The following is a 144,179-nucleotide window of genomic DNA, read 5'->3' as shown; positions in this document are numbered from 1 at the left end:
GGTCCAGTGGCCAGAGATGGATTAAAATGACTGGAGACGGTCAGGGCAAAGCCAGGAATAGTAACCTAATCAAGAACTGCTGATCAGGAATCTAGGGCCACTGTAGTTAGATTACAGAGAATGTCAAGGTGAGTGTGGAGTAAGAAAAAAGGAAATATATGAAGGATCTGGGTTGTAAAAAAGGGCTTTAAATGCCAAACAAAGGGTTTTCTATTTTATCCTGGAAGTAATAGGGAGCCACTAGAGTTTAGTGACATGACCACATCTAGTTATTAGGACAATCACATTGGCAGTTGAGAAGAGAATGAATTGGAATAGGGAGTCTTGAGATAGGGAGACCCATTAAGAGGATATTGAAGTAGAGGCAGTTAGGCGGTACATTGGATAAAACACAAGCCCTAAGGCCAGGAGAATCTGAATTCAAATCCAGTCGCATACATTTGGCACTAGCCGTATGACCCTGGACAAGTCACTTAACCTTGATTGCCTCATCCTCCCCCCCAAAAAAGCAGGTGAAATAGTCCAAGCAATAGGTGATAAAGGACTGTAGAAGAGTGTTGGTTGTATGAGTGGAGAGAGTGATATAAAGAAAAATCCAATAGATATTATAAAGGTAAAAACTGGGGTGTATACTTACCAGTAACAGAATGAGTTTTGGAAGGATTCTTAGAGAACATCTAGTTCTAACTACTCATTTTATAGATGAGAAAACTGAGGTCAGAGAGAAATTAAATGATTTATCAAAGGTCAAATATGCCAGATTTGAATTCTAGTCCTCCAACTGTAATAGCATTGTTTTCATTCCAGGATACATACATATGTGTGTGTGTGTGTGTGTGTGTGTGTTGTTATTCAGTCATTTCAGTCATGTTCAACACTTTGTGACCTTTTTAGGATTTTTCTGACTGAAATCTGCCATTTCCTCCTCCGACCCATTTTACAGACAAGGAAATGGAGGCAAAGGATAAAGTGATTTGCCCAGGATCACATAGCAAGAGTCTGAAACTGGATTTAAACTCAGGTCCTCTTGATTCCCAGCTTTCTATTCAATGTACCACCTAGCTTCCTATTTACATATAAAACATTAATCATTCAGGGAAAATCCTGATCAATCCCCAACCTTGGACTTCCAGACTGAACAAAGCACAACAGATCTTTGGAAGGAGAGGTGTTCTTTTTCTTTGCCCCACAATCAATTAATGATGAAGGAGAAACCCGGACTGAGCCCCAGGTATTTGCCCAAGTGTTTGTTCTAAGATTCTAAGACCTCAATTTCCTCATGCTTTCATTCTGAACACAGGTCAGATACTAGAGCTTCCTAAGGATGAATTTCCCCTTCCAGACTTCTAGGAAGTGATAGACAGACACATGAAGGGAAAAATGCTGAGAGTGGACTCCTTAGTCTTGGGAGTTACCTGGGGGCAGTTAAAGGTGTGCTTACTGTTGTTCAGCCATTTGTCAGTCAAGTTTGACTGCCCATAATTCCATTTAGAATTTTTTTGGTAAAGATACTGGAGCAGTTTACCATTGCCTTCTTCATCTCATTCGACAGAATAGGAAACTGAGGCAAGCAGGGTAAGTGACTTGCCCATGGCCACATCATATTGTCTGAGGCCAGATTTGATCTCAGGAAGATAAGTCTTCCTGACTCCAAGTCCAACACACCCTAATTGCCACTTAGTGGTATGCTGGTAAGTGTCTAATAATTGACTCTTCTGGGAGAAAATGTATGCAGGATACATAAGCTTAATCTGCATTATTAACATTTTCCCATCACTTTCTTAAGTCTGGAAGATCAAGAAAATAATAAAAGTAAATCAAGTTCTGATTTGTACTACTGGCTGATTTCCAAGCTATAAATGCCCACAATTAAAATTTAATAATTGTTTTTCTCAAACTAGTTCAAGCTGACTCTGGCACACCCAAATTTGAGAGTCTGGACACTAGTCCTGGAGGGAGGTTTTCTCAACAACATTCTTCTTAGGGGACAGCAAGGTGGTGGATTGGAATCAGGGAATTCCAGGAAACAGGGAAACCTGAGCTCAAACCCAGCCTCAGACACTAGCTATGTGACCCTAGGCAAGACGCTTTACCCCACTTCCCTCCAAAAATAATTTAACAACAACAACAAAAAAAACTTCTTAGATAATAGACTTGCTCCAGAGCTGAAGAATTAAAGCCATGCCATTAGAAACCAGGAGATCTGGACCTTACCAATTATTGCCATGAGCTATCCACATAATGCAGGGCCAGGGAAGGGCAGTGCTTGTCCAACAATCCCCCCAAGTGTGTGGGTGGACTTTGGCAAACTTGAAGTGCTTTTGTGTTTCTGTACCTGTCCATGGTCTTCTGTAAGCCTTTTGCAGGTTAAATATTTTCTGTGAAGGTAAAACAAAGGTTTCCTCCCCATACCCAATATCCATATTATAGAGCTTATACAGAGTTGGGGGGGGGGGGGCATAGTTTTCTAGGAATTGCCTGAAATTTAGACATTAATTACTTCTAAGCCCTAAAGTAAAATTTTAGGGTAAGAGTGATGAGCTAAGAAGCATGACTGACCCTCTTGGGGTCAGATCCCCAGAATCAGTCCTGGGACAATAAGCATATCATAGAGGCTATGTGGACAATGCTAGGTACACCCTAATGCTTCTCAAAAAGACCTTACATTTTATGCTTTATTTTAAAAGATTATAATTTAAAGTTTAATTTTTTAGATTAAATTTAGTTAACTTTTATTATCTTTTGTTTCATGATGTGGCACAGTAAATAGAGGGCTGAACCTGGCTGGAGTCAGCAAGACTTGAGCTCAAATTCAGCCTCCAACACTTATTAGTTGGACAATACTAGACAAATTATGCAAACTTCTGCCTGCCTCAGTTTTCTCATCTGCAAAATTGAACCAGAGAAGGAAATGGCTAAGCACTACAGTATCTTTGTCAAGAAAATCCCAAATGGAGTCATGAGGAGTTGAACACAATTGAATTATTTTAAATTTAAAAAAAAAATTTATTTAAGGCATTGGGGTCAAGTGACTTGCCCAAGGTCACACAGCTAGGCAATTATTAAATGTCTGAGGCCGAATTTGAACTCAGGTCTTCCTGACTCCAGGCCAGAGCTCTATCCACTGTGCCACCTAGCTGCCCCACTGGACACAACTGAAAACACACACACACACACACACACACACACACACACACACACACACACACACTCTCTCTCTCTCTCTCTCTCTCTCTCTCTCTCTCTCTCATGCTTTTCTAGATATTTCAAAAAAGAGATAGTATTTAACTAAAATGTTTTAAGAATAACAATCACTCGTTCTCATTTTCTATCCCTTCCCCTTGCCCCATGGCAATTCCAAGTCACAGTTAGGGCTGGAAAGGAGGACTGAAGGGATGGGGAAGAAGGGAAGGGAAGGGACAGGCATCATCCAGCTCACTACAAGAGTGCACATGGACTGCTTAGGTGGAAGAAATACAGATCAGTTATCCTTTCCCAAAAGGTTGCTGAGTGCTGGGCCAGGTCTTCTCCTGGCTGATTCCTGCCTATTTCACACCTCTACTTCTCTCTACTGACAATGTGCCTCTCTTCAGTGAGGAATATGCAAACCTATGAAAATTAGGGAGGAGGAAGAGGGGGCTCTCCTCTTTCAAAGCAACAGAGAGGTAATATCCTGACTGGACTGCCTGCCTTCCTGAAATGAACTAAAATACCATCCAATAGGACTTTTGATGGTTACCATTTCTCATGAAAATACTTAAAATGCTTTTTTCCTTGGCATTTTTGCCCTGAAGATAGGGGTATCAAAAATGCTATTACAAAAAGAAACTTGTGACTTTTTCCTTTCTAGACATAGAGGGGCAGAAAGTAACCAAATAAGGCACTGCCATGCCAGCCTCCACTTTATAAACCCCTACCTCCCCTGGTAGGTAAAGGAAATATGGGGAATAGTGGACTCCATGGGTCCCTCTGGGTGGGCTATGAGTTCAGACATTGAGGTTTGCTAATGCCTCCATCTCCAAGTCAATGATGGTATAGTAGCAAAATATTTGTTCCCCCCACCCACCCAAAGCATGTCTCCAGCTACCAGTTCTCTCATTTACTTTTCTTATGTGAACTTATGCAAAATATATCCCATATCTGGGAGTTGGTCTTCTCCTTTACAAAATAAAAGCTAAGTTCTCCCCTAGCTCTAACACTCTTGATCCAACAAAGCCACTGGATTATTATTTTGACACTTTTGGAGCCAACTTTACATTTAAGAGGACTAAATCCAGACTAAAAGAGAAGATCACCAGCTTTACAATCTTCCCACTAACGGTCAAAATTCCACCATTACTAATTATTAGCATAGAGCCTGGTAGATAGTAGTGGATTAATAAATGTATGTTCCCTTCCCTTTCCTCCCCCTTTTGCAGTCAAGCAATATATAGCATGGAAACAATGTAAAGATTATCAGACTGCCTTCTGTGGAGGGAGGGGGAAGGAAAGGGAGGGTGGGGGAAAAATTGTAAAATTCAAAACCTTACAAAAAAATGATAGGTAACAATTACTATTGTATATAATTGGAAACAAAATGTTTATAAAAAATCTATGAAAAGAAAAAAGGAGAAAAATAATTTGTTAAATATCAATTTTACCTCAGTTTCATTTCTGACCTGCCACTATCAGCAACTTCTGCTCCTTTAAACTCCTTCACTTTTATCAACTTTCAAAGATGCCTGAGATACAAAAGATGACCCAGACTTCTATAGAAATTTCCATAAATGAGACCATTTTAATGAGACCATAGAATGTTAAATTTAGAAATTATCTTAGAGAACATCTAGTCCCCTCATGAGGAAGATGGGGTCCAGAGAGATTAAGTGACCAGCCCTAGGAACAACAAATGGCAGTTAATACACTTGAACCCAGATCCTTTGAATCAAAATCCTAGTCTCTTATGACTATACTTGCCAAATAAGCAAAAAAATTCACTAAAGATAGCAGCTGGCCACATCCAGAGCTACATATTCCGGAGTTGGTAAATGTAGGAGAGAGAAAAGAGAGTGGAGAGGGAGGCGGAAGAGGACCAGGGAGCAATCAGGGGCCATATTGTTTCGTGGTTCAGTGACTCATTTGCAGTTGGCCTCTATTTATAATGTAGCAAGTGGATGTGGTCATTAATTTTCTTTGGTGAACCAGAATTGGGACCAAAGTATGTTGCCTTGTGCTTAAGAATAGTAATGATCAGGAAGGCGGGAACTGTGGTGTTTAAAGGGGGAGAACCCAACAGGAAAAGCAATGTGTGGGGAGATGAATTTTGGTATTTTGGTTTGAGTTTCCCAACCGTGAAGACACATGATTTGAAAGCCTGCCTGCCCGGCAGCATGGCATGGTTCATCAGACAATCATTTTCTGGAGTGGAACAGATCCTGTAAAGCAAGAGATTATATTGTTTGCTAGACCTGGTCAGACCTAGAGAACAGGACTGATTCTTTCCTGTAGGTACCTTAAGTGTAATTCCAATAGCTGCCACTGGATGGATAAGGGTGTTGTTTGGTCTTTTTAGTTATATCCAAATCTCCATGACCCTTTTTGGGGTTTTCTTGGAAAAGACACTGGAATGGTTTTTACAAATATTTACTAACTTTTTACTGAGGTGACTTGCCCAGGGTCACACAGCTGGTAAGTGTATAAGGCTGGATTTGAAGTCAAGATGAGTCTTCCTCACTTCAGGTTGGCATATTATCTGATTGACACATACAGACACCATCTTCTCTCTTATCTTTCTCACTCTGACCAACAAAGATGTGAGTTCTTTTTTTAAGAAGTTGCCTAAAAAGTAAGGAGAAACTAATAGAAGGTTCTAAGCCTTGTGCAACCCATTTCACTCTGTAGGTCTAATTGTAGTGGCAAAAAGAAGCAGCAGAGCAGCAGCAGCAGTAGCAGTAGTAGTAGCAGTACTAGTAGTAGTAGTAGTAGTAGTGGTGGTGGTGGTGGTGGCGATAGCAGTAGTACTAGTACTAGTAGTAGCATTTCTATGGAACCACTATATGCCATACTCTTACAAATAATCTCATTTAACTCTGGGAGGTAGGTATTATTATTATTATTATTATCATCATCATCATCATCATCATCATCATCATCATCATCATCATCATCATCATCATTATTATTATTCTAGTTTTATATTTGAGAAAACTGAGGCAAACAGAAGTGTTTGAAAGAGAATTTGAACTTGGGCCTTCCTATTCCAGGTCTAACATTTTAGCCTCTGCATCACTAGCTGCTTCTAAGAGCAGAGACCCTAAAACTGGGGGAATACAAATGAATGTGTCTTCTGTACCAATTTGGTCTGGCACTGATCTCTGTAAAGGCTCCTGCTGCATCTTCAACATCCTTCCTCAAATCTTAGATTTCTCTCTTCCCAAAATATTTGATGTTTTACTAAATTAATTTTTTCTTTCTTTTTAAAAATTCTTTGTTACACAGGATGGCTTGCTGAATAGGGAAAGGGTATCACAAAAGAAAAATATATGATATATATATAAAATATATAAAAATATATGATATAAAAATAAAAAATAAAAAGAAACCTAAAAAGAAATAAAACAAATCAAATACTATCCAGGAAACATGAAACTAAACAAACAAAAAAGAATATGAGTTCTTATTTCTTTCACTAGACATAGTGTAGAACATAGCTTAAAATCATCTTCATCAACTCAGGTTAGACCAGTTTTAGTTACAAGAGCTAATCTATCTCCCAAAGTAGTGCCACAAGGCAAAAACCTCAAATCCTGTCCATTCACATACCCTACTGTTCTTTTCCTAAGGGTTTCTTTGCATACTTCACTTTCACTGTTTTTACACACTTTACAATCACTCTCTGCACAGTAACACTATCCATTTGGACACCAGTTCACAACGTGATGCTGTTCCCCAAGGTCCTACTCTCACATTCCCTCCCTGGAAGAAAAACACTCAGGGGAAGGATACTCTGTTCAAGTACCCATAAACATTCAAAGGAAGGGGACCCTTCTCAATTATTCAATTACATCCTGAGCATGCTCACTAGATTCCACCTAAACCAACAGATCCAAAACAGGATTTCTGCCCAAAACAGAAATAATTGCTATTTGTACTCACTAGGAGACATCAGGACTCTGATGAAAGTGTGCCTTTAAAATGAACTAAAGGCACCATGAATTGAGAAAGTTTGGGATTCTCTGGTATAGATTCAAAAGGAGAGAAGAATGTCCATTAATACAATCTATTTTCTCTGTCCTACTATTTCTTTCCTCTGTAACTGTCTTTTAGCTATTATTATAATATAGGAGAATCCCTGACCCAAAACATGATATCAAATACTCCTTTATACAGGTTACTGTCAGAGTTTCACAACCTCCAATGACCAACAGAGGCACACAGGAAAATAGAGATGGTTTTAGAAGATGCTGACAAAGCCATACTGTCACTGACCTTGAAGCACAGATTCATCTAAGACATCAGGCAATTTACAGTCTAGCCCAGCATACAAGATTTCTTTTTTTCTTTAGGTTTTTTTTGCAAGGCAAATGGGGTTAAGTGGCTTGCCCAAGGCCACACAGCTAGGTAATTATTAAGTGTCTGAGATTGGATTTGAACCCAGGTACTCCTGACTCCAAGGCCGGTGCTTTATCCACTATGCCACCTAGCCACCCCTCTTAAATTTTTATATGGTGCTTGCAGACATATTCACAGTGAGAGAAGTTTGATGGCCCATCAACATTAGCAGAAACTATCTTCCTGATTCCACAATTCACCCACCTTCTCTCCTGGAGAGGAAAAGTACCTAAGGACACAAGTCTTACCACTGGGTTGGTGGCATGATCTTCAACCCCATTGGAGATGCAACTTAGCAATCTCTCCTGCAGATGCTAATCAACTGTCAAAGATCAGGAAAAGAAAATTCTTGCCCCCAAATAGCACTTGTCGAATGATTCAGGAACAGAAACAGGCACTTGTCTAAAGGTTCAGCATCAGAAAAAGATATTATTTTATCAGTGAAAATGGCATTAATACAGAACCCAAGGACCAGAAGACTTCTCCATCTCACTCTCAGCAGAAATCTCCCATATCTATTGTCTCCCATATGAGACAATAGACACGAGCTCCTTGAAGATAGGGATTGACTCATTTTTTTCTGTTTGTATTCTAAGCATTAAGCATTGTGTTTTGCACATAGTAAGCATGCTTATAAAATGCTTCATTCACACATTAATCAATCAAAACAGCTAATGAATATTTACTATACATCCATCACTGTTCTGAAGACTATCACTAATCTAAAGACCAAGGGCACCCATTGCATCCCAGGCCATCACTAGTCATCTTGACTTTTCTTGCCACTGGACTCTGATGAATCTAGAAAAGAATGAGACTACCTCGCTCAAATCTAATTCATGAACAAACTAAGACATTACCTTCATGATGTCATTGGTCCTCTGCCGGGTTTTTATTCACAACACCGGCTTCTTTATGCTAGTCCGTCCTCTTACTCACCAGTCCAACGCGTGATGAGTCTTCGGGGTACCTCCGGCCCCCACTCTTTGATGGGGGAAGAACCAGACAGAGCGCCTGAGGTGGGTAATGAGTCTTTATTCTTCTGTGATCACATTCCCGCTCCCCCCAACCTCTCAGCAGACACTTTTATCCCCTCTGTCCTCCCTCCCATGAACTCTTACTCAATGAGGGGCCGAGTTCTGTAACATTCCCTTATAAGGTGATTATGTTTCCCCCTCTAAGCGACCGCCAAGCCTCTTCCCCCCGCCCCCAACATCTCCCCCTTTCTGTTTTACAAGGTTATCACTTGGTGTGACCTTAAGCGGTGCTGAGGTTAGCCTTAAGCGGTGTCATTTCTACTGGCCTCTGATAGCCGGGGGCGAGGAACCCTGTCTTAGGTCATCTCCTTCAACCCAGGACCTTGCCCGTCCTAGGCGCCCGACACCCTCAGGGCCTGTCTTAGGTGGCTGGGTCAGGAGAAGTTGCCCGTCTTGGGGTTTACCTCGTCTTACCCCTAGGTGTCACATGTCATGCATGGCGGCTAGCCAGACTTGGGGATCCGCCGGGGGCGAGGAACCCTGTCTTAGGTCATCTCCTTCAACCCAGGACCTTGCCCGTCTTAGGTGGCTGGGTCAGGAGAAGTTGCCCGTCTTGGGGTTTACCTCGTCTTACCCCTAGGTGTCACATGTCATGCATGGCGGCTAGCCAGACTTGGGGATCCTCCCCCGTCTCCATGGCCATGAAGGCTTTCTGAGTAAGAAGCATATAGCCCCTCTGTCGCCTAGCTAGGCGGCAGAAACAGACAACAAGTAGGGTGATTCCCAGAATCAGCGTCCTTGTTCACCCTCAAGGGGGTATCCTCCCGCCATCTGGCAATCCCTCCATGGTATGGGATCCTCGATGTTTTCCCCTGTGGCCACACATGAGGGGCCCCACCGAGGCAGAAGGGAGCCCCATCGATGTATTGGTCACTAGCAGGCGAGGGTAGATCGGGGAGTTCCGTGCTACCGGAAGGGGAGAGGGAATAACTCGGAGTATTCCCCATGTCGGATTTCCTTCAGATGGAGCACCTCCAAGGATCCCTACGATGATCAGAAGGCCTGAAAAAGAAAGAAATTCCTCTCACCCCGTAGGGTTGGGCATTAATCAAGGTCTCTTATCTTGTAAACAGGGAGCCATCTTTCTGGCTCTTCTATCTTATCCTCGGGATGAAATGACAGGTGGCCCTGTCTTCTGTTCTTTACCGTTACAGGGCCATGCCAACCTCCCTCTTCATCTCTCCACATGACTTTAGAGCCTGGTAGGGCCTTGGTGGGAGAGGGCAGGAGCGTTGGTTCTTTCTTAGCATGTCCTTTTGGGGAGAAAAATCTCTGGGCGGCTGTAGTGCCGTCATCCCTGACTTGTAGGAAATTCATGGTAAATAGTACCTGAGACAGGTCTGAATGGGTCAGTGACCTGCCAACTCCCCCTTTCTGTTTAAAAAGATAGGATGTAGCAGAGTATCCATGTAAAGCTGGCACAGGGTGGGGCTATTGGCCATTCCCTGAGGTAGGACGGTGAACTGATAACGTTTACTGGGGGCTTGGAAATTGATCGCGGGGAGGGAAAAGGCAAATTTTTCTTTGTCCTCCGGGTGGAGGGGAATGCTATAGAAGCAGTCTTTAACATCAATCACTATAATAGTCCACCCTTGCGGGACTGCAGTGGGCATAGGGAGACCAGGTTGGAGGGTCCCCATGGGTACCATGTTGGCATTTACTGCCCGAAGATCAATCAACATTCTCCAACTCCCCCCTTTCTTTTTTATGACAAAGACGGGGGAGTTATACGGGCTAAGGGACGGTTCCACTTTGTTCTCGTGCAGGAGGGTCATTACTATGCCTGTGAGGGCGATGAGCTTTTCTTTTGTCAGGGGCCACTGCTCAACCCAAATAGGTTTCTTATTAATCCATGTTATTCTGGGGGGAAAGCTCATCTCTAGAGTGGCCCCAATTAATTTCCCCGCAGGCTATCAGGGGTGGCAAGTGTCAGGTTAAGCTGGCTCAAGATATCTCTACCCCATAATGCATAAGGGAGGTCGGGTAGGCACAGTGGGGTGAAGAGTCCAGATTCTTCCAAAGCTGACCACCGTAGGGCGTGTGCTGCTTTCATGGCAGATCTATTGCCCCCCACCCCCGTCACTGCTTGAGGGCTCTGTAGGAGTGGCCACTCGCGCCTCCACTGTCCCCTATTTATGACAGAGCAATCGGCTCCAGTGTCAATTATCCCTTCGAGCTTCTGATTTTCCACCGTGATGGTTAACAGTGGTCGCCCAGAGCTGACCGGGTGGACCCAGTTCACATGAGCGGGAGGGGTCTGCAAGGGCAGCGCCTTTCCTACCTCTTGGCCCTGTTTTACCAAGGTGGGAAAGGGGTGGGGGTTTGTGACCCTTACGGATGTGGGACTTCCGGGACCAAAAATGACCTGGGTATGGGTGACTAAGTCCACACATCTCTCAGCCCCTGTGATGAGCGCTGGGAAAATATTTAGCTCAATGGGAATCATCGAGGTTTCCCAAGGCCCGATCTCTCTCTGCTGTGTCCCTTCTCTATAGTCAACCCTCACGGGGATAGTCACAGTAATGGGGCCGCTGTCTTCGAGCACGGGGGGGGGGGGGCCCCGCGGCCGGGCCCCTCCCTTTCCCTTTTCCCGACTTCCCTTTGGATCGGCAGAACCTGGCTATGTGACCTGGCTTTCCACAGGAATAACAGGTCGGAACTGAAGTGGAGGGGGGCCGCTGCCTGCACTGTGCTTTGAGGTGCCCTGGCTTTCCGCACCCAAAACAGGTGGGTCTCACCTGCATACCGTGAAGGGCGGTCAGGAGGCTATCCTCCCGGTTCTCCATGGCAGTCACTAAGGCTTGAATTGAATCCTCGCTGGGCATGTCCAGCAATTTGTCAACAATTCCTTCTAATGAAGCGTCGGGGGGAAGGCTGCTAATGGCTGCGATCCCTTTGGGGCGAAGACCCTCTTTAATCAATTGTCTCATAAGTAGATCAGATCCCGGGGTGTCTCCCATTATACGAGTCACTGTCTCTTTAACCTCGTTCACAAATGAGAGGGGTGTCTGATCTGCTCTCTGCTTCAGCCCAACCAACTTCTGTGTGGCTCTCCCCCCTTTCATGGCTCCAATCTTATCCCAAGCTGCAACATGTGTTTCTTTAACAGTCTCTAGCTCAAACTGGCCATACTGGGCCTGAACAGCAGGGTCAGTATAGGCTCCAGTTCCACACAGGAGGTCAATGGCTAAATCCAGGGGAGTATAACCCCGGGATTTTGCCAGCTTAGAGGCCTCTCTGCGGGCCTGAGCCTTAAAAGCTAAATATGAGGAGGCATCTAGGCACGCGGCTGCAATTTCGTCAAAGTCAGCAGGGGTCCAAGGGTGCGTAGCAAAGAGGTTTTGCATCAGTCTTTTTACATAAGGGGAGCTTGGGCCGTATTTAGTCACGGCCTCCTTAAGTTCCTTAAGCATCTTAAAAGGGACAGGGCGGTAGTCTCGGGCTCCGGTAAGGGGGTCCGTAAATACCGGGTAGAGGCCCCAGTCATCCCAGTCCACCTCCTCCCCTTTCTCTATTGCTATGGAGGCACTGGTGGCAAGTAGGCCGGATGGGCGGAGCCCTTGAGGGGATCTCTGAAGGGCGGACAAGGAACACGGGGGATTTTTTGCCTCTGTTTCCTGGCTGGGCCGCCAAGCCTGGGGCGCGGCAGCTGTCCAATCAGTGCGGACTTCTCCCTCCTCGTCAGCAGCCTCCCGGTCCCACCTACTCACGCTCCTCTTCCTGCCACCCCTGAGGGCTGTTTGCACCCCTCCCTTCCCGCGCTCGGAAACTTCCGGCCCTGAATCTTCTCCCTGGGGGCCCCTTGTTCCCCCATTGTTTCTTCTAAGTTCCTCCCATGGATACAGGGGAGGGGGTGGCCTTCCCTCTTCCTCTGGGCTCTCTGAATCCGATCCCGCCAACGAGCTACCCACCTGAGTGCTGATTGTTCGTGCCAAAGTCACCTTCTGGGGATGCAGGGCTGCATCCACTATCTTATACACTGTAAAATCCTCGGGGGTCAGTTTTCCCGGGCAGGTGTCATTATAGGAGGCCATCTGCTGCCCTACCACCTTCCATTTATCTGGTTGGATCCCACTATGTTGCACCCAAGGGCAGATGTTCCAGATATTCTCAACAAAAGCACGGCACGTCTTGATAGGTAATTTACGGCCATGCTTAGCGCAGAGTTTATAAAGCTGCCCTGCAACGACCTCTTTTTCCTCCGGCTCAAAGGCGGGAATACTATTCCGGCCCCCCATGCTGTCTACTAGCCGAGGCTGCAATCCTAACAGGTGGCAGAACTGGAAAGTTCCCGTTCGGCAAAAGAGAAGGAGGCAGCAGGGCACAATCAGACAGGCCAGCACGGCAAGGAGCGTGATTAGAGCAGAAGGAGAAAGGGGAGAGAAAGAAAGCATAGTCAACACAATAGGGATATGTCCCTCAGGCAATATCTGAGAGTAAACGCCCTCTCCTTCCTCCCGGTCAGAAACTATTGAGGCTGTCTGGAGAATCCGACCAGCGGATTCAGACGTTCCCTAGCAAAATCAGGTCCCGGGTTTCGGCACCACTTGCCGGGTTTTTATTCACAACACCGGCTTCTTTATGCTAGTCCGTCCTCTTACTCACCAGTCCAACGCGTGATGAGTCTTCGGGGTACCTCCGGCCCCCACTCTTTGATGGGGGAAGAACCAGACAGAGCGCCTGAGGTGGGTAATGAGTCTTTATTCTTCTGTGATCACATTCCCGCTCCCCCCAACCTCTCAGCAGACACTTTTATCCCCTCTGTCCTCCCTCCCATGAACTCTTACTCAATGAGGGGCCGAGTTCTGTAACATTCCCTTATAAGGTGATTATGTTTCCCCCTCTAAGCGACCGCCAAGCCTCTTCCCCCCGCCCCCAACAGTCCTCTTGAGAAAGAAGGATAAACAACAACAATAACAACAAAGTAATAAACAAAAAGGCATGATATAGTTCCTTCCCTCAATGAGGTTATAATTTAGGTGAGGAAATATGAAAGAACTGAAGAAGAGAAGACCATAAATGGTTTGTTGATAATCCATAGGGAAATCCTTTAGGATTTTAGAGAAGGGAGGAATCAGTGAAAGCTGGAATTGTCATGAAAATATTCCTGATGATGCAATAGATAGTAGGGTCCTAAAATCTGCCACCCCACCCACACCCCACACCCCCTATTACAAGATCAAGCTGCAGTATTGTATCAGCAGAAGCAGGTGGTGTTAGAAAAATAGCAATCTCAAAGTCAGAAGATATGAGTTCTAAACTCATGTTGTGTCATCAAAGTCTGATTTTGATCCTTCCATTTTGGTCCATCTAAACCTATTTGAGAAGATCAAATAAGATTGCATAAAAACCTGTTGTGAAAAAGTGTGGAGCCCATCACCAGTCATCCTAACCTATATCTTGCCACTGGAATTCTATGACACTGGAGGAGAGAGTGGGGTTGATGACTTTGAACAACCTTATCCTGCTTAAATTCAATTTGCTTACAAGTCAAGTCAACACCCTCCTGATGTCATTGATCTTCTTCTGGAAGGTAGGGCAAACAGGCGATACAAATCTGAAAAAGTGCAATGTGCTGTGTCAATAAGAGGCTTTGAATGCCTCCTAGCAGGGGTGGATTGGAAACACCCTTCATTCTCTCTTGTTATCATTCAGTAAGATGAGAGCAAGACCTAATAAGAGAAGGTTCATAAGATCATAGGTCTACAATTGGAAGGAAGCTTAGAGGTAATCTAATCACATACACACATACACACACACACACACACACACACACACACACACACACAGAGAGACACACACACACCCCTCTCTTAAATTTATAGATGAGAAAACTGAGGTTTAGGAAAGTGAGGATGTGACTTGACCACAGTCACACAGGTAGTAAGCATCAGAAGTGGAATCTGAATCCTAGGTCTTTGGATCTCAGAGTTATTTCTACCAACTTTCTTATCCTCATCCCTCAATATCACCACCCTCCCTCTATCACCAGTCCCCCACCACTACACCTACCCCACCCCACCCTATCCCATCCCCAATCCATCCCACCCACTCCCTCTATTGTTTAGTTTGCAAATCAGACTGGTTCACCTTCTCAGACAATTAGTCACACCCTTGGCTCAACTGAACTCAGAAGCCAAAAGCAAAACTTCTTCCAGCTGTCAGTACAGGGAACACTCCCCCACCTCCACAGATGTGGCCAACCAGTCCTTTATCCTTACTTCTGTGGCCACAGAGGGGGCCAAGGGAGAAGGGGAGAAAAGGAAGAGCTGGTGGTCAGGGGACATAATTCTGTGATGAGTATAGGCTAAGCCTTGTAGTTCCTTTGGAAAGCCTGGGGAAAGACAGATGGTCAAAGACCAAGCACTTTTGTTGGTGGAAGGGACCATGACTCAATCTAGGGAGGATAGTTGGTGGGGTTGGGAGATAGTGGTGGAGAATGAGATCAAGAGGATGCTGAGTTAAATGAGTCAGAGTGGTGATAGTTGCTGCCTATAGATAGGCTTGCATCTAAGTGTAGGAAGACAGCTGTTGCCTGACCTTGGTCCTCTTTCAACAACTCATATAGAGAAGCAAGAACACTACCTTGGAGGCAGAGAAATTTGGTTTGAATTCTGACTCCATTACTTGTGCCTTGGACAGGTCACTTCCCTTCTCTAAGGCTTCCTGTATACCCCTCTGTAAAATGAAGATCTCAGAAGTCCCTTAAGGCTCTGAATCATTTAATTCTCTGTCCAATCCCCTTAAACTGACCAGGACTGCTGCCACTGACCACTGAATCCTCAAATACTTGGAATAGGAATAACTTCAGAATTTCCTAGCTACTTGTTATCCTTGAGTACAGAATCCAAAATTAGAAGTATGACTGAGAAAAGAAAACAAGACCAAGAATCTAGAAATCTGGTATTTAGCCCATATTAAGTTCTGAGGCATCCTTATCCAAACTCCCACTTCCATCAATAAGACAAATCCACAGAGTTTGACTAGTTACATACTGTTGTATGTCCTAAATATATTCCTGAGAGGTCAGGGATGAAATACAATTAAGGCCTTGAGAGCCCACTGGAGTGTTTCCTCCAAAGAATACCAATTGAAAATAAATTCTGGTCAGGAAACCTTAAGTAGCTTTTAGAAATGTGTATATTCTAAGGTGGTACATTAAGAATAATTAGTGGCTTTGCAGTCAGAGGACCTGAGTTCAAATCTGCCCTAAGACACTTAATTACTTAGCTGTTTGACCGTGGGCAAGTCACTTAAACCCATTGGCTTGACAAAAAAACCTAAGAAGAAAAAAAAGAATAATTCAGATCATTCCAACACCCTCCCCCATACATACACACAAACTCACCCATAAGCATATATAGAATTCAGAAGAAAGTATGTTCAACTTTTGCCATTTACATGTGGCAAAAGAGTAGTTCACAACTCCAGGTTACAGGAAGTATTTTCTCCCATTCATGGGGTGCTCAAGAAGTTTTCCTTAAAAATGATTTATTTTCTGTGTTCTTTGTACAACTTTAAGTCTAGTTTGTCACTGGATCCTGAAGCAGAGAGACTGCCAACCAGCTAATGTGAGAATTAGACAAAGGCACTGGGAGACCTTGGTCTTTTTAAGCAAAGGTATTTCCTAGGTCTCAGTTTGACTGGGAGGAAATACCCAGGTAAGAAATAAGGAAAAGAATAACTTCTTTTACCTAATCAAAAAAAAATAAATCTGGGAGAAGACCCTTTGGGTTTCAGATCAAAATAGAAACAAATTGGTATTTACATTCACTCTGAGCAATCAAGGTTCAACCAATGACCCTGAGGAGTTTGGGCTAGGGACCTATTGTTGACCAATTAATGAGAGCCAGAGTGAATTGGATTCAAGGCATGGCCCTTAAGAAAGATATCTGGGGGGAGGGGGGGAGCCAAAATGGCGACAAGAGAAGATCCTCTCTTAGGCGCTCTCTCTCATAAAACTTATAAAATAAGGACTCTAAATTTTTGAGAGACAGAACCCACAGAGGGAACCAGTGAGGCAGTTCTCCTACTCAAGGTAACCTGGAAAAGAGCAGAAATGCTCTGCTCCCTAGGGTTGGAGGGGTGGTCCGCCAGAGCAAAAGAACTTCAGCCTCCCGGAGGCAGCCCCAGGGCACTGGGAACCGAGGCTCACAGCAGTGGGGGAGTTTCCTGACCTAGGCCCCGCAGAGCACCAGGCACAAAATGGGGGAACAGCGGGGGACCTCTGCCAGAGCGAGCACGTGGAGCCCAGCCCCCACAGCACACAGTGAGGAGCAGCATGGCCAAGGCAGTCCAGATCCCAGAAGTAGGCAGAGACGGTAAGCAGGAGCCCCCAGGGCATGAACCCACTGAACCTAGGGAGGGGAGTGAAGAGAGACTTGCAGAGCTCTGTCCTCTGCCCCTGGAACAGGACTCTGGGGCTCTGACCACATTCAGATCCTGATCACAGTCTAGGCCCCCCCATAGAACAACAGGGGCCCGCCCCACCTCAGCCGCGTGGCAGAGGGGGGCACTTATGGTTATTCACAGACTAGGAGGGAGGACAGAGCCTCACACACTGAGACCCTTGTGGGAGTGTCTCAAAAGCTCAAGAAGCACCCCAAAACCAGGCTCAGGCTGGGAAAATGAGCAAGCGGAAAAACAAGAGGAACACCATTGAGATATATTTTGCCTGTGAGCCCAAGAAGGATCAAAACACTGAGTCTGAAGATGAGGAAGCACAAGCTCCTGCATCTAAAGACCCCAAGAAAAACAGAAATTGGGCTCAGGCTATGACAGAGCTCAAAAAAGACTTTGAAAATCAAATGAGGGAGTTAGAAGAAAAACTGGGAAAAGAAATGAGAGAGATGCAGGAAAAACATGAAAATGAAGTCAAGCAGCCTAGTCAAGGAAATCCAAAAAAATGCTGAAGAAAATAGCATGCTAAAAACCAGCTTAGGTCAAATGGATAAAACAGTTCAAAAAGTTATGGAGGAGAAGAATGCTTTAAAAAAGCAAAATTGGCCAGATGGAAAAAGAGAATAAGAAAACTCTCTGAGGAGAACAAATCCTTCAGACAAAGAATAGAATTCAGGGAGATTGGTGAATTTACCAGAAATCAGGAATCAATACTTCAAAACCAAAAGAATGAAAAATTAGAAGAAAATGTGAAATATCTCATTGAAAAAACAACCAATATGGAAAACAGACTTAGGAAAGATAATTTAAAAATTATTGGAATACCTGAAAGTCATGATCAGGAAAAGAGCCTTGACATCATTTTCAAAGAATTACTACAGGAAAATTGCCCTGATATCATAGAAGCAGAGGGCAAAATAGAAATGGAGAGAATCTACCGATCCCCCTGAGAAAGAGATCCCAAAAAACCAACCCCCAGGAATATTATAGCCAAGTTCCAGAACTCCCAAGTCAAAGAGAAAATATTACAAGCAGCCAGGACACAATTCAAATACCATGGAGCTGCAATCAGGATCACACAAGACTTAGCAGCAACTACATTAAAAGCTCATAGGGCTTGGAATATAATATACTGGAAAGCAAAAGAGCTTAGAATGCAACCGAGAATCAACTACCCAGCAAAACTGAATGTCCTCTTCCAGGGAAAAAGATGGACTTTCAATGAACCAGGGGAATTTCAAATGTTTCTGTTGGAATGGCCAGAGCTGAACAGAAGGTTTGATCTTCAAATACAGGACTCAAGTGTAGCATAGAGAGTGGAGGAGAAGGGGGAAATATGAGGGACTTAATGATGATGAACTGCATGTATTCCTGCATAGAAAAATGACACTGATAATACTCATATAAACCTTCTCAATTAACAGAGCAGGTAGAGGGAGCTTTTATAGCTGAAGCACAGGAGAAAGCTGAATTCAAAGATAAAATATGGTGTAAAAATGGAGTCAATAGAAAAAAGGGAAATGTAATGGGAGAAAGAAAACGGAGAGGGGGAATAGGCCAAGATATTTCATATAATAAGATTTTTCTTTATTACAGTGAGCTATTGCAATGATATGGAAGGGGGGAAGGCAAGAGGGAATGAGGGTATCTTCGCTCTCATCAGAGGTGTCTAGGAGAGGAAACAGCATATATACTCAATGGGGTATAGACATCTGGAGTAAGAAGGAGAGAAGGGGGACAGGGGGAAGGGGGGGATGTGAGTGATGGAGGAAAGGATGGACCATGGGGGGAGAGTGGTCAGATATAACACATTTTCTTTTTTACTTCTTGCAAGGGGCTGGGATTGGATGGCCTGTCCGGGACCATAGGGCCAGGTGGATGCTGGGTAAGGGGTGGTATGGGGGCTCAGGGCCTCTTGGCCCCAGGGCCAGGGATCTGTCTGCTGTGCCACTCAGCTACCCTACAGCAGAGTCAGAGTGAAAGGAGAGAGAAAATATAGTACATAGTAGTGGAGAAATACGAAAGGAGGGTGTTACGATCAGCAATAGCAAAGGTAGAAAAATATGAAAGTAACTTTTGTGATGGACTTATCATAAAGAATGTGATCCACCTGTGACAGAGTTGGTGGTGTTGGAACACAGACTGAAGCACATTTTTTATTATTTTTTTGGGGGGGTGCAGAACAAATGGGGCTGGTTGGCCTGCCTGGGGCCGCATAGCAGGGTGATTGTTGGGTGTCTGAGGCCGGATTTGGAACCAGGTACTCCTGGCTCAAGGGCCAGTGCTCTGTCTGCCACCTGGCCACCCTTACTATTATTACTATTTTATTTTATTTTGGTTCTTTCTTTTTTCTTTTTTTGGTTTTTTCAGGGCAGTGGGGTTGGGGTGACTTGCATGTCACACAGCTGGGTGATTGTTGGTTGTACGGGCCGGATATGGGCTCAGGTGCTCCTGGCTCCAGGGCTGGTGCTCTGTCCATTGCGCCACCTGGCCATACCTACAATTATTACTATTATTTTTTTTAATTTTAATTTTTTTCTCTCCCCCTTACTTTATTGCTCAAGCGAGTCTATATTTTTTGGGGGGGAGTATTTTGTTTACTCTTAAACAAGAATATTTTATTAATGTATAAACAACATTATTTGTACAAAATGAAAATAAATAAATATTAAATTTAAAAAAAAAAAGGAAGATATCTAGCCTACAAACACCAAGAAACCTTGCAAGGTTTCATTGATCAAAATTTAGACTCATTTGGACAGAGCACTAATTTGGAACTAGAAGGAACCTCAGCAACTAGCTCAACCCCTTTATTTTAGAAATAGAGAGCAGCAGAGCTAGAATCCAAACCCAGGTCCTCTGATGCCCAGCACGCCTATGTTGTCTCTTTAGCTACTTAGAACCTCAGGTTTTCCCATCCGTAAAATAAAAATAAAAGCTGTCCTGCCTATCTCACCCAGTTGTTGGAAGGATTCAGTAAAATTCACCATCATCCAATCCAAAACTTCAAAATGAAAAGATACCCAGAGATTAATTGTGGCTATGCAAAGAATTATATCAGAAAAGCAGCCTAAACCCCTCAGGAAGAAGGGTTACACAAGAAAAACACATGAGCAAATAAGAAAAAAACCTGCCAAATGTGATAAAGAAATATTATGGATTAAGACAAGCCCAAGAAATAATCACAAAGAGAGTAAAACTCTACAATATAAACTAGAAAGACCACAGAGAAAACAATTAAATGGGCCACAAGGACAAGAATGACAAGAGGAAAATAAATCAAATGATTTTAAAATGAAAACTAAAATTAAAAGCTCTGGATGAAAAAAAAAATTGGAAGGATAGTAAATATTTAGAATTTCTTCACCAGAGCCATCTAATATCCAGTGGTCAGATATGGATCAGGACAACTGAAGATTGCCCTGGATGTGAGGCAGAATCAGGGTTAAGTGACTTGCCTAAGGTCACACAACTAGTAAATGTCTGAGGTCAGATTTGAATTCCTGTTCTCCTGATTCCAAGGCCAGTGCTCTATCCATTGCGCGTGCGCGCGCGCGCACACACACACACACACACACACACACACACACACACAAACCACAGAGTCACATGTATAAAACATAGTCAGACATGGGGCTTCTGAATTCAAGCCCATTATTCTTTCTAGTCTACCAAATGGTTTCTCCCTTATAGCGAGTTTTCAGTATAGTTGGGAAGATGCAACATCCACATATTTATAAAAGGGAATAAAGGATTTCTTTCGTTCTTATAACAATAGCTCGTATTTCTTTAGCATTCTAGGATTTGCAAAACACTTTCCTCATAACTCTAGCCACAGGAATTATTAATAGCCCTCATTTTACAGGTGAGCAACTTTAGGGACAAAGAGGTGAATAGCTTTCCCAGGGACACTTAAGATTAAGTAACAGAGCAAGGATGTAAATCCATATGTCCTCAAACTTCAAATCTATCTTTCTTAATGTTACTACACCACAGCTGACTCACTTATGGAAAATGTCCATTTATATACAATGGCAACTGCCTGTTGTGTTTCCAAAGTTGTGCTATCATCTTGCTGGACTGCCACAGTTTGGGTCAGAGAACTGGCAACATGACAAATTCTGAAATAAGCTAAATGCCAAAGCAATTCCAACAATGTCTGATGTTTGAATTCCATTTAAAATGAAACACACCTGCCTCTAGAATCTTTCCTTCAATCTATCTTCTCCTAAAGAGATAGAATCCATTGTCTCAGATAAGGAAGGGGGTTTTTAGTTGACTTGTTTTGGTAATTCACCAAACAAGGGTCTGAATTTCTCTAGATAGTCCTTTAAAGGGCAGATAGGGTAGCCCTTTCATGCTCTGGGGAATGGAGCACTGGGCTTAGAATCAGGAAAACTCATCTTCCTGAGTTCAAACATGGCCTCAGACAATACTAGCTGTGTGACTCTAGGCATTTCATCATCACAAAACTCTTCACAATTGTTTAAATAAATTTACTTTATAGGTTCCTTTGACCCTTGTGTTTATAAGAGCCAAAATTAATAGAAAATGTCAGGTTTCCTACTCAGTTCTGGTCTTTTCATCAGAAATATTTAAAATGTATTTGCTCTATTAAATGTTTGTTATTTCAGGGTAAGTTATTCTTGATTGCAAGCTATATCTTTTGCTTTTAAAATAAAATATTCCAAATAGTGGAAGTTACCTTGGTCAACTGGTGTTTGAACTGCTTCTTTTTGGATGATTGCAGGGTTTTTTCTCTAACATGGGAGCTCTATTTTAGTTATACCATTCTTGGAACTTTTCCTTTTGGGTTCCTTTCAGGAGATGATTTCTATTTGATCTACTCTAAATTTTAGAAAGTTTTTTGCTTGCCTGAAACAAGATAAAAATGAAATAGAAGTTCTGGAGGAAAGATTTGGAAGGAGAATAGATTAAAAGAGAAATTATAATTATATCTGCTATGATGATCTGTGATCAATGATCTTTGATGTTAATATTGAAATTGTTTTGAGGTGCCACAAATCATACCCATATAAGCTGACAAATATCAATAACTGTTTTGTGTGTTCTGACTGCTCTACCAACAATATTGAAATCAGTCCAATTAATAATCCTACAATGACCTCTTAAGTGTTCAAGTGAAAGGAAGTCAATCAATACTACAAACTTCATTTTCATCTTAAGAAATTGTCACAGCCACATCAACTTTCAGCAGCCTAGCAACATCAAGGTAAAACCCTCCAATAGTAAAAAGATTCCTCTTCACTGAAAACTCAGATAATAGTTAACATTTTAGCAATGAAGTATTTTTTAAATTAAGGTGTGTATATTTTTCAGATATACTATTTAACACTTGATAGACTACAATAACTTCTGGAACTGAACCCTCAATATAAGCTTGGTATACCTGTTCACATGCATTTTGGTAAATAAATACAGGCTCAACACAAAAATAAGTAGGGATGGGGAGTGGGATTGAGGGAAGATAATAATGAATAGGAAATAGCTAAAAACCAAATGAAATTTCCTGATTCTGAAGGAGGATTAAATGGAAGAAAAAAAAGAAAAGAATTAGAATCTAAGGAGATACTTAGTTTTCGTCTTGGACAACTGAGGAAAGACGCATGAGTTATGATAAAAGAATGAATTGGAATGTTATTGTATCATAGGAAATGATGGAAGAGATGACTAGAGAATCCAGAGTACTATGAATTGATGAAAAGCAGAACCAGGAAGACAGTTCATATAAGAACAGCAGTATTATAAAATAAAATAACTTTGAAAGAATTTAGAACTCTGATCAACACGATGGCCAACCATATATCAAGAGCACATGAAATACAACATGTTAATCACCTCTTGACAAAGAGTCGATGACACAAGGAATAGAAAGAGGCAAACATTTCAATAGATGGTCGCTGTGTGGATTAGTTTTGCTTAACATGTTTATCTGTTACAAGATTTTTTTATTCTTTCTTTCTAGTGATTTTAAATAGGATGGGGAGGACTAGCAAAAATTATGCTAAACTCCCCCCACCAAAAAAAAGTCATTGAAACTTTTTTTTTCCAAAATGAAAAGAAGGCAGCTAGGTGGTCTAATAGATGGGGCAACAACCCCTGGAGTCGAGGACTTGAATTCAAATCTGATCTCAGACATTTGATACTTATTGTGTGACCCTGGACAAATTATAACTCCAATTGTCTTGCTCTCCACCCCCCCCCAAAAAAAGAACAGAAGAGGGGTAGCTAGGTGGTACAATAGATAAAGCAACAGCCCCTGGAGTCAGGAGGACCTGAGTTCAAATTTCATCTCATTTGACACTTTATTGATTGTTTGCCTTCTTATATGGGTGAGATTTGTGGCACCCAAAACAATTGCAATAATAACAGGCATTTGACACTTGCTAGGTGTGTGACTCTTTGACTAGTCACTTATCCTTGAGTGCCTCACCAAAAAAAAAAAATGAATGAAAGAGAAGGAAATTCAGAAGGTAAGGCAGACAAGTAGGGCAGTTTGGGAAGTAACATATAGAATTAATAATATACTTTTTTATGGAGGAAAGGGAATAACTGTCTGTCAGATATTGTGCTAAGCACTTTACAAATATCTCAACAACCCTTGAATTGAAGGTTATTATTAACTCCATTTCAGTTGAGGAAATCAAAACAGAGGTCAAGTGACTTGCCCACGGTCACACAGCTAATAAGTATCTGAGGCCATATTTGAATGTTTGTCTTCCTACCCCCAGACCCAGCTCTCTATTCACAATACCACTTATGTCTCTAAAAGGCAAGCAATATGAAATGAAGAGTTGATGTTTCTTAGAGAATATTTTTAGCAGTGCTCTGCTGGGTGGGTAGAAATGTTCCTTTTTGGCTTTTAAGTTTAGAATAAAAAATAAAAATTAAGAAAAATGAATATGAAGTGGTTATGAAAAAAGGGTACTAGTAGTTCATTGGTAGGAGCAGGGATGTCTTGATGTAGAAGATGGCACTCAAGCTGAGTCCAGAAGGAATCTAGGGGTTCCAAGAAATGACAGTGAGGAGGCAGTGCATTACCAGAATGGGGGTCAGCCCCTGCCAAACCATAGAAATCAAAGATAGAGTGTCCTTTGCTTACAGCAGTGAATAAACCAGCATGACTAAATTGCAGATTAGAGAGGAATGTGTAAACAAATTGGAGAGCTAGGAAAAATCCAGGCTGTGAAGAGTTAAAGAGGCCAACAAAAGGAGTTTGTTTGATTCTCCAGATAGCATTGCCAATGCAAAGACAGGCAAGCAGGACTCCAAATTCAATAAATCTAGGAGCTTTTTAAGGGTGAATTAATTAAATGTTTGACCAAATATGGCAGGGGAAAGATGTTATAAATATCCAAATGCCCTTGTTAGGAAAAAAAAAGTTCCCCATCCCTGTTTTACCCAAAGTCATACAGCTAATAAGTGGCAAGTGTCTGAGTCCAAATTCAAACGCCCATCCTCCTGAATCCAAGGCCAGTGCTCTATCCACTGTGCCACCTAGCTGCCCTATTAGAAAGGAAGATTCATGATGGAGAAAGGGAGGGACATTGAAAATGACAGTTATGTGAATGAGGTCAAGAAAAGAGATTTTACAAGAAAATTAGAAGGAACATGTTTCTTACCAGCTTTATGGAAAAGTGAACAATTTATGAATAAATAAGCAATAGAACAAAATTAGTGGAAATATTGAGACATTAATTCATTTTTGGTGGAATTATGGATGATCCAACCATCTTTGGAGGGAACTCTGGAACTATTCCCAAGAAGTTATTAAACTTCCTATATCCTTTGACCCAGCAATACCACTATTTGGTCTATTTCCAAAGATGATTAGGGAAAAAAGAAAAGAAACTATGTGTTTTAAAATGGTCATAGCTTCTCTCTTTGTGGTTGCCAAGAACTGGAAATTGTAGAGATGTTCACCAATTGGCAAATGGTTGAACAATGATTGTCATGGAATACTTTTATGCTATAAACAATGATGAACACTATGATTTTGGAAAAACATGGAAAGACATACAAAATAATGGAAGAACAAAATGAGCAAAACCAAGAGAACATTGTATACACTAACAGCAATATTGTTTTAAAAACTACTTTGAATGAATAAGCAATTTTGTCTATTGTAAATTCCCAAGGACATAAAGAGAAACATACCATCTGCATAGAGAAAAAACTGATAAATAGATGTATAGAATTTACTCATATACATATATATAGTATAATGTATATATGTATGTGTGTGTGTTTATCTAATAGAAGTCATCTCTGGGGTGGAGAGGTAAGAGAGAAGGAAAAAGGAAAAAGAATTTACATGATAATTTTGTTTTATATATATAAAATTATCATATATACATATATACATATATTTATATGTTTTGGCTTTTTTTGCAAGGTAAGGAGGTTAAATGACTTGCCCAAGATCACATAGCAAGGTAATTATTAAATGTCTGACTCCAGGTCCTCCTGACTCCAAGGTTGGTGCTCTATCCACTACACCACTCTGCTGCCCCAATTTTGTTATTAAAGGAATTGTTGTATACTTGCTTTGCAGTTTCATGTGTAATCATCTTTTTTTATTGTTCTAATGTTTTGAAAACGCTTGTTTCATTCCATAAGTTAAAAATAAACTTTAAAAAAATACAGACATATGTATCATGTGTATATATATATACACATACATACATATTCATCTATATGTTACATGTGAGTGTATACACATACCTATGTATTTCTATAGTTGGAAGAATCTGACAGTTGAGAATCTTAAATATTTTTCCCTGCTTCTCCATCAAAATGCCAAATGAATTGCACTCTGTATGTCAGACCAATAACAGGGAATAACTGTGTAAGCTGGTTGGCAATCCCTCTGTCCACCCTACACTTCAGCCCCAAACTTCTCCCAAGTTTTCCAGGACCAAATATTTCTAATAGTGGTCCTTTCTCATTCCAATTTATGATCACAAGGAGAAAAAAGCTTCTGGTATAACAAATGGCCTATGGAGAGATTTCAGAAAACTGCTTTTAAAGAATCTAAGAAGTCAACTAATCCAGGGAAATAAAATAAGTATCATGTTGATTTGAATAAGTTATCACATGTGACCCCCAAACTCCTGGGCATATTATGAAAAGATGCATTTCACTGCTTCCTAAGTAATGGACAAATTGTGAAAGAGCGGTCTAAAGCAAAGGGTTCAGTGGCAATATTAGGGGCAGGAAGAGTACGGCAGTGAGCAGACCAGAGCAATGGAGCAACCAAGATAGAAAACAAGCTTCCCTTCATTCGAAGGCACTCACTTCCTGGACTGAAGTCTATTGTGAGTTCAAGCTTAGAAAAGTCACATCTGGCAACAATCATCACAATGCCTGACTCCCAGGACCAATTTCTAAGTTTAGCTTGTCTTGACTATTCTTTTTTGTCTCCCACCTTGTGAATCTAGTTTCAGGGATCATCTCCTAAATTAACAATGAACTTTTTTTTAATTTAAGGCAGGTATTAAGTGACTTGCCCAAGGCCACACAGCTAGGCAATTATTAAGTGTCTGAGGCTGCATTTAAACTCAAGTCCTCCTGACTCCAGGGCTGGTGCTCTATCCACTGTGCCATCTAGCTGCCTCTAACAATTTCTTAATTGTCAAAACTAAGACTTCTTTTCAACCCTCACTTTTAGAATCCTTCACAGTATTTAACATTGCTCACCACCCCCTCCCTCTTCCAGAACACTCTCTTCTCTGGGCTCTTTGACTTAACCACACTTTTGAGGTCTCCTTTGTTGATTCAAGATCTGGATCATGATCATTAACTGCAAATCTAGCCCAGGGGTCTGTCTGTACTGGATCACCTTTTCTATCTATCATGTAGTGAGTGATCTCTTCAGCTCCCACAGACTCCCAGGTCTACATAGTCACCCTGGTATCCGAGCATAAAACTGAATCCATTCTTTCCCCAAAAAACTGTACCCTTTTGATCATTCCTATTACCCTTTATTTTTTCAATAAGCATTTACTTTGTCCCCCCTACTATAAAGAAAATGCTACTTTGTAACAAGTCATGTAAAACAAATTCTCAAGTTGACTATATACAACTGTCTCATTCTGCATCTTCAGTGCAACAGATCTCTATCAGATTTTGGCTTCTTCTCGAGCACTTTCCTATTTCTACCATTCCCTCCAGTCCCCTTGTATCACAACTTTGGTGTTATCCTTATCATTCCTACAGAAAAAAACAATTTAGAAATTGCTCTAACAGGTACATTTGGATGCTGTTGCCCAGGTTCTCAACCTTCCCTTGAAGATTAGCAGGTATCAGATAACTCTCCAGCTGATTTTTCACATTTTCCTTCTAAAAAACTCCAAAAAACTAGAAAAAATTTTGAAAAGTAAATTTCTTTTAACTATTTAGACTTGCAACTTATGTGAGTTCTCATGGTAATGCCCTAAACTTGCTTTTAGTTTGCTAAAACATCTCAACTTGAAATGGTTGCCAACAATTTCTCATTTGAATCTGTCTTTTCTTAGTTCTCATTCTCTTTAACCTCCAGGCTGCTTTCTGTCAGACACACCTCCTTCTTAGAGTTGTCGTTTGATTATTCCTGGGTCATCTTGGATAAATTGTCATCTATTTTTTGCCCTTAAGTGTGCTTCCAGGATCTGTCCTCAGTATTAAAAATATGTATTTAAACAATCCTATCACTTCCTTCTTCATGAAGACAACCAGAGCACCACTCCCATATACAAAACATTTCATCATAATTTAATGTTAAACTAATACAATAGTCATGCTTGAAAATGTAAAGTTCAGGTGCAGCAGATAGAGCACCGGCCCTGGAGTCAAGAGTACCTGAGCTTAAATGCAGCCTCAGACACTTAATAATTAATTATTAATTAATTATTAATTAATGTGTGGCCTTGGGCAAGCCACTTAACTCCATTGCCTTGCAAAAAAAACAAAAAAAATATAAAGCTGTCTATACTTATCTGATGAGAAGATATGAAAGAGAACCACTGATTCTGTGGTGTTAATTGACCACTGTATTAATCAGAATTTGTACATATTTCAATGTTTTCCTTTACACTGTGTAAACTATTATTAGACCTGCTTCTTTAACTGTGCATTATTCCAAGTTTCCTTGAATTCTTCCTAGTTCTCATTTCTTAAATAGCACAATGTTCCATTACATTCACATTTGTTCAAACCATTCCTTAATCAACAGGCACAAGTTTTGCTTCCAATTTTTTAATACAAAAAAATACTTGTATAAATATTTTTGTATATCTAGGGTGTTTCCCTCATTCCTCAACATTGAGATATATCCTCAATAGTGGGACAAATGATATCACAGTTTAGTGACTTTTCTAGTATATTCCAAATTGATTTCAAGTCAACAACATTGTGCCAATGCTGAAGAAACAAAGGGGAAAAAAAATAGTCCCTGCCCTCAAGGAGCTCATAATCCAATTGGGAGAGGCAACTCAAAAGCCACTATAAATGGGGGGGGGGGGGGAGGCACAGGCCACCGGGCATGGGGTAACTTAGCACTTATTAAGGATCTACCATGTGATGAGTACTGCAGGTTCAAAGAATGGCAAGCCAGTTCCTGATCTTAAGGAGCTCACAGACTGATTGGAGTGGTATGTTACCTTCACTAACACTAGTATTACAGAGAGCACTGGGAAAGGCTTTCTGCATTAGTTGAGATTTGAAGGAAAACAAAAGGTAGAGATCAGAAAAAAAAATTCAGACCTAGGGGACAGTTGAAAATGGAAGGATTCAGGAGATAGTGTTGTGTAAGAGGAACAGCAAGGAGACTTGTGACACTGCATTATGGAATATGTACAAGAGGGTTAAGATTTATAAGACTAGAGAGCTTTAAAATCCAAATCGCTTTCCAGAACAATAGGACCCATTCAAACTGCCCCAGCAGTGCTCTGGTGTTTCTGCTTTCCCATACACTCTCAGATAGTTGCTCTCTTCACCTTTTCTTGACATCTATTCTGATCTGCTAAGTAGAACTGTTTTAATCTGCTGGAGAATGGGGCTTGTTCTCCATCTTCTTCCCCTTCTCCAGTCTTCCCTGATCATCTTCAGTCCCCATGCAAAGATCATTTCTGCACAGATGACAGCCACTTCTAGGAATCCAGCCTTAATCTCTGTCCTGAAATCCACTTCCACTTTACCTGGGCATCACATTGGTATCTCAAGTTTAATATGTCAAAAATACAACTCATCATTCTCCCTTATACTCCTTCACCCCTGAATTTTCCCTCTCTCAGAACCACCTAATATCCAAGTTTTATTGATCTACTTCAATAACTTCTGTCACCCACTCATCACTCTTTTCTCTGTGGCCCTCCCCTCACCATGTCACCCCAAGCAACTAGAATGAGAGTGCTTAATAAACATTATTTTACAAAATTAATGAATATATGCCAACAATGAAGGCATAATAATCTCAAAATTTTTTAATTTAATTTTTATTCAAGAATTTACTCACAGGCAACACATTTATGAACATTAAAAATTTTTTTAAAAGATTTTTGAAAGATTAAAATTAAAAAAATAATTAACAAACATGACATTACTAAAAGAATGAAGATTCTTTTAATAAATTAACCTCCAAAAATTCTTGTGGAGCCAGAGTTTATATGTAAAAAACCTAGATGATGGAATCCATTTAAAACAAACAACAAATGAAAATTCACAGATAACAGACAAGTGTTTTAATAAACATAAACATCAGCTTCATTCTTCCAGAAGATGAAAACTAGCATTGAATTCTTTTGATAACAAAATGCAAGCGAGTTTCAGTATTTTGACTTTGAAGTCTCTTTCTCCAGCAGCAAACCTGCATATCTTTGCTGAAGTTCCTTTTCTCTTTCTTGCTGTCGTTGGACATCTTCTTTAAGACACTAGGGAAAATAAAAATGTGAAATAACTATCTAAGATTTAAATTATCTTGGGAAATATTCAAAAGCACTAGCCAATATCAAATAATGATTAATATAGCTGAACACTTTACAAAGGAAAAAATGCAAATTAAAAATTGTTTGCTAAAATGCTCAGCTTCACTAATAATTAAAGAAATTCATACTACTCTGAATATTCAATTTCAATCATTTTTTAAATCCTTGTTTCATCAAATGTCTTTTGAGGCACTATTTCATATTCACAAAATGGAAGACAGGAAAAGAAAGAGAAGGAGAAGACAAGAAAGATGGAGGAAAAGGAAATGCTAATTTCTGAAAGATTTTTATAGCATTATTATTCATGAATGCCAAAACTGGAAATAATCCAGTATCTGGTGTCCAATAAAAGAATGGCTAGATAAGCTGTGGTTCATTAATATAACAATACCATTAGAGATGTGAATAATATAGAGAAATTTGGAAAGATATTTAAGAAATAATACAAAGTGAAATGGTTGAATCAGCAACAGAGTATACATAAATCACAACCATTTAAAAGGAAAAGTGAACAGAAATAAATGGGCAAGGAAAGCTGACAGAGTCTCAAAATACCTGGTTGTTAAAGAAACTTGTAACACAAGTTTAATAATTAATATTAAGATATTAATAATGAATGTTCCCTGGATAGAATAATATTACCTCCAACCTCCTTGGAATTGCTGAATCCTCATGTTTCTTTAACTCCTCAAAAGTACGCAGCTCTAAATGAGCTTGCTCTATTTGGTCCCATAAATCATTCAACTGTTTCATGAGTCCCATTGCTCGAGACTGGTAGCCACCAAGCAAAATTTTCATCTTCTTTTCCATTTTTGCAGCTCTCTTAGCTTCAGTGGTCATGTGACCCCTATTTATCTGAAGAGAGAGCATCACATCAACATCTGAGAATGACAGACTAGGAAGGTCATGGAAATCACCCAGGCTTTGGTCCACATTAGATTTCTAATCATTCATGTAAAAGTTTATAAATAAGTTTTAAATAATCTTGTTATGACCTTATCATTTGCAATGGCATGGATAATTCAAAGAATTTTAAGGAATTCAACATACATGAACATTCTCTTGGACAGATAGGTAACAACCGATTCTACAAAGACCCTTCTGCTAATATTCTGAAACCTATTCAAATAGCTGACAATAATCTACTCAAGAAACCTAGCTCTAAAGAGTTCTCTGAATTATGGATTTATTCAAGCTAGTCTCACTTTCTAACCAGGTTTCAAGGGTTCTAGGATAATAGTCTTATTACTGATATGAGTAACCAACTTGTAAAGGTATTAAAGACACCATCAATAAACCTCTCAAATAACAATTAAGTTAAAAACCAGCTGTCAATTGCTGACATTGCAATATTTGATATTCCTTGACTTGGGAGAATAATAAAAGATAGAGACACCCTGGTTCACTGAAATTATTTGATAAAGTGAATCTTTTTCACCAAAAAAATATGCATTTCTTTTATCAAATAATCAAGAATCTTGACTATAAAAATAATGAAAATAATTTCTGCAAATCAAGATTTTTATACACCCAGATAAATATTGTCCACTTCAAAGTTCCATCACTTATTTCAATAAAATTATTTCAAATGAAAGTATTTTAAAACTTTTTTTTCAGAATTACTTTCAGAGCTTTCAGTACACTACATTGAGATCAATAATGCTATATATGAGAGTGGATTTCATTTCTAGAACCAAACTGCCATAATTCTAGTGGCAACAATGAAACATGAAACTTCTTGAATAGGAGAATAGAATAATAATCAGATCTCAATCTGGCAGCTGTGAAAGATAGGGTGGAAAGAGAACATAGCAAATGCAAAAATTCCAATTAGGAAACTAACTACTCAAGAAATATTAATTTGGCAAGGGTCACTAAAGGGGTAGAACCAAAATGTTTCCATTTTGGTTTTTAACTAACATCAAGAGACTGTAGGTGTTGACTCTACAACTTGACAAACCTCGGGGTGGCTAGGTGGCGTAGTGGATAAAGCACCGGCCTTGGAGTCAGGAGTACCTGAGTTCAAATCCGGTCTCAGACACTTAATAATTACCTAGCTGTGTGGCCTTGGCCAAGCCACTTAACCCCATTTGCCTTGCAAAAACTAAAAAAAAAAAAAAAAAAAAAAAAAAAAAAAATTTGACAAACCTATATTGAATAGTATGAAATGCCCTTGGAAAAATTCTTCTCAATACTTGAGCACACATAAGAAATTTTCTTTCTCTTTCCCTTTAGTGTAGCAAGAAATAAAGCAGCAAAGGGAATCTGCTTATTTTCGTAACACTAGAAGTCAAAACTGGAAAATTATGATCAGTAAGTCCAACTCAGGCCACCCTGATCCCCAAACCACTGTAATATGATGACAACAAACTGAATTATGCTTTTTAAAAAATGTCCTACTCTCAGATTTTCTATGGCTAAGATAGGTGCAGCATTTAACATATTGATGTATCTGTTTTAATGGACATATGGATTTTCTTGTTGTTTTAGGCTGTTTTCATGGAAAATGTCAAGGAGTGTTTTCTCAGAGAGCGTAGCACAACAGATGCCAAATTAAATAAAGGGTAAAAGTTCACCTCCACAGAATCTCGCTTTTCAATACTAAAGGTATATTAGAAGTTGGAGAGCCAGGAATAAATGCTTCATTATAGCTGCCAAGACAACTCAGTGGTGCTCAATTACAACCATTGCCACCTCCATCTTAGAACAGTTAAGACACCAGCAGGGTGTATTTTCTTTTGAGTAATCAAGTGCTTAATCAAGCAAAAGTACAAACCTCTACTAAAACCAGTGCTTGGTTTGCTAAGGACAAGGGGGTGCTGTGTTACTTCTTAAAAGCTAAATTTGCAAAGTGGCCTAGATTTTCCTCTACATTATCACATACTCTGTGTAGGTATAGTATTTTAAGTTTCAAAAAATAAAGGTTTTTAAGAAAAAGACTATGCCAAAAATTACTAAAAATATTAGCAAATGATGAATTCTTTTAAAGGATAGCAAATGGATGAAAAATATTTAGGCATTCAGGATTCTCTACCTTAAAAATTTTAAGCATAGACTATTCCACCAAACAGACCTCCTAGAAACAGCAGTAACAGGTGAAAGTCTTGGTCTCTGAGGTATAGCCTATATTGTTAAAGCAAAATATGTTCTGACTTTCAGCTATGCTACATTTACAAAATTCATCATATGTTCTCCATATGTACAATGTAACATATATACACAAATAAATGCAGGTATGTATATATTCTGTAAGTTGGAGCAACACACACAAATAGAGGAATCTGTAATTTATTTTGGAGGCAATCTGTTGAAGCTTGCTTCCTGAGTAATAGAGCAACATAGTCAGACATGGCCTTTAAGAATATCAATTTGATGGGGTGGCTAGGTGGCGCAGTGGATAGAGCACCAGCCCTGGAGTCAGGAGTACCTGAGTTCAAATCTGGCCTCAGACACTTAATAATTACCTAGCTGTGTGGCCCTGGGCAAGCCACTTAACCCCATTGCCTTGCAAAAAAAAAAAAAAGCTAAAAAAAATCAATTTGGCAGTTGGACTGGGGAATACATAAGTGGAGAATAAATAAGCAATTCTATTTCTGATACCTAAAAGGTGCAAACATAACTCAGTGAGGTAATTAGTATTTTGGACAAACTGTTTTCTATCAGAATCTCTAATTTAATTGATTCTTTTTTCCTCATCTCTTTCACCCTCTCTGCCTATTCACCATCTCAGAATGGAGCCTGTTATAACTTACAGACAAACAAGGAGAGGTTATTACAAGTAAGTTTGCATAATTATGTATGTATTATGAAAATTGATGACTGGAAAGGGGAGTGGAGGTGAATTGCTTAACAGCACCTGCGTCAGATATTCATAAGATGACTGAATAACAGGTAAATTTTTTAAAAAAGTGAATGTCATGACAAAAGGTCTCTGTATTCTGAAACTATTTGAGATGGCCCACAGTAAGTTACAACATATTCTCAACAACTAATACCATACAAATGCTTTCTATTGTGCCTGTCAACAACTCTCTCACTTTAGTGGTTTTGTGAACTGTGTATTCCACTGAAGGCAAAGATGTATCTATTTAAAAACATATGGCCCATCATTGGTTTCAAGGGGGTTAACCAAAATTTAAAATGTGTTTTACATATTGAATATTTATAAGGTACTTCTGTAGTACGCAAAAAAATTTCTTCAATTTAACTACTTCTAAAGTTATAAATAAGGCAAATATAAACTTCTTCAAGTTAAAAGAGTACTTATGTCAATTAATGAACATAACCAGAAACTTTAAAAATCAGTCAAGTTGGATGACTGAGTTTTCCAAATAGCTAAGGGAATTGCCCTTTTACAAACCAAATATATTTTTATTTTATTTCAACTGTTTCAGGTCTCAGTATGAAAATGTTGCTTTTTCTGTTGTGCAGTTGCTTTAGTCATGTCTGATTTTTCATTATCCCATTTGAGATTTTCTGGCAAAGATAATGAAGTAGTTCACCATTTCCTTCTCTAGCTCTTTTTACAGATTAGGATACTGAGGCAAAAGGGTCATACAAGGATCCTTCCCCAGGATCACACAGACTAGTAAATGTCTGAGGCTGAATCTGAACTAAGGTCTTCCTGACCCCAGCCCTAGGACTCTATCCCCTGGGATACCTAGCTGCCCATATAATCCAAATAACATTTCCCTATTTCCTTACCAAAGTCATCTTGCAAAAACATTCACAATATATTATCACCAAACCTCATCACAACGGGACTGCTGGATAGACTTGAATGAATGTCTACTGAAGTTGAATAGAATAAATTTCTAATGCTCTATACTTGGCAAAAATTAAAATAAAAAAAAAACAAAAAGAAGTTCTGATGAGCATGAAATATTCCAGAGATTTTTTTTTAAATGGTGTTTGATAGATTATCTGGGTCCTCAGAACTAGAGATAATGCTGCCACTAGCATGAAAAAGTCAGAAAATCTTCACTGTGGTATTCAATATAATGCCTAAATGCAATCTATCCTTTGGGAACTAACTCCTCCTATGTATCTTCATTTGTAAAACAAGGAGCTTGGACTAGTTGGCCTCTAAGATGCATTTAGGCTCTTTTATAATCTATATTATAATCTTTTATAATCTATGTTAATGTGCCCTGAAATGTCTTTCCACAACCACTAAACTTTTAGTGTCCGTAGGCCCCTGTTTCCTCTGCCTTTTTAAAAAGAGAATGACTAAGGGTAATCCTGATATCCATATGCCTGGTCAGTCAGTAGAAACAGTAAAAGCATGCTCTTGGCATTGCAAAGAGAAGTCACTGTAGTTTTCAGAGGAAATCAGCCTTGAATGTCTAACCATCATTCATCGTAAGCCAAATGACTCCAAAAGCAAAACCTTTAACTCACACCAAAAAAATATAATTTTTTTAAAAAAAAATAATGTGCATACACAATTTCTTAAAGAGTATGAGTGTACCATCTTCTTTTCCTCATTTGTCTAAAGAGATTCTGAAGTCATAACAAACTCCCATTTCATTAATAGTTCTTCTAACTCAGAAGCATGGTTTCTGATGAAGTACTCATTTATTACATCCAACTATGATCCTATACCAGACATGTCAAACTCACTATCTGGCTGTAAACCTCTTCAGTGAGAGAACCAGATTAAAAATTGGGAAATGTTCAAAGAAATAAATAAAAATACATTTTAATGTTAATTTGCCTTTTTCTAATTCAGTATGCTACTGCAAGGATCTGTTTCAATTTTAATTTGACACCAATGATCTACACCTCAAATTGGGAGCCCCATGAAGGTTCCTTCATCAGGAAGTAAACCTGTACTGTGAATCATAACCATATTTAAAATGCTTACATATTACCACCAAAATATTTATGTTATTTTACTTGTAATCAAAAAAACAAATGTTCTAAATCAAATATATAATTTCCGTACCGATTATATTGCAATCTATTTCACAGTAAATCAGTTTTCAAGAACAATTCCATAGGGGCGGCTAGGTGGTGCAGTGAATAGAACACCAGCCTTGGAGTCAGGAGTACCTGGGTTCAAATCTGACCTCAGACACTTAAAAATTACCTAGCCGTGTGGCCTTGGGCAAGCCACTTAAACCCATTGCCTTGAAAAAAAAAATATAAAAAGAAAACCAAAACAATTCCATCCTATTCAGAGTCATCACCACCTCAACCACTTAAGAGTGTTCATTCAATAAAAGCTAAATTTACTGATTATGTGCTTGCAAGTTTACCAATTTTTCTTACCTTGAGAAAAAGAGGGGAAAAGGTGGAGAGAAGAACAAGGGGAAAGAGCAAGGGGTGTATAGGAAGGAATGTGTGGGTGCACATAATCTATATAGCAAATCTGGGTTCCTGAACCTCAGTTAAGTGAGTCCTTTACACAGGTCCTCCTATTTATTCTTTGATGTTCTTTCAACCTGTTCAGGAAACAAATCCATGGGAAGGAGGTTGCTAGGCCTCTTGGCATAGTAGTTTTCATGAGCACTAAACAAAGGAAATATTAACTGATCCATTCATACAAGAAAAAAACTTGGGGTTTCAATAAATAACGTTAAGGCAAACCCTCAAGCTCAATTTGGGCAGATTTTACATTCTGGTAACTTCTACCTCAAGGTACCTCAGCTCATACTGCTGAGTCATTTAACAATTCCCAATTCACCAATGATTTTAATAATTTCTAAACTACCAGCCTCCACTTAAGACCAAAACTTATACCTAATTTAGCTTGAGCTTTGTAAAGATCTCTGACTCAAAACACTAGGCTAGGAAATTCCAAGAAACTACAAAAATAATTAATAGAAGACAAATTTTAAAAGGAAGAAAAAAAAATAAAGAGTATACAACTAAAATGATCAAATACAAGGAAAAACAAATTGCCTTTAAGAATCAATTTTGGGGGCAGCTAGGTGGCGCAGTGGATAGAACACCAGACCTGGAGTCAGGAGTACCTGAGTTCAAATCCGGCCTCAGACACTTAATAATCACCTAGCCATGTGGCCTTGGGCAAGCCACTTAACCCCACTGCCTTGCAAAAACTAAAAAACAAAAAAAAAACAATTTCAAAAGTTTTTTCATTATCTTCATTATCTAAAAAAATAATTTTTTATTATTCCAATTTTATTGAAATAAAATATTCTAGGAACCCTAGGTATTTTGTATTTTCTATGTAATAACCTAACCAACTATATGGAAGATCATGTCACATTGAAAAACAATAAATAAAAAAAAAAAACTCATCTTTAATAAATACAAGTTACATGACACAAACTACATTAGGACTATTAATTACCATCAGTGCTGCTTCTCTAAGGTTATCAGTATGCCAAGTCTTAACAGATTGCACAAGTGGCAATTGGTCTTTACAAGAATGACTACACTTGGCACACTATGAAGTTAACAACTAATTAAACACTTTCTGTAATTTTCAACTGTTTAATGGAACTTTTTTCTTGGAAAATACTTCTGATTTTATAATAGAAACCAGGAGAGAAATAGGATTCTTTGTATTCTTATGCAACTAATTTTGCCTAGAGAATTCCATAAAACAAAAAGTGTCAATACAACTCAGGAACATCACAACGGATTGCTAACTGCATTATCTGCAGTCTTAAGATCAAACTCTATGTCTAAGAATTCAATGCTATACAGCTTCTATAAATTGACTTTGCCAGTAAAATTCTGGGAGAGGTATCATTTCTGGACCTACTTTCCACCTTTAAGGAATGACTTTGCATTTTTACTACTAATATGACAAAATTTACTTTTCAGCCAAATTTCCTCAAACAACAATTTATATATGCTTTCAAATCTTATTAAATTTAAGGGCTAGATATAAATTCTGACTATTAATCTCATTTTAGCATGTACTGGAAATTACATCACTGAAAATGATTATGCCTAATGACATTTAGACTCTTACTTTCACTTAAAGTGAACTTGCTTTTGACTGTTCTAATTCCAAGTCTAGTTTCCTTTGAAATAAGATAACATTTTATCCATTATAAATGAGAAAGTATTCAATGTGAAAAGATTTTCCAGATAACCATTTATCCAGAAAACCTTTAAAAATGTATTTTTGGGGAGGCAGCTAAATAGCACAGTGGATAAAGCACCAGCCCTGGAGTCAAGAGTACCTGAATACAAATTCGGTCTCACATACTTAATACTTACTTAGCTGTGTGACCTTGGGCCAGTCACTTAAAAAAAAACAAAAAAATTAAAAAATATATATTTATTTAGGTATTAACATCTCAGATAAAAACATGACAGCCAGAGTCTATCTATAAAATTCTCTAACAGAAAAATGGTTTAAAAAAATGTTTTTATAACAATGGGTAAATATAAAAGTAGAATGTGACTAGTCAGCAGACTTTAAAAAAGGATAAAATGCAAATTATGCAATACCATCCATAAAACTATACAAAAATCACTATCAGAGAAATGCAATTTGACAACTCCTCAGTTATCACCTGACATCTACCAAATTAGCAAAGCTGAACAAAATTTATGTCAGAAGGACTACAAGATAATAGCAATATTCACTGCTGTTAAATTTAAGAATTCGGTCAGCTGTTCAGTAAGACAAATTAGAATTACATGACAAAAGATGCTATGCAATGCATACCCTTGGATCCAGAGAGCTTATCATGATGATGAGATTCCATAATAAAAACAACAAAAGCTTCCATCTAGCAATATTCATAGCCATATAACAAAATGGTATTATTATAGTGTAAGAGACAATGAATAGGAATATTCCAGGAAAAATAAGGGAAAACCTAATTGAAGAAATGCTGAGTAAAGAAAAGAGTTAAACTAACAATAGACATAATAGCTACAACAAAGTAAATGAATAAAAAAAACCCTAAAAGGTAGCCAAATAACCAAAAAAGATTGCATTTGTTGTCATGCTAAGTTGTATTCACTGAACTGTATTTTTTCTTCGTAAAAACTTTTATTTAAAAAACCATGGTTAGAAGAGATAATTGGCTCATCAGGAAATATGGAGCAAGTATAAATTTATAAATCAATATGCAATACTAAACATCAAAATAAGATTTTAAAAATTGTTTTATTGGATTAAAGAATTTAACTTTAAAGTTGTGTGGGAAACAAATTATTCAAAAATCAAGAATTTTTTATACAGAATATTCTTTCAAAATTACTAAGTTTATCAATAATTGAGAATGGAAAATTTTAGTTCCTAGAAATATCTACCTTTTAGAATTATACACAAACATCCATCACATCAGTATACCAATAAACTTTGGAGACTGTCTCTATATCTTTCCCTTCAAGATCACAGTTATATACAAGTAAAATTTTTATATTTAATATTTCACAACTCTTCATTTGAGATACTTATTTGCTTCTGTGAAGTTATGCCTTAACAAATAAGATGAGGAATACCCAGTTATCTGTTCTTGCATCACAAAATTAACTTTTACAATTCATTACAGGGGGAAAGAGTCTCACAACAAATAAAAAGACACAGAAAGAGACACCAGAGTCCTTTTAAAAAAAGTTACAGAGTAGTTAATTGATAATACCTACTACCAGGCTTATATGTAAACTTACATGTAAACATGCACCCAACTTAATAGTAAAATGAAGTATAAAGTGATACACTAGAAACTTTTCTAATTAACTATGAGAATGAAGCAAAGATGTGTACTCTCCCCACCATTACTTGACAAAGTTCTAGAAATGCTAGCAATAGCTAGGCAAAAGTAAAAAATTAATGGCACAAAGATGAGTAAACAGGAGATAAAACTATTCCTATTTGCTGATTATATGATGGTATACATGGAAATCTAGGTAATCAGCAGAGATAGGAAATAAGACAATTAATAGCTTCAACAAAGTGGCAGGCAAAATAAGCCCTCAAACATCAACAGCAACTACAGCAATGTAAAAGGAAAGAATTATTATACACCAAAAAATGAAGTCTGCAAAATTCTATAGATCAACAGGATTTAGATGAAGAGATATGAGGGGTCACTCTCAATCTCTTCCTCTGTGGAGATGGGAGATTCACAGCTATTACACATCACACATATTTCAGACATTTTTAATGTATCAATCAGTTGTGTTGATTTTTTTCCCCCCTCTTTTTAAAAAGTACTATTTGTAATATGGGATGACTCTCTGAGAGGGGGAACAAGGAAGAGAAATAACTACAGCAATGTAAAAAACAAACGATATCAATAAAAAAATTTTTAAAAAAATGAAATCTACACAATAGAAAATATAGTTCACAGATCGATATTTTACTTACTATAACTCTCATTATAAATTGAAAACAAACACAGAGCAAGAGTACACCCTACTGGAAGATATTAAGTACAGCTTGAGGATTCAGTTAAACATAAGCAACGAAGAACTCTAAAATTTACTCTAAAGAGGATCCCTTTAAAAGAAAACCAAACTCATGCCCTCCCCCAACCCCATACCTACACTGCTGGAGCAGAGCTCTTTAATTTTGTTTAGTGGTTGAACAGGCAGCGCCAAACAGGAGTCAATATACATGCTTTTATGGAAAACAGATCATTTAGGACTTAGAGAAGTTTTCAAATTAAAAATATATTGCTGTGATTTAACTCCCAAGAAATAAAATTGTTAAACTAGCTCAGTGGAAAAAATAATAATCATCTTAGCCGAAAGAAGTAAATCTTGGCACTCTAATTGTGGAACACTTATCCCTTCCTGTGAGCAGTTTCTGACTCTGAGGTCTCAGGAAAGCCCACCACTACGAACCTCACAAGCAGCCAGTCTGCTGTCCCACAGATGGCACACCACTGGCAAAAAGCCTACACAGCTTCCGGAATTCAAAACATTCAGCTTATATAAAGAAACCACATGCTGTGAAATTCCAGCTGATACATTCCAACTTATTTCACAGACATGCAAAATCATTAAGCCATAACCCAGGTAAAGCATCTCAGCCCTACCACTATACCCTAGAGTTTGCATAATATTCTACCAGCAAGGAAGGGGAGTTTTTCCAATTTTATTCTATTGGTACTGGAAAGCAAGTTCCCCAAGCACAGAAATTTCCTATAAAAGGATGGATCCTTCATCCTGGAGGAGAGCCTTATATTAGTACTGAGAGTGTCCAGAGTTAACTGCTCTCAAATCTAAATGCTACAGACTTACAAGGGACCTGGATAATACCCCGAGGTCCCATCAATTTCCCTGTATAATAACTAAATAAGGACCAGGAAGATGAGGAAACTATTCTGCTTATCTCTCTTTGGCAACTCTTAGGGCATGGATATGATAACCTATTCTAAATTTAAAACATATTCAAGTTTTCTTAATCTTTCAATAATACTAAGATTTGACTTACTAGGAAATTAATACTATAAAGAAGTCACATTTCACTGTTGGTTGTGTACTAATTCAACAATTCTGGAGAGCAACATGGAACCATGCCCAAAGAGCAATAAAAATGATCATACCCTTTGATCCAGCAATACCAATACTAGGTCTATATTCAGAAGAAATTATAAAAAATGGAAAAAGTCCCACATTTTCCATAAACATTTGTAGCAGCTCTTTTTATAGTGGCAAAAAATTAGAAATTGATGGGAGGGAATGGCTGAACAAGTTATGGTATATATATGACAGGGAGTACAATTGTTCTGTAAGAATCCATGACTGGTAGGACTTTAGAGAAGCACAGAAAGAATTATACAAACTTATGCTGAGCAAAGGAAGCAGAACCAAGAGAAACACATTATCATCAACACTGTGAGCTGATCAACTTTGATGGATGCAGCTCCTCTCATTAGTTCAGAGAGCTAGAACAACCCTGGGAGACCCAATATGAAAAATGCCATCTACATTCAGATGAGAAAAAAAAAACAAATAAAAAACTACAGTATGTGAATGAACATTGTTTACTTTTTAAAAATTCTATTATGTTTTTCCTTCCTATCTCATGGATTCCTTTCTTTTCCCTTAGTCTTAACTCCTCAAATAGAAAATGACTAATAAGTAAACATGCTAAACACAAATGTACATGGTACAACATTCACTAGACTTTTTGCCACTGAAGGGAAGAGGGGTGGGAAGGGTGAATAGAATAAAATTATGTAACTTATAAATATGCAAGTGGATGAAGTTGAAGAACTTTCATAACATATAATTGGAAAAATAACATAACAATAAAAACAATTTAAAAAGAAGTCACATGTATGTAAGAAGAGTATAAGGATACCAACCTCAAGTCTCTTTTCAAGTGATTCAATTCTGTCCTTTTTGCTAGCCAAGTTGGCTCGTGTGTAACGGCTCTGCCCAGGTAGATATAAAACTTGACTGTAACATTCTTCCCACACCTGGTTATAAGCTTCATTTGACAGCTCGCCATGACTCATTCCTTGCTTAACTACTTCCATCTCCAGTGTCAAAAGGTCTTGAGCCTGTTTGTGGCAATAATAAAAATAAGTAAGAACTCTACAAATACCTGCCATCAAGTTTATAATGAAAACTTTATTAAAGATTACATTTCTAAGACAAGGCAAAACTTGGTAGAAGAAACTATAATAGCTAGACAAAATGAACTAAGAGGTATATGAGGTCATTCAGATCAGTGATCAAAAAGCTTAGTCAAATATCAAATGCTATTCATATTTCTTTTCCTTCCCCATCTCCCAAATCCTTTTCCTTCATTTATGCCTCACAAATTCCAACAAATACTGCCAATCAGAGCCAAGTGGAGGTGTTTTTGTTACTGTAACATACTTTCCTCCTTTAGGAATGAATACCCTATAAGCTATCATAGCTTAGAGTCAGGGACACAGAACAATCTTAGTAAAATTCTGGCTTTCTTATTCAGAGAGATTGAGGAAATCTGTCAAACTCCATTTCAGGGTACTGCCAAAAAGGTAGTCCAGGATGATATGTTAAAATCTACCTTTGCCTCATGGCCTTTTGCCAGCATGATATATTGCTCATAATAAACTGGCAACTGTTCTTTGAATATAATAGACTTTAAATCTTACTGGTAATGGAGGAAAATAATACAAGCCAAAAAGATTTTGGAACCAAAAAAAAGTGACCATCCTAAAAACTTCACATTTAAAGTATAGTAACAAAACATATTCAAAATGTCATTATTTTAAAAGATGGCCTATTAAATTTTTCTAAAAGCCTTTTTTATTCTCTTGATTAAAAACTAACTGAAAATTTTGCCATTACGTGGCAAAAAACCATGGCAAGTCTTTCTGAACTCAATCAGTATTCCTCATTTGTAAAGTAAAGTATAGAGAGACATGGATTCAAAGGTCTTGAAAGCATCCAGATTTAAAACTCCATGCAGCTAAAACTAATAGGCCAGAGCTAAGTGGGAGGGAAATCTTTGCAGCAAGAACTTCCAGGAAAGGTCATTTCCAAGCTAAATAAGGAACTGATTTAAATTTAAAAATAAGAGCCATTTCCCATCTGATAAATAGTTCAAGGATAAAAAGAGGCAGTTTTCAAAGGAAGAATCTAAGCTATCAATGTTCATATAAAAATGCTCCAAATAAATAATAATTAGAAAAAACACAAATTAGCCTCAAAGTGGTCAAGTTAACAAAAACAGAAAATGACAAATGTTGGGAGAGCTATAGGAAAACACACACATTAATGCAGTTGGTAAAACTGTGAATCAATCTATTCTGTAACAATATGGTACCATGCCTTCAAATTCTCTGCGATCCAGAAATTGTACCAGTAGGTCGAAACCAAAACAGATTAATGAAAAAGAACAAGAATCAACAGGTTGAAAAACATTCATAACTGCCATTTTTTGTAGTAGCAAAGAATTAGAAAGTAGGGGGCAGTATTCAGGAGTTGAGAGAGGACTGCCTGCACAAATTATGGTATATGAGTGGAATGGAATACTACTATGCCAACAGAAATGATGAAAGGGATGGTTCTGGTGAAATCTGAGAAAATTTTATGAATTGATGCAGAGTGAAGTAAGAAAAACAAAGATAACAATTTATTCAAGCACATCAACATTCTATAAATAACAACTTTGAAAAACTTAGAAACTGTATCAAAACAATGACTAGCCATGATTTCAGATGATTCATCAGGAAGCATGCTACCCCCATCTACTGATGAGAGGTGATAGACTCAGAGTATGGAATGTATATTTTTGGAGATGATCAAGAAGGGAATCTGCTTGACTATGCATATCAGTATAAAGGTTTTGTTTTTTCTATGTTAATTTGAAAGGAGAAGCATTTTTGTTCATTGCAAAAAATAAAATTTAACTGTCAAAAAAAGATAAAGAGTTATTTCATTTTTAAAAGGTTTTTTCAGGTATTATTATCTTATAATGATGTTAAGCTAGAAAGACCTTTTGAGACCATCTAATTATTCCAAATTCTCATTTTACTGAAGAAGAAACTGAAGTCAAGAGTGAAGTGCTTGCTTTGCCCGAGGTTACAAAGACAATGAAGTACAGAGTTAGGATGCATACTCAGGTTTTCAGGTGGCAAATAACACTTAAAGCTTAAGATACTTTGGGAGAGGGAAAAGAAAGTTCAGGTATAAATGTAATATCAACTAAATGGTCCATTGCTTCACCAGAGAGATGGAGAGAATTCCCAAAGGTAGTTACCAGTATAATCAGTAAACTACCAGCAAACAACTAACTTTATGGAAAATGGTTTCTAACTAGTATCACTCTTCTTCAGCTGTGAAATTGGCCGTATTTTCTTGGACATTCTGAAAAGTTGCCACTCCTAACAATATCTACTAGGTAAAATCAGGAAAAAACAACTAAGAAAAAAAGAAATTGGAGGGGGAAAGGAAGGAACAGAAAAGTTTATACAAGAAATATTATGGGGGCAGCTATGTGTGCAGTGAATAGAGCACTGGCCCTAGAGTCAGGGGGACTTGAGTTCAAATTCAGCCTCAGACACTTAATAATTACCTAGCTTTATGACCTTGGGCAAGTCACTTAACCCCATTGCCTTGCCAAAAAAAAAAAGAAATATTATGGTTATTTTTAATTTCTCTTCAAAATGGAGATGGGATTTAAATAAACAAAACTTCTGAATTAATGAGCAATGGTATTTCTATGTGCTTACCTTCCCCATTACTCTGAATTCATTAGTAACAGTGCCAAGTAGCAGCATCATTAAAGCCTAGTAACCAATAGTAGTCAAGATTATGAATACAGCTATACGATTACAGTGATCTTTTATCACCACACTAGAAAGGTCAAAAACCTAAAATTCATAGCAATTAAGTCATCAATTTTGCTGGTAAAACTGATGCTCTCAATAAATTCTCTTATATGTTTTGAGAACATCTAAGTTTTCTCATCTCTTTGGCTAAAAGCATCTAGTCAAAAATAAGTTTTTAAGAAACTCATGGATTCAATTCTACACTGTTTTTTCTAACAAAAGGTTAAGACAATAACAAGTGGACCAAAAGAATCACTAAATGTGGTAAAAAATAACAAACAGTCTACATCATAAAAGAACTTTTTCTTTATGTTTATAAGAACACACAGGTTCAGAATTACTTTTTTAGCTGTTGGTCAGTGTGTAAAAATGATCAAAATTCATCCATGAGAAGCAGGATATAAGAATATTCCAGTTAAATCATACCTTCTTCAGTTCATCTTTGGAGAATTTCTCATAGGGGTTGTGTTCTAGGTAAGTTATGTGCTCAGTATTATTACTTCCAAATCCTAGAGTTTTCCCTTTTTTATTTCCAGCTTGTTCTCCATAAGGATGATGCAGAATATCATAATGAAGCATTGTGATCATCTCTTTTTTAATTAGTTCTTCACTTTTCTGTAAATCTGTTAGTGGTGGTTCCACATTTAAGGGTCTTAGGATAGTTTCATTAACCTAATTTTTAAAAATAAAGGAATAAATTGACTAAACAAAGTCAAATACCAAATACTAAGAAAGTTTATAAAGGAATATAAGAGTTGTTACTGTTCAAGAGTAAATCATGCACAGAAAGTCTGATCTTCAAATACAGGACTCAGGTTAAGCATAGAGAGTGGAGGAGAAGGGTAAAATATGAGGGACTTGATGATGAACTGCATGTATTACTGCATAGAAGAATGATACTGATAATACTCATATGAACCTTCTCATTTAATAGAGCAGGTAGAAGGAGCTTTTATAGATGAAGCATAGGAGAGAGTTGAATCTGAAGATATATTGTAAAAATGGAATCAATGACTAAAAGGGGAATGTAATGGGAGTAAGAGAAATGAGAGGTGGAATAAGCTATTTCATCTAATAAGATTTTTTATTACAATGAGCTATTGCAATGATATGGAAGGGGGGAAGGCAAGGGGGGAATGAGGGAACCTTCACTCTCATCAGAGGTGGCTCGGGAAGTAAACAGCATATATATATATATATATATATATATATATATATATATATATATATATATATATGTATATATATATATACGTATATATATATATATATATATATATATATATATATATATACACACACTCAATGGGGTATAGGCATCTGGAGTAAGAAGAAGAGAAGGGGTACAGGGGGAAGGGGGGGATGTGAGTGATGAAGGAGAGGATGGACCATGGGGGGAGATTGGTCAGATATAACACATTTTCTTTTTTACTTCTTACAAGGGGCTGAGATTGGATGGCCTGTCCGGGACCACAGGACCAGGTGGTTGCTGGGCCTTAGGGGTGGCATGTGGGCTCAGGGCCTCTTGGCCCCAGGGCCAGTCATCAGTCTGTTGCACCACTCAGCTACCCTACAGCACATTTAAGTAGAGGGACAGAGTGAAAGGACAGAGAAAATATAGTATATGGTAGTCAGGAAGTATGAATGGAGGGAGTTGCAATTAGCAATGGCAACAGTGGAAAAATATGGAAGTACCTTTTGTGATGGACTTATCATAAAGAATGTGATCCACCCGCAACAAAGCTGGTGGTGTTAGAACACAGACTGAAGCACATCATCATCATTATTATTATTATTATTATTATTATTATTATTTATTGGGGGGCGGTTGCTGGACAAATGGGGTTGGGTGGCTTGCCCAGGGCCACACAGCTGGGTGATTGTTGGGTGTCTAAGGCTGGATTTGAGTCCAGGAGCTCCGGGGTCCAGGGCCGGTGCTCTGTCCACTGTGCCACCTGGCCGCCCCAATCATCATCATCATCATCATCATCATCATCATCATCATCATCATCATCATCATCATCATATTATTATCATTTTTTTTTCATTTTTGCAGGGCAATGGGGTTGGGGTGGTTTGCCCAGGGTCACACAGCTGGGTGATTGTTGGGTATCTGGGTCTGGATTTGGGCTTAGGTGCTCCTGGCTCCAGAGTCAGTGCTCTGTCCACTGCGACACCTAGCTGCCCCTATTATTACTTTTTTAATTTTAATTTTTTTCTTTATTGCTCATGAGGGTCTATATTTTTGGGGAGGAGGGGTATTAAGTTTACTCTTAAACAAGAATATTTTAGTAATGTATAAAAAAATCATTTGTACAAAAATAAAAATAAATATAATAAAAAAAGAAACATGAGAATTTTTTTTTAAAAAAAGTAAATCATGCAACAAATTCTTCCAAATTTTAAGCATTACTTTATATACTTTAAGACTAAGTTGACAAGGATCGTCAAAATTTCTTAAACCTATGATACAAAAATGCATTAATGAATATGAAAGTAGATAAAATTATAAAATATCAATCGTATGAAAAGTTTGGATATTTACATTAAAAAGACTTATAAATTTGTTCATATAACAAACATTAAGGACTTACTTATCCACCAAATACAGTTGTAGGTACTGGGATTACAAAGACATAAAATGAAATATTTTCTTAACCCTCAAAGAGGATACACATGCATATAGAACATTTAATACAAAATAGATACAGAGTTAATACTAAGTCATCTCCAGAGCTTATATTCTCTTGGGGAAAAGTAATGTGTACAAATAAAATTTATGATAAAACATATTCAAATTAAATATCAAGTAATTTCCAGAGGAAGATAGAGAGTAGTAACGGCAGTAAGCCTGTTAAAGGCAAAACTAGAGGTGAACTTTGAAAGAAACAAGGATTCTACAACCCCAGATGAGGGGAGTCAGTCTGTGCAAAGGCTGAACACAAGAAATAGCTCTGAGGTTAGCTTGACTGAAACATAAAGTGCATGAAGGAGAGCAGCGTGAAACAAGCTTGGAAAGGCAAGCTGGAGTCAAATGTGAAGAGGAGTCTGTATCTGATCCCAGAGACAAGAGGGAACCACTGGTACTTAAGGAATATCCATTTGGTAGTTGTGAAGAGGAAAGACTAGAAAGGAGAGAGACTAGACTTAGGGAGACTAATTAAGAGGCTCCTGCAATAGTTCAGGAGAGGGGACAAAAGTCTAATCTAAGGTGATTATAGTGTGAGAGGAAAGCAGGAGACAGACATAATAAATAGTGAAGAAATAGCATTGCATTTGGAATTACACCCAAAGGGCAACAAAAATGTGCATACCCTTTGATCCAGCAATACCATTACTGGGTCTATACCCTGAAGAGATGATGAAAAAGGGTAAAAACATCACTTGTACAAAAATATTCATAGCAACCCTATTTGTGGTGGCAAAGAACTGGAAATTAAGTAAATGTCCTTCAATTGGGGAATGGCTTAGCAAACTGTGATATATGTATGTCATAGAACACTATTGTTCTATTAGAAACCAGGAGGGATGGGAATTCAGGGAAGCCTGAAGGGATCTGCATGAACTGATGCTGAGTGAGATGAGCAGAACCAGAAAAACTGTACACCCTAACAGCAACATGGGGGCGATGATCAACCTTGATGGACTTGCTCATTCTATCAGTAGAACAATCAGGGACAATTTGGGGCTGTCTGCAATGGAGAATATCATCTGTAACCAGAGAAACAACTGTGGAGTTTGAACAAAGACCAAGGACTATTAACTTTAATTTAGAAAAAAAAAACTGGCATCTTATTGTCTGATCTTGCTATCTCTTATACTTTATGTTTCTTCCTTAAGGATATGATTTCTCTCTCATCACATTCAACGTAGATCAATGTATACCATGGAAACAATGTAAAGACTGGCAAAATGTCTTCTGTTGGGGGTGGGGGGGAGGGAGTAAGATTAGGGGAAAAATCTTAAAACTCAAAAGAAATAAAATCTTTCTAAAAAAAAAAAAGAAATAGAATTGCAACTTGATGACTGACTAGACAGAAAATGTGAGGGAAAGGAAAAGAGCGAAAGATGACCCCAACTCAAAATATGGTCTTATACTTAAAAGAAACAATTTAAATTAGAGAGAAAAATTAATGTATTTTCAAATTCTTACTTCTGAAGGTCGTGGCAGATCCTTCTGAACTGCTTTGTGCATTCTTTTTAATTCCTTTACACGTTCTGCATCTCGGATGGCCTAGAACATTTAAAAATACCCATTAATTCCAATGCACGATAATCTGACATAAATGTGAATTAAAAAATTCAACTGTTAAAGAGTTATATTTGAAAATCTCTACCATTTTCTCTTGATACAATAAAGCCATAGATATCAAAATTGACATTTTTGAGTCTAAGGATGTGCTTCCACTGCCTAGAACATTTCCCAAACTATACTGAATCTTCCATCCATTAAATATTTTTTCCTTTCCTGGACAACAACAGCAAAAATCATACTCTTTCAGGAAATGTACTTAATCATTTTCATTGTCCTCTTCTTTTTCACCTCAAAAAAAAATCTTTAAATTAAAACATCATTTTCTCCTATGAAAATAAAGACATAAGAATCAAGTCACATTTCCAACATCAAACAAAATCAGAATGCCATTCATTAAAATAAACAGCATGAGCAAAATACCACTCATAAAGATTCATTTCAGCTTCTAAAATAAAAGAATATATATATCAAAGTATATTCATCATAAAACTAAGCTATCCAAAATTCCATAAAGTAGAGATAAGCAAAGATTTAAAGATATGATTTTCTATTATTTTCTCCCATACAAACTCCCTGAGAAAAAGGTTAAATTCCAGTTATCCACAGGAAGGCCAAGGGACTTCCATCTTGGGAAATATAGGCCACAAACTTTATTTTCTTACACAAATGTTACCTGCTTTCGAGCATCAATATCAGCTGCATCTTCCACGTAAGTTTCATCAATATCACGATCTTCTAGCTCCTTCTCAGCATTTTCTGGTAGAACAATCTCAAAGTCGTTCTTAGGAGCAGGAAGGCCCATCAACCCTAAGCGGAGATGCTCACGAGATTCTCTCTCCTGTTGAAAATAAATGAGGCCTTCAGTGAACAATCAGATTCAGTGTGAGTTTCTCCCAATAGAATTATTTTATTATGTTTATGTTTACTTGATGAGTTGGGATTTCCAACCTCTTAAGGATGTCCTTAGAACATTCTAGTAACAAAAACAATCACTTGATAAGCCAGTAACAAGTAAGCTACAGTTGACTGCAAAAGGGACCCAACCAAAGAAATAATCAAATGAACTTAGAAGACAGAGTTGGGAACCTGTTTGTGTGTGTGTGTGTGTGTGTGTGTGTGTGTGTGTGTGTGTGTGTGTGTCAATAAATAATTTTTAATCACTTATTCCATGCTAGGCCCTGTGCTAAACGCTGAGGATACAAAGAAAGGCAAAAGATAGTCCCTTCTCAAGGAACTCACAATCTAAAAGGGGAGACAACATGCAAACAACCATGTTCAAAATGTCTAGAGACAGGCTAAATTGGAAATAATCTGCAAGAATAAATATACCAGAATTATGAGGCTCAAGAAAGTCTTCTTGTGGAAGAGATTTTGGCCAGTGTCATTTTAGTCAGGGAACATGGCAGGTGATTGGAGAAAGGGTGGGAAGGAAATAAGATATAAGGAAGATGGGGAGTTGAGAAGCACACCAGGTTTTGAAAGGCTTGAAAAGCCAAATACAATTCTATATCTGATCCTTTGGGTTTATTCCATGTCACAGTCAAATCTGGACTTTAGGAAAAGATCATGTTGACATCTGAGTGTACAGAGAAGGAAGGGGAGACTTGAGACAGGCAGACTACTAACATTAAGGTAATGAGGTGCTGTACCATGATAATGGGGACATGAGAGAAGAGGAGACATTTAGGAGATGTTACAAAGGTACAAATTTACAGGTCTTAGACAAAGACTAAATATGAGAGTGAAAGAAAATAAGGAGTCAAGAATGATAGCTAAGCTATGACCCAGGGCCACTGGGAGCATACTGTTACCTTTAACAGTAATCAGTAATATAAGAGAGGAGAGTTTCAGGGGTTAAGTTCAGTTTTGGACATTTGAATAAAGGGAAACATGAAAAATTTTTTAAAATTTGGAGCATATTAACCATCAGACTTATAGATAAGTGAATAATATATGAATATACAAAAGACAAAGTATGGTGAGGTTCAAGATGGATTACATTAAATTAAAAAGTGCTCTTTGCTACACTGGTTTTATTTACACAAAACAGGATAACAGAAAATTGGGAGGAAATTTTTGAGGACAATTTCTCATCTAAAGGTTTCATATCTCAACTACATAAAAAACTTTGTCAAATGTTTAAAAATATGAATCATTTCCCAGTTGACAAGTGGTCAAAGGATGGGAACAGGCAGTTTCAGATGATGAAGTAAAAATCTTTACACTTATGAAAAAATGTTCTAAATCATCATTGATTAGAAAAATGAAATTAAAGGAACCTTGACATAATCTCATAACTATCAGGCTAAAATGATAGAATCATAGAAGAGGAAAGTGACAAATAAAGGAGGGATCATGGAAAATTTCACACTTATTCACTTTTTGTAGCATTGTAAAATTGATCCAATTATGTCCAAAGCAATCTGGAATAAACACAAAGAGTTATAAAACTGCATTCCCTTTGATTCAGCAAAACCCCTTTTAGAGCTATTTCCCAAAACAATTAAGGAAAATGGGAAAAAATTTATGTTCTAAAATTAAAAAAAAAAGTTTAATTTTTCTATAGGACACCCAATTCAAGGTGTTCAATATACAACAGGAGATGTGAGACTAAGATTGGAAGACAGATTAAGGCTGTATAAGCAGATTGGAAAATCAACAATACAGAAATGATTATTGGATCCACAGAAGTTGACGAGATCTCCCAAGTGAAATAATATAGAGGGCAAAAAAGGTCCAGTGCAGCAGCAAGTGGAACACACATGGTTAGTAGACCTGACCTGGCTGAAGATCCTGCTAAGAAGATCAAGAAGTAATGATCAGATAATAATGCTTGTCCTTCATTTTTAAAGTAGAACTGACATCAGGGGAGGTGATGCCATGGCAAGTACATGAATTGGATTTGAGTGAGGAGCTGCTATGATAAGTCACCAACTTCACTTTCTCCTTCAGACCCATCTGACCCAGTGGTCAGATATGAATCAGGACAACTGGAGATGTCACTGGATGTGAGGCAGAGTTAAGTGACTTGCCCAAGATTACATAGACAGTAAGAGTCAAGTGTCTCAGGCTGGATTCAAACTTCCATCCTCCTGACTCTAAGGCCAGTGCTCTATCCATTGTGCCATCTAGCTAGGAAGAAGACCAGAACAGAAAAGAGTGACCAACAATGTCAAAGGCAATAGAGACCATTATATCTGACAATTCAAAGATCATTACTAACTTTATTTTTCTTTTGTAAGGCAAATGGGGTTAAGTGGCTTGCCCAAGGCCACACAGCTAGGTGATTATTAAGTGTTTGAGGCCAGATTTGAACTCAGGTACTCCTGACTCCTAGGGCCAGTGCTCTATCCACTGTGCCACCTAGCTGCCCCCATTACTAACTTTAAAGAGAATAGTTTCAGCTGAATAAGAATAGAACCCAGATTGTGGAGTTAAGAGAGTGAGCAGAGAGAAATGGAAGCTTACTGTAGATCTTCTCAAAATAGGATATCCACAAAAGGCAGAAAAGATATGTTACAACATATCTAACCAATGAATCACTCTGATCTGCCATGTTCAGCCCTAGCTGAGTCAACTGGGAAATTATTTTAGTTAAATGATGAGATCAGAATCCAAATTATAGATTGTTAAGAAAGTGATAAGAAAGGATTCCTTTCTCAAGGAATTTAATAAAAAAAAAGGTAGGGAAAATATGGACAATATAAAGTGGAGAATAGATGGATCAAGAGAGGGCTTTTTGAGCATTAGGAAGACATGGGCATATTGGTAGGCAGTAGGGAAGCAGCTAGTAGACAGGGAGAGATTGAGAATAAAGTGAAAGTGGGATGATGGAGGGGATCTGAAGAAGATTGGATAGAAGGATTGTGCACATAGAACAATTTGTCTTGGCAAGGAGAAGGGCCACCTCTTCATGTAAGATAGAGGTGAATGAAAAGACAGTGGCAGAAGGCATCTGGGTGATGTGAAATGAGACAAGTAGAAAAGAGGGAACTATTAGTGGATTATCTCAAAATATAAGGTTCTCAGCTGAGTGGGGAGGTGGAAACTACAGAGGTTCTTGAGGGATGAAAAGGTTTGAAAGAACTTTTATGATAAATATGATACTAAATAAATTAGGGAGGTTAAAAGTATTACTGAACCACAGGACATGCCCAGTTGAAGTTATGTACCATAAATTGTAGTGGAACCAGTAAGCATGGTTTCAGGATTTTCTCCAGCTTTGTTCAACAGCACAAGTGTAGTAGTGAAGGCAGAAGATGGTGAGAGTGATCCAATGCTGAGGCTTAAACAGGGCAAGTTGGCAATAAGAGAACAAGGAGTGCAAAAGCCGAAGACTTTGTATGTGGGCTATTTTTCCATCCCAGAAACATAGCCTCTAGCTTTTAAAATTTCTATACATGTCACAAAGTAATCAAAAAGATTCCATAGATCTCATTGTAAAAATTAAGACAATATAGTCATCATTTCAGCTAAAATTATGTCAAGATCGAGCCTCTTCCTAAAAAAAATATTAAATATAGAAACCAAGAAAAAAAGAAACTATACAATGCCATAAATAAGAGCACAAGAAAACAAGCTTAGGTAAAATAAAGGAATCAAGAATATAGTGGACAAAAAATAAAGTGAAATCCAATCCAAAAAGAAGAGATTATCATAATCTTTAAGTATTTGTTGTACTACTGAAGTTTCAAAAAAAGATGTCCCTGTTCCAATTTTTTCCAAACATTTTTCCTCTCTAGTTTCTCAATGTAGATTCTGAAATATATTTAACAAAATTTGAGAAAAATAAAAGTCCCATTATACAAATTTATCAAAACATATTACTCATAAACCTCAAATAAAGAAGATGAAAGACAAAAGATGATGAAAATGGAATCTAGTTTGTTTCTTACCATCTGTTTCACATACGAGGGGTCATTGTAATCTGCCAATCCCTCTTCAGGATTTATATTTAGTTTGTCTCTTAGAGGGGTTCTGCCTGGGGTAGTACCAACAACTGGTTTAGGAGTCATTCCACCTCGAGGAGTCAATCCTTCAGCTCCATGAGAAGGAGTCCTGGCAAAGTTAAAACAAATAAGTAATACCACATCCTCACATTGGTAGTGCTTTCAAAGTTCTTTGTCATATATTATTTCATAGGAAAAAATAGGAGAGAAAAATTAATGTATGCAAAATTCAAGTTTCCCTTCTCAGTGTTACACGGGAAAAATAACAAGAATAAAGGCTGAATGTATGATAAAAATTACTGTTTCCATCTTTAAATTTCAATGAACAGTTTTAACTATCAACTTAAGGAAAGTTTTTAAAACAAAAAAGAAAGGAAGATTTATATTAACAGTTATCCAAAAAAAGGCAACATGTTCTAAGTCTTTGGCAGCAAATCCTACATTCCCCCAAAATGAGGATATTACCATCAGAAGTTGGGGAGACAAAAGATGGATATATGAAAATGAGGAGTAACAACTTTTACAAACCTTTCACAAAAGGTTGATGCTATCTAAGTCCCACCTGTTGTAGGGGAAGCACTGTATCCACAGTAATACATCAGAGATGGATAAGCCTTTTTTGAGTAATTTATCATAGTCTTCCACTTTAGAAAGCGAAAGTGTCTACAAGAATAGGATAAAACACTTTACAATTAAACTCTGGGGGGGTTTTATGCATTCAGGGGGTTCTGAACAGAGAAGATGAAAGCTCAATGGAGCTATTTTCATTCTGTGACTATCTCAATAGAACAAAAAAATTGTTAAATCCTCAGGATTCATGGTTTTTTCCCCATTACAAACTCATCCTGTGGTATGCTTACTCTACCTGAATGGGGTAGACAAGACAGTGTTTGGTGTCTGAATGATCTGTCGTTGAGGAGTCACACCAGAAAAGTCACTCTCGTGCAATGGTGTATTAAGACCACCTTTTAGTGGGGTGTCGATGTTGGTAAGAGCCATCAAGTTCTGTGCTTCCTATTCAATAAGCAGTTGAAATACACACATTTAGGCAAGATGAAAACCCATGAGAAGAGACATATTTGCATGATGCATACCATCATATTAACATGAACAATTCCACACAATCTTCTAACCTGAAACAAATAGAAATTAAGTATCTTGGAATGGAACATTGTTTAGTATTTTAGTATTTTCTTTCAATCTACTACATACCACATCAGAAATTCTACAAAAATGTTTTATCTTTCTTTTTTTGGAGTTTGGTTTTTTTTAGGTTTTTGCAAGGCAATGGGGTTAAGTGGCTTGCTCAAGGCAACACTGCTAGGTAATTATTAAGTGACTGAGGCTGGATTTGAACTCAGGTACTCCTGACTCCAGGGCCGGTGCTCTATCCACTACGCCACCTAGCCACCCCCAAAAATGTTTTATCTTTCAAATCATATTTTTGGTTCCTAACAAACACAAGCCAAAACCTTTACTAGCTCAGTCCACTTTGAAAAGATGTAAATATATTAAGAATTCAAATGTCCTCATGAATTTGAACTAAATAATAAGAGCTACATCTTATTCTTCATTCTGGTTTTGCTTATTTTACAACTATTTTTTGACTGCAACAAACAGGTAATAGACTTATTAGAGCCAAGTCAAAGTGGTTTTCCTGCTGTTCCTCAACACCCCTTCTCTATTCCAGAAGCCTTCCTGGAAGGCAGGAGGTGGTGGCAAAGAATTGGAAATTGAGTCCATCAATTGGGGAATGCCTTAATAAACTGTGGTATATATATATGTGATGGAACACTATTGTTCAATTAGAAACCAGGAAGGATGGGAATTCAGGGAAGCCTGGAAGGATTTGCAAGAACTGATGCTGACAAGATGAGCAGAACCAGAACAATGCACACCCTAACAGCAACATGGGAGTAATGATCAACCTTAATAGACCTGCTCATACCAACAGGGGAACAATCAGGCACAATTTTGGGATATCTGAGATGGAGAATGGCATCTGAGAAAGAATTGTGGAGTTTGAACAAAGACTATTATCTTTAATTAAAAAAAATGTTATCTTATTATGTTAATTCTGCTATATCTCAAACTTTAAAGTTTCTTCCTTAAGGATATGATTTCTCTCTCATCACATTCAACCTAGATCAATGCATACCATGGAAACTATGTAAAAACTAACAAACTGCCTTCTGTGGGAGGTGGGAGGAGGGAAGCAAGATTGGGGGAAAAAATTGTAAAATTCAAAATGAATCTTTCAAAAATTAAAAAAAAAGAATCCCTTGTTTCCTTGTTTCTTTCAAGACCAGGCCAGATATGAAGGCATTCCTGAATCATCTAATAATTAATTCCATCTCTCTTAAAATTACTTTTTAACTTACTTTGTATATACATTCTTAATATACTTAAGGACATGTCTCCCAAATAGGAAGTCAATTTCTTTAGAATAAAGATCACTTCAGGGGCAGCTAGGTGGCACAGTGGATAGAGCACTGGCCCTGGAGTCAGGAGTACCTGAGTTCAAATCCAGCCTCAGTCACTTAATAATTACCTAGCTGTGTGGCCTTGGGCAAGCCACTTAACCCCATTGCCTTGCAAAAAAAAAAAACAAAAAAAAATTTCTGTCTTTGTATCCCTGTATTTATCAGATACTAGACATCTAATAAATGCTTGTGGATTAATAAATCTTTAAAAGTTTTGACAAGCCTGATAATTTTCTACTATCCTCACTTTACATATAACCAAGCTGGAGAGCAATTGCAATCTGTGGGAATTGCTTAATCAATTCAAATCAATAAGCATTTGCTGTCTACAGATACAGAAACAAAAATGAAACTGTGCCTGCCTCTAAGAAGTTTGCTTTCTATTAAAGTAAACAGCATATACATAGAAAATTAAATACAAAAAAAATATACAAAGTCAAGTCTGGGCTAGCAAACAGAGATTGAAAATTTCCTGCAGGAGGCAGTATTTGGTCTGAGCTTCAAGGGAAACTGAAGAGGCTACGGGATTTGCAAACTTAAGAATTCCCAGACTGATCATTGCCTTTTTCTGTGTATAAATAACCAAAATTTAACAGGTCACCCATTGATGTAATATAGGCAATATTCATCTTACTCCACTTTAGTTTTTCCTATGTTGATCATTAAAACAATCTCTTTTGAGATGAGCTTCATTAACAATTCAATGATATCAGCACAAAATCATCTGCAAAGAGGAACAGGATCATCACATACATGCATATGAGCCAACAGACTGTAGGAGAATGGAAGGATTCAATTATATTAAGTCTTGTTCTCAGTTAAATGCTTATTTATAAAAATAACAATTTTTTTTAAAAAGAGAAACTTGTATTCTTTATACTTCTTATTCAACTATAGTTATGATCTGCTATAATGTGAAGGTGAAAACAAAATAAGCTTTTTAAATTAATTAAAATTAATATATTATTTAATTAAAATAATTAATCTTAAAATAACTAATCTAAATTCTTAGTTTGAAATAGAGAAAAGATAAATGTCTTATTAAATTGTGATCTCAAAAACCCAACATCAAGCTTCCTGCCCTAAAAAACAGATTAAATAAAAAAAACACTAAAGTATCACAATCAATTTCATAATATAATTAACTACGTATAATATTCTCACCTGCAGAATTCGATCTTGGGCAGCTGGAGTTTTGGGTGTCCTCAGAGCAATACTATTGTTGGTGACATTATATTCAGACAAAAGAGTACTGGAAGCAGAATTCATTATGCCAGATTCCTCTGCTGTTTGACGTGCAATTTCACTTGCTTGGCCAACTTTTACAACTTCCTGAAGCTCTGCATCTGAAATCTGAAAGGAAGGATTCAGCAATATTAAGAAATATTATTATTTTTTTATTTCTGCAAGGCAATGAGGTTAAGTGACTTGCCGAAGGTCACACATCTAGGTAATTATTAAGTTTCTGAGGCAGGATTTGAACTCAGATCCTCCTGACTCTATAAACTCTATAAACTGCACCACCTAACTACCCTTTAAGTAATACTCTAATCCAAAACTGATACAGCTTGAAATTTACAAGATTAGTTTTAGAAGGAAACATGGAGGCAAACAGGATATTATGTTATTTTATAATTATACCATTTTTTGAAAATTGTAAATAAGCTAGAATTCATGAATTTATGCAGATTTTTATTTTCTGTGAATATAAATTTTATTGATAGTTCCTAAACTTAGAGTTTTTTTAAGATTAGCTCTAATTTCAAATGATAACACCTTTTAAATGTTTACTACATTACTATACTTAGACACATACATAAAGTTTCAAAGTCATTTAATCCACCAACTCTTTCATTTCACAGATGGAGAAACTAAGACTGAGATAAAGAAGATGACTTGACTGATCACCCAATTAGTTTATGGTAAAAACTGAATTAAAACCCAGGATCTTTACAGTAATTAGTCTGAGTACTTGCAAGATAGAAATTGACAGAAAAAGGACCAAATGATAGAAAGGTAGAAAACAATTAAAGAATTATTAATTTGCCAATACAGGATTTTTTTTAAATCCTGTGAATCACATTCAACTGAGATCAAACTATAACATGGAACCAATGTAAAGACTAACAAGAACGCCTCCTGTAGGGGGTGGGGGGAGGGAAGCCAGAATGGGGGAAAATTGTAAAACTCAAAATAAATAAAATCCTTCATATATATATATATATATATATATATATATATATATATATATATATATATATATATATTGCTAACTAGGAAAAAAATCCTGTGAATCAAGTAAAAAAATAAAAATAAGACAAGGGTAAACTGGGTTCAAGAATCCTCAGAAATAGAAGTCTACTTTTCACTAACAGCAATTACAGTCATTTCCTCAAAACTAAACCTCTAATGCATTCCAAGAAAATAACTATAGGTAAAGCTTCATTAAAATGAATAATCTGACTACTGCCTTAAGAAGAAACACAAGATCATAGATTTAGTGTTGGATGGGAGCTCAATGACTTCTTGGTACAAGAAGAGGAACTGAGGCCAGAAAGTTGAAGTGAACTGCTCCATATTGCCTAGACATTAAGCAGCATCTATATTCAAACCCATCTCCTCTGATGTCAAAGAAAGAACTCTTTCTAATGTATCACATTAAAATATGACAAACCTAATTCATGTAACTGCAGTCAGTCCAAAAAAACTCAGAAAGCTATGGTCTTACATATATTTTTTTCCACTTGACTCTCAGAAGTAAAAATAAAAATCCTGCATTACCAAACTAATAGTACTTTGGTTCTCTTTCTGCCATTCCAGATTACCTTAAAGTATTAAAGTTTCTTTTGATCCATGACTTTGCCAATCATAGTTGGACAGCAAAGTTCCTGGACTTCTGCCTCATACTAAACTGATTATGCAGCAGAGGAACTTTATGGGATTGAAAGATGGCTCTATGGGGATTTCTATTTTGAACAAAACAGGATTTTCTTTGGTGTTATGTTGCATTTCTAAAAAGCCATCATTCAGATGAAATATCTCAACCAGAAGCAGAAGAATATGGGAGAAGTCAACAGAGTCAGCTGGTCCACATCCAAAATAAAATGTAAATATAACAGTATTCTTCTCAAGTAAGGAAGAAGAAAGGCAAAATAACTTTTCTAAGGATTCAAATCATGTTCAAAGGTTCCTTCAAATGACAGCATCAGTCAGACTCCATGAATTTCCCAGAAAGTGCCTGAAACCTAAACAGTGACTAATCTTTTAGGGATCTTAGCTAGAAACAAGTAAATATGTTTCTAGGGTTCATCAGGCAACCACAAGACTGTAGTATATAATAAGATGTTCCACTATTCTTTTCCAAGGGCATTCAAATTTAATAAGACGACCAATAAGTATAGAAAAACAAGTAAAATTCAGGGAACTTCCACTGTGGATATCTATCATAAAGGTTGCAAATATGCAACAGTTAACATAATGAAAAAATCATTTTGCAATTTACCTGAGGTGCAGGAAGCACTAATTTGCTTCTCTTTTTAGTAAATTCTGATACTCCACTCGTTTGAAGAATAGCTGATGGCAAATCAGATTCCTTTTTTCTTTTCAAATGTTGTTTGTCTTTCTTCCTATCTCTACTTTCCTTTTCACTGTCATGAGGTACAAAGGAGAAAAAAAAGTGGGCGAAAGGAGTTACATAATTTTCAAACTAAATGGTGAAATCAAAAGTTGACTGTCAAAGATCAAAAAAGTCAGGAACAACTTTTCCATTCTGAAATTCACTGTTCTCAATCACCAAGTCAAATCAAGTCAACAAGCATTTCTTTAGTACCTGTGCCAAAGAGCTGGAGACACAAAGGCAAAAAACAGTCCCTGCTCTCAAGAAATCAGTCTAATACAGAAAGAATAGTCTTCTAAACTTATTATGGAAAATAAGAATCATCCAAAGCAGAAAACTAAGCAAAACAAAAAGATTTTGCCACCAAAAAAATTTAAGAGCATAAAGGAACTGAAAAGCTAAAATGCCACAAGTCAAGAATATTCCCATAATATACTCTCAAATGGATTTTTTTTAAGAGGAAGGAAGGTTTAGACATTTAGAGATATGATTTAATTGGTAAAGACAACTCCTGAGGAGGAAACTCTACTTATAATGTATTTCAACAACTATTCTAAGAATTATGGAGACTGAATGCAGACCAAAGCATACTATTTTCATTTTTTTTAATTTGTTTTTTTTTCTTTCTCATTTGAACTCAGGAAGAGACTCCAGACCCAGCACTCCACCCACTACACCATCTCATTGCCCTAGTTAAGACAGCACAAGAGATAAAGGGAAATTGAAATGCTTTTGCAGGAACAAAATCAGAACAGCTAAGATGTAAGGAAAACTGTCAAAAAAAAAAAACTTGAAAAGGAGAAAAGCTTTTGCATCAAATATATTTGAGGAAGGCCTAACATCCAAGGTGCCTCCCCTCTTCAAGCCATTCCCCATTCAACTCACTAGTGATTTTCCTAAAGCACAGATTTAACATAGCATTTCTTTGATAATAAACTCTAGTGGCTCCCTACTATCTCCAAGATTAAATAGAATATGCTCAATGTGGCATTTATAACCATTCACAACCTGGCAATGTTCTACCTTTCCACTCTTCCTAAACTTTACCATCTCCTCAGTGCAGTCTATGATTCAGCACCAGGGGCTCATTTGCTGTTCCTCAGAGTAGACGCTCTATCTCCCCACATGAGTCTTTTCACAGGCTGTCCCACATGCAAATGTTTTTCTTCCTATCTTGTAACAACTCTGGCTTCCTTCAAGACTCAGCTCAAATCCCACTTTCTGCAGGAGGACTATCTCAGTGAGATTCTCCCCTATACTAATGACTAATGGAAGATGATCTTCCATTTACACAACATGTATCTTAGATAGATAGTTATCTGCATATTATTTCTCCCATTAAAAAATGAGCCCCATGAAGTCAGGAACACATTTTTGCTTTTCTATGTTTCACTTGGCACATGGTGGTTGGTATTTGTCTCCTATTATTGAAGAAGACCAATTATCACTATGTATGATGAAGAAGACATCACTATGTTTGAGACAAATTGCAGTGTGTCCTTCTGTGGCTGATCAGACTAATATGAGCTCAGAATGCTCTACCATAGGTTGGGCACAAATAATTCATGTGAACACCAGGGTGGGTACTCTAAACTTGAAATGTTTCCTTAAGCTGCTTCAATTCTGCCCAGTAAAGCACCCTCATTGATGAGGGCTCGCCATGCTAGGCAGTCCTGTGGCACTATCTCCCATCTGTCAATCAATTCTAAAATTCTTCAGTGTGACCTTCAGGGTGTCTTGGTATTGCTTCTTCTGACCCCTTTGTGAGCACTTGCCCTGTGTAAGTTCTACATAAAATAGTATTTTTGGCAAGCATACATCTGGCATTCTAACAACATGTTCAGTCCATGATCATTTCATTCTCTGTAGTCATGTTGAAATGTTAGGCAATTTAGCTCGAGAAAGGACCTCAGTGTCTGGTATCTTCTCCTGCCAGGTGATCTTCAGAATCTTCCTAAGACAATTTAAATGGAAGCAATTCAGTTTCCTGACGTGGCGCTGATAGACTATCCAGATTTCACAGGCATATAGCAATGAGGTCAGCACAATGGCTTGGCACACCTTCAGTTTGGTAGTCAGTCTAACACTTCTCCCCCACACTTTCTTTCAGTCTCCCAAATACTGAGCTAGCTCTGGCAATACAAGTGTCAACCTCATTGTCAATGTGTACCTCCTTGGAAAGGACACTGCCAAGGTAAGTGAACTAGTCCACCAATACTTGAAAAATGTTTCCACATATGGATGGTGTGGTGCTAGCTGATGATGTGTTTTCTTGGGTATTAATTGAGCACAAGTAAGAGAGAACTGATCCATACTTTGTTGCATCTCAGCTTCAGAGGTTGCCTTGAGTGCACAATCATCTGAAAAGAGAAGATCATGCACCAACACATCTTCCACTTTGATCTTGGCTTGTAGCCTCTTCAAATTGAAGAATTTGCCATCAGTGTGGTAGTCACCCTTGAGGCCATCCATGTTCATCCTCAGTGAAGGCATTTGAAAATGTGGCTGAAAACATCATGTTAAAAAGTATGGGAGCAAGAACACATCTTTGTTTCCCTCCACTGGTGACTGGAAAAATCTCAAGAGCATCGTCCCCTATCAGGAACCCAGGCAAGCATGTGGTCATGAAATTGATGTACAATACCGATGAACTTTTCTGGACAACCAAATTTTGACATAATTTTCCATAAACCCTCACACGGTATCAAAGGCCTTGGTCAGATCTACAAACATTGTATACAGACCTCTGTTCTGTTCCTGGAATTGTCAGGTAGCAAACACCATATCAACTGTTCCTTGACCTTTTCTTAAGTGTCTCTCAGGGAGGTGACCACCTTCTAGGTGAAGGAGCAGCCTATTGAGAAGGACTCTGGAAAGAATCTTACCAGCAATCACTAAAAGAGAAATACCCCTGTGACTGTCACAGGACAATCTATTCCATTTACACCTTTATAGAGATAGACAATGGAGGCATCCTTGAATTCTTGTGGAATAATCTCTTCATACCATATAACCAGGAAAATTTCAATCAGTTTTTGGATAAGCAATGGCCCTCCACCTCATAGAATTCAGCTGGAATAGAATCAGCAGTTGCTTTCCCACTTTAAAGGAGCCTAATGGCATTCAAAACCTCTTCTTCAGTTGGAACTTCAGCTATGGACTGACTGACTTCAACTTGAGGTAATTGATGATGGCCTGTTAAGGAGATTAAGTAGGTGTTCAGTCCATTTCTCTAGGATCATGTCCCTATCATTAACCAATCCATCAGCACTAAGTAGTTGAGATGCCTCATGTCTTTGGCCCATGAATAACTTTCAGGGCATAACAAAAGCATTTTGGTTTGTTATTGTCTACTTAAAATTGAATTTCACCTGCCTTCTTACTGAGCCAAGAGTCCTGCATCTCTCTCTAAGCTTCACTTGGACTTTATTTTTGATGGAATTAAATGCTGCCTTCTTAGAAATGGATGAAATATCCTGCTGATAAACCTTATGGAGTTCTCATTTTTCATACCTGCTGATTAATTTCTTGACTGAAATGGCTATTAAAATAACTGAGATTTCACCCCACTCTTAACAAACTGACAAAAATGAAAAAATGTTAAAAAAAGCACTAGAAGAATTATAGAAAGAGGTAAACTGATGTACTACTGGTGTAACTAGAAAGCAATCTGGAAAACAGAAATAAGGTGAATAAAATGCCCATAACCTTCGACATAGAGGCATATATACTAAAATCATCAACGATTAAAAAAAAATCCATAAATATCAACATATTAAAAGCAGCAATTTTGTGCTAAAATAATGGAAATAATGTAGACAACCATAAATTGGAGAAATATTAAATAAACCATGATATGAGAATAGAATATTGCTGTAGCATAAGAAATAATGACTATGAGAGAAGAATGGGAAGACTTTGTGAAGTAAACAGAACCAGGAAAACAATATACATCAGAACAACAATGGAAATGGAAAGACCAAAAAAATGAAACTGAATGCTGTGCAGAGAGAATTAAATGTATGTCCCTCTCTTCTTTGTGGAAGTGGGAGACAAGGGATATGGAATACTGTCTATGCAATTGGGTTCAGATGTGTTGATTTGTTTTGCTGAACTGCTTTTTTTTAATCTTTTTTTATTCTTTGTGATAGTTTGTCCTTTGTTCTCGAAGAGTATCATGACAACAGAGGGGTGATGCCATGACAAGTAAATGAATTGGATTCAAATTGGGGTGGGGGGCTATGCTGAGTCACCAGACTCACTTTCTCCTCCAGAGCCATCTAGGTCCAGTGGCCAGATATAAATCAGGATGACTGGATATGGAGCTGGATGTGAGGCAAGCAGAATTAAGTGACTTGCCCAAAGTCACATAGCTAGTAAGTATCTAAAGCTGGATCCAAACTCCTGTCCTCCTGATTCTAAGGTCAGTGCCCTATCCACTGTGCCATCTACCTACCCTTTTTGATTATGAAGAATAGATGGATTGGGGTGGGGAGAGAAGATAAGTTTGTTAATTAAGGGAATATGAAAACAAAAAAATAATAAATTTTTTAAAAAGAAAATTGGATTTAGTCAGTGTTCACACCCTCCCTTCTTTCCCTCTACTATAACAGGTTTTTTGTGACTCTTCATATGGTGTTGTTTAGCCTCTAAAGCCTAGTCTTCTCCTAGTATAATCCTTTTTATGCCTTTATTGTTTTAACCTTTCTATCAAAATATACTCCTTTTATCTGTCCTGATAGAAGTATTTTTTCATGGGTTGACTGATTGCTAAGTCACATAGTCACTGACTCTTTTTCCGTCCTCCTAGAAATACATTTCTTAGGAGTCATGAATCACATCAAATTATTATCAATTTATACCACACCCTCTTTTCAAGTATCCTCCAGGGACACACAATCCACATGAGTCAAAGTATCATGCAAAGCCAAATTATTTCATGAACCAGTTCAACCTTGCTCCCTGCAGCACACACCCTCCAACTGTAGACAAAGCATCAAGCAAAGCAAAATTACTCCATGATCTTTTCATGTCCATTCAAGTACACTCTCTCCCTTGGTCCTTATATTACTCCAACCAGAGCATTACTACCTTCCCCAACAAAGTATCTGGTACACTCTCTCCCTCTGTCCCAACAGTACTGCAACCATAGCACTGTAATCCTTGTTAACTAAAGTATGAAATAGAGAAAGGTTATTCATGTTCAACTCTTCTAAGTTCTAATGAGACAACCATAAATTGGGGAATTATTAAATAAACTGTGATATGAGAATTTAACAGAATCTTATCCTCTGGCCCTATTGTACCACCACCCTCCTTAACCAAAGTATCTAGTAAAGTAAGATCATTTCATGGTTTAATTATGTACAGATACTCTGAAGTATTCTCCCTCCCTCTGTCCCAATAGGAAACGCCACTCTTATAATCAATATTGCTTAATATATCATTTATATCCACATCCTCGAGATATAATTCCTTCAATTATATTCAATCCTCATTAGCTGAGGTATTGGTTAAAGGACTTTCTTGGTCATCCTATATCTATACCTATACCCTCTCTCTTAATATATTTCTTTCAACTATCCTAAGAAAAATTCAGTTCTCAAGAATTGTCCCTTGTAGGGACATATACAATTTAAAGTTTGACTAGTGTTTTTTACCCCCTTTCCATTTACCCTTTGATGTCTTGTATTTGAAGATCGAATTTTCTGTTCAGTTCTATTCTTTATATCAGAAAAATTTTGAAGTCCTCTATTTCATTGAAAATCCATCTTTTCCCCAACAGAATATGCTGAATTTTGTAATACCATTACTAGGCCTAAATCCAAAAGAAATCATTAAAAAATGGGAAAAGTCCCACATATTAAAAAATACTTAGAGTAGCTCTTTTTGCAGTTAAAAAGAATTGGGAACTGAAGGGATGCCCATCAACTGGGGAATAGCTGAATAAGTTAGGGTATATGAATGTTATGGAGTACTTTTGTTCTGTAAGAAACTATGAATAGTTAGACCATAGAAAAACATGGAAAGAATTACATGACCTGATACTAAGCAAAGGGTGCAGAACTAAGAGAACATTGCACATATTAACAATATTGTGAGCTGATCAACTATGATGGATGCAGCTCCTCTCAGTAGTTCAGAGATCAGGTACAGCCCTGAGAAACCTATTATAGTCAGTGTCATCCATATCCAGTAGAGGAAAAAAACACCATAGAATCTCCATGTTTCCTATGTTTGCTTTTTTAAATCTTCTCTGATGTTTTCCCTTCCTATCTCATGGTTTTCTTTCTTTCCCCTTAGTCCTAATTCCTCCTACATAAAATGCTTAATTGTAAATACATTAAACACAAATGTATATGTACAACTTTTACTAGAATGTTAGCTGCCAAGGGGAGGGGGGAAGGAAAGGGAAGGTTGTAGTAAACTGTGTAACTTAACAATTAAAAAATACATGAATGTTGAAAAAGTACTATAACAGGTAATTGAAACAATAAAATAAAATATCAATAAAAAAACAAGTAGACAAGAAATGTTTTTAAGGGGAAAAAATAAAAGAAAATGGAAAAGTATGTAAATATATATATACATACACACATATATATGCTTTCAAACAATCTATTAAACTTGGAAAGGATTCGGTAAGAATGCTTTCTTGTTTGTTACTTAATTCATTTGGTTCTACCCTGTTAAATGGTTAGGGTTTAATATAAGGTTTTATTCCTTATATCTGACTGTCGTGTGATGGTGTACTTTATAATGAAAATTTTGAGATAAATTTAAAAAGTTACTCACGATCTTAACTCCCCATCAAGATCTTGTTGTCGTAACTTCTTAAAGTCAGCATCAAGTGCCTGATAATTTTCTTCAGATGTGTCATAAAAACCTGGAGCAGGCTTTTTTTCAAATGGAATTTCTGCATTATAATCTACTCCTCTCTTCTTTTTCCTTTTCTTCTGAATTTCTATGCCAGCTGCTCGAAGTTCTCTTCTCTTTTGGAGGGCAGCAAGTCGCCTGAGGAAGGAGAAAATGATTAAAATTAGAAAAGAAAAATTGATCTGTAACTTTATAAGATAAAGTAACAGGCTTATGGATAAATACTATTTTAGTGGACTTATTTTGCCTTTTCTTAAAATAAAATTAAGAATCTTTAAAACATCAATTTTGAAATACTAATATCATTCATGATAAGAGATTCTCAAGTTCACTTGCCAGCTAAGAGAATTTATGGAGTTGCAGTCAGAGACAAAGACACAGCTAGAGACACTACTTCTTTGATCATACTTTATTCATTATCACCTATCCCGAAATATAGAGGAAAGAGATGTAGGGGTATGGAGCAGAACATACCTGCCACTATCCCAACAATATGACCAAAAAAAAAAAAATCAAGCAGCCAATTCAGTTATGGATTGATAAATGATCCTGGTAATACTGAATTATGAGACTTTAAAGAGACCTCAAACTAGGCCCTAATACTGTACGTACTAAAACTATATGGGAAGTATCAATTAAAACCTAGAAAAACAACCATAACACCTCTAGTAAAAGGAAGATTTTAGAAGCTTTAGAAAATTTTATTAACATGGAATGATTAAGGAAAACTATAATAAGTAAGGAAAATGATTCAACTATCTGGGCCCAGAGAATAAATATGGACAAATTTGGACAATAACTAAATACCTTGTATTAAGTGATTAGGCATGACATCAGGGAGGTGATGCCATGACAAGCACATGACTTGGATTTGAGTGAAGGATGCTATGCTAAGTCACTAGTCTCACTTTCTCCTTCAGATTCATCTGGATCCAGTAGCCAGATATAAATCAGGACAACTGGCAAAGGCCCTGGATCCCAGGGAAGCAGGGTTAAGTGACTTGCCCAAAGTAACACAGCTAGTAAGGGTCAGAAATCTGAGGTCAGATTTGAAGCCCCTTCCTCCTGACTCCAATGCCAGCACTATGTCCACCATGCTAGCTAGCTGACCTAAGCAAAAGAAACCCACTAAGGAAAGAAAGCAAGAGAAAAAGGAGAAAAGAAGACTTACTGGAATATAAAAAAACAATCATCTAGCCTCTACAAAAATATTAAGTGCAAATTTTCCTTCTAGAAGTAAAATAGAAGGGCACTTCCATAAAGTTCAAGGAAAAATCTAAAATTTAGTTAGAGAAGAGTGAGTATCTTTAGTCAGTTCTTGGTCTGTCAATAGAAGCTCATTCTAATCAATTAACACTCGAGTCAAAACATATACTATCAATGATCTTCTAGTCTTAAAACTATGAGTTATAAATTATCCTCTTTGTTTATGAAACAATGCTAGTTTATCACATAAATAGCTAGTAAAAAAGTAAAAATCAAGCAATAAAAATATTAATTTCTGCTATGACTTCAAAAACCCATCATTTCTATAACTACATTATTTAACAGGAAAAAACTATGATACCTCCAAAGTATTAGGACAAAATTAAGGATTAACAATAAGAAAAGATGAACACAATTCTTTAGTATTCATAAAACAGTGAAAAGCGGAACAATGTTTTCATTGGGTTTGTGACTGTTTTGGTTAACAAATGACTATCAAGGAAACCAAACCTTGCTTCTTCCAATTGTTTCTCTCTTGCTTTCCTCTTGGCCTTCTTTCCTTGTGTATTTGCCAGACGGGCTCTAGCTTCTGAGAGCATTTCAAGTTCATCTGTGGGGGAAATACCTTATGACCTCTCCACTCAGAAAAAGGAAGGTACTATGAATCTATGTAGTACAAATGATTCTTTCCCCTTAACATGAAATTTACTGAACTTTACTATATAATTATCCCTTTCTAAATAAAGGATTTTAAAAGATGGAAATTAAACACCCAATCCTTATGTAATGCTAAAAAAAACTAATCCTTTCAGTTTCATCATCAACTCAATAACGTTAGTGAAATTAAGCACATACCAAAAGGGTAAATTGTTCATATTCCAAATATCATTTTCCCTCAAGTATATTTTCCTGTAGCATTATAGGTTTGCCCTCACAGTAAAATTGTAATGAGTTATTATGAAGGTTTATATATTTGGGTAGAATTGAGTGTATTTGTATAGTATTTTAAATTTTTTCAAAGTCTTCTCCTATCCATCATCTCACTGACCCTCAGAATAGCCCTGTGAGGTAATAATAACAGCTAGAATTTATATAGCACTCACTATAGAATATATGGCACTTACTACAGAACATATACTATAGAACATATATAGAACATCTAGAACAGATGCTAAATTAAGCACTTTACAAATATTATCCCATCTCATTCTCACCACAATAAATGAGCTATTTGCATTTGCAATCTAGGGCTAAGAGACATTAAACTTCCCTTAGTCACCTAAGTCACTCAGAGTAGAATTAGAGCAAGATTCAGATGACCCAGCCCACTTCTTCCCCACAGTAATTACAGAGGTTGCATTGTTCATCTACAGACAATTAAAGAGCCCTGTTGTGCAAAGAAACAAAAAAATGGAAACCACTGAAGAAAGAAAGTATTAAGAAGAAGAAAGAATAATTGCCAAAAGGTTTCCAAAAGCTGAGCAGAAACTCCAGAGAGGAAAGTTAAAATTTAAAGTTAAGACGAGTTCCTCATCAGAAAACACTTGCCCTCATCCATATCAATTGGATCAGGTCTTGCTGGTTTTGTTTCTGGATTTGGATCAATCTCTCCAGGTTTGAGCTTTCGTGGATCATCTGCTGTCTCCTCTTCATTGTCTCTTTGGGCAGCTTTATCCCTGGAAAGAGGGCATCAGGTTATTTATACTATAAGACATGTACACTTGCCCCAGCTTTAGAGTTATATCTATGAAATAGCCAAAATTAAAAGTTCTATTGCAAAAAAAACTCTTCACTAGTTTCATCCTGCTTTTACTAAATAAAAGTTGACAGAAAAAATTGTTATACAAAACATTTTACTTCACAGTTAATGTTTAGTTTAAAAACTTTTGACACTTTATCTTTACCACCATTCTCCCACATTTATTCCATCAAGTTCCTGTCATTATGTCAAGTTCCTATATTATTTTGTTATCAAACTAAAAAAGGTATGGAAGGGTATTTTCTGATTTTGCTGATTCTCTTCTAATTCTGTCTTCATTGATTTTATACATGTAAGGAGTTTTATAAAGTTTCATGAAGTCAAAATTTTCTAGTTTGTGTTTTATTTTCTATCTATTTGTTTAGGTGAAATTCTCCCCTTACATATAGTTGTGAATGATCCCTTAGCACATTATCCTCTTAACATTTTCATGATGTGACCTTTTATATTGTGGCCCCAAGTCCATTGTGAACTAGTAACAATTTCTTTCTTTTTGAAAAAACTGTCTTGCAGGTATATTTATACAAAAGTTCCTTCCACTTCTGCAGAGATGGTGGCAGAGGGGCAGGAAACCAAACAGAGAAGGTGCCAAAAATTACACAATTTTCACATCATCATTAAACTTTGATTTTTGATTTCTAAATGTGAGATACCTGTTTGATGACCAAACCAATGGACATATTCCTAGAAGAGTTGTGTCATATCAATCTTGGGATTCCTGTTATAAATTAAACCAGAAAAAAGAAAAAGGAACTTACAGCTAAATAGATAGATGGAAAAGAAAGAAGCTGGCAGAGTAAATTTTATCATATACCCACAGCAGGAAGAAACATCAGTTCATGCCATATAGTATCATCAATTATTACAAAACTAATAATAAGCATTTGCAAAAAAATGACCATGAAAATAACTGCAGCTTATGCACTAATATTGGCTGCTTTAATGGGAGACAGATTCTACAAAGAACTTGATAAGATCCTCTGAATCAAATCAAGTAACTGATAACAAATATAAATGTAGGGAAAGGTGAGGATGGGATAAATATATGGGAAAGCAAGAAGAGGATTGAGAGGTCAAGAGGATTGAGAGAGGTCAAGGACTTAAAATTTACAGAAAAGACTCATACCTCTAACCTTATGAACATGTTCTTCAAAAAAATGAATCAGGGGCAGCTAGGTGGCATGGTGGATAGAGCTCTGGTCCTGGAGTCAAGATGGACCTGAGTTCAAATCCAACCTTAGATATTTAATAATTGCCTAGCTGTGTGACCTTGGGCAAGTCACTTAAGCCCACTGCCTTAAATAAATAAAATTTTTAAAACTAAGTCAGCAGACACTAGATTTGGTGAGTACTGGATAATTCCATAAAGAACAAAGAAATTATATTTTAACAGAAAAAAGATGTATTGTTGATGTGAATCAGCTCTAAGCATGGTTGTACCACCTGACTTTCTAGTCAGACCATAAACTTTCAAGTTAAAACCAAAATTAGTTTAAAAAATAAAACTCAAGAAAAGTAATGAAAAATATTGAATGACTGAAAACAACTTAACCCTGGAACTACATAAACAAGTTATTTAAAATGAACAACAAAAATTACATGGAAACCAAGTCTAATTATTTGAAACAAGTTCAAATAATGTAAATTAATTGTTTTAACCAAAAGATTAAAAAAAAGTCCAGAAATAACCATAGACAGGAAACTTCTGACTTATTTGCTAAACAGAAAGACAGCTGATAAAGGCAACAGTAAGTAAGAATATAAATAAGTAAGAGCATACTAAAAAAAATGATGGACATTTAAAAACAGAACTATCTTATGAAGTAGTGGAGAGTAAAATGAGTTCAAAGAAAGTTTGGTAAGACATCTAAATAAGTCAAAGCATCCCAAAGACATTCAAGGATGAACATGGAAGGAAAACAAGAAACATTAGGAAAAAAATGGGAATTACAAAAGTCATTTTTAACAGCCATTTTCACCATCAGGGATAGTAACACTAAAAAGAATAAAGATGGGAAAAGGCATGAGACAAGGTGAATGAGGTGAATATGTAAAAGGTATGGAAAAAAATCCCAGATCTTATTCATAAAAAAAGGGCAACCAAGAGAATATGAATAATTACAGACCTATATACCAAGTCCCCAGATCTATGTTAAATCTGTATGAGTCATCTACATATAAAACAAGGACAGCCTTGATAAAAGAATAAGCAGGTTTTACTCTGCAATCTTAAACAATGGACCATATATTTACCATTTCACAATTAGTTAAAAGATGTAGAGCATATGATTTCACTGTATTTGTTATTTTAAGAGTGCTTTTTGCTTCAATAAGACAAATTAACTCCTTATAGACTTTTTTTATGTCCCATTTATATGTCAAAACATTCAAAATTCAATACAAGATATAACAGAAATCATCTTCTTTAATAACCTTCGATTTTAAACACCAGGCAAGGCATAAAACAGGAAGACATGTTCTCCAAAGGTATTCGCAATTGTGATGATGGAGATTCAGTACAAAGTCCTTGTAAAAAACGGATTCCCTCTAGATGGTGAGGTCCTGCAGATGTTCCTGTTTGCAGATGATACTGAGTAGATTATATTAAGCTCCAGATCCTGCAGAGCCTCCCAGAAGAGAACTGTAATCCCTTAATAAAATTTGGTCTGTCCATCCACACAGGAAAGACCAACTGCCAGGATTTCCACAAGAATTCAACAAACATCTGGATGGGCATGTCAGAGATGTGATCCAATGGTATGTATCTTGGACAGACAATACAGATGAACTAGTGAGGCCTAGAGTTAAACAGGAAAAGGAGAGCAGTCTGGATTGCTTTCAAGAAATTGCAAAGCTCTTTTATTAACTCAAGAGTTCTATGAAAACAAAGGCAAATCTTTTCAATATTAATATTGTTCAACTGGTGTTGCAATATAATAGCAGGACAGGTTATAATTGCATTTGAAGTATGAAAAATGAGAACTAAAAAAATTACATAGAGCAACAGAAAGGCATATGGTGGGTGTGAACAAATAACCTATAAGAAATTCTGGAGGAAAAAGACAGGAAATGAAGATGAATTGGTCACATTAATGTATAGTTTTCTTTCTCTGTGGTCACTAGTTTTTAAAGTAAAATCCTTTCATAGTATGGTAATACTCTTTCAAGAAGATTAAGGATACACTGTGCCTCTGGAGACACATATAAAAGGCCATTTTGCCCCATTCAACAGATAGACGAATTATGAAGACATTATTTAACCAAGCCAAGGCCACATTTTTAAAAATCAGTAGGAAAAAAGAACTGGAACTGTAGACTCAAAACACTGTCATAGACAAAAGTTTAGCTGCAAACATTTTGTTATATACTATTTCCTTCTTCCCTAAACAGAATCTACCACTGTGATTTCAAGATATCCATTCAGATTTAAGTGATTCTTAAAATAAGAATTAATTAAGACTAGAATGTGTACAACAAAAAAATTTTTTCCAATATATAACATCCTACTATTCCCCAAGAAATTTTGAGAGGAAACTGAACTTTGTTCATACTCTTAAAATATACTTCCATAAGAAGAGTAACCATAGCTTTCAAAACCTCGTCCTAGTGAAATTCAGTAGATCTTTGAGATACTCTTGAGGAGAATTAGAGATGTGAACATATTGTTACTGAAGAAATCAAACTGGAGTTAAAGTAATAAAGTAAATAATAAAGAACTTCAAAGAACTGTGCCTATTAGTCTAAGGACTGATGCAAAATACATTTTATTGACTTGTGATGGAAAATGCCATCCACATCCAGAGAAAGAACTATGGAGTCTGAATGCAAACCAATGTATATTATTTTCACTTTTAAAAATTTGTTGTATGCTTTTTCTTTCTCGTACTTTTTCCCCTATTGTTCTCATTCTTCTTTTACAACATGATTAATAGGGAATATGTTAAACATGATTGTTCGTGTATAACTTCTACTCATTGTCATGGGGAGAGAGGGAGAAAAATGTGAAACCTAGAATCTCACAAAAAAATGAATGTTGAGGAGGCAGAGCTAAGATGGCAACAAGATGGTAACAGAAGAGCGAGCCTCTCTTAGGTGTTCTCATTATAATATTTCAAAATTTATGAAATAATGACTCTTAACTAAATTTTCGGGAGACAGAACCCACAGAAAGATCCAGTGAGGCAGTTCTCCAGAACAAGGTAACCTGGAAAATAGTGGAAAGGCTCCACTCCACATGGTTAGAGGGGCAGCCTGCCAGAGTGAAGGAACTTCAGCCTCATGGAGGCAGCCCCAGGGCACCTGGGAGCCAGGGCTTACAGCAGCGGGGACAGTTTCCTGACCTACACCACAGGGAGCACCGGGCACAACTTGGAAGATCAGTGGAGGGGAACCTCTGCCACAGCGAGCGCATGAAGCCCAGCCCTCAGGGTACTCAGTGAGCAGCGGTGGCCATGGCAGCCCAGATCCAGAAAAAGGAAAGAGGCAGAGCGGGTAAGCAGGAGCTCCAAGGCAACTGAACCTTGAGTGCCCAGCCTACCAAAAGGTAGGGGAATGGTGAGACTTCCGAGATTTGTCCTCTATACCTGGAACAGGACTCTAGGGCTCTGACCACATTCAGATCCTGATCACACTCTAGGGCCCCCCCACCTCAGCCCCATGGCAGAGGGGTGCACTTATGGTCATTCACAGACCAGGAGGGAAGACAGAGCTTCACACACTGAGATCCTTGAGGGGGGCGGGGGGGGGGGGGTGGGTTCTAATAATACTCAAAAGCTCAGAAAGAAAGATAATTTAAAAATTATTCAGATACCTTAAAGTCATGATCAGGAAAAGAGCCTTGACCTCATTTTTAAAGAATTCCTACAGGAAAATTGCCCAGATATTCTAGACACAGAGGGCAAAATAGAAATGGAGAGAATCCACTGATCTCCCCCAGAAAGAGATCCAAAACAAAACAACCCCCAGAAATATTACAGCCAAGTTCCAGAACTCCCAAGTCAAGGAGAAAATATTGCAAGCAGCCAGAAGGACACAATTCAAATATCATGGAGCTGCAGTCAGGATCACACAGGACTTAGCAGCAACGACATTAAGTCATAGGGCTTGGAATATAATATTCCGGAAGACAAAAGAGCTCAGAATGCAACCAAGAATCAACTACCCATTAAAACTGAACATACTCTTCCAGGGAAAAAGATGGACTTTCAATGAACCAGGGGAATTTCAAATGTTCCTGTTGAAAAAACCAGAGCTGAACAGAAAGTTTGATCTTCAAATATAGGACTCAGGTGAAGCATAGAGAGTGGAGGAGAAGGGTAAAATATGAGAGACTTAATGATGATGAAATGCATGTATTCCTGCACAGAAAAATGATACTGATAATACTCATATGACCCTTCTCATTTAACAGAGCAGGTAGGAGCTTTTATAGATGAAGCACAGGAGAGAGCTGAATTTGAAGATATAATATATTGTAAAAATGGAGTCAATGGCTAAAAGGGAAATGTAATGGAAGTAAGAGAAAGGAGAGGTCAAATAGGCTAAGATATTACATATAATAAGATTTTTTTTATTACAATGAGCTATTGCAATGCAATTGATATGGAAGTGGGGGAAGGCAAGGGGGAATGAGGGAACCTTCACTCTCATCAGAGGTGGCTCGGGGAGGAAACAGCATATATACTCAATGGGGTATAGACATCTAGAGTAAGAAGGAGAGAAAGGAGACAGGGGGAAGAGGGGGGATGTGAGTGATGGAGGAGAGGGTGGACCATGGGGGAGAGTGGACAGATATAACACATTTTCTTTTTTACTTCTTGCAAGGGACGAGGATTGGGTGGCCTGTCCGGGACCACAGGACCAGGTGATTGCTGGGCCTTAGGGGTGGTATTGGGACCTCTTGGCCCCAGGGCCAGTCATCAATCAGTCTGCTATGCCACTCAGCTACCATACAGCACATTTAAGTAGAGGAACAGAGTGGAAAGGAGAAAGAAAATATAGTATATGGTAGTGGGGAAGTACAAATGGAGGGAGTTGTGATCAGCAATGGCAACAGTGGAAAAATATGAAAGTAGCTTTTGTGATGGACTTATAAAGAATGCGAAAGATCTGCGACAGAGCTGATGGTGTTGGAACACAGACTGAAGCATTTTTTATTATTTTTTTATTTTTATTTTTTTTTCTCTTTACTGCTCATGAAGGTCTATCTTTTTTTGGGGAGGAGTATTATGTTTACTCTTAAATAAGAATATTTTAGTAATGTATAAAAAATCATTTATACAAAAATAAAAATAAATATAATAAAAAATGAATGCTGAAAATTATCTTTACATGTAATTGGAAAAAAATTATGAAAAATTTAAAAAAGAAAGCACTTTACTTTATATGCTATTTTTCCTGTTTAATTTTTCTTCAATTTAACTGAAATTTGAGATAACTGACACTCCTGATCAATTCACATTAGTCTATGGCAGGCTTAAATCTAAATAATGTAAGGCTACTGATACTGATTTTAACCATTAAAGAATTTTTTTAAATTAGCTCCTTTAATTTTATTCTAAAATTGTTTAAAATCAAAAGAAGTAATCCAAAGTTTTTATTCAACATTGATTGCATACAATTTGAATTTTCCAAGACTCACTCACAGTAGAAATTCATAATGTTCCAAACACTGTGCAGCCGTCCGCCCAATGATTGGGGCAATAGTTCTCCACTGGGTGGGCATCAATTTGGCCAGATGCAAAAGCTTTTCTTCCTCCTCCCTAGACCATTCTGTTTTTTTAATGCTTGGGTCCAGCCATTCATACCTGTCAGAAAAAACCAATGTTATCCCATAATTAGTAATGTGGATTGATTCTCTTGCACCCTTGATGGACCCCTAATAAATTTCTTGTCTCAAAAGGATGTTCCAGATTATCATGTTCTTTTCCTCCTCTTTTTTATGCTAGAGCCCATGATCATTCCCTACCTGCTCTGAGACCTAATAAATTTTTTTCTCCCCTTCCCACTATCTGAAAGCCATGGTATCCATAAGGTCCCTCTCCATTTAAGGGTCAGTTTCACCATTCACAAACATTTCCAGGTGTGTTTGGGATAATATTATGGATTATTTCAGTTTAAAATGTATTTTTATGCATTTAAACACATTATATGACATTAAATAGATAAAAGATAACTCCACAGATTGGGTTTTTTATTTTTGACTATTTAGTAAGACAGATAAGAAATCTTTCTGCTACAACCTAGATTAAATTTCTGTGGTCTGAAGCATAATCATGATAAGACATCAAATATATCAAGGGCCTGAGCATAAACTTCCTTTATCAATATGTTATCAATAACTTATACTCTTAGAAAGTTGCCCGAAGCCTAGAAAGCCTAAGTAAAATATCCATCATTAAACAGTTTGCAAGTAATCAGAGATAAGATTTCATCAATCAATCAAGAGTTTATTAAGACTTGAGATAGACTCCTACTTCAGTAACCTACTAATTATATGGCTCATGACAAATCACTTAATCTCTCTTTTCATCAGATTTCTGTAAATGAGGATAATATAAATACCTATTTCACAGGATTCTTATAAGAATCACAGGATAATATGTGTCAAACATTCTGTAAAGTTAAGGCAATATATGTTACCATTTGTGATAATAATTAACATTATTATTATTATTATAGTTATTAACATCTACCATATATCAAGCACTGTACTAGATGCTGAGGTTACAAATACAATGAATGAAGCCACACCTATATTTAAGAATCCAAGTTCAACATTTTCTCTACTATATCATACTACCTCTTTAATAATGACAACAATGATAACTATTAATATTTGATTATTTATTTCAAGTTAAGCAAAACACTTCACTACACATATTTCATTCAATATTCATATTTCAATTATGGGCATCACAAATATTATTATCCCTGTTTTAAGAATGAGGAGGTTAAGGGACTTGACTATGGTCAAAAAGGGTAAGTTTCAAAATTATATCTTACTGTTTCAAAATCCACTATTCTTTCACTAAACACCTTATTTTTCATTGAAACAATGGAAATGAACAGCAAATTTACCTAATGTTAAACATAAACTTATAGTTCAGCATCCACTCCAAAGTTCTTTGTACCTTCCATTAATGTTTTAGAGCAGGGAACCTTTCTTCTTTCAAGGGTTATTTTATTTATAACATCATTAACTTGCTCTATTTGATGAAATATTTAATTAATTCACCTCTGAAGATCTCCTAGATTTATTTAACTTTCACTCCTGTCTGTGGTTGCTGTGGCAGTGCCAGATCAAATGATCCTATCCCTGCTTTAGAGTTTCCAAAGTCCTAATTGCATTCCTTCCACCCTCATATTTCCATGCCATAGGACATAAGTATGCCTATTACAATTTGCCAGGAAACTGAGGCTCAAATGTGTGAAGTGATTGCCCAAAGTCACACAAGCTCATAAGAGAACTAGGACAAGGATCTAGTTTTCCCAACTCATAGATCTTTATGCTACACCCTAATTCCTTTTCTTTCTTTAATATAATTTGAAGAACTGTCTCATTTACCCCATTATCATTATATACACATTAAGCTTTTCCAAGGTATTCCTCACTGACTTGCACATACCATCTGGCCTTGCACTGCTTTGCTGATTTCCTATGCAACAGTGAAGCAATCCGAGACCATTGATTCTTCCCATATTTCATTACTGCCGCTTTGAGAATTTCATCCTAAAGAAATGAATAAAAAAAGGATTTAACAACAAAAATTATTTATTATTAGAAAGAATCAATTAAACTTAGTTCTGGTAAGATTTCTGTGGTCTTCCAAGTGAGGTTAGGAAACACACCCCTCCCCTCCCAAAAAAAGGAGGATGGGGAATTGTGGAACTAAAAGAGATTTTTAAAAAATCATGTGATTCAGTGGTTTCATTCCACCAGTGGGGAAAGTGAGGACAACAGCAGTAGCATGATTTTCGAAGTTACCTGGCTGATATCTGGCAGATCTGATACAAACTCTTCTGACTCTTACATTGAATCCTTTTACACTATACCACTGTGGAGAGAAAGTTGGACATGTAGTCCAGAAGATTTATATTTGAATTCCACCACTGACATTCATACACTGTATTAATACAGATAAGAAACTTGAATTCGGGGGGTGGAGCCAAGATGGCGACAAGAGATGATCCTCTCTTAGCCACTTGCTCATAAAACTTGTAAACTAAGGACTCTTAACTAAATTTTCAAGAGACAGAACCCACAGAGGGACCCAATGAGGCAGTTCTCCTACTCAAGGCAACCTGGAAAAGAGCAGAAAGGCTCTGCTCCCTGGGGTTGGAGGGCCAGCCCAGTGGCCCGCCAGAGGGAAAGAACTTCAGCCTCCTGGAGGCAGCCCCAGGGCGCTGGGAGCCACAGCTCACAGCAGCAGGGGAGTTTCCTGACCTACGCCTGGGAGGAGCACCGGGAACAACTTGGGGGAACGGGAGGTGGGGGGGAGACCTCTGCCAGAGCGACACATGAAGCCCAGCCCTCAGGGCACACAGCCAGCAGCATGGCCAAAGCAGTCCAGATCCAGGAAACAGAAGCAGGCTGAGTAGGTAAGCAGGAGCCCCCAGGGCATGAGCCCACTAAACCTAGGGAGGGGAGTGAAAAAAGACTCTGCCCCTGGAACAGGACTCTGGGGTTCTGACCACATTAAGATCCTGATCGCAATCTAGGCCCCTCCATAGAACAGCAGGCCCCCCCCCCCCACCTCAGCCCCATGGCGGAGGGGGCACTTATAGTCATTGACAGAGCAGGAGGGAGGACAAAGCTTCACACACTGAGATCCTTGTGGGAGTGTCCCAAAAGTTCAGGAAGCACCCCAAAACCAGGCTCAGGCTGGGAAAATGAGCAGAGAAAAAAGAGGAACACCATTGAGAAATATTTTGCCTGTGAGCCCAAGAAGAATCAAAATACTCAGTCTGAAGATGAAGAAGCACATCTAAAGACTCCAAGAAAAACTGAAATTGGGCTCAGGCTATGACAAAGGTCAAAAAAGACTTTGAAAATCAAATGAGGGAGAGAGAAGAAAAACTGGGAAAAGAAATGAGATGCAGGATAAACATGAAAATATAGTCAGCAGCTTAGTCAAGGAAATCCAAAAAAATGCTGAGGAAAATAGCATGCTAAAGACCAGCTTAGGTCAAATGCATAAAACAGTTCAAAAAGTTTTTGAGGAGAAGAATGCTCTAAAAAGCAGAATTGGTCAGATGGAAAAAGAGATAAGAAAGCTCTCCGAGGAAAACAAAGAATAGAACTCAGGGAGATTGATGAGTTTACGAGAAATCAGGGATCAATACTTCAAAACCAAAAGAATGAAAAATTAGAAGAAAATGTGAAACATCTCATTGAAAAAACAACTGATATAGAAAACAGATTTAGGAAAAATAATTTAAAAATTATTGGAATACCTGAAAGTCATGATCAGGAAAAGAACCTTGACATGATTTTCAAAGAATTATTACAGGAAAATTGCCCTGATATCATAGAAGCAGAGGGAAAATTAGAAATGGAGAGAATCCATCGATCCCCCGGAGAAAGAGATCCAAAAAGAACAACCCCCAGGAATATTACAGCCAAGTTCCAGAACTCTCAAGTCAAGGAGAGGATATTACAAGCAGCCAGAAGGACACAATTCAAACATTGTGGAGCTGCAGTCAGGATCATACAGGACTTAGCAGCAACTACATTTAAAGCTCGGAGGGCTTGGAATATAATATACCAGAAGGCAAAAGAGCTTAGAATGCAACAGAGAATCAACTACCCAGCAAAACTGAATGTCCTCTTCCAGGGGGAAATAGATGGACTTTCAATGAACCAGGGGAATTTCAAATGTTCCTGTTGGAATGGCCAGAGCTGAACAGAAGCTTTGATTTTCAAATACAGGACTCAGGTGAAGCATAGAGATTGGAGGAGAGGGGAAAAATATGAGGGACTTAATGATGATGAACTGCATGTATTCCTGTACAGAAAAATGACACTGATAATACTCATATGAACCTTCTCAGTTAATAGAGTAGGTAGAGGGAGCTTTTGTAGTTGAAGCACAGGAGAAAGCTGAATTTGAAGATAAAATATGGTGTAAAAATAGAAAAAAGGGAAATATAATGGGAAAAAGAAAAAGGAGAGGGGGAATAGGCCAAGATATTTCATATAATAAGATTTTTCTTTATTACAATGAGCTATTGCAATGATATGGAAGGGGGGAAGGCAAGGGGAAATGAGGGAATCTTTGCTCTCATCACAGGTGGCTAAGAGAGGAAACAGCATATATACTCAATGGGGTATAGACATCTGGAGTAAGAAAGGGGGGGCAGGGGGAAGGGGTAGGGATGTGAATGAAGGAGAGGATGGACCATGGGGGTAGAGTGGTCAGATATAACACATTTTCTTTTTTACTTCTTGCAAGGGGCTGGGATTGGGAGGCCTGTCCAGGACCATAGGGCCAGGTAGATGCTGGGCCTAAGGAGTGGTATGGGGGTTCGGGGCCTCTTGGCCCCAGAGCCGGGGATCTGTCTGCCGCGCCACTCAGCTGCCCTACAGCAGAGTCAGTGAAAGGAGAGAGAAAATATAGTACATGGTAGTGGAGAAATACGAAAGGAGGGAGTTGCAATCAGCAATGGCAATGGTGGAAAAATATGGAAGTAACTTTTGTGATGGACTTATCATAAAGAATGTGATCCACCCGTGACAGAGTTGGTGGTGTTGGAACACAGACTGAAGCACATTTATTATTATTATCATTATCATCATTATTATTATTATTATTATTATTTGGAGGGGTGCAGGGCAGATGGGGCTGGGTGGCCTGCCTGGGGCTGCATAGCCGGGTGATCATTGGGTGTCTGAGGCCGGATTCAAACCCGGGTGCTCCTGACTCAAGGGCCAGTGCTCTGTCCCCCACCCAGCCGCCCCTACTATTATTACTATTTTATTTTGGGTCTTTTTCTTTTTTTTGGTTTTTGCAGGGCAGTGGGGTTGGGGTGGCTCGCATGACACGCGGCTGGGTGATTGTCGGGTATACGGGGCTGGATGTGGGCTCGGGTGCTCCTGGCTGCAGGGCTGGGGCTCCGTCCACTGTGCCACCTGGACATACCTACAATTATTACTATTATTTTTTTAATTTTAATTTTAATTTTTCTCTCCCCTTTACTTTAGCGCTCAAGCAAGTCTATCATTTTTTAGGGAAGGGGGCATTTTATTTACTCTTAAACAAGAATATTTTATTAATGTATAAAAAACATTATTTGTACAAAATGAGAATAAATGTTAAATAAAGAAAAAAAGGGCACTGGGTCCTTGGGAGGCACTGGTTCCAGCTCTGCCAAGGCTGGATGGGCACTGTCCAGTCCGGGCCTCGGGCTCCTCGCCGGATTCCGCGGCCTGTCTCTGAGTCGGGGCCCTCTGCTGCGGCGGGCACCCCTCCATGCCAGGCACCCGGGCCCTCCGGTGCCCACGAGGCTTCCTGAAGCGGCGTCCCCGGAGCCGGGCTCTGCGGAGGGCACAGACGGGCCGGGGCGCCTCCAGCTGTCCGGTCAGCCCGGGATCAGCGGGCGCGGGGAGGCAGGCGGAGGCGGGGGCCGCGGCAGGAGGAGCCGGCCTGGAGCCCCCGAGCTCCCGCCCGCCTTCACGCGCCCCCCGCCCCGGCGGCGGCTTCCAGAGCGGGCGGCGCGTGCGCACCGGCCACCGCCGGGGGCCGCAGAACTGACAGGCGGCGGGACTCACCTCCGTGTTCCTCCATACTCCCCCCTTGATCATAATCCGAGGCATCTTGGCGGAAGGCGGGGCGGCTCGGCAATGCGCCGAGGGGACCGAGAGGACGAGGACACGGCGCGGCGGGCCCCGGACTCAGAGCCGACCCTTCCTCCCAGCGCGGCGGCAGGCTTCGGAATGGTCTGCGCAGGCGCACAAAGGAGGTCAGTCGCGCGAGAGTGCCGGGCCGCGAGGAGGAGCCCAAACGAGGCCGATTCCCGACGGTGCGCGCTGGGTGGCACGCATGCGCACACAAAGCCCTAAAAAGCCTCGCTCGCGCGTCGATCTGCAGTTGCGTCGATGGAAGGGGGCGGGGGAGAGGCCCGGATGTTCATAGCGCCTCCCGCCGGCGGGAGGTGCGTCTGTTCATGGGTTAAAGCTTGGTAGAGAACTTCGTGACCTTCTATTCAATTCAGTAAGTATTCATTAGGAACCCGTAAGGGGTGCGGACTGCCCGGTGTGGCTCCGAGGCCCAGACCCAAGAGCTGGAAGGTGCTTCCGAGGCCACCCAGGCTCCTCGTCTTTCTCCCAGCCCCGCCCACAACACCCCCACTAAAAGATTCAGTGTTTTTTTCCCCCAAATGTCATGGAAGAAGGGGCAGTGGGTGGTGGGGGAGAGCTCTCTTCTATTGCTTCATAAGAGGTGGAAGAATTTTGTTGCAAGGTTGTTTCCCCCTCCCCCCCGTTATATTTTTGTTCGTATTGATCCTGGGAATTATAGGCACGGGGAAATATAATAATTGGAAACAAATTGTGTAATCATGTTCTGCACTGTTAAAATCCTATAATCACATATGTTGGGCACTGATCCTCCTCACACTGTTAAAAACACTTCCTCTTGACCTTTACTTTGACCCCGGCCTTGAGGTCACCAGCCAGGGTCAAGGTAGCTGGGAGATCACAAGTGAGTCACATGAAAACCAGAGGGAGATATTTAAGGAGGTCCTGGAGCTTTTCTTGCCCTCTCTTCTCATTTACTCTTCTAATTTTATGATCTTTAACTTGATGAACATTAATTCTTTTTTAACCTTTATGGTCTCCAACCTTCCGATGTTTGAGTTCAATCAGCTGGCCTGCCTGGTTGAAGGGCTGCACCCAAAAGTTAGCTCTCATTTTCCTTTGTGCTGTAACGACTTTAATAAATCTGTTTTTTCTTGTACAACTGCACTAGAGGGTCAGAGTCCTGAGTTCATCACTGGACACTATTGAATCCCCCCCCCACAACAATATATTTCAATTAACTGCTTTATTATTTTTATTTATGGTGTTTTTCTTGATCAATGACTGGAATCTTAGTCAATAAACATTTATTGTTTATAGAATATAAGTATTCTTATGATTATGTTTATTTTTATAAATAATATTAGAGAATATTTATTATTTATAAAATAGAAAAAAAGAAGTAAAAGACAGTCCCTGCCTCTCAAAGAGTCACAAGCTAATGGAAACAATAAGGAAACAAATATGTACAAGGAAAATAGGAAATCATTAAAAGAGGGAAAATACTAAAATTAAGAGGGATTAGAAAAGATTTTCTGTAAAAGATAAGAGTCTGCACTAGATTGGGGCTGAAACCAAGAATATAGTTCTTTTAATCTTGGCATAGCATGGTGAGCTTCAGGATGACAAAGAGGATAGCTGTTGACAAAACTACAAAAAATTAAAAATTTAAAAAAATTTTTTTAAAAACTACAAGGATTTGGGAACTAAGTAGAGCAGCAATTATCCACTGCCTTCCACTGGAAGGACCAGGGCTGCAAAACAATTTATTGCTATCTCTGCCAGTTTAGTGAGTGGCCCCTCACCCCCAGCAACCTCTCCTTCTTTCAGTCTTGCATCTCTGGAATCAGGGCTACTAAGGAATGACTTCCAAACTTGGCTCCCTCCTTCACCCATTGCCTTCTCTCCACTTCCTCCTTCCATTCACTGATCCTGGAGCCTTCCTGGACCTTCCTTCCCCTTGATTCTCACCATGAAGGCTCTTCTGGGTAGACAACTGGATCCCCAGGTTCTTCTTAGTTCTCTAGTGGTTAGAAACATGGACTCTGGAATCAGGAAGTCCTGAGTTCTAATCCATCCTAAGTCACTTAACACTTACTAGCTGCATGACCCTGGGCAAGTCACTTAACCCTGATTGCATCACATCCAGGGCCATCTCCAGTCATCCTGGTTCATGTCTAGCCATTGGCTACTTGGAAAAGAAAGTGAGACTGGTGACTTAGCACACTTACTTGTCTTGGCATCACCTCCCGGATGCCATGGTCTTCTTTGAGAATGAAGAACAAACATCATCATCATCATCACAGAAAGCTTAGCCTGAGATGGAACTGAACTACATCACACCAAGAGCATCCATAAATACAACTGACTGGAAGAAAACAGCCAAAAAACAGGACATATTTGTCAGCATTTCTCTACAAATCTATTTTAATCATTAGTGACAAAGGCACCACTGAATTCCAACCCTGACTTGCCACGTGAAGAGGATGAATTGCACTTCAAAAAGAAAAGCTGGGAATAGTAGCTGGCCTAGATTTGATACATTCCAAATACATTATTAAATATTAGAGGAGAATGGAAGGAAATACCTTTCACAACTATGACTTAAGGAAAAGTCTTAACCAAACAAGGGATAGAAGTGATCATAAAACAGATCATTTAAATTACCCAAAATTAAAAAGCTTTTGCAGAAACAAAATTAATACAGCCAGAGTAAGATAAGAAATTATCAAGAGGGAGAAAAAAATCTTGCATCAAATATTTACAATAAAATTGTTAAAACCAAGATATGAGGTGAATGGACCCAAAACTACAAAGAACTGTTACCTAAGAGATAAGTGGACAAAGAATATAACCAAAAGAAAAAATGCAAACCATCCACAATCCTATGAAAGAATGAATCAAGTAATTAATAAGAAGTACAAATTAAATAATTCTGAAACTTCCTTCTATATCCCCTCAAAATGACAAAGATTATATAAAATAGAAATAGTCAATGTTGGAGACAATATGTCTCATAAGAATAACAACAAAAAGTCATAAAACTTTCTACATTTGCCCCCAATAATCCCCCTATGGTTGGGTATTTACTCTGAAGAAGAGCAAAAACCAAAGGGTTCCATATATATCAAAATATTCATGGCAGCACTTTTTCTAATAGAAAAAAAACCCTAGAAACTAGAAAATGGATGTCCACTCACTAAAGAAAAACTAAACGGGTTATAATATATGTATGCAAGGAGACTTCTGTAAGGAGATATGAAGATGAATTCAGAAAAGTTTGAGAAAACTTGTATGAACTGTTACAAAGTAGATTATGTCTAAAGTAGTCAGAGGCAGCTTGTGGGGCAGTGGATAGAGCACCAGCTCTGGAGTACAGGGGACCTGAGTTCAAATCCAGCCTTAGACACTTAATAATTGCCTAGCTATGTGACTTTGTACAAATCAGTCTTAACCCCATTGCCATAGATAAAAATTTTTTTAAAAGAAGTCTAAAATAGTCAAGGAGGAGGTCTATGGGAGTATACAATTAATTGCCTGGTCCTCAGAAGCAGTAAGGAGGTATCGTGTCAGTCACCACTACCTCCATCCTCTACCTTATATAGGCATTGCTCAATTTATTATACTTCAAAGATACTGCATTTTTTGGAAGTTTATGGCAGCCCTGTGTCAATCAGTGTCATTTTCCCAATTGCATATTCTCACATCATTTCTCTCTGTCATATTTTGTCAATTTTTGCAAACTTTTTCAATATTATTGTACTATTGTAGAATCATTGTATCAACTCCCATTGTGTTCTGTGAAACCTTTCTGGGATTTCAACAAGCCAGCATCTAATCAAACTCATTTAGGGCTTTTTGTCTGAATCAGAAATCAATCCCCACCTAAAATCTTAAGAGTGAAAAATTTTGACAATGACATAATATTTGACCAAGCATACTTTGAGCTAATCTAATAATGAATCTAAAATAGAAGAGTTGTATATGTATTTCCTTGTCCTGTAAATGTAAAATTAAGTGTATGTTTATATTATGAAACTTGATAACCAAATTAGGAAAATGACTTCTTTTGTAATTTGGATACTGGTTAGGTTGTTAAGTTATAAATTCTGTTGTTAAAGAGTTGTCTAAAAGTTTTTTTATTAAGTGTATTTTATTTCATTAGGATTATAATAATGGTTTCAAAACTTTTTTTCCTTGTTTTAGCTGATAAGATATTTGAGACTTATTATTTGATTGGTTATAAATTTGTTTCAGTTCTGCTAGCAGTATGATTTAAGTTCTATAAAGCTTCAACCTTGAGATTCAGAGATGGAAGGGTTAGTTTCACACCTACCTAGAATGGGAAAGTTTATGAATCATCTTATGTAAAGGAAGTACATTCTACCTAAATTTGTTTAGCTTTATTAAAGCTACATCTTAATTTGGTAGCAAAGTCATTTTCTGGAATTATGGATATATCCAATACTTGTCTTTTAAAAGTGCCCCTCAACCACACTGGGATTAGCAAGCCTTTCATTTTAAGAACAGAGGGGACTGACTCTGAAAGGCTTCATGTAGAATAGGCATAGGGAGCCTTTTCTCTGCCAAGGGCCATTTGGATATTTATAACATCATTCAATGGCTATATTTGTTCAAATATTTAATTAATTCACCCCTAAAAAGTCCCCAGATTTATTGAATTTCTATGCCTTGACAATGCCAGACTAATACAGCCTGTAGGCCAGAAGTTCCCTAACCCTGAAGTAGAAGGTGGTATCTGACCTGAATTTTGAAGGAAATGAATAATCCTATGAGCTGAAGGTAAGGAAGGCCAGGTATAGAAGGCAGCCAGTACAAATTCTTAAGAACAGGAGTGGAGCACCATGTGTGAGTAACAACGGGAAGACTATTTTATCTGGATTGTAGACTTTGGAAAGGTCAGTAACTGAAAATGAGACCTGAAAGATAGATTAGGACTAGATTGTGAAGCACTTTAAAAGTAAAAGAAGGCAGATTATATGTGATCCTAGAGGCACTGGAATGAGTATCTTGAGAAGGGAAGTGGTACTTCAGGAAAATCACATCAGTTGTGTGTTTAATGGATTGAAGTGGAGGGAAGCTGAAGAAAGTACTAAGGGGTCATAGCAGTAGTTCAGCCAAGAGGTGATGAGGGTTTAAATTAAGATGTTGGTTGAGGAATGAGTAAAGAATAGCGACACAGAGGATGTTTGTTCATGTTAATTTTCAGTCTGGGTCCCTACCTGAAAAAATCGAAAAATATTGAAGAAGAGTAGGAGGAGAAGGAGATGGGGAGAAGGAAGAAGGGAAGGAGGAGGAGAAAGAGGGAAGAAAGATGATGGTAAAGATTAAGAAGTTCAGTGAAGAGGAAACCTTTAGAAACTAGTCATAAGAACTACAACTTTAAGAGAAAAAACATTTTCTGTGACCACTAGATGGCACACTGAATCTTTTAAAATGATCTGCAGGACTCATGTTTGTGGATCATCTTTCACCCACTGGCTCTGCTACCTACATATGTATGTATATGTATACCAGATCCTTATGACATTGAAAGTCATATATGGGGGTGGCTAGGTGGCACAGTGGATAAAGCACCGGCCCTGGAGTCAGGAGGGTTCAAATCCGGTCTCAAATACTTAATAATTGCCTAGCTGTGTGGCCTTGGGCAAGCCACTTAACCCATTGCCTTGCAAAAAAAAAAGCCCTAAAAAAAAAAAAGACATTCACTTAATTTACCTGCTGGAACAACCTTTAATCTGCCTACTCAAAGTGGCATGACCCATGGCAATTTACAACAGAGATGGCAGGGTGTAACTACAGCCAGAACACAGGGAGATGAGTTGCCCCCCTTTAAAGGAAACATGGTTTCTATATAGAGTGAAGCATTTCATCTTGTCCCAAGCATTTTTCAGTCTGATGCTCATTCTTTAACCCTCATAATTCCTGCAACAGGAAAACCTATGAGTCTAGTGAGAACAAATTAACAGTCAGTCCATCAGTTAACAAGCATTAAGTGTCTAATATGTGCCAGGTACTATTATAGGTGCCAGAGGTACAAATATGGAAAATGAAACAATCCCTACTCTGAAGTATTCTACACTGTTCTGTACTTTGAGTAGACAAGTATAGAACTGTTCTGAATTCAGGTTACCTGCCCAAGCCATCTAAACTGTATTTTGCATGGAATCATCACAAAAGCATGGGGGAAAAAAAGGCAGCTGGTTGGTGTGCAGGATAGAACATCATCCCTGGAGTCAGGAGGATCTGAATTCAAATCTGTCCTCAGATACTTATTATCTGGGAAAGTCACTTAACTCCAATTACCTCAAAAAAAAATCAACTCTCTTTGAGGGCAAGGATTGTTTCCTTTTTGTCTCTATATCTTCAACACATGTCTTGCATGTAATATACAATTGATAAATATTTGCCAAATTGAATTGAATCTTTATCTTCAGTATCTAACCCCTCTCTCAAAGCACCAGGCCAGGATTTCCAACTATCTTCTGTAAATCCCTACACATATGTTACACAAGGATTCCTTACTCGACATATCCAAAACTGAACTTACCAGCATCTTGCTCACCATCACCTAACCTCTGATAAGCTCTGAGTTCAAATCTCACTTCTAAAGAACACTGACTTTAGAGTCAGTGTTAGAGTCAGAAGACATGAGATCACATCTCAACCTTGCCATCTGTGTGATCAACAAGTCACTGAACCTCTCTGAACCTCACTTTCCTCATCTGTTAAATGGGGGAGTTAAATGACTTTTAAAGTGCTATCATTAATATAGGACTTTAACATTTACAAAGAACTTTACAAATATTATCTCATTTGATCCACACAACTACCCTAAGGAGATAAAAAACCATATGATTCCCCACTTTACAGATGAGGAAACTGAGGCAGACAGCAATTAAGGGACTCATCCAGAATCATATAGCTAATAATTGTCTAAGGTAGGATTTGAACTGAGGTCTTCCCAACTCTAGGTTCAGTAATCTATCTATTATGTCACCCAGCTGCTGTCTTCAAAAATGCTACTTTTCCTGAATTTTGTATTTTAATTAAAGACTTCTAGTGACCTAGAATCAAAACTTCTGAAGCATCTTTCTTTTTTTCTTTCTAGGCAGTGTAGTACAGTAGAAAGAATACAGTGGTTTTCTTATCTTTAGGGAAAATGGCTTAACATTTTGGTTATACAATTTTTTTAAAAAATAAAATTTGGTAGTATAAGTTAAAGAAATTAAAATATTAAATAGCATAGTATCTTTAAAGTTGCTAGATATCAGTTGTCTCTTGTGGTGACAAAATATTAAGGAAAATCTTATTTCTTCTTAACAGTAGAAGCTTGCTAATGTCATGTAATTATGAATCCAAATTCATGCTCTGATTCTTATTAGTAGAACATGTAGAACGTGTTACTCAAGAATTGGTACTTTATAAACTGACACTAATAGATGCACATTGTTTGAAAATATTAACAAGAAAAACAGATTTGTAACAAAGTTGAAATAACCTAAAACATTTTGGTTTTCTATTATGTTATTTCTGAAAAAAAGTGTAACGAATTTGATACGTAATGAGAAAATAATTGCACCCTATAGGAGAAAAAAGAAATTTGAGGGGCAGCTAGGTGGCGCAGTGGATAAAGCACCGGCCTTGGAGTCAGGAGTGCCTGGGTTCAAATCCGGTCTCAGACACTTCATAATTATCTAGCTGTGTGGCCTTGGGCAAGCCACTTAACCCCATTTGCCTTGCAAAAAAAAAAAAAACCTAAAAAAAAGAAAAAAAAGAAATTTGAACCATTGTTGGTTTGTCACAAACGGTTTCATAGTACAGATTGAAAGAATGTTGTAATCTGGTACCAGGAATTGTGTAGGGTAGACCAAATAGAGCACTTACATGAGGATAAGGGAAAGATTGCTTCACTGGTCTCCTTTCCCTGGTGAAGAGGAGATTAATTTACATTATAATGGGAAAAGTACATGAGTTTGAGATTTTTGTTAAAATGCATAAAGTATAAAGTGTGGTATGAGTTTTAAGTTCTGTACTGTGAATGGTTTTCTTCAATTTAAACATTTTTTAAAATATCAACTTAAATGATGCTCTTTTCATAGAATAATTTTGCATCTACTTTTGCTATGCTTAGTGTTTATAATCTCTAAATTCATTTAAGTACATTTAAGGTGTTAGTCTGAGAATAAATGCAATTCATTTGTATTGAAGACACTGCTTCAGAAGGTTTCCTGAAAATACATCTTGTTACAGTGCAAAAAAAAAAAAAAGAAGAAAAGAAAGAATACAGTGATTGGAGTCAGATTCATGTCACCTTCTTGTTTTTCCGTCATGTCTGACTCTTTGTGAACCCCCCTTTGTGGTTTTCTTAGCAAAGATACTAGAATGGTTTGCCATTTCCTTTCTAGTTCATTTTTAAAGATGAGAAAACAGAAAAGTCAGGGGAAGTGACTTGCCCAGGGTCACACAGCTACCAAGTGTCTGAAGGCAAATTTATACTCAGTCCTGAATGGAGGACTGGCACTCTATACTCTGGGTCATTTAACTGCCATTAGCTGTCACCTTAAGAAAATCACCACCTTTCTGGGCCTTGGTTTCCTCATTTATGTTTGGACTAGATGACCTTTAAGGTCCTTTCCAGTTCTAAATCTAGGATGTAATTGATAAATTATTATGTTATTGATCTCTAAAATTACTTTTAAATTCATCAAACTACATCTCATCACTAAGATTCAGTCATTTGGAAAATAGTACCCCAAAGTTTAATTGAAAGTTTAGCAGATGAATGTGGAAATGGTAATAAAGCCTCATCAATAATAATGTATCTTACCCAACTAAAGCCTGATGAATCACAGCAGCATTCATTATGAGCTGAAAAGAACCTCAGAGATCATTTAGTCCAGACTCCTTATTTTGCAGATGAGAAAACTGAATTTTTGAGAAGTGAAATGATTTACTTAGGGTTGCACAAAATGGAAGAACTAGAATTTTAAAAAACAAACCATATAACTCAAAATTGAACACTTCTTTCATTATATTCTTCTGCCTTTGCAATAAAGATTGAAAAAATAAAAATTCAGTGGTAAATTCTGGGCCTACATAAATAATGTAAAAGAATATAACAAAACTCACTGATATTCTTTAGGCAGAGGTTCCAAAGGAATAAATGTATCTATTTTCTTTATATATAGAGTTCTGAAAACAATAAAAGGCAACCATAAAATTAGCAAAGATTGGCATTGTACTTAAATCAACATTTGTTTTCACTGAAACAGAGATGCTTTCTATTCAGTTGTGTTACTTTTCTTTTTCTTTTTTTTTTAATAAATGTAACCCAGGGTTCCAGCCTGGTACATTTACATAAGACTCTCTTAATGGACAGACTGAATATTTGATGCTCAGTGTTTGTTGTTCTTGCCTTAGTATACAAGGTGGTTCTAAGTTCTCTTTGAAGACCAGAAGATTTTGGGAAGGAGACATGTAGAAGAAACCAGGACTTCACTATGTCCCTAATTATTGGCTTACTAAACTAAAAATTGCTGGAAATTTCCCTTTAGTTGAACTAGAGTATTCTGTCTTTGTCTCTTGTTTCTCTCTCCCTCTGTCTCTCTGTCTCTCAAAGACACACACACATACACACACACACACACACACACACAAAACATCTTATTCCTCATTCATTTTCTATATTGTCTGGTATGATCTAATCTGTATAACTTCTCTGATTTCTATTTGCAATCTGCTTAGAATAGATTTACTATTCACTGTGATAGCCTTCTTGTAACTATCATTTGGTGCAAAGACAGTCAAACCTTTATACAGTCCTCTCCCCATTAAGGGATAGTGACTAGAGAAGCAACTTAAACTAAAATCAATTCTTTCTAAACTAATAATATTTAAGGAAGCAGGTAGGGATAATTCTAGTCTGATTTCCTGGCTTTGAGGAGGACTTCATTACTCCATTTTCCTGTTCCCCATCATGCAAGAATCAAAATTTCCATTTGAGTAAAAGAAATTCCAGATATCTCTTCCCTGCAAACTGCATTTATTCAAACCTATGTGGATATACATATAATCTACCTGCAAACATACACACATACACATAAGCCCCTTACATAAACAGAAATCATATGTGAATAATTTTTTAAAAAGCCAGTTTGCTGGTAAATAGAATAACTTCCACACAAGGAACATTGTACTAAATAACAGAATTTTTTATTTGGTTAATTTTGCTAGACTATTTCCCCTTTAGAAGTCTTTGTTATAAGAAGTGTCTGGGAATGGGTTGGGGAGAGGGAGATGGGGGAGGAAGTACATTCAGAAATGTAGGTAATTTATAAAGCATCTTTGAGGTACCACCCCACACCTATCAGGTTGGCCAATATGATCAGAAAGGACTATGTTCAATGTTGGAAGAGATGTGGGGAAATCTGGAACACTAGTACATTGTTGGTGGAGCTGTGAACTCATCCAGCTTTTCTGGAGAGCAATTTGGAATTATGCCCAAAAGGCAACAAAAATGTGCATACCCTTTGACCCAGCAATACCACTACTGGGTCTATACTCTAAAGAGATTATGGAAAAAGGTAAAAATATCACTTGTACAAAAATATTCATAGCAGCCCTGTTTGTGGTGGCAAAGAATTGGAAATTGAGTGAATGTCCATCAATTGGGGAATGGCTGAACAAATTGTGGTATATGTTCTATTGTTCTATTAGAAACCAGGAGAGATGGGATTTCAGAGAAGCCTGGAAAGACTTGCATGAATTGATGCTGAGCGTGATGAGCAGAACCAGAATATTGTACACCCTAACAGCAACATAGGGGTGATGATCAACCTTGATAGATTTGCTCATTCCATCAGTGCAATAATCAGGGACCGTTTTAGGGTACCTGCAATGGAGAATACCATCTGTATCCAAAGAAAAGAACCATGGAGTTTAAACAAAGACCAAAGACTATTACCTTCATTTTTTTTAAGTGTCTTATACACTTCATAATTTTGCTATCTCTAATATTTTATTTTCTTCTCAAGGATATGTTTTTTCTCTCAACACATTCAATTTTGATCAATATATGTAGCATGGAAACAAGGTAAAGATTATCAGACTGCCGGGGGGGGCACTAAGGGGAGGGAAGGGAAGCAAGGGAAAAAATTCAAAACCATACAAAAAATGGTAGAAACTACTATTGTATATAACGGAAAACAAATAAAATATTGATATAAAAAATGTAGGTAATTTAAAACCAAACTATTAATAATTTTTTTTTTTTTACAAGGCAATGGGGTTAAGTGATTTGCCCAAGCTCACACAGCTAGGTAATGAAGTGTCTCAGTCCAAATTTGAACTCAGGTCCTCCTAACTCCAGAGCCAATGCTTTATCCGCCCAATTTTTTTTTTAAAAACAGTGCCATACTTTTCTATGTTCTTCCAAAATAAATCCTCATTAATTTCCCCTTTTTTTTCACTTGTGATTAGCTGCATCTCTTTATTCTAATAGATTCGAGCTCAAGCTGGAGCTGGTGTTATTTGTAATAGAAATCAAACATCAATAACCTGTTTTGTCTAGAAATTTAAGGGACTTGGGGACAGGAATTGGGGTGGGGGGAGAAGGGCAGAGATTGATCATGGGAACAAAATATACTTATGTCCAAATGATAAGAAGCCACATATATCTTCAGTGATACATTAATATATTCTCAACATAATTATTTCATAGGATTCTTTCCCATCTTCCAATCCATATGAGAGCAACTTCCTCTACAATTTCGCTGACAAATGGTTATCTAGCTTCTGCTCTTCAGAAATTAGGAATGCACCCCACTTCTGAACAATGTTAATTGTTAAGATTTTGATTGCTAATTGAACTTGATCAGAGTCAAATAATGGAGTTTGTTTTTAATCTTTTTTGGTCTCCTTGCCTCATCTTTTCCAGCCCATCCTCCACTCAGCTGTCAAACTGAGGATTTTAATGTGACAGTCTGACTTCAATGAACTGATATTTGACAAATTCCAGTGACTTCCTATAACCTTCAGGTTAGGGTCAAATATAAACTCTCTTGTTTATCAATCAAAAAATACTTTCCTACCTTAGAGTCCTACCTATCTTTCTAGTCTTGTTACACTGGGATTCAGTAACTGGCCTCCTTGCTATTCCTTGAACAAGACATTCAAAATCCCAAAATCAATGGCTACTCTCATGCCTAGAATTCTCATCTGTACCTCCTAGCCTCCTTTTCCTGTCGTTTCAGTCATATCTGACTTTTTGTGACTCCATTTAGGATCTTCTTATCAAAAATACTTAGCATGGTTTGCAATTTCCTTCTCCAGCTCATTTTACAAATGAGGAAACTAAGGCAAACGGGGTTAACTCACTCACCCAGGGGTAACAAAGCTAGTAAGTAGCTGAGACTAGATTTGACCTCAGGTCATCCTTGACTGCAGACCCAGTGACTTCTCTGGCTTCCTTCAAACTCCAGCTTAAAGTCTCACCTTCTACAAGGTGCTTCTACAAGGAGTCTTTCCAGGTTTCTCCTAAAGTTTGAGCCCTCCCTCTTCCAATATCTCCTAAGTATTCTATCCCTATCTTGTTTGTGCCTGTTTGCATGTTGTTTCCCCTCATTAAGACTCCTTGAGAGTAGGATCTGTCTTTTATTTATCTTTGTATTCCTAGGAATGAATCCAGTGATGGACACAATTTAATAAATTATAATTGAATTTTTTTCTCATGATATTTTTATTAAAGATTTTGAGTTTTACAATTTTCCCCCCAATCTTGCTTCCCTCCCCCCACCCCCCATGGAAAGCACTCTTTGACTGAAGTTTTGATGATTACCTCCTCTCTCAAGAGTTTTGGACTGATAGCAAATACAAGACATTCCCCTATTCATAAAGGGCCCCTAGGTTCCTCTTGCCTCTTGGATCAAATACAAACTCTCAGATTCTCAGACTTCCCCTTGAAGCCTAGTAGGTTATCGTATATCTCTCCAACTGAAAAAAATTTTAAAAAATCAATTTGGGAAGTAAATTACTTCAATCTATTTAGATTGCAACTTATATCAGTCTTATGGTAATGCCTTAAACTTGCATTTAGTTTGCTAAAACATGTGACCTCATCTCTTAAGTTGAAATTGTACTCCAAGGCTGCCAACAATTTCTCAGCTGTTGAATTTGAAGCTTTTGTTCCTCAGTTCTCATTCTCTTTACTCTCTAGGCTGCTTTATCAGACATACCTTTTTAAAGTGCTCCTCAATCATCTTGGTTAAACTGTCCTCTATCTTTTGCCCTTAAGTGAAATGTACTTCCAGGCTGGTTCTCAGTAGTAAAAAAAATATGCATTTTACATTCCTATCACTTCCCTCTTCCATACACATGACAATCAAAACACCAAGGTAACTAGCACTTATTGAGGACCTACTATGTAATGAGTACTGCAGGTTCAAAGAAAGCCAAGCCAGTTACTGATCTTAAGGAGCTCACAGACTGATTAGAGTGGCATGTCATCTCATCTAACACTAGCATTATGGAGCACTGGGAAACACTTCCTACAGAAGTTGAGATTTGAAGGAAGACAGGGTAGAGATGAGAAAAAAAATTCAGACCTAGGGGACAGTTGAAAATGGAAGGATTCAGGAGACAGTGTTGTGTAAGAGGAACATCAAGGAGACCTGTGACACTGTATTATGAAATATGTGCAAGAAGGTAAGACTCTTATAAGACTAGAGAGTTTTAAAATCCAAATCGTTTTTCAGAACAACAGGACCTATTTAAATGCCCCTAGCAGTGCTCTGGTGTTTCTGCTTTCCCATACACTCTCAGATAGTTGCTCTCTTCACCTTTTCTTGACATCTTTTCTGATCTGCTACGTAGAACTGTTTTAATCTGCTGGAGAATGGGGCTTGTTCTCCATCTGCTTCCCCTTCTCCAGTCTCCTCTGATCATCTTCAGTCCCCATGCAAAGATCATTTCTGCACAGATGACAGCCACTTCTAGGAATCCAGCCTTAATCTCTGTCCTGAAATCCACTTCCACTTTACCTGGGCATCACATTGGTATCTCAAGTTTAATATGTCAAAAACACAACTCATCATCATTCCCCCTTACACCTCCTCTCTCCCCATTTCTGTTGGAACCAGGTTTATAAACTTGAATCCCCCCCCCCCACTTACCCCTCTTTCAGAAATATCCAATATCCATCTTATTGATCTAGCTCCACAACTTCTCTCTCCCATTTGTCACCTTTTTCTCTGTGGCCTCCCCTCACCATACCACCTAGATATCGCACCAACTAGAATGACACAGAGTGTTTAATAAACATTATTTTACAAAATTAATGAGTATCTGCCAACAACACTGAAGGCATTCTCAAAAAATTTCTAGTTAATTTTTATTTAAGAATTGATTCACAGGCAACACATTTAAGAACACTTTAAAAATGAGAAAAATATGGTTTGTAAAGGTTAAAATGAACATGACATCACTTAAAGAATAATGATTCTCTTAATAAATTAACCTCTAAAAATTCTTGTGGAGTCAGTTTGTACAAAAAAAACACAAGGTGATGGAATCCATTTAAAACAAACAACAAATGAAATTCACAGATAAGAGACAAATGTTTTGATCAACATAAACATCGGCTTCATTCTTCCAGAAGATGAAAACCAGCATTGAACTCTTTCTATAACAAAATGCCAGTGATGTTTCAGTATTTTGACTTTAAAGTCTCTTTCTCCAGCAGCAAATCTGCATATCTTTGCTGAAGTTCCTTTTCTCTTTCTTGTTGTCGTTGGACATCTTCTTTAAGACACTTGGGAAAATAACAATGAGATAATTAAGTTTAAATTATCTTGGGAAATATTCAAAAGTATCATTCAAAATCAAATAATAGTCAATACAGTTGAATGTTATGACTTCAACAAAGGATAATAACAAATTTACAAAGGAAAAAACAAATTAATAATTGTTTGCTAAAATGCTAGTCTCACAAATAATTAAAGAAATTCATATTCCTCTGAATATTCAATCTGTCATTTTTTTTAAGTCCTTGTTTCATCAAATGTCTTTGAAGCGCTATCTCATACTCACAAAATGGAAGGAAGAAAAAGAAAGGGAAGAAGGGGATGACAGGAAAGATGGAAGAGAAAGAAATGTTAATTTCTGAAAGATTTTTATAGCAATATTATTTATGAATGCCAAAATAATCCAGTGTCCAATAAGGGAATGGCTAGATAAATTGTGATTTATTAATATAACAGAGTACTAGGGACAACTAGGTGGTGCAGTGGATAAAACACCGGCGCTGGAGTCAGGAGGACTTGAGTTCAAATCTGGCCTCAGACAATAATAATTGCCTAGCTGTGTGACCTTAGGCAAGTCACATTGACTTAAAATTTTTAAAAAATATATAACAGAATACCAAAAGAGATGTGAAAAATATAGAGGAAATGTGGAAAGACATCTAAAGAATAATGCAAAGCAAAAAAGTTGAACAGAATATACATTAACCACTCATTTAAAAGGAAAAGTGAACAGAAATAAACGGGCAAGGAAAGCTGACAGAGCCTCAGAATACCAGGTTGTTAAGGAAACTTTATGGGCTAATATTTATTTCCTCAAATGTAGATAGCTGTAACAAAAGTTTAATTTGTTTCATTACTCTTTAATATTAAGGTAATAATAATAATGAAATGGTCCCTGGATAGAACAATATTACCTCCAGCCTCCTTGGAATTGCCGAATCCTCATGTTTCTTTAACTCCTCAAAAGTACGCAGCTCTAAGTGAGCTTGCTCTATTTGGTCCCATAAATCATTCAACTGTTTCATGAGTCCCATTGCTCGAGACTGGTAGCCACCAAGCAAAATTTTCATCTTCTTTTCCATTTTTGCAGCTCTCTTAGCTTCAGTGGTCATATGACCCCTATTTATCTGAAAAGAGACCATCATATCAATTTCTGAGAATATCAGACTAGGAAGGTCATGGAAATCACTCAGTCTTAGGCAGTAGAGGGATTCAAATTAATGACCATTTTAAATATATAGAGATATACCAAAAGGGTAGTTTAATATTTCATGCATTTAATACTCAATTAAGAACAATAAGAGGGGCAGCTAGGTGGTACAGTGAATAGAGCACTGGCCCTGGAGTCAGGGGGGGGTATGAGTTTAAATCCAGCCTCAGACACTTAATAATGACCTAGCTGTGTGACCCTGGGCAAGTCACTTAACCCCATTACCTTGCCAAAAAAAAAACCAAGAACAATAAAAGAGGCACACAAAACTAGATTATGTTATATCATTCACAGTAAACAAATGTATCCTTCTGGAGCAAAAGCAGCTCATGACTATAGCAGTCAATATTGGAACACATGCAGAACCAAAAAAAAAGTTTTATTTATCTTTGTATTCCTAGGAATGAATCCAGTAATGGACACAAAGTTTTAATAAATTATAATTGAATTTTGATGATTACCTTCTCTCTCAAGAGTTTTGTACTGATAGCAAATAAAAGACATTCCCCTATTCATAAAGGGCCCCTAGGTTCCTCTTGCCTCTAGGATCAAATACAAACTTTCATATTCTCAGATTTCCCCTTGAAGCCTAGTAGGTTATCATATATCTCTCCAACTGATATAAAAAAAAAATCAAATTATCTATTCTTTTTTTCTTCTACTTCCATGGCTTCTGAAATGGGCAATAAGATAACCTTTGAAATTTATATTTCTATTGGTTCATTGTGTCCTGGCTTCCTATTGATTTCACCATTCAGCAATTGCACCATTCAGTGCCTCATAATATCTTGGGGAAATTTTGAATGTAATACAAACCAAAAATAGATGACAGCTTGTCACCTCTTGGTTGTTGGAACTTTTTCTCTTTACCTTATAAGTTTGTTTACCAAAATAACAAAAAGGAGGGAATTAAAATATAGTATTTCATCAAAGATATAATGAGTTTTAAGAAATGAATAAATAAATATTACATAGTTCTGTTAATTTTTTTTCACCTGTGGACAGAATGAACATTACTACGGGCACAAAGAAAATACTGTTGCATAGATGAACATTAAAAAAGGTTAAGAGGGGGCAGCTAGGTGGCATAGTGGATAAAGCACCGGCCCTCGAGTCAGGAGTACCTGGGTTCAAATCCGGTCTCAGACACTTAATAATTACCTAGCCATGTGGCCTTGGGCAAGCCACTTAACCCCGTTTGCCTTGCAAAAAAAAAAAATCTAAAAAAGGTTAAGAAATGTGAATTTATAATTTCCACATTGAGAACTGCCCAGGCACCCACCTTGGAGAGAACCCTGATTATAAATGTCATTTTAATAACTGATTCACTGAACTCAACATAAAATTAGGTTTCAGTTCTACTGAATCAGTGCAAATCAGCTAAATCATACTACTGATCTTAGATCCATACTAGATTTCCTCATCCATGGAAGTTTACTATTAAATTTTAAATAATCTTATTATGACTTTACAATTTACCATGATATAGACAATGCATAGAGTTTTAGGGGATCCATATATGAACATTTTCTCAGTCAGGTAACAATGCTCTTCTAAAAAAAAGACCTTTCTGCTGATATTCTATAACATATTCAGTTACAATAATCTACTCAAGACACCTATTTCTAAAGAGTACTCTGAACTATGGATTTATTCATAATATTCTCACTTCCTAACCAGGTTTCTAGGTTACTAAGAGAATGGTCTTATTACTGATAAGAAGTTACCAAAGGTGAAGGTATTGAAGACATCAACAACCTCTCAAATAACAAGTAAGTTAAAAATCACCCGTCAATTGTTTGACATTACAAAATTTGTTATTCCTTGACTTGAGAGAAAAAAAAGTAGATTAAACTGAATTTTTTTTTTACCAAAAAAGTCTATATTTCTTTTATCACAGGCTTACTGGAATGATTAAATAATCAAGATGTGTCTATAAAAATAAAAAAAGTTTTGACCACCAAGATTTTTACACTCCCAGATAAATGTTGTTCACTTCAAAGTTCCATCACTTATTCCAATAAAAATATTTTTATCCACACAAATTATTTTAGTTTGTATTTTATTTTGGAGGCAATCTGTTGAAGCTTCCTGGGCAACAGAGCAGCACAGTCAGACCTGGCCTTTAAGAATATAAGCTATTCTATTTCTGATGCCACTCTAAAAGGTCCAAACATAACTCAATGAGAGAATTATTATTTTGGACAAATTGTTTTCTATCAGAAACTTTAAAAATTCACACTTGATTTTTTCCCTTCATTTCTTTTACCCTCTACTCATTCTTCATCCTAGAATGGAGGATGTTATGCAACTAACAGGCAGAAAAAGGGGACATTATTACAAGTTTGCAGAATGATGTATAAAAATGAGTATAAAAAACAGGGGGAGTAAGGGTGGGTTGCTTAGCAGCACCTGTGTCAGATATTAATATGCCTGAATAATAGGTAAACTATTTTTTATAAGTGAACACCATGACAAAAGGTCTTTGTATTTTGAAACTATATGAGATGGTCCACAGTATGTTACAACATATTTTCTACAACGAATACCATACAAATGTTTTCTATTGTGCCTGTCAACAACTCTCTCACTTTAGTAGTTTTGTGAACTGTGTATTCCACTAAAGGCAAAGATGTGTCTATTTTAAAACATATGAAACTATCATTTGCTTCAGGGGTTAACCAAAATTTAAAATGTGTTTTACATATTGTATATATTAAGTTACTTCTCCAGTTCATTATACAGATTAGGAAAGTGAGGAAAACAGATTACATGACTTGCCCAGAGTAACAGAGTTACTAATAAGTGTGGGGCTAGATTTGAACTCAGGTATTCCAGACCCAGACCCAGACCCAGGTCTCTATCCACTTGCCCATATAATCCAAATAATACCCCCTATTTCCATAACCAATGTCATTTTGAAAAAACATTCACAATATATTATCACCAAACCTCATCACAAGGGGACTGCTAGCTAGTCTTTGAATGGCATGTGGCTCTGGGGAAGCTGAATGGAATAAATGCCTAATGCTCTATACTTGGCAAAAATTTTAAATAAAACAAAAACACTAGGAAACAAACGCCAGTTCTAAGCAAAAAGAAGTTCTGATGAGCATGAAATATTCCAGAGTTTTTTTTTTTAAAATGATATTTGAAAAATTATCTGGGTACTCAAAACCAGAGATAATGCTGCCACTAGCATAAAAAAGTCCGAAAATCTTCACTGTAGTATTCAACATAGTGACCTAAATGCAATCTTTTCTATGGAACTAACTGTTCCCATGTATCTTCATTTGTAAAACAAGGAGGTTGGACTATTGGCTTCTAAGGTGCACCCAGGCTCTAATTCTCTTTTATAATCTATGTTAATGTGCTCCAAAATGTCTTCCCATAACCACTAAATATTTAGTGTCGGTAGACCCATTTCCCCTGGCTTTGTAAAAAGAGAATGACTAAGGGTAATCATTATAAATATCAACTGTTAAGACTGTCCTATACAACCAGGGCTATTTGCACCACCACCAACACCATTCAGTAGACTCAGGTTGCTGTGGTTTGGGTATATTGTTCCTGTTTTTTCAAGCCTCCTTAGCTCCTAATTGATATCAGCATGACTTGTCAGTTGGTAGAAACAATACAAGTCTGTTCTTGGCACTGTAAAGAGAAGTCATTATAGTTTTTATTCTGCTACCAAGGAAAAATCAACCTTGAATGTCAACCCTCATTCTTCCCAAGTCAAATGTCTCAACTTCCAAAAATAAAACCTTTAACTCACATACAAAAACAAAAAAATAATAATGTGCACAACAATTTTTTTTAAATAGAGGGAGTTAGAAAGAAAGTCTGAGTGCATCATCTTCTCACCTGTCTAAAGAGATTCTGAAGTCATAAACTCACTTCATTATTAGTTCCTCTACCTCAGAAGCATAGTTTCTGATGAAATAATTAATTCATTACATCCAGCTCTGATCCTACACCAGACATGTCAAGCTCACCATCTGGCTGCAAAACTCTTCAGTGCCAGAACCACATTAAAATATAATTGGAGGGGCGGCTAGGTGGCGTAGTGGATAAAGCACCAGCCTTGGAGTCAGGAGTACCTGGGTTCAAATCTGGTCTCAGACACTTAATAATTACCTAGCTGTGTGGCCTTGGGTAAGCCATTTAATCCCATTTGCCTTGCCAAAAACCTAAAAAAATAATAATAATAATAACAAAATATATATATATATATAATTGGAGTTTAACAAAATAAATAAAAATATATAAAAATTTAATTTGTTAATTTGTATTTTTCTAATTCAGTATGCAACTGCAAGGGATCTATTTCTATTACAATTTGACACCAATGATCTTCACTTCAAATTGAGAGTTTCATGGACATTCCTTCATCTGCAAGTAAACCTGTATTGTGAATCATAATCACATTTGAATGCTTACGTATTACCAAAATATTTGTTACTTCATTTTAACTAAAATACAAATAAACATTCTAAAATCAAATATATAACTTCTGGATTGACTGTACTGTGATCAGTTTCATAGTAAATTAGTTTGCAAGAACTGTACAATTCTTGGCCATCTTATTCAGAGCCATCATCACCTCAAACACTTAAGAGTACACATTCATTAAAAGCCAAATTCAATGAAAGTTTATCATTAGAGAAAGAGAGAGAAAGAAACAGAGAGAAGGGCAAAAGGAAAGAGAAGGAGTAGGAAGGAATGCATGGGTGCACATACAACATTTGTCTATAGAGCAAATCTGGGTTCCTGTTCCTCAGTGTGTCCTTTATACTGGTCCTCCTACTTAAGTCTCCCAATCTGTTCAGGAAAGATCCATAGAAAAAGGTCCCTAGGTCTCTTGACACAGCAGTTTCCATGAGCACTAAGCAAAGAAAATCTCACACTGACCCATTCATGCAAGAGGAAAACTTGGGGCTTCACTAAATAATGTTAAAGAGAACTCTCACGCTCAAGAACTGTTCATGAGTAAGATATTTAATAATCCCCAAATCACCAATGATTTCAATAATTTCTAAACTATTAGTTTCCATTTAAGGGCAAAAATTACAACAAATTGAGTTTGAGCTTTTTAAAATCTCTGGTTCAAAACACTAGGCTATGTATTCCAAGAAAATACAAAAATAATTTATAAAAGGTAAATTTTAAAAGGAAGAAAAATAAAGTGGTCAAATAAAAGGAAAAGCAAATTTAAGAGTCAATTTCAAAATTTTTTTCATTATCTTTCTATTTTATTAAAACAAAGAGAAACCTGGGTATTTTGTATTTTCTATGTAATACCTAACTTACTATATGGAAAATCATGTCAAACTGAGAAGCAATAAAGGGAAAAAATTCAAGAAACTCAACTTTACTAAATAAATACAAATCGCATGACACAAACTACATTAAGACTCTTTATTGCATCTTACTATCAATGTTGCTACACTAAGGATATCAGTGTGCCAGGTCTTAACAGATTACAAAAGTGGCAATTGGTCTTTACAAGAATGACTCTACTCAGCACGCCATGAAGTTAACTACCTAAACACTTTCTCTAATTTTCAACTGTTTAATGGAACTTTTTTTTTTCAGAGAATACTTCTGATTTTATAATGGATGCCAAAAGAAAAACAGAATTCTTTGTATTCTTTGAGCAACTAATTATGCCAAAAGAGAAACAAAATTCTTCGTATTCTTTGAGAAGAATGCCATAAAGAAGTGTCATACAATTCAAGGACATCATAATGGATTGCTGTGTTATGGTCAAACTCTGTGTAAGTATCCAATGCTACATAATATTTCTATAAATCGACATTACCAGTAAAATTCTGGGAGAGGTATCATTTCTGGACCTACTCTCCACCTCTTAAATCACATTTCCTCAAACTCTAATTTAGATATGCTTTCAAATCTTATTAATTTTAAAGTCTAGACCTAAATTCTGACAATCTCATTTTAGAATGTACTGGAAATTACATCACTGAAAATGTTTATGTCCCATGATACTTAAGACTCTTACTTTCACTTAAAGTGAACTTGCTTTGACTGTTCTAGTTCCAATTCCAGTTTCCTTTCAAATAAAGTAACATTTTATCCATTATAGCTGAAAAAGTGTTCAATGTGAAAAGATTTTCCAGATAACTCAAGCACTCTAATTATGGAACACATCCCTTCCTCCTGTGACAGTCTATGAATCTGAGGTTCCAGGAAAGCCCACCACCACAAAACTTATAAGCAGTCTGCTATCCCATAGTTGGCACACTACTGGCAAAAAGCCTACACAGCTTCCAGAATTCAAAACATTTCGGCATATATAAAAGAAACTACATGCTGTGTAATCATTAAATCATATCCCAGGTAAACTGTCTCAGCCCTACAACTATACCCTAGAGTTTACATAAACTAGCAAACAAAGGGAGCAGTTTTTCAATTTTGTTCTATTGGCATTGGGAAGCAAGCTCCCAAAGCACAGACATTTCCTTGTAAGAAGAAGTGCATGATCCTTCATCCTAGAGGAGAACTTTATATTGGCAGTGAGGGTGTCTGGAATTAATTCCTTTCAAATCTGAATGCTATAGACTTAAAATGGACCTGGGTAAATACCCTAAGTTCCCATCAATTTCTCTGTATAATTACTAGATAAGGGAGGATTGTGAAATTATTCTGCTTATTTTTCTTTGGCAATGATTAGGGTATGGGCATGACAAATTTAAAGCATTCTAAAGTTCTCATTCTAAATCTTTCAGTAATATTAAGATTTAGCATACTAGGGAATCAGTACTTTAAAGAAGTCACATTTAAGTAGGAAGAAAAAAAAAGGATACCAACCTCAAGTCTCTTTTCAAGTGATTCAATTCTGTCCTTTTTGCTAGCCAGGTTGGCTCGTGTGTAACGGCTCTGCCCAGGTAGATATAAAACTTGACTGTAACATTCTTCCCACACCTGGTTATAAGCTTCATTTGACAGCTCGCCATGACTCATTCCTTGCTTTACTACTTCCATCTCCAGTGTCAAAAGGTCTTGAGCCTGTTTGTGGCAATAATAAAAATAAGTAAGAACTCTACAAATACTTGCCATCAAGTTTATAATGAAAACTTTATTAAAGATTACGTTTCTAAGGCAAGGCAAAATTTGGTAGAAGAAATATACAGCTAGACAAAATGAACCAAGAGGTATATGAGGTCATTCAGATCAGTGATCAAAAAGCTTAGTCAAATATCAAATGCTATTCATATTTCTTTTTCTTCCCCATCTTCCAAATCCTTTCCCTTCATTTATGCCTCACAGATTCCAACAAATACTGTAATTCAGAACTAAGTAGTGGGGTTTTTGTTACTATAACACACTTTCTTTCTTTAGGAATACCTTATTGGCTATCAGAGTCTAGAGTCAGAGACACAGTATAATCTTAGCAAAATTCTGTTTTTTTTTATCAACTGTTCAGAGTTGGGGAAATCTGCCCAACTCCATTTTGCTGGACTGCCAAAAAGGAAGTCCAGGATTATATGTTAAAATCTATCTTTGCCTCATGTTTTTTTGCCAGCATCATATATTGCTGATAATATCCTTTGAATATTATATTATTAGGCTTTAAATCTTACTGGTAATGGAAGAAAATAAATACAAGCTAAAAAGATTTTGGATCAATAGAAAGTGAACATCCTATAAAATTCATATCAGTTTTTCTCATTTGTAAAGTCAAGAGACCTAGATTCAATGATCTTGAAGGCTTCAAGATTTAAAAATCCATTCATCTAAAATTAATAGAAAACAGCTCAATGGGGGGGGGGATATCTTTGCAGTAAGAGAAAGGCTATTTCTTTTTTTTAATTTTTGTTTTTTTTTGTTATTTTTTGCAAGGCGAGTGGGGTTAAGTGGCTTGCCCAAGGCCACACAGCTAGGTAATTAAGTGTCTGAGACTGGATTTGAACCCAGGTACTCCTGACTCCAGGGCCGGTGCTTTATCCACTGCGCCACCTAGCTGCCCCTATTTCTAAGATATATATATATGGAATTGATTTAAATTTAAGAATAAGATCATTCCCCACTTGCTAAATGGTTCAAGGCAGTTTTCAAAGGAAGAATTTAAGCTATCAATAATCATATAAAAATGTTCCAAATGACTAATAATTAGAAAAAATGCAAATTAGCAACTTTGAGATTCTTCTTAATACCCACAGAGTGGTCAAGTTAACAAAAATGGAAAATGGAAAATGTTGGAGAACTATGATAGGAAAACATGCACATTAATACTTAATTGGAAAGACTGTGAATTAATCCAGTCCATTCTAAAAACAATGTAGAATTATTCCCCCAATTCCCTTAGATCCACAAATAGCACCACTAGACCTATATCAAAACAAATTAATGCAAGAGGACAAGAACAAATATATTCAAGAGGAGACTGACCCAACAACTCCCCCCCCAACTCTCAGGTGGAGGAGTAGACCATTTACACCTGAACCATTTTCCCCTCATCCCAAAGTATTTTAAGGTTTATGTGTTATTTGCCACCTAAAAACCTGAGTATGAATCCTGGCTCTGCTCGTCATTGTCTGTGTGACCTTGGGCAAATCACAGAACACTGGACTTTAGCTTCCTCTTAAAGAAAAATGAGAATTTGGGATTGGGTGGTCGCTAAAATCTTTCTAGCTTAACATCATTATTAAATAATTAAACCTGAAAGAATCTTTTAAAAATGAAATAATTTTTTCATGTATCTTTTTTTAAGTTAATTTTTATTTTTTGCAATGAACAAAAATGTTTCCCCTTTTTAATTATAAGCAGGAAAAACAAACTCTTTAACTGATATGCATAGTGAATCCACTTTTAGACAGTTTCCAAAAATATACATTCTGTAACTGAATCTATCCTATTAGTTAAGTGGGTGGCATGCTTCATTATCAGTCATCTAAATTCATGACTAGTCATTGTTTTAATCAGAGTTCCTAAGTCTTTCAAAGTTGTAAATTTATAGAGTGCTGATGTAATTACAATTTTCTCTTTATACTTATTAGAACACATTGGTTCTGAATAAATTTTTTAGTTGGGTCAGTGTGTGAAAATGATCAAAATTCATCTATGGGAAACAGGATATAATTTGTATCACTCATAAAAATATTCCAGTTAAACCATACCTTCTTCAGTTCATCTTTGGAGAATTTCTCATAGGGGTTGTGTTCTAGGTAAGTTATATGCTCAGTATTATTACTTCCAAATCCCAGAGTTTTTCCTTTTTTATTTCCAGCTTGTTCTCCATAAGGATGATGCAGAAGATCATAATGGAGCATTGTGATCATCTCTTTTTTAATTAATTCTTCACTTTTCTGTAGATCCGTTAAGGGTGGTTCTACATTTAAGGGTCTTAGGATAGTTTCATTAACCTAAAATTTTAAAAATAAAGGAATAAATTGATCTAACAAAGTCAAATACCAAATTCTAAGAAAGTTTATAAAGGAATATTAAGGCTGCTATTGTTCAACAGTAAATCATGCAACAAATTCTTCCAAATTTTAAAGCATTTCTTTATGTATTTTAAGACTAAGTTGACAAAGACTGTCAAAATTTCTTAAACCTACAATGTAAAAAATGCAATAATGTATATGAAACTAGATAAAATTATATGACCCAGCTAAGACCATCAATCATGTGAAAAGGATGGCTATTTTATATTAAAAGACTTATTAATTCATTCATTCAATAAGCATCAAGGATTTAGTATCCACCAAATACTGTGTAGGCACTGGGATCACAAGGCCATAAAGTAAGATTTTCCTATCCTCAAAGAGGATAAATATATAGAGAGAACATTTAATGCAAAATAGATACAAAGTCATTTCTTTCTTTGGGGGGGGGGTTGAAAGGCAGTGAGAATAAGTGACTTGCCCAAAGTCACACAGTTAGGTAATTATTAAGTATCTGAGGCTGGATTGAATTCAGGTCCTCCCAACTCCAGCGCCAATGCTCTATCCACTGCACCACCTAACTGCCCCTAAGTCATTTCCAGAGCTTACATTCCCTTGGAGGAAAATAATGTGTACAAAGAAAAATATGTGATAGAATATATTCAAATTAAATATCAAGTAATTTCCAAAGAAGACAGAGAGTAGCAACTGCAGTGATCCTGTGAAAAGACAAAACTAGATGTGAATTTTGAAAGAAACAAGAATTCTACAAGGTGACCCCAAGGTGAGTGGAGTCAGTCTGTACAAAGGCTGAGCACAAGAAATAATACATAAAGTACATGAAGCATGTGAAACAAGCTTGGAAAGGCAGGCTGGAGTCAAATGTGAAGAGGAGTCTGTATCTGATCCCAGAAATAAGAGGGAACTTAAGGAAAATCCATTTGGTAGCTGTGAAGAGGAAAGACTAGAAAGGAGAGAGACTGGACTTAGGGAGACTAATTAAGAGGCTCCTGCAATAGTCCAGGAGAGGGAGGGACAAAAGTCTAATCTAAGGTGATTATAGTGTGAGAGGAAAGAAGGAGACAGACATAAGAAATAGTGGAGAAATAGAATTGCAACTTGGTGACTGACTAGATAGAAGATGTGAGGGAGAGGAAAAGTGAAAAATGACTCCAACTCAAAAGATGGTCTTATACTTAAAAGAAACAATTTACATTAGAAAGAGAGAAAAATTCTTATATTTTCAAATTCTTACTTCTGAAGGTCGTGGCAGATCCTTCTGAACTGCTTTGTGCATTCGTTTTAATTCCTTTACACGTTCTGCATCTCGGATGGCCTAGAACATTTAAAAATACCCATTAATTCAAATATATAATAATTTAGCATTTCTAAATAAATATGAATTAAAAATCACCTGGTTAAGAGTTATATTTAAAAATCTCCACCATTTTCTCTTGAGACAATAAAGTGCATATAATCAAACCATATTATGCTTCCATTGCCTAGCACATTTCCCAAACTATACTAAGTCTCTTTCCTGAACAACAACAATAAAGCAAAAAATTCTGATGATTCAGGAAGTAGCCTAGATCAATTCCATTTTCCTCTTCTCTATCACCTTAAAAAAATTGAATTTCAATTTAAATTGAAACATTTCCTCTTTAGAAAATAAGACATAGAATCAAGTCACATCTCCAACCAAAATCAAAATGCCATTCATTAAGAGCTAGTGTGAGCAAAATACCTGCTTTCGAGCATCAATATCAGCTGCATCTTCCACATAAGTTTCATCAATCTCACGGTCTTCTAGTTCCTTCTCAGCATTTTCTGGTAGAACAATCTCAAAATCATTCTTAGGAGCAGGAAGGCCCATCAACCCTAAACGGAGATGCTCACGAGATTCTCTCTCCTGTTGAAAATAAATGAGGCCTTCAGTGAACAATCAGATTCAGTGTGAGTTTCTCCCAATAGAATTATTAACTCAATGTTTACTTGATGTGCAGGGATTTCCAATCTCTTAAGGATGTTCTTAGAACAATCTTGGATATTATCCATATAGAAATGATATTGGAACCCATAGGAGCAGCTGAGGTCACCAAGTGAAATTGCAGAGAGAAGAGAGGGAAGGCTATAGTGCAAAGGATACCAAGGAACGTTATCCTCTATAGAACTACCATGCTAAGAAGGGTTATTGACAAATGGAAAACAGATTTATATTTTGAATGAAAATCTGATATTACTGGATTATTAATAGGTCTAATGAATTTCATTAAAGAAAGAAACTACTTCATATCTCATGTGAAAAAAACTCAACAAGACTAGAGCTTAGGCATGGTGAGATTATTTTTAAAAATCTCCTAGTTGGTACTTAAGACAAAACAGAGACATGAAATTAATGCAGTCAAGAAAATGGGTAAATTAATAAACTGTCTCCTAATTAAAAGTTCACCAATATTATCTCATTTTTAAATTCATTCTGTGGCATCAGTAATCACCTGATAAGTTAGTACATGTAAGGTATAAGAGACTACAGAGGGAACATGTCAGGTCCTGTGCTAAATACTGAGGATACAAAAAAAAAGGCAAAGACAATCCTTGCCCTCAAGGAGCTCACAATCTAAAAAGGGAGACACATGCAAACAACTATGTACAAAAAAGTTAGAGACAAACTAAGTTGGAAATAATAATCCACTAAAATAAAGGCACTAGAATTATGGGGGCTCTGGAAAGTCTTCCTGTAGGAGAGATTTTAGCCAGGAATCATGGTAAGGGACTGGAGAATGGATAGGGAGGAAATAAGGTATAAGGGGAGATGGAAAGCACACCAGGATAGGAAAGGCTTTGAAATCCAAACAGAATTCTATATCTGATCCTAAGAGTTTAATCCATGACATGGTCAAATCTGCCCTTTAGAAGATAACATTGACATCTGAGTGGATGAACAAGGGAGGAGAGATACTTGAGAAGAGCAGAGCATTAGCAGGCTGCTAGTCCTGGTGTAATGTATTGAGGTACTGTACCATGATAGTGGTGGCATAAGAAAAGAGAAGGGGGCCTTTACCTTTACAAAGGTAAAAGTTTATAGATCTTAGCCACAGACTGAATACGAGAGTGAAAGAGAATAAGAAGTCAAGGATGATGCTTAGGCTATGAGCCTAGTAATTACAGTAAATCATTAATTTAGGAAGAGGAGAGGATTTGGGGGGGACAGATGAGTTCATTTTTGGACTTGTCTACAGGACATTGAATTCAAGGTGTCCAATATGCAGCAGGATATGCAAGACTGGAGGTCAAAAGACTTTATATAAGACTTTATAAGCAGACTGGAAAATCAACAATATAGAAATGATTATTAGAGTCACAGAAATTCGATGAGATCTCCAAGTGAAATAATATAGAGATCAAAGAGGGCTCAGGGCAGCAAACTGGAATATGCATGGTTGGCAGAGATGACCTGGCTGAAGATACAGCAAAAAAGATTAAGAAGGGAATGATCAAATAGTAGGAAGAGGACCAGGAAAGAGTGGAGTCCCCAAAATCTAGAGAAAAGACAGTATCAAGAAAAGAGTGGCGGACACGTGTAGCGAAGGAAAATGGACGCTGTAGCCGAGGAGAAGGCAGAGCTTCAGCTTGTGCCTCACGAGCAGACCTTTGCCACATGGCATTAGACCTGATACAAAATAAGTTTGTTTATTTACCAAAGATGAATCCAATTTAACTTCAGAACAGACAGAAAATTTCTATAAGCAGCTTTTGAAAAAGAAGGGAATTACAAGCATTACTGAAGTCATTCCATACAAAAGGTTAAAACAAGAATATAAACCTTATGAAGCTAAGCGACACCTTTTGGGCAATTATGACCTTTTCCTTGCTGACCAAAGAATTAGGCGACTTTTACCCTCAAACATAGGAAAGCATTTCTATCGTAGAAAGAAAGTACCTTTATCAGTAGACCTCACGACTAAAAATTTGTCAGAACACATCAATAGAATTATCCAGGGAACTTCATTACCGGTCACTAATCATGGTTGTTGCAATACATCACGTGTGGGTCACACAGGAATGCTTGTAGATCACCTAGTAGAAAATATTGTTGCTGCTATAGATGTGATTTCAGAAAAGTTGCCAGAGAAATGGGAGAGAGTAAAACTTCTACACCTGAAAACAGAAAAATCTCTTTCCCTTCCAATCTTTTCTTCATTTGTCTCCCAATTGGATTCTCAGAAAGTAAGAAACTAAAGCAAGGCAAAAAAGTGGCCACCAAGCCTGCCCAGACTGCAGTGAAATCTACAAGTAAATGTCCTTTGGATGGCCATGAACTAGAGGCAGAAAAGGAAGATAAAACTGAACCTGATTTTCAGGATGAGATTCCACAACTAGTCCCTATTCAAGCAACACCTCAGAAGTGCCCAAAGAAAGCAGCCCTAAAAAAGGAGTCTACAGGAGAGAATCTCAGTGCTGAAACACCACAAGCTAAAACTCATCTTGGAAAGAGAAAAGCCTCCAAAGCTCTGGAGACTCCAGAACAGATTAACACAGGTTCCATGAAGTTGAAGAAGACCCCAGCTAGTGGTAAAAGTAAGAAACCTACAATCAATTCCCAAAAAAACTTGAGAAAGAGAGTAATTCCTCAGTAGAGGTTAAACCCTGCATTAGACTCCTGTGAAGTTAAGAGGTCACTTACTGCTCATAACAAAAGTAGGGAAAATTGAACGACTTTAAAATGAAGTCTCCCTCTACTTGCTTTTCTAGTTACTTCGCACAGTGGGGAAAAAAATGGTTTTCAGTACCATATCACCGTTTCAATTGCCTTAATATGTTGTAGCTTTTGTTCTTGAGCCAGTCTTATGAAATGTTTAAAATGTCTATTCTACTTGTTTTCTTACAATGTTATTTAAACCTATTACTTAAAGTTTATTGTCGAATATAATGCATTTGTTCACTGTACTAATAACTTAAAATAATCTAGTCATTCATCAAGGTGATCAGAGAATTAACAAAGGTTAAAGAATTCTGTTTGTAAAGTTTTTTCCCCCTTTCTCCAATTCTTTATTCCTTCCTTACAACCAAACAAGTCTGTAGAGTTAAGTTAGTATATTCAGAATAGACTAGATCTATTGGCTGATAATACTGTTTTGGCTTTGATTTTTCATTAAACAGTAAAAATTAATTATGTTTACATTCTTAGAGCTTTCACTGTTTTTGATTGAAATCAAAATCAGGAAAATAATTTTATGTTCATTCATTTCATTTTATTTTTCTTTGACAGTCCCAGTAAAAAGGTCATTTTAAAGAATTTCCACGGGCAAGCCACTTAACCCTGTTTGCCTTTCAAAAACCTAAAAAAAAAAAAAATTCCACTTAAGAACAATTTCTCAATTAGGCATAGTTTATAGGTAACAAAATAAAAAAATTCAAAATAATGAAAGAACTACTATGAAATTTAGACAGTTGCTGTAAAAATCTCTTTGGTCTATCAGAAAACTCATGACAGTATGTTTTTCATCAATATAATGTACTTATATTTTGCATTTTTGTTTTAAGACTTTTCTAAATAAACATAATTGAACAAGTAAAAAAAAAAAAAAAAAATGACCAGGGGCAGTTAGGTGGCACAGTAGATACAGCACCAGCCCTGGAATCAGGAGTACCTGAGTTCAAATCCGGGCCTCAGACACTTAATAATTACCTAGCTGTGTGACCTTGGGCAAGCCACTTAACCCCATTGCCTTGCAAAAAACCTAAAAAAAAAATTTTTTTTTTTAAAAGAAAGAAAAGAGTGACCAACAATGTCAAAGGCAACAGAGACAATTATACTTGGCAATTCAAAGATCATTAGTAAATTTAGAGAGAAAAGTTTCAGTTGACTGATGAGTCCAGATTGTAGAGTTAAGAAGAGAGTGAGCAGAGGAAATGGAATCTTATTGTAGATCTTCTTCTCAAACAGGATATCCACAAAAGGCAGAAGAGATGTGACAACATATCCAGCCCCTGAATCAATGATCTACCATGTTGAGCTCTGCCTGGGTCAACTGGGAAATTATTTTAGTTGAATGATGAGATCAGAATCCAAACTATAGATTGTTAAGATGGAAGTAAGAAGAAAGGAAGAAATTTAATCACAAAAGGTAGGGAAAATATGGAAAATATAGAGTAGAGAATGGATGAATCAAGAGAGGGTTTTTTGAGCATTAGGAAGACATAGGTATATTGGTAGGCAGTAGGGAAGCAGCTAGTAGACAGGGAGATATTGAGGATAAAGTGAAAGTAGGATGATGGAGGGGATGATTCCTGCTCTGAAGATTGGATGGAATGAATGTGCACATAGAACAATTTGTCTTGGAAAAGAGAAGGATCACCTCTTCATGTAAGATAAAGGCAAATGAGAAGATAGCGGCAGAAGGCATCTGGGTGATGTGAAATAAGACAAGTAGAAAAAAGGGAGCTATTAGTGGATTATCTCAACATATGAGACAAGGTTCTCAGCTGAGAGAGTAATGGAGGGAAACTACAGTTGGACGTGAAGGATGAAAAGGTTTGAAAGAACTTTTGTGATGAATATGATACTAAGTTAATTAGGGAGGTATAAAAGTATTACCAAACCATAGGACATGCCCAGTTGAGGTTATGTACCATAAATAGTAATGTAGTAATGGAGACAGTAAGCATGGTTTCAGGATTTTCTCCAGCTTTGTTCAACAGCACAAGTGTAGTAGTGAAGGCAGAAGATGGTGAGAGTGATCCAAGGCTGAAGCTTAGCAAGGCAACTTGGCAATAAGAGAACAAGGAGTGCAAAAGCAGAAGACTGTGTGGGGGTTATTTTTCCATCCCAGAAACATAGCTTCTAGTTTCTAAAATTTCTACACACGTCACAAAGTAATCAAAAGGATTTCATAGATCTCAACAGAAAACTTTAAACAATACAACCCATCATTTGAGCTAAAATTATGTCAAGATCGAGCCTCTTCCTAAAAGTATTAAATATAGAAACCAAGAAAAAAAAAAGATGATATGCAATGCAATAAATAGGAGGACAAGAAAACAAGTTTAAACAAAACACAGGAATCAAGAATATAATGGACAAAAAAGGTAAAGTGAAATCCAAACCAAAAAGGAGAGATTATCAGTCTATAAGCATTTGTTGTACTACTAAAATTAAAAGAAAAAAAAAATGAAATGTTCCTATTCCAATTTCTTCCAAACATTTTTCCTCTCTAGTTTCTCAATGTAGATTTTGAAATATATTTAACAAAATTTGAGAAAAATAAAAGTCCCATTATACAAATTTATCAAAACATATTACTCATAAACCTCAAATAAAGAAGATGAAAGACAAAAGATGATGAAAATGGAATCTAGTTTGTTTCTTACCATCTGTTTCACATACGAGGGATCATTGTAATCTGCCAATCCCTCTTCAGGATTTATATTTAGTTTGTCTCTTAGAGGGGTTCTGCCTGGGGTAGTACCAACAACTGGTTTAGGAGTCATCCCACCTCGAGGTGTCAACCCTTCAGCTCCATGAGAAGGAGTCCTGGCAAAATTAAAAAACTCAAGTAATACTATAGCCTCACATTGGTAGAGATGTCAAAATTCTTTCTCATAGCATTTCATAGGAAAAAATAGAAGAGAAAAATTAATATATGCAAATTTCAAGTTTCCCTTCTCAGTGTTAAACTAGACCTACAGAAAAATAACAAGAAAAAAGGTGGAATTATATATGATAAAAATTACTGTTTTCCATCTTTAAATTTCAATTAACAGTTTTAATTATCAACTTAAGGAAAGTTTTTAAAACAAAAAGAAAGGAAGATTTATACTAACAGTTACCCCCCCCCAAAAATGCAATATGTTCTAAGTCTTTGGCAGCAAATCTTACATTCCCTGAAAAGGAAGATATTATTCACTGCCTTTACAATCTTTAATTGGGGAAGACAAAAGATGCATATATTTGAAAATAGGAAGTAATGATTTAGACACCTTTCACAAAAGGTTGATGCTATCCAAGTCCCACCTGTTGTAAGGGGAAACAATTTATCCATAATACATCAGAGAAGCTGTTTTGGGGGTAATTCACCACACAACTCTTCCACTTTAGAAAATGAAAGTGGCTACAAAAATAGGATAAAACACTTTATAATTAAACTCTGGAGGAGGAGTTTTATGCATTCAAGGGAATTCAGAAATAGGGAAGATGAAAGCTCAATAGGGTTATTTCTATTCTGTGACTATCTCAATAGCCACAGATTTTATCTCAATAAAACAAACTGTTGAATCCTCAGGATTCATAGTTTTTTTCCCCTATTACAAACTCATCCTGTGGTGTGTTCACTGTACCTGAATGGGGTAGACAAGACAGTGTTTGGCGTCTGAATGATCTGTCGTTGAGGAGTCACACCAGAAAAGTCACTCTCGTGCAATGGTGTATTAAGACCACCTTTCAGTGGGGTGTCGACATTGGTAAGAGCCATCAAGTTCTGTGCTTCCTATTAATAAGCGGTTGAAATAAACAGATTAGACAAGAAGGAAACCCACAAGAAGAGATATATTTGCATGACACATACCACCACATTAACATTGCTATTAAAATGAACAATTCCATCACAATCTTCTAACTTGAAACCAATAGAAATTAAGTATCTTGGAATGGGACACTGTTTAGTATTTCAGTATTTCCTTTCAATCTACTATATACTACCACATCAGAAATTCTGCAAAAATGCTTAATCTCTTTTGTTTCCTAACCTGTAATAACTACAAGTCAAAACCTTTACTAGCTGCCAGTCCACTTTGAAAAGATGTAAACATATTAAGAATTCAAGTGTCCTCATGAATTTGATCTAAATCATAGGAGCCATCTTATTCTTCATTCTAACTTTGTTTATTTTACAACTCTTTCCTGACCACATCAAACAGGTGATAGACTTACTATAGCCAAATCAAAATGATGGCCCTGCTATTCCTCAACACCCCAACTCTAATCCAGAAGTCTTTGTGATGGCTGTTCCTCCTTCCTGGAAGGCACTTTCTCACCATTTCTACCTATCAGAATCCCTTGGTTTTTTCTAAGATCAAGCAAGACATGAAGCCATTCCGGTATCATCCAGCAATTAGTTCCCTCTCTTCATTTTTTTTTTTTTTTAGGTTTTTGCAAAGCAAATGGGGTTAAGTGTCTTGCCCAAGGCCACATAGCTAGGTAATTATTAAGTGTCTGAGGCCGAATTTGAACTCAGGTACTCCTGAAGGCCGGTGCTCTATCCACTGCACCACCTAGCTGCCTCTGTTGCCTCTCTCTCATTATTACTTTCTATTTATTTTGTAGATTCCTAACTTAAGTACATGTTTTCCCAATAGGAAGTCAACTTATTGAGAACAAGGATCACAATGTTTCTTTGTTTCCATGCATTTATCAGATAGAAGATTAAATTTAATAAAATGTTTGTGGATTAATACTTTTTTTAATTTAAAATTTTTTTTTATTTATTTAAGGCAATGGGGTTAAGAGTGACTTGCCCAAGGTCACCCAGCTAGGCAATTATTAAGTATCTGAGGTCAGGTTTGAACTCCAGTCCTCCTGACTCTAGGGCCAGTGCTCTATCCACTGCTGCCTTGGATTAATAAATTTTTAAAAGTTTTGACAAGTCTGATAATTTTCTGCCATACTCACTTTATAGATAACTAAACTGGAAAGCAACTGCAATCTGTGTAAATTACTTAATTCAATTCAAATCTATAAGCATTTGTTGTCAACAGATACAGAAACAAAAAATGAAACTGCCTGCACTGAAGAAGTTTGCTTTCTATTAAGTGAAACAACATATACATAGAGAATTAAATATAAAAAATGTTACAAAGTAATATCTGGGTACTAGCAAAAGAGGTTTGAAAGATTTCCTATGAGAGGCAGAATTTGGGCTGAGCTTTAGATGAAGCTCAAGAGTCTATGGGATTTGCAAACTTAAGAATTCTTAGACTGAACATTGCACTTTTCATTTTGTAAAAATAACCAAAACTCAAAAGGTTGTCCATTGCCAGTTACCATAAAACAAGCAATATATGTTCTTACTACACTTGAGTTTTCCTATGTTGATCATTAAAACAATCTCTTCTTGAGCGTGAATTTCATTAACAATTCAATGTGGTATTCAGAGTTCAATGAAATCAGCACAAAAATCATCTACAAAGAGAAACATGATCATAATACCATAAGCCAACTGGCTATAGAAGGGTGGATGGGATCTATTATACAAAGTCTTGCTCTCAGTTAAATGCTTACTAGTAAGAATAATAATTTTTTTAAAAAACAGGAGAATCTTGTATTCTCTATACCTGTATTCAACTATATGACTAAAGTTATGATCTGCTATAAAGTAACATGTATGAAACAATGAACAATGACTTTTGCTCCTCAGATTTTCATCAGAAATACTGTCAAAATGTACATATGCCATTTCATCATTAATAACTAAAATTTATCCCAGCTGTACAGATTCTTCTAACATTCAAAATGGCTAAATAATTTTGTAGAGTTCAAGCTGCTAAAAAGAAAAAAAAAATAAAGTATCCCTGACGCCTGACCCATATCCGCAACGCTATAATTCTTCTCCTCTGTGAAGCCACCAACTCTACAAATGGCCAAAACTACTAGATATTTAAGTGTGGATATTTTTAAATTATTAAAATAAATGTAATCATTCAAAAGACACAACTGATAAAAGTTTTAGTTCATAAACTTTAAGTAAAATTGATTAAAGGAATGGAAAACAAAGTGCTTTCCTTTTAGAATATGAAGTTGAAATTAAAACAATCTTCTTTCTAAATTAATTAAAATTAATATTTTATTTAATTAAAATAACTACTCTAATTCTTAGTATGAATTCGAGAAGAGACAGATGTCTAATAAATTGATTAGATTGTGATTGCAAAAACTTATAAAAGATAGATTTATATAAAAAAAACTAAAGTATCATGCTCTTTTTCTTAATAAAACTACATATCTTGAGACATAAACTGGTGCCAGTGGCAGCAAGGGGAGCATGAACAAAGCCAAGACCTGCACAAGGAGGAGGCAAAGGGCCGCAAATGAAACAAAATGAGTAAAGCACACCCACCCAAGCTAAAAAAAGTTTATGGACAAGAAGCTGTCACTGAAATTAAATGGTGGAAGGCACGTCCAAGGAATATTGCAGGGGTTTAACCCATTTATGAATCTTGTGATTGACGAATGTGTAGAGATGGTACCAGATGGGCAACAGAACAATATTGCAATGGTGATAATCCAGGAAAACAGTATCATTATGTTAGAAGCCTTGGAATGAGTTTAAAGAAGGAAGTACCATCCATGCCCTGGATCTTAACTTGTCCTTTACATTCCCAAGAGTCTCTTTTTTTTTCTTTTGATACATAAAACTAGTCATTGCATATTCTTTTGTTTAACTTTTTGAAAATAAACTTTTTCTAAGATGTTTAAATGTTTTCTTTCTCTTCGGTCCTCCTAAAAGGAAAGTGATATAGGAATGATGCCTTTTCTTTAATTCTTCTGATTTTGTTTGATACTATAAGTTGAGGATAATCAGTTTCTTTAAATTTAAAAGTACTGTTAAACAGAAACCCAGGTAATTAATTAGAATATATTTAATACCATGGCCGTTTTGGCTTTTGTATTCTATTTACATTTCTACAGGTAAAATAAAGATAATGGATGGTGTGGCCAAAAATCTACTTATCTTATATTGTTATACTGCACAGTATAGGGTGAATGAACCCACCTGCAGAATTCGATCTTGGGCAGCTGGAGTTTTAGGTGTTCTCAGAGCAATGCTATTGTTTGTGACATTATACTCAGACAAAAGAGTACTGGAAGCAGAATTCATTATGCCAGATTCCTCTGCTGTTTGACGTGCAATTTCACTTGCTTGGCCAACTTTTACAACTTCCTGAAGTTCTGCATCTGAAATCTGAAAGAAAGCAAACAACAATTTAAGTAATACTCTAATCCCCAAACTGATACAGCTTGAAATTTACAAGATTAGTTCTATTACGAAACTTGGAAGCAAACAGGGCATTTTGTTATTATTTTATCATTATAGCATTTTTAAAAATTGTAAATAAGTTGGAATTAATGGATTTATGAAGATTTTTATTTTTTGTGAATAAAAATTTTATTGGCAATTCCTAAAGTTTTTTAAAGATTAACTCTAATTTCAAATTTCTAATTTCAATAATAACCTCCTCAAAATGCTTAATACATTAATATACTTAGACTCATATCAGTTTTATAAGTCATCTAATCCACCAACTCTTTCATTTAATAGCTGGGAAAACTAAGACTGAGAGAAAGATGACTTGACTGATAACCCAATTTAGTGTATGGTAAAAACTGGATTAAAATCCCGGGGGTCCTTAAAATTAGTCTCATTACTTGCAAGTAGTCTAGAATGATGGGGGGGGGGGGAATTAAAGTAGTATTAATTTCCCAATACAGATTTTTCTAAATTCCCAAGAATCAAGTAAAAAAAATAAGCACAAGACCAAGGGAAACTGGGTTCAAGAATCTTCAGAAAGAGGTCTATTTTTCACTAACAGCAATTACAAAATCATTTTATCAAAACTAAAATTCTAATGCAGTCCAAGAAAAGAACTGCAGGGAAAGCCTCATTATAACAAATAACACTACTATAGTAATTCAGTCTATCTATTGCCTTAAGAAGAAATACAGGATCATAGATTAAGAGTCAGATGGAACCGTAGTGGCCATTTGTTAAAGATGAGGAATTGAGGTCAGAAAGGTGAAGTGAACTGCCCCATATTGCCTAGATATTAAGAAGCAGCATCCATATTCCAACCCATCTCCTTTGATACCAAAGATAGAACTGTTCCATTGCAGTGTACTGTGGTCTTGAGTATACTCTCAGGATTAAAAAAAAATTCTGCATTAACAAAGTAATAGTTCTTTAGTTTCCTTTCCATCATTCTAAACTACCTTGAAGTATTCAATTTTCTGCTGATCCATTCATTCTAGCTTTGCCAATCACAATTGGTCTGAAAGCTCCTGAGTCTTCTAAACTGAGGAATTTGTAGGAGCTTGTGGGAGAAAAGAAACTTCATGGGGCTGAGAGGTATAGGAGTTGCTGTTTTGAATAAAACAAGATTTTCTTTGGCATTATGCTGCATCTCTAACAAACCATCCCTCAGATGAAATATCTCAACCAAAGGCAGGAAGAATATGGGAGAAGTCAACAGAATCAGCCAGTAGGACCACATTGCCAGCAACAACCCATATTCTGTATCCTTTTCAGACAAAGGAAGAAGAAAGGCATAACACTTTTCCAAGGAGTTAAACCAAGGTCTAAGGGTCCTTCAAGTGACAGCATCAGTCAGGCAGTACCTGAAGCCAGAAGTCTTTTAGGCAGCTTAGCTAGAAACAAGTTTGTTTCTAGGACTCAATAAACAACCACAAGACAGTAGAATATCACAAGATGTTCCACCACTCTTTTCCAAGAACCTCCAAATCTAATAAGATAACCAATAAGTAAAGAAAAATAGGTAAAATTCAGGGAACTTTCACTGTGGATATCTATCATAAAGGTTGCAAACATACAACAGTTACCATAACAAAAAAATCATTTTGCAATTTACCTGAGGTGCAGGAAGTACTAATTTGCTTCTCTTTTTAGTAAATTCTGATACTCCACTGGTTTGAAGAATAGCTGATGGCAAATCAGATTCCTTTTTTCTTTTCAAATGTTGTTTGTCTTTCTTCCTATCTCTACTTTCCTTTTCACTGTCAGGAAGCAGAAGAAAAATAAAAGGAGAGAAAGAAGTCACATAATTTTCAAAATAAAGGATGATACCAAAAGTTGACTGTCAAAAAGACAAGAAAGTTCAGGAACAACTTTTTCTCATCCTGAAATTCACTGTTTTCAATCACCAAGTCAAATCAACTTAACAAGCATTTCTTCATCATCAGTGTCAAGAGTTAGATACAAAGGCAAAAAGCAGTCCCTGCTCTCAAGAAATAAGTCTAATCCATAAAGAAGTCTTTTATACTTACTTTGAAAAACAAGAATCATCCAAAACAGAAAACTAAGCAAAACAAAAAATTTTGCCACCAAAAAAATTTTAATAGCACAAAAGAACTGAAAAGCAAAAATACTACAAGGTAATAATATTCCCAGAACATCCTCTCAAAAGGAGTTTTTTAAGAAGGAAGGAGGGTTTATACTTTTAGAGCTCTGACTTAACTAGTAAAGACAACTCCTTGAGGAGGAAACTCCATTTATAATGTATTTCAACAACTATTCTGAGAATTTTAGAGAATGAATGTGAGCAAAGCATACTATTTTCACTTTTTTAAATTTGTTTTTTGTTTTTCATGATTTTTTTCTCTTTAGTTCTGATTCTTTCTTCACAACATGACTAATATGGAAATACATTTAACATGGTTGTACATTTATAACCTATATCAGATTACCTACTATCTGAGAGATGGGGGAGAGCAAGGGAGGGAGGGTGGTAGAAAAATGTGGAACTCAAAAATCTTACAATAAATGAAGTTGAAAAAAAATACTGCGTAACATATGAACTAGAGAGTTGTCCAGGACACCAAAAAGATAAGTGACTTCAAAAATCATAGGGACAGCAAATGCAGAAGTTGAACCTAGGTCTTGACTTCAAGGCCAGCTTTCTAGGCATTATGCAACACTGTTTCTCTTGATAATTTCTTTTAAATGTGACATTTTAGCACTAATAAATGTTATCAAAAAACTCACAAGACCAAATAAAAATAATGCTTAGAAAAAAAAAGTAGAGGAAGAACTCAAGCTAGAACTAAGAGATACTTAAAAAAAAAAGATCAGAAGGCTAGAGATAAGTTGTTCTTTCTCAGTCATCTCAATCTTGTCCAACACTCCAAGATCCTATGTGGGATTTTCTCAACAAAGATAAAGTAATGGTTTGCAATTTCCTTCTCTAACTCCTTTTTCAGATGAGGAAACTGGGTCACATAGCTAGTAAGTGTCTGAGGCCAAATTTGAACTCAGGAAGAGACTCCAGACCCCAACATTCTACCCACTCCACCACCTCCCCAACCCAGCTAAGAGAGCACAAGAGATAAAAAGAGACAATTCGAATTACAGGAAACTGAAATGCTTTTGCAGGAACAAAATCAGAACCTCTAAGAAGTTAAGGAAAACTGTCAAAAAAAATCTTCTGAGATATATAGTTATACATGTACACTCAGAGATTAACACAAATATAAAGGAATAATAGTTACTCCACCATTGATAAATACTAGGATATGGATTAAAGGTTATAAAAAATCATCCCAAAGACTGATTCAAATCACTAATGATGAGAATCAAGACAATTATAATAATCTTCTGGTTGGTCTTCCTGCTTCAAGGGCCTCTCCTCTTCAAACCATTCTCTATTCAACTGCCTAAGTGACTTTTCTAAAGCAGATTTATCTTCCCTTACTTAATAAACTCCAGTGGCTCCCTATAATGTCCATGATTAAATAGAAAATGTTCAATGTGGCATTAAAACAATTCACAACCTAACAGTTTCTACCTTAAATTTTACCTTCTTCTCAGTGCAGTCTATGATTGGGCTCCAGGGGCCCATTTGCTGTTCCTCAGAACAGGCACTACATCTCCCCAATGTGAGTCTTTTCACTGGCTGTCCTACATGCATATAATGTTTTTCATCCTAATGTTTTGTCCTTCATTCTCGAAGAAAACCATGACATCAGGGAGGGGATGCTATGACAAGCACGTGAACTGGATTTGAATGGTGTGCTGTGCTAAGTCACCAGCCTCACTTTCTCCTCCAGAGCCATCTGTGTCCAGTGGGCACATATGAATCAGGATGACTGGAGATGGCCCTGGATGTTAGGCTATCAGGGTTAAGTGACTTGTCTAAGATCACACAGCTAGTAAGTGTCAAGTGTCTGAGGCCAGATTCAAACTCCTGTCCTCCTAACTCCAAGGCCAGTGCTCTATCCACTGTAAAATCTAGCTGCTCCCCTGCTTGCCTGTTTCTTGCTTTCTCACAATCATCATCTTCTTTTCTTCCTAACTGCCTCTTGACAACCCTGGCTTCCTTCAGCACCCAGATCAAATTCTACTTTCTGCAAGAGAACTTTCTCAATGAGATTCCCCCCCATACTAATGACTAAAATCTAAGTTGATCTTCTATTTACATAGTATGTATCTTGAACAGAGTTATTTGCAAATTATTTCTCCCGTAAGAAAGTGAGCCCCCAATGGGGCAGCTAGGTGGCTCAGTGGATAAAGTACTGGCCCTGGAGTCAGGAGTACCTGGCTTCAAATCTGGTCTCAGACACTTAATAATTACCTAGCTGTGAGGCCTTGGGCAAGCCACTTAACCCGATTTGCCTTGCAAAAAAACCTTAAAAAAAAGTGAGCCCCTTGAGATCAGGAACACATTTTTGCTTTTCTTTGTTTTACTGACACATGATAAATACCTGATGGCTAACTTCTTGACTGAAATGCTTATTTAAACAACTGTGAGATTTGTCTTCATACTTATCAAACTGATAAAGATAATAAAAGATTAAAATAGTGTTAGAAGAGCTGTAGAAGGAGACCCATACTATTGGTGTAGCTATAAACAGTACAAATATTCTATAAAATTGAGAAACAGAAACAAGGCGAATAAAATGCTCATAACCTTCAACACAGAGGCATATATTCCAAGGTCATCAAGGACAGAAAAGAAAGGATCCATAAACACCAAAATATTTACAGAAGCATTTTTTTCTAAATTAATAAATTTAATGGATAAAGCCAAAATTATGAAAATAAAGAGGACAACCATAAATTGGGGAATGGTTAAACAAACTATGGTATGTGAATATGATGGAATATTGTTGTAGCATAAGAAATAATGCCTATGAAGAATTCACAGAATGGGAAGACTTGATAAAGTAAACAGAAACAGGAAAACAAAATACATCAGTACAACAATGCAAATGGAAAGAACAAGAGCAGAGAAATGAATGTATGTCTCTTTTTTCTTTGACAGGGTAAGAGAGAGGGAATATAGAAGATTGTACATGCAGGTAGGTTCAAATGTGTTGAATAATTTTGATAAACCATTTTAGTATTCTTCTTTCTTTATTCTTAGATGGGTGGACTGGGGGCAAGGGGGAAGAGAGAAAAATTGTTTATAAATTAAAATAAGATAACAAGAGATAATAAAATTTTTAAAAAGAAAATGGATATGTAAATATGGATAGAGAATGTTACCTATGCTTTCAAATATAATTGATTAAACTTGGAAAGGACACAGAAAGAATGCTTTCTTGTTTGTTACTTAATTCATTTGGTTCTATTCTGGTAAATGGTTAAGGGTTTTATATAAGGTTTTACTCCTTATATCTGTCTCTCTTGTGATGGTATACTTTATAATGAAAATTGAGAAAAAAAATTTTTTAAAGGTTACTCACGATCTTAACTCGCCATCAAGATCTTGCTGTCGTAACTTCTTAAAGTCAGCATCAAGTGCCTGATAATTTTCTTCAGATGTGTCATAAAAACCTGGAGCAGGCTTTTTTTCAAATGGAATTTCTGCATTATAATCTACTCCTCTCTTCTTTTTCCTTTTCTTCTGAATTTCTATGCCAGCTGCTCGAAGTTCTCTTCTCTTTTGGAGGGCAGCAAGGCGCCTGAAGAATAAGAAAATGATTAAAACTAGAAAAAGAAAAGAGATCTGTAACTTTATAAGGTAAGGTAGGCTTATTGCTTACATAGACATCAGTAAATCTAACTTTTTAGGAAAAAAAATGGATAAATACTATTGTAGTGGAGCTACTTTGCCTTTTCTTAAAAAAAAAGATTAAGAATCTTTAAAACATTAATTTTGAAATCCTAATGATAAGAAATTCTTAGGTTCACTTGCCAGATTCTAAATGAACAACTATGAAAATCTATATAGTTGCAAACAGAGACAGAGACTCAGATAAGACACTTGTTCTTTGATCATACCTTTTTCATATCACCTATTTCCAGATATACAAGTGAGGAAAGAGATATAGGTGGAATGGAGCAGAGAAAATATGCCTTCCTACTCCTACCACTATCCCAACCATATGACCAAAAAAAGAAAAAACAGGCAGCTTTTCTGGTTCTGGATTGATAAATGATCCTGGTAAGACCGAATTACAAGACTTGAAAGAGACCTCAAACTAAGCCCTGATACTGTATATACTGAAACTATGTGGGAAGTAGCAATTAAAAACTAGAAAACCAACCATAACAGCTCTAGTAACCAGGACAAGAAGTTTTAGAAACTTAGAACCATTAGGAATAGCTGAATAAGTAAGGAAGATTGTTCACCGGGATCCAGAGAGTAAATATGAAAAAACTCGGACAATAACTATGTCTTAAGCAATTAGACAACTAAACTAAAGAAACCAACTAAGGAAAGAAAGCAATGCAAACAGGAGAAAAGGAAAAAGCTTACTGGGATATAATCTCAAACACTCATCTGGACTCTAACAAAAATATTAAGAATAAATTTTCCATCTGGAATTAAAACAGAAAGGTATTTTCAAAAGTTCAAGGAAAAAATCTAAAATATACTCTTTTTAGTAAAATTTGTTCTCTTTTTACTTACTTTTAGTAAGTTCTTGGTATGTCAATAATGTCTCACTCTAATCAGTAAATTAACACTCAAGTCAAAACATGTTATCAGTGATCTTCTAGTCTTAAAACTGAGTTATAAATTATCCCCTTTTCTATGAAATAATGCTAGTTTATCACATAGCTAGTAAAAAGTAAATACTAGGCAATAAAAAATATTAATTTCTGCTACGACTTCAAAAACCCACCATTCCTGTAACTATACTGTTTATTTAATAGGGGAAAAAACTATGATGCCTCTGAAGTATTACAACAATGAGATTTCAGGATTAACAATAAGAAAAGATGAACAGAACTATTAATATTTATAAAATAGTGAAAACACAGAACAATGTTTTGATTGCGCTTGTTAACAAATGACTGTCAGTCAAGAAAACCAAACCTTGCTTCTTCCAATTGTTTCTCTCTTGCTTTCCTCTTGGCCTTCTTTCCTTGTGTATTTGCCAGACGAGCTCTAGCTTCTGAAAGCATTTCAAGTTCATCTGTGGGGGTAAAAATACCTTTATTGCCTCACCTTCAGAAAAAGAAAGATATTATAAATATATGTAGTACAAATGATTCTTTCCCCTTAACATGAAATTTACTAAACTTTCCTATATAATTATCCCTTTCTTAATAAAAGATTTTAAAAGAAAGATGGAAATTAAACACTCAATCCTTATGTAAAGAGGAAAATCTAATCCTTTAAATTTCATCACCATTATTTCAATAACAGTAAAAATAAGCACATACTGCAAGGGTAAATTGTTCATATTCCAAATATAATTTTCTCTCAAATATATTTTCCTGTATCATTATCTCCCTTTACAAGTTTGCCATCACAGTAAAATAGCAATACTAATATGAGTTATGATTATGAGGATTTATATTTGGGTAGAATTGAGTGTATTTGTATAGTATTTTAAACTTTTTTTCAAATAATTCTCCTATTCATCATCTCAGTGACACTCAAAATAACCATGTGAGGTAATAATAACAGCCAGAATTTATATGGCACCTACTACATGCTAGTGCTAATATAAACCCTTCACAAATATTCTATCTGATCCTCACAACAATAAACGAGCTAGGGGGGCAGCTAGGTGGCACAGTGAATAGAGCTCCGGCCCTGGAATCAGGAGGAACTGAGTTCAAATGTGACCTCAGACACTTAATAATTACCAAGCTGTGTGACCTTGGGCAAGTCACTTAACTCCATTGCCTTGGAAAAAAAACAATAAATGAGCTATTATCAGTGTCAAAGTGCATTTGCAACCCAGGACTCAGAAACATTAAATTTCCCATGGTCATCTAAGTCTTTAAGAGTAGAATTGGAGAGGTGGCTAGGTGGCGCAGTGGATAAAGCACTGGCCCTGGACTCAGGAGTACCTGAGTTCAAATCTGGTCTCAGACACTTAATAATTACCTAGCTGTGTGGCCATGGCCTTGGGCAAGCTACTTAACCCCATTTGCCTTGCAAAAACCTTAAAAAAAAAAGAGTAGAATTGGGAGTAAGATTCAGGAGTAAAACTCCCCATCAACACTTCTTCCCCTCAGTAATTACATAGGTTGTACTATTCATCTGCAGACAATTAGATTAAAAAGCCACTGGTGTGAAAAGAAGAAAGGTTCCAAAAGCTGAGAAGAAACTCAAAAGAGATAAGATAAAGACATGTCTGAGCAATTTAAAGTGAAGACAAGTTCCTCATAGGAAAACACTTGCCCTCATCCATATCAATTGGATCAGGTCTTGCTGGTTTCGTTTCTGGATTTGGATCAATCTCCCCAGGTTTAAGTTTTCGTGGATCATCTGCTGTCTCTTCTTCATTGTCTCTTTGGGCAGCTTTGTCCCTGGAAAGAGAGCATTAGGTAACTTATACTCTAAGACAAGTAAACTTGCCCCAGCTTTGGGACTCTATCTTTGAAATACTCAAAATTTAAAATCCTATTGTTAAAAAAAAAATCTAGTTTCATCCTTTTACTAAATAAAAAGTTGAAAGAAAAATCTGTTATACTAAACATTTTGCTTCACAGTTAATGTTTAGTTTTAAAACTTTTGACACTTTATCTTTACCACTATTCTGCCATATTTACTCCAGAAATGTCAAGTTCCTGTATTATTTTGTTATCCAACTTTTGTCTATGGAAGGGTGCAAGTGCTTTCCAACTTTTTTTTTCCTCTTTTAATTCTGTTTCATTGCTTTTATACATATAAGGGCTTTTAAAATTTCATGAGATCAAAATTTTTTAGTTTGTGTTTTATGTTCTCTTATGTGAAAATCTCCCCCTACCCATAGTTGTGAATGATCCCTGATCTCATTATCCTCATGATTTTCATGGATTGACCGTTGATATTGTGGCCCCATGTCCACTGTAAACTAATAACAGCTTCTTTCTTTTTGATAAAAGTGTCTTGCAGGTGAATTTATATAAAGTTCCTTCCATTTCTGCAGGAATGGTGGCAGAAAGGCAGGAAACCAAGCAGAGAAGGTGCCAAAAATTACACAATTTTCACATCACTTTGACTTTTGATATTCTAAATGTGACATCCTTGTTCGATGACCAAACCAGTGGACATATTCCTAGAAGAGCTGAATCATATCGGTTATAAATAAAACCAGAAAAAAAGCTAAGTAGATGGATGATAAAGAAAGCAGTTGGCAGAGTAACATCATATACCCACAGGCAACAAGAAACAATAGTTTATATCATATTTGATCATCAATTATTGCAAAACTAATAAGCATCTGCAAAAAGACCTTCATGAAAAATAACTGCAACTTATGCATTAACATTGGTTACTTTAATGGAAGACAGATTCTACAAAGAACTTGATAAAATCCTCTGAATCAAATCAAGTAACTAGTAACTTAAATGTAAACATGAGAAAAAGTTGAGGATGAGATTAATATATGGGAAAGCAAGGTTCAAGAAAAGGATTGAGAGTTCAAGGACTTAAAATTTACAGAAAACTCTTATACCTCTATATTAAATACACTCTTCAAAAATTAATCAGCAGGCACTGGTTTTGGTGATATGAATTAGTTCCCAGCATAGCTGAATCATCTATCTTTCTGGTCGAACCATAAATAAACTTTCCAGTTAAAACCAAAATTATTTAAAAAAAAAATCTCAAGAAAAGTAATGCAAATAATATTGTATGACTGAAAACGTCTTAACCCAGGAACTATTTAAAGAGGTTTTATAAAGTGAAAAACAGAAAATTAACAACAGAAATTATATAGAAACCAAGTCTAATTATTTGAAACAAGTTCAATCAATGCAAATTAATTGTTACAGCCCAAAGACAAAAAAAGCCCAGAAATAACCTTAGACAGGAAACTTCTGATTTATTTGCCAAACAGAGAAATGGCTGCCAAAGACAACAGTAGGTAAGAATACAAAAAGAGTATACAAAAAGGAAAAGTGGACAATTAAGAACAGGATTATCTCATGAAGCAGTAGAGAGTAAAACCAATTCAAAGAAACCTTGATAAGACATCTAAATAAGCCAAATCTTCCCAGTCATTCAAAGATTAAAGTGGAAGAAAAACAAGAAACATTAGAAAAATGGGAAAGAATTGCAAAAGTCATTTTAAGTTTTTTTTTCTTCCGTCAGGGATATTAGCACTAAAGAGAATTAAGAGGGGGAAAAGAGGTATTGTGACAAGGTATCTGAAGGAGGGAAATATGTGAAAGGTATGGAAAAAAATAACAGATCTTATACATAAAAAAGGACAACTGAGAGAATAAGAATTAAATCCCTATATACAAACTCCCCTCATCTATGTTAAATTTTTATGGAATTTATTTATGGAATCAATGATAATCTTGATAAAGGAATAAGCAGGCTTTTGTGAATAATCTTAAATAGTGGACCACATATTCACCATTTCTCAATTAGATGTAGAGACCAAAATTTCACTGTGTCTGTTATGAAAATGCTTTTTTGCTTCAATATCAGGGCAGGTTTCAAATTCATGTCTTGTCTCTATTCTAGTCCACTATTCTTTCAGTAAATACACTATTTTTCATTGAAACAGTGGTAATGACAAAGAAATTTACTTAATGTTAATCAAACTTTTTGTTTGGCATCCATTCCAAACTTTATAACTGCCATTAATGTTTTAGAGTAGTTAGAGCTCTGCCAAGGGCCACTTGGATATTTATAACATCATTTGCCTTCTATATTTGGTCAAATATGTAATTCATCCTTAAAAATAGATTCTTTTACATCCTTAAAATAGATTATTTTACATGTCTCCCAGCTATATGTCAAAACATTAAAAATTCAATACAAGATATAACAGAAATCACCCTCTTTGATAACCCTAAATTATAAACACAAGGCAAGGCATAAAAACAGGGAAACATGTTCTCCAAAGGTATGGAGATTCAAAGTCTTAAGAAAAATGAATGCTAAAAATTATTTTTACATGTAATTGGAAAAGATTCTTAAAAAACAAATCATTTTATTGTATATCCTAATTTTCTTGTTTAATTTTTCTTCAATTTGACTGAAATTTGAGACAATTCATACCCCTAATCAATTCATGTTAGTAGATGGTAGGTTCCATTAAAGAATTTTTTTAAATTAGTTCCTTTAATTTTATTCTAAAATTGTTTAAAATCAAAAGAAGTAATACAAAGTATTTTCAACATTGATTGTGTACAATTTGAATTTTTTTCCAAAGACTCACTCACAGGAGAAATTCATAATGTTCCAAGCACTGTGCTGCTGTTCGCCCAATAATCGGGGCAATAGTTCTCCACTGGGTCGGCATCAGTTTGGCCAGGTGCAGAAGCTTTTCTTCTTCCTCCCTAGACCATTCTGTTTTTTTAATGCTTGGGTCCAGCCATTCATACCTGTTATAAAGAAACAGTGTTATCTCATAACTAATAACATGGATTGATTCCCTTTACCCTTCGTGGACCTTTTTAAGTTTCCTGTCCTAAAAACATGCTGCAGATTATCCGTACCTTTCCTCCTCTTTTTTATTCTCATGTTAGAGCCTCTGATCACCCCCTATCTACTCTGAAACCTAGTAAGTTTTCTTCTCCCCTTTCCACTATCACGACTGAAAGCCACTGTTACCCATAGGGCCCTTCTTCACTTAAGAGTCAGATTTCCCCATTCACAAACATTTCCAGATGTGTTTAGGATAATATTATGGATTATTTCCATTTAAAATGCATTTTTATGTCTCTAATCATATTATATGACATTAAATAAAGTCTGGGTTTTTTATTTTTTACCATTTCTTAATGCAAATAACAAGCACTTCTATAATAGGCTAGGTTAAATCAATTTTTGTGGTCTGGAGTATAACCATAATAATACATCAAATATATTAAGGACCTGGGAGCAACCTTCCTTTAAAACACTATCAATAACTTAATACTGTTAGAAAGTTACCCAAAGCCTAGAAAGCCTAGGTAAATTATCTATAATCAAACAGCTTGCAAGTATCAAGACAAAATTTGGTCAATCAATCAAGAATTTATTAAGACCTGAGATGGAATTCTACTTCAGTCACTTATATGGTTCATGGCAAACTACTTAATCTCTCATTCTTAGTTTTCCTCATCTGTAAAATGAGGATAATATAAAACCTACTTCACAGGATTATTATAGGGATCATGAGATAGTATATGTTAAACACTCTGTAAATAACAAGGCATCATATATTAAATTATGATAATTATTACATTATTATGTTGTTGTTATTAAGCATCTACTACAAGCACTATATTTTCAAGGACCAAGTTCAACACTTCATCCACTACACCAAACTACCTCTTAACAATGATGACAATAATAATTGTAAAGACTTAATTTTCATTTATTTCAAGGTATGCAAAGCACTTCACTACACACATATCATTCAATGAAAGGCAGCATAAATATTATTATTCCTACTTTATGAATGAGGAAACTGAACCTCACAGAGGTTAAGGGACTTGACCATGGTCACAGAGTTTATATCGGGGCAGGTTTCAAATTCAAGTCTTACTTGTCTCAAAGTCCACTATTCTTTCAGTAAATATACTATTTTTTCATTGAAACAGTGGGAATGACAAAGAAATTTACCTAATGTTAATCATAAACTTTTTGTTTGGCATCCATTCCAAACTTTATAACTTCCATTAATGTTTTAGAGTAGTTAGAGCTCTGCCAAGGGCCATTTGGATATTTATAACATCATTTGCCTTCTATATTTGGTCAAATATGTAATTCATCCTTAAAAAATTCACCCCTAAAAAAGCTCCTAGATTTACTGAATTTCAAGTTTTGCCTGTAGTTGGGGTGGCAACACCAGACCAAATGGTCCCACCTTTGCTTTAAAGTTTCCAAAGCCCTGATGCGTTCCTTCCACCCTCATAGTTCTATGTCACAGAGCAAGTAGGCTAATTCCAATTTGTCAGGAAACTGAGGCCCAATGTGTGAAGGGATTTGCTAAAGTCTCACAAATTCATGAGAAAATCAGGACAAAGATCTAGTTTTCTTGACTCACAGATCTTTAATGCTACACTCTAATTTCTGCTCTGTCACATTTACCCCATTACCATTATATACACATTAACTTTTTCCAAGGTATTTCTCACTGATTTGTACATACCATCTGGCCTTGCACTGCTTTGCTGATTTCCTATGCAACAGTGAAGCAATCCGAGACCATTGATTCTTCCCATATTTCATCACCGCCGCTTTGAGAATTTCATCCTAAAAAATGAGTAAGAAAAGGATTTAATAATAAAAATTATTTCAAACTATAAAGAAGCAATTTAACTTAGTTGTTATGAGGTTTCTGTGACCTTCCAAGCAAGGTGAGGCAACATGTTTCACCTCCCAAAAAGGATGGGGAATTGTGGTACTAGAAGAGACCTTAAAAATCATGTGATTTCAATGGTTTCCTTTCACCAATGAGAAAAGTGAGGTCAACAGCAGTAGCAGGATTCTCAAAGCTACCTGAACGATACCCTGGCAGATCTGGTACAAATTCTTCTGATTCTTCCACTGAATCCTTTTACACTATACTACAGTAGATAGAAAGCTGGACATGTAGTACAGAAGATTTCGATTTGAATTCTACCACTGACATTCACTCATTGTGTTAATATTGCAAGAAACTTCTCTACACTTCATTTTCTTCATCAGTAAAATGGAACTAAAATAGAGCAAATATGTATAAATATATGAGCAAATATATACATAGATAGATAGATAGATAGATAGATAGATAGATAGATAGATATAAACAGATAGGAACAACCCTGAGCCCACAAGCTGTATACAACCCTCAAAGCTCATTCATGTGGCATTATTACATTTTATTATTACACTCATTGGCAATATAGGTTACATTACATTCATAAATATCAAATTCTATATGTGGCCTTTGACAAGGTTTTGTTAAGAGATACAACCCAAAAGAGCAAAAAGCTGGACCCCATGCTTTAAAGTATTACATATAGTTTACCTATTGCTATTATTTACATACTGACTTAAAATCTCTATAACAGATCTACCGACTTCATGGGTAGATCAAGGACACTGGCATATCCCCCAACAGTACACTAACTGTGATAAATGTTTAAATAAGCAAATTTATTTTTAAATTATATGCTTGTACTGTAGTGATAGTAATAATATGCTTTATAAAATGTACACAAAAATAGAAATTTCAAAAGGAAGATAAAGATTTAATAATATTTGATCTAGATTAAATAGGGAGGGAATCACTTATGTGGAAGTGACATAGCCAGACCTACATTTCAGGATAGATCAAACTGGGTGTCTCTTAAGTATTTCAAACTCAACATATCCAAAACAGAACACATTCTTTTCTCCCCAAGTCCCTCTCCTCTTCCCAAAATTCCCCACTACTGTCAAAGAATCCACCAGTCACACCCTGGCTTGGCAACTTCAGTGTCTTCCTGGACTCTTCACTTTCACTCAGCCCCCAAAGAAAATTCATCACCAAATATTGTGGCTTCTATTTTCTTTCTTTTTTTTTTTTTAGGTTTTTGCAAGGCAAATGGGGTTAAGTGACTTGCCCAAGGCCACACAGCTAGGTAATTATTAAGTGTCTGAGACCCCATTTGAAACCCAGGTTCTCCTGACTCCAGGGCTGATGCTTTATCCACTGCCACCTAGCTGCCCCCACTGCACCACCTAGCCGCCCCTGTGGCTTCTATTTTCACATTTCCTGTAGAGAACCCATTTTTTCCATTCACACAAGTAAAAACTTGGGTCTGACCCTCATTATCTCTCACCTGGGTACCTATTACAATAGTCCTTCTAACTGGTCTCCCAGATGCTATTCTCTCTTCCTGTTTCAATTCTACTTAGCTGCTGAAGTAATTTTTTCTAAATTATATTATGACCTTGTCACTCCCCTGCTTAATAAGTTCCAGTGGCTCCAAGATAAAATAATTACCTTCAGGATCAAATATTAACTCCTTTGTTTCATACTTCTGATTCTTGATAACCTGGATCTTTCCTACCCTTCCAGTCTTCTTAAAACCTATCTTCCTAGATAAAAGATCAGTTGTATAGCAAGTTTTCCTTCAAATACAGGAGTCAAGAAAAAGATAAAAAGCTAAAAACAAATGAACAATCATAACGGTCTAAATAAGAATAGACTGCTTACACTCTAATATTTGGTTATAATACGTGTCCCCTCTGAAATCAATCATCACAGAGGATGTCCAATTAGACAAGAGATGGGAATTATGTCTTGATGATCTTAAGAGATGAGTAGAAAAATAAAAGGAAAGAAGAATTTGGTGGGGAAAGAGAGGAAGTCCTCCCATATAATCAAGATGTACAGACAGACAGTTCTATAAACATGTATAAGCCTGGGGCAGCTAGGTGGCACAGTGGATAGAGCACCTGCCCTGGAGTCAAGAGTACCTGAGTTCAAATTGTCCTCAGACACTTAACAACTACCTAACTGTGTGGCCTTGGGCAAGCCACTTAACCCCATTGCCTAGCAAAAAACATAAAAATAAACAAACAAGTATAAGGCCCCTCCTCCTGGGGAAAGTAATTGATACTTGAACCTTGCTCTCTTTTTACCCTGTCAAATAATGTTGGTCCTTTTCTCTCAAAGAAGACCACAACATCAGAGAAGTGAAGCTGTGACAGCACATGAATTGGATTTTGAGTGTGGGGCTACTTTCTCACTTTTTCCTCCAGAGCCATCTGGGTCCAGTGGCTAGATATGAATCAAGACTACTGGAAATGGCCCTGGATGTGGAGCAATCAGGGTTAAATGACTTGCCCAAGGTCACACAGCTAGGAAGTGTCAGAGGCTGGATTCAAACTCCCTTCCTCCGGATTCCAAGAGCAGTATACACACACCGACAGACAGACACACACACACAACCCCCTACAAATAGGAGGAAAAGGGGAGAGATGGGCGGAAGAAATCTGAGGAAGGATGGATGGGGGAACGGGGAGGATTGATCTCAGGCCAGAAGCCCTCTGCTGCGGCGGGCACCCCTCCATGCCAGGCACCCGGGCCCTCCGGTGCCCACGAGGCTTCCTGAAGCGGCGTCCCCGGAGCCGGGCTCTGCGGAGGGCACAGACGGGCCGGGGCGCCTCCAGCTGTCCGGTCAGCCCGGGATCAGCGGGCGCGGGGAGGCAGGCGGAGGCGGGGGCCGCGGCAGGAGGAGCCGGCCTGGAGCCCCCGAGCTCCCGCCCGCCTTCACGCGCCCCCCGCCCCGGCGGCGGCTTCCAGAGCGGGCGGCGCGTGCGCACCGGCCACCGCCGGGGGCCGCAGAACTGACAGGCGGCGGGACTCACCTCAGTGTTCCTCCATACTCCCCCCTTGATCATAATCCGAGGCATCTTGGCGGAAGGCGGGGCGGCTCGGCAATGCGCCGAGGGGACCGAGAGGACGAGGACACGGCGCGGCGGGCCCCGGACTCAGAGCCGACCCTTCCTCCCAGCGCGGCGGCAGGCTTCGGAATGGTCTGCGCAGGCGCACAAAGGAGGTCAGTCGCGCGAGAGTGCCGGGCCGCGAGGAGGAGCCCAAACGAGGCCGATTCCCGACGGTGCGCGCTGGGTGGCACGCATGCGCACACAAAGCCCTAAAAAGCCTCGCTCGCGCGTCGATCTGCTGTTGGAAGGGGACGGGGAGAGAGGCCCGGATGTTCATAGCGCCTCCCGCCGGCGGGAGGTGCGTCAAACAGGGGAGCTTTAGCTCTATGGCTGGATTTCTTTTCCTTGCCTGTCCTTGGCTTAAAGCTTTGCCTGAGAATTTAGGAGATTCCTTTCCATTCAATTCAGTAAATATCTATTGAGCGCCTGTGAGGGGTGCAGACAGGCCCAAGAGCTGGAAGGTGCTTCCGAGGCCGCCCAGGCCGCTCGCCCTCTCCCAGCCCGGCGCCCCCCCGCGTCACCCCCACCACAGCATTCAGCGCCTGCACCCGGGTGCCGTGGCCGTAGGGGCAGCGGGAGGTGGCCGAGAGCTTAGCAGACGCGGAGAATTTGGTCCGAAGTTTTTTACCCTGTTCTACTTCTGTTCGTGTCAAAATGAACCGTGCTCCGTTAGTTTATTTTGGTGTTTTGTTCAATCAATGAATGGAACTCAGTCAATAAACACTCATTATTTATAGAATGCAAATATTTATTCTTATAATTATAAAGTATAATTATATTAGGATATGCAATTTATTTTTATAAATATTATTAGAGAATATGTATGATTTATAAAATAGGAAAAAAAAGAAGTTAAAAAAAATCCCTGCCCCTCAAGAAGCTCACAGCCTAATGGAGACAACAAGAACTAAATATGTACAAGGAAAATAGGAAATCATTAAAAGAGGGGAAGATACTGAAATTAGAGATGTTAGAAAATGCTTTTTGTAAAAGATAAGAATCTGCACTGGATTGGGGCTGAAACCAAGAATATAATCCTCTTAACCTTGGCATAGCATGGTGACCTTCAGGATGACGAGGAGGACAGCCGCCAACAAAACTACAAGGATTTGGGAACTGGGTGGAGCTGCTGCAGCTGTCCAAGGCCTTCGGCTGGAAGGACCAGGGCTGCAAAACCTATTTATCACTATTTCTGCCGGTTTGGTGAGCCTGAGACACATGACACTAACTAGCTGTGTGACCCTGGACAAGTCACTTCACCCTGATTGCCTCACATCCAGGGTCATCTCCAGTCATCCTGATTCATATCTGGCCATTGAATCCAGATGAATCTGAAGGAGAAAGTGAGGCTGGTGACTTAGCACAGCACCCCTCCCTCAAATCCAATTCACTTGCTTGTCATCGCATCACTTCCCTGGTGTCGTGTCATTTCTTTGAGAATGAAGAACAAACATCCTCATCACAGAAAGCTTAGCCTGAGATGGAACAGAGCTTTTTCACACCAAGGGCATCCATAAATACAACTTGGGAGAAAATTCATATTTGTCAGCATTTCTCTACAAATCTATTTTAATCATCAGTGACAAAGGCATTGCTGAATTCCAACCCCAGTATACTACTTGAAGAAGTTGAATGGCGCTTCAAAAGAAAAAGCTGGAAATAGTAGCTGGCCTAGATATGATACATCCCAAATGCCATTATTAAACATTACAAGAGAATGGGAGGAAATATTTTTCACAACTATGACTTGGGGGAAAGTCTTAACCAAACAAGGGATAGAAGTGATCATAAAACAGATCATCTAAATTACCCAAAATAGGGGGCGGCTAGGTGGTACAGTGGATAGAGCACCAGCCTTGGAGTCAGGAATACCTGAGTTCAAATCTAGCCTCAGACATTTAACAATTGCCTAGCTGTGTGACCTTGGGCAAGTCACTTAACCCCATTGCCTAACAAAACAAAAACAAAAATAAATTACCCAAAATTAAAAAGCTTTAGCACAAATAAAATTAATTCAACTGGAGTATGATGAGAAATTATCAAGGGAGAAAAAATCTGCATCAACTATTTACAATAAAACTGCTAAACCCAAGATATGTAGGGAATGGACTCCAAATACACTACCAAGAATTATTATCCAAGAGATAAATGGGCAAAGGATGTAAACAAAAAAAGAAATGCAAATCATCAAGAATCATATGAAAGAATGAACCAAGTAATTAATAAAGAGAAGTACAAATTAAATAACTCTGAAGCTTCCTTCCACATCCCCTAAAAATAAGAAAGATTACTAAGATGGAAATAGTCAATATTGGAGGCAATGTAGGAACACTTTCACACCAATATAACAAGAACAACAAAAAGTAGGAAACTTTCAGCTTTTCCCCAGAAAACCCACTATGCCTAGGTTTTTACCCCCAAGGAGATCAAAAACAGAAAGGTCCTATATATACCAAAACATTCGTGTCAACTACAGCAAAAAAAAAAAAAACCCAACTTCCAAAAACTAGAAACTAGAAAATGAATTATTCACTTAAGAAAAACAAAACTGTTTATAACATATGTATATGTTATATTTATATATTATATATGTTTATAACATGTGTATGCTCTGTGAGAGTGTATAATCATCTGATTCTCAGAAGCAGTCAGGAGGATCCAGATATATATTGGTGTTGGTCATCAGTCCTCTCCCTTATATGAGTGTCCCTCATTTTATTAAACTTCAAAGATACTGCCTTTTTTTGAAGTTTGTGGCAGCCATGTGTCAAGCAAGTCTATGAGTGCCATTTTTCCAACAGCCTACGCTCAGATCATGTCACATTTTGGCACTTCTTGCAAACTTTTTCAATATTATTGTACTATTGTAGAATCATAGTATCAACTCCCATTGTATCTGTGATAAGTCTCAGGGACTTCAACAGGTCAGCATCATATCAAACTTGTTTGGGCTTTTTGCCTGGACCAGAAATCAGTCCCCACCCAAAATCTTAAGAGTGAAAAATTTTGACAATGACATAATATTTGGCCAACTATACTTTGAGCTAACTTAATAATGAATCTAAAGTAGTAGAGCTATATATGTATTTCCCAGTAGTATAAATGTAAAATTAAGTTGTGAATATTGAAAGCATCAATTTCCAAAATTTTTTTCCTTATTTTATCTGATAAGGTATTTGAGACTTATTATCTGTCCCGGTTAAAAGTTCTACAAAGCTTAAATCTGAGAGCTTTGAGATTCAGAGGTGAAAGGGCTAGTTTCACACCTATCTGGAATGAGGTGATGTAGCAGAAGTAAGTTCTACCTACATTTGTTTAGCTATATAAAAGCTACATGTTAAATTTGGTAGTAAAGTCTTTATTTTCTGGAGTTATGGCTATATCCAAAACTTGACTTTTAAAAGTGCCCCTCAGCCATAATGGGTTTAGCAAGCCTTTCATTTTAAGAACAGAGAGGATGGGTGACCTCAGGCTTTTTGATCCAGCCTTTTAACCCATCTCATGACTACTGCTCTGACTGGAATGACAACGGCTACCAGGTTCATCTTGGAAAATTCCAAAGTGTGGTTTCTAAGAGAAGGAACTGCCTAGAATTGAAGTCACATCTTGAGTCAACCAGTATTGGCAAGGCATCAATCTTAGGAACTCAATGAAGAGATCAATCTTCAGCCAGCTAAGGTGACACAGTGAATAGAACACAGTCCCTGGAGTAAGTCCTGAGTTCAAATCTAGCCTCAAACACTTCCTAGGTATGTTGTCCTGGGCAAGTCACTTAGCCCCAATTGCCTCCAAAAAAGGGCAATCTACAATATTTATTCTCAATAATGTGAGTAATAACTGAATCCAGCCCTAAACTTGATGTTTAAAGTCAAATCTTATGAGACGGTAATTGATATTATTACAGGTCTGATTCTTGGAGAATGTCATTAAGCCAATGATCCATAATGCAAGCAGCCTTTTAAAGTTGACTAGAGCTTTGTCATAGGGAAAAATGGGGAGAACGACTTTTGTCATGGACGGAGAGTTTGTTGTTGTTTCAGACTCTTCATGAACCCATTTGGGGTTTTCTTGGCAAAGATACTGGAGTAGTTTGTCATTTCCTTCTCCAGCTCATTTTACAGATAAGGAAACTGAGGCAAACAGATGACTTGCCCAGGTTTAGTAAGTATCTGAGATTCTGAGCACAGATCTTCCTGACCACAGGCCTGGAATTTTATACACTGTACCACCTAACTGCCCTAGATAGGGGCTTGTTTTCCCAATGTAGCATTTCTCTTGAATGAAAAAATTTCCTATCTGGTTAAAATTCTAAGCCTGGCTGTGGCACTCTATCAATACAATTGGCTGCCTATTTGACTCTTTCCTAGAATTCCCAACAAGTTAAGGGAGCATTTTCCCCTTACTATATAGTTATGCTCCTCTTTTTCCTTTAATGGCAACTTTGTCCGGCATAGCAAGATACTGTCTTTAATCTTCATAAACACTTCTCTATGAGTCCAGGTAGAACAAATTCAGGAACCAATAAATCAAAATTATTAAGTGTCTGATATGTGATAGACACTAGGTTAGGTCCCAGGAAAAGGAATAGGAAAAATGAAAGTCTTTGCTCAGAAGTTTACATTCTAGTGGGGGAGAGGGGATATGTACATGTCTAAGATATATATACCAAATATATGTATGTAGATGTATACATGTATTTAATGTATATACCATATGTATGTAATGGGAGGGCAGCCTGAGAGGTCAGACAAGTTTTCATGGAAAACGGGTGGGGAACCTTTTTTCTGCCAAGGACCATTTGGATATTTATAACATCATTCAAGGGCTATATTTGGTCAAATATTTAATTCACCCCTAAAAAGCTCCTAGATTTATTGAATTTCCAGTCCTGCCTATGCTTGCCTTGGTACTTTCACATCAACATAGCCTGCCAGCCAGAAGTTCCCTAACTCTGATGTAGAAGGTGGTACCTGAGCTGAATTTTGAAGGAAATGAAAAATCCTATGAACTGAATGTCAAAAAGACCAGGTATAGAATGAAGGCACTCAGTAAAAAATCTTAAGAGCAGAAGAACTTTAACCATTTTGGCTGGATTGTCGAATTTGGAAAGGTCAGTAATATAAAGTGAGACTAGAAACATAGATTAGGACTAGGTTGTGAAGCACTTAAAAAGTCAAAGACACAGGGGGCAGCTAGGTGGCACAGTGAATAGAGCAACGGCCTTGGAGTCAGGAGTACCTGGGTTCAAATCTGACCTCAGACACTTAATAATTACCTAGCTGTGTGGCCTTGGGCAAGCCACTTAACCCCGTTACCTTGAAAAAAAACTAAAAAAAAATCAAAGACAGCAGTTTAGATGCTATCCTAGAGGTACTAGAGAGTCACTTGAGTATCTTGAGAAGGGAATGACTTCTTAAGGAAAATCATATCAGCTATGTGGTTTATGGATTGAGATGGAAAGAGACTAGTGAAAGTAAAACTAAGGTCATAGGAGTAGTTCAACAAGAGGTGATGAGAGTCTGAATTAAGATGGTGATTGAGTTATGAGAAAAAAATGAAGACAAAGAGGATGTTTGTTCATGTGGATCTTTCCAGGCTAGGTCCCTGCCTGAAAAATGTCAAAGAAGAGAGGGAGGAGGGGGAATAGAAGGAAGAAGGAAGAACAAAGGAAGAAGAGGAAAAGAAGAAGAAAGGGAAAAGAAAGAAGAAATGAGGAGGAAGATGATGATGATAAAGGTGATAGTGGTGATGATGGTGATGATGGTAAAGATTAATATGTTCACAGTGAAGAGCAAACATCTTAAAAAACTAAAGAGCACTACAACTTTGAGAGAAAAAAAACGTTCTGTGACCACTAGATGGCACATTGGAAACGTACAGAGCGACCTGATCTTTTAAAATTATCTGCAGGACTCAGATATTTGTGGATTGCCTTTCACCCACTGGTTCTGCTATCTACATATATCTCCCAGATCCTTATGACTTTGAAAGTCATATATATATATATATATATATGTATATACATATATATATATATATACACATATATATATATCACTGTCTTGCCTCTGCCCTCAGCAACTGACCACTCCTCTTTTCTGAACAATGTCCCTTTCCTAATCATGCAATATTCCTCCCATACTAAATTAGAACAAATATTTAATCTGATAAATAAAAGCAGAGTAAAAATTCAAGCCATTCAGTCAGTAAACATTTATTAATTATCTACTAAGTACTAAACACTGCAGCAAGCCCTGGGGATACAGAGGAAGGTAAGAGACATTCACTTTAATTTACCTGCTGGAACAACCTTTAATCTGTCTAGTCAAAGTGGCATGACCCATGGCATTTACAACAGAGATGGCAGGGTGTGACTACAACCAGAACACAGAGAGATGAGAACACAGGGAGATGAGTTGCCCCTCTTTAAAGGAAAGATGGCCTCTATATGGTGTCGAGGTCACTTCATCTTGTCCCAATAATTTTTCAGTCTAAGCTCATATGCTTTAACCTTCATAATTCCTACAACAGAAGCATCTATGAATCTAGTTAAAACAAATTAATCAGTCCATCAATTAACAAGCTTTAAGTGACTAATAGGATCCAGGTATTATTATAGGCCCCAGGGGTACAAAAATGAAAAATAAAACAATCCCTACTCTGAAATATTATAAACTATTCTGTACTTTGAGGAGACTACAAGTATAGAACTGTCTCTATGAACTTTATTTGGTTGATCTGATTGACAGCAATACTCCTAATCAATATACCTTTAGATAATTTTTACTGTACTGCAGCTGCTGCCTCTTAAATTGGCTAACTCATCAACTTGGCTCACTGCCTAGTTCACCACCCACTCCTGGTTTCTCACTTATGGCCAAAAAAGTGATACTGCCTGTTTATTAAAGTTGTAGCACAGAAAAAATAGTGAGAGAGAGAGGATTGGCTTTACCTTAAACACCATGCTCCTCTGAAAGATACCACACTTCCCTGATATCTCTAGTTCCCTCCCTTTGTCCACCATACAGTCTCCTCTTGAAAA

At 37.1% G+C, this 144,179-nt stretch overlaps 2 protein-coding genes, 1 long non-coding RNA gene and 2 pseudogenes across 4 annotated transcripts; 3 read left to right on the top strand and 2 right to left on the bottom strand.

Moving 5' to 3' along the window:
* Positions 1-29,541: 29,541 nt before the first annotated feature.
* On the bottom strand, positions 29,542-83,354 carry LOC141523688 (cell division cycle 5-like protein). Of its 2 annotated transcripts, XM_074237071.1 has the most exons (16): positions 83,139-83,352; positions 78,997-79,100; positions 77,014-77,175; positions 70,159-70,286; positions 69,121-69,220; positions 67,324-67,542; positions 60,415-60,559; positions 58,077-58,265; positions 55,295-55,443; positions 54,376-54,538; positions 50,154-50,318; positions 49,379-49,459; positions 45,652-45,897; positions 42,265-42,462; positions 30,653-30,865; positions 29,544-29,956 (listed from the first exon to the last, which is right to left on the bottom strand). In XM_074237071.1, the coding sequence occupies exons 1-16, from the start codon at positions 83,181-83,183 to the stop codon at positions 29,852-29,854; spliced, it is 2,412 nt and encodes an 803-aa protein (XP_074093172.1). In that variant the 5' UTR covers positions 83,184-83,352; the 3' UTR covers positions 29,544-29,851. The 2 variants fall into 2 exon arrangements, with proteins under 2 accessions (XP_074093173.1, XP_074093172.1); XM_074237072.1 differs by lacking the exon at positions 45,652-45,897 and having other exon boundaries at positions 29,542-29,956; positions 83,139-83,354.
* Positions 83,125-103,700, top strand: LOC141523690 (uncharacterized). The gene is made up of 3 exons (XR_012478557.1): positions 83,125-83,580; positions 100,878-100,969; positions 103,503-103,700. It is a non-coding gene; the product is annotated as an uncharacterized LOC141523690 (long non-coding RNA).
* On the bottom strand, positions 97,372-137,251 carry LOC141523686 (cell division cycle 5-like protein). The gene is made up of 16 exons (XM_074237070.1): positions 137,060-137,251; positions 133,869-133,972; positions 131,953-132,114; positions 128,972-129,099; positions 127,652-127,751; positions 126,075-126,293; positions 122,243-122,387; positions 120,373-120,561; positions 116,942-117,090; positions 115,976-116,138; positions 110,349-110,513; positions 109,860-109,940; positions 108,338-108,583; positions 106,029-106,226; positions 98,902-99,114; positions 97,372-97,995 (listed from the first exon to the last, which is right to left on the bottom strand). The coding sequence occupies exons 1-16, from the start codon at positions 137,102-137,104 to the stop codon at positions 97,891-97,893; spliced, it is 2,412 nt and encodes an 803-aa protein (XP_074093171.1). The 5' UTR covers positions 137,105-137,251; the 3' UTR covers positions 97,372-97,890.
* On the top strand, positions 111,318-116,435 carry LOC141487734 (ribosomal L1 domain-containing protein 1-like; annotated as a pseudogene).
* On the top strand, positions 119,534-120,018 carry LOC141523689 (small nuclear ribonucleoprotein G pseudogene; annotated as a pseudogene).
* Positions 137,252-144,179: the final 6,928 nt, after the last annotated feature.

Source organism: Macrotis lagotis, chromosome 5, assembly GCF_037893015.1.
Source record: "Macrotis lagotis isolate mMagLag1 chromosome 5, bilby.v1.9.chrom.fasta, whole genome shotgun sequence".
Lineage (NCBI taxonomy): Eukaryota > Metazoa > Chordata > Mammalia > Peramelemorphia > Peramelidae > Macrotis > Macrotis lagotis.
The sequence above is the reverse complement of the archived record's forward strand: the minus strand, read 5'-3'. Positions and strand labels throughout refer to the sequence as shown.

Excerpts from the sequence above, each read along its gene's own strand:
- LOC141523688 (XM_074237071.1), bottom strand. The coding sequence starts at position 83,183 with ATGCCTCGGATTATGATCAAGGGGGGAGTATGGAGGAACACGGAG. Across the intron at positions 79,101-83,138 it reads GAGTATGGAGGAACACGGAG|GATGAAATTCTCAAAGCGGC; the intron begins GTGAGTCCCGCC and ends TCATTTCTTTAG. Across the intron at positions 30,866-42,264 it reads CACTTGAAAAGAGACTTGAG|ATAAATAGGGGTCACATGAC; the intron begins GTTGGTATCCTT and ends CTCTCTCTTCAG.
- LOC141523686 (XM_074237070.1), bottom strand. The coding sequence starts at position 137,104 with ATGCCTCGGATTATGATCAAGGGGGGAGTATGGAGGAACACTGAG. Across the intron at positions 116,139-116,941 it reads GTCTTGTCTACCCCATTCAG|GACTCCTTCTCATGGAGCTG; the intron begins GTACAGTGAACA and ends TAATTTTGCCAG. Across the intron at positions 110,514-115,975 it reads CCTCGTATGTGAAACAGATG|GAGAGAGAATCTCGTGAGCA; the intron begins GTAAGAAACAAA and ends TATTTTCAACAG.